Genomic DNA, 144,179 nt, shown 5'->3' with positions numbered 1-144,179 from the left:
ATCGATATCAAAGAAAGTGGCAAAGCCCATGATAGCAAGTTGACAAACGGAAAGTAAATTGTATGTAAGGGACTCAACAAGCATGACCTTCTCGATCGTGAGATCATGAGAGATGACCACCTTGCCAAGTCCCAATACCTTAGAAGATGAGGCATCGCCCCACTCGACATTGGTGGGCATAGATGGAACCTTGTGCACATCCACCACCAAGTCCTTGCCTCCGGTCATATGATTTGTAGCTCCGCTATCGAGCAACCATGATCCCCCACCGGAAGCAAACACCTACAAGAGATCAATGCTTGGTTTTAGGTACCCATTTTGTAATGGGTCCTTTGATGTTAGTAACAAGGGTTTTTGGAACCCAAATAGACCATTCAATGTATTCATGAAGAGAACCAACAAATTTGGCATAAACATGCCCATCACTAGCACGGCATAACACATAAGAAGGGTTAAAATCGCCGGCTTTGTTGAGAGGGGTGGCATTGCCCTTCTTGACATTGTTCTTCTTCTTCTCCTCGGGGGCACTCTCTCCCTCCCTCACAAAGGTTTGCATGAGGGGAGGAGGTCGTTTGGTCTTGTCATTCTTCCTCTTGTTCTTGGAGTCAGGCACGTACCCAACCCCTTCCTTGGCCACTCCTCCCTTTTGGTTGATCAAGAGATCGTTGAGGTTCTTCTTGCCTTGTATGCAAGTCGCAAGACCTCTCTCAAGTTGCTCCTTCAACTTCGCATTTTCCTCAACAAGATGTATATGCTCACAACACGGGTTAGTAGCATTTGCATTATCAATTAAAACCATATGAGGAAAAGTTGCTTTCTCCTTAGTTAGCTTCACTTGGAGTTGATCATGAGACTCCTTGAGACTAGCGTGAATACCCTTCAAGGCCTTGTGGGCCTTGTCAAGTATATCAAACTCCTCTTTGAGTCTAGCAAGATCAACCCCGAGTTTGGCCTTCTTGGAATTTAGCACACGAGAAACAATGAGGGCATGATCATAATCTTTCTTTAACTTAGCATGATCAACATTGTGTGACTCCTCAAGAGCCAAACGAAGACCACGCTCTTCCTCAAGAGCATTGGAAAGATCCGAAATCTCATCGGCATAGTCACGACTATGCCCTTCCATCTTAGAGATGGTGTCTTCGTGAGCCTCGATCATGTCATTGGCCTCACCCAGTTGTTCCAAGAGAGCAACAAAGTGCTTCTTGGATTTTCCCTTGAGTTTGCCCATAAAGGCCTCAAACTCGTTAGCCTCCACATTAGCTCCCTCAAGTTCATTAATGCTATCCGTTGGGGAAGGATGATTAATGATGGTAGTTTTGATGTTGGAGGTTACCTTGTTGGTGGCTTTAGCCATGAGGCACTTGGCGGTGATGCTCTGGTTGGGTGAGTCGAAGAGAGACACCCGTGACGTTGTTGCAATGGCAACGGAGGCCATGGCAACCGACTCATCATCTTCATCATCATCATCATCCTCATTGTACTCTTCTTGCACAACCAAAGCCTTGGGAGGAGTCTTCTTGGTGAAGTTGTTCTTGTTGGGGAACGACTTGTCCTTGTCCTTTTGGATGAGTTTGCCACCATTGTCTTCCCTCTTCTCATACGGGCATTCCGCAACGAAATGACTCACGTTGCCGCAATTGTAGCAAGTCCTTACACGTTGCTTGCCCCTTGTGCCACTCGAGTTGTTTTTGCTAAAATTGGGCCTCGAGTTTTTCTTGCTCCAAAATTGCCTTGAAGCAAGTGCCATGTGTTCATGATATGCATACTTCGTATCTTCGGGGTTGCTCTCCTCTTCTTCCTCTTCTTCTTCTTCCATGGTGAGCTTGGCCTTCAATGCAAGGTTAGGCTTCTTTGCCTATTGAGAACGAAGCACCGCATTGTCGGCGGTCTTGTCCAAAATGTTCATGGCCACAAACTCATCCAACACTTCGCTTGAGGTCACAGTGTGGAAGTCCGGTCTTTGACGAATGACGGAGGACATGGCCTTGTGGTAGGGCATCATTGCCTTGAGGAATTTGCGCTTGATCCAATTGTCATCTGTGTCCTTGCTCCCGTGATCTCGTAGTGAGACCGCGAGTTTGGTTACTCTCCGATAAAGCTCATGAGGTTCTTCATCTTCCTTCATTGCAAACTCATCGGCCTCATCTTGTACCACTTCATAGTTGGAGCGTTGAATGCTTGTGCTTCCCCAGTAGAGAGACACGACACAATGCCATGCATCTTTGGCCAAGGCGAAGGGATGAAGATGAGGTAGGTCTTCGGGTGGAATTGCATCTTGAATGATGAAGAGAGCATTCTCATTGAATTGATTGTCCGCGGCTTCTCGAGGAGTGAAGTTGCTTGGATCATGTGGATAGAAACCTTCTTCAATGATTCTCCAAAGGTTAGTGTTCACATGATTTAAATGACGTTTAAAGCGGTAAACCCAAGAATCAAAATCCTCATTTTTCACAATCTTAGGGGGAGGACCGGCATGATTCAAATGAGTGGAAGGAACCAGTCCACCATAAACAAGTGGTGGTTCCACATGGGCAAAGATGCCGGTGCCATTCTTGCCACTAGAAGAAGGAGCCTTTTCACTACTAGCTTCCCCCTTGTCGGGGATAGCATCCGACACCTTGATGACGGGATCACCCACTTTCAACGGTGCGGTGGATAGTTTAAGCCCCTCAAGAAATTTAGTAAACATGCTTTCAACTTTGGTCGTCATGGAGGTTTTCAATGTCTCCAAGGCCACATTGAACTCCTCACGAGAGACCGAAGTTCCCCCATCGCCCGTAGACGAGATAGGATTCACACCGGAGTGTTCCTCCGCACCGTCTACGGTATCAACCATACTCTTTGGACGGTAAAGTCCTTAATAAAGAGACGAGGCTCTGATACCAATTGAAAGCATCGATATGGTTGACTAGAGGGGGGTGAATAGGCAACTAACAATTTTTAGCTTTTCTTTAGCAATTTAAACTTTGCATCAAAGTAGGTTGTCTAGATATGCAACTAGATGAGCAACCTATATGATGCAACACGAATAGGAACACAAGCAAGCAATATATATGAAACAAATAAGCTACACAAGTAAAGGCACGAGATAACCAAGAGTGGAGATGGTGGAGACGAGGATGTGTTGCCGAAGTTCCTTCCCTTTGAGAGGAAGTACGTCTCCGTTGGAGCGGTGTGGAGGCACAATGCTCCCCAAGAAGCCACTAGGGCCACCGTAATCTCCTCACGCCCTCACACAATGCGAGATGCCGTGATTCCACTATTGGTGCCCTTGGAGGCGGCGACCGAACCTTTACAAATGAGGTTGGGGCAATCTCCACAACTCAATTAGAGGCTCCCAACGACACCACGAAGCTTCACCACAATGGACTATGGCTTCGCGGTGACCTCAACCATCTAGGATGCTCAAACACCCAAGAGTAACAAGATCCGCAAGGGATTAGTAAGGGGGAATCAAATATCTCTTGGTGGAAGTGTAGATCGGGGTCTTCTCAACCACTCCCGAGCAAATCAACGAGTTTGGTTGGCTAGGGAGTGAGATCGGGTGAAAATGGAGCTTGGAGCAATAATGGAGCTTTAATGGTGGAAGAGGTGAGTCAACGGGGAAGAAGGAGACCCCTTATATAGTGTGTGGAAAAGATCCAACCATTACGCACCAACCAGCCCGCGGCTAGCGGTACTACAGCGCCTGGCCAGCGGTACTACCGCAAGGCCGCGCGGTACTACTGCTTGCAACCAAGCGGTACTACCATACCGACCCACGGTACTGCCGCGACCCCAGCACAGAAACAGACGCAAAGCTGGGGGCGGTACTTCCACACGCGCGGTACTACCGCGTCCCCCATGCGGTACTACCGCAAGGCAAAAGTCCCAGCCAGGGGGAAGGGGAACTTCCGTGCCTACTTCCGCAAAAAAACGGAAGTAGCAAAAACCCGACACAGTAGTACTGCCGAGGGGCGGTACTACTGCCTGACCGCATAGCGCGGTACTACCGCACAGCGAAAGCGGTACTACCACGGCAGGTGCGGATGTAAAAATTACATCCGCTCCTACTACTGTGAAGGGGCGGCACTAGCATGGTGGGCAGCGGTAGTGCGGCTCCAGGGGAGCGGTACTACCGTGGGCACCAGCGGTACTACCGCGCCACCGCGCGGTACTACCGTGGATGCCTACGGTACTACCGTTGATCCAGGAGCAGTACTACCGCAACCACAACAGCAGCCAGTCACAAGAGGCAGGAAAACGGAGGAAGCTCCAAGGAAGAAGGAGGGGATAAAAAGGAGACGTGTACGTGATGATTCCACCCAAACCTTTCCAATGCGGACCCCCTCTTAATAGTACGGCTTTCCTACGACTCAAATCCACCAAAAAGAAACGTAGAAAAGACACCGTCTTCGTCAGTCTTTGAGGGGCACCCAATCGTCTTGTGCCTAGCAAAGGAGTGCCTGGAATACTCATGGCACACGATTAGTCCGCAAATGCGTTGTCATCAATCACCAAAACACTTAGGGATAAATATGTCCTTACACAAGTCTCATGGGTCTTGTTCGTTGAAAAAATCACGTTTCCGAAGGTTTCATTCCGTTTGATGTTCCTTTTCTTCGAAACCCTAAAACAGGCAAAAAAAACAACAATTCTGGGCTGGGCCTCCGGTTAATAGGTTAGTCCCAAAAATAATATAAAAGTGGATAATAAAGCCCAATAATGTCCAAAACAGTAGATAATATAGCATGGAGCAATCAAAAATTATAGATACGCTGGAGACGTATCAAGCATCCCCAAGCTTAATTCCTGCTCGTCCTCGAGTAGGTAAATGATAAAAACAGAATTTTTGATGCGGAGTGCTACTTGGAATAATTTTAATGTAATTCTTCTTAATTGTGGTATGAATATTCAGATCCGAAAAAGATTCAAGACAAAAGTTCATGTTGACATAAAAATACTAACACTTCAAGCATACTAACAAAGCAATTATGTCTTCTCAAAATAACACGGCCAAAGAAAGTTCATCCCTACAAAATCATATAGTTTAGTCATACTCCATTTTCGTCACACAATAATGCTCTCATCATGCACAACCCCGATGACAAGCCAAGCAATTGTTTCATACTTTAGTAATCTCAAACCTATAAACTTTCACGCAATATATGAGCGTGAGCCATGGACATAGCACTATGGGTGGAATAGAATATAATGATGGGGGTTATGTGGAGAAGACAAAAAGGAGAAAGTATCACATCAACGAGGCTAATCAATGGGCTATGGAGATGCCCACCGATTGATGTTAATGCAAGGAGTAGGGATTGCCATGCAACGGATGCACTAGAGCTATAAATGTATGAAAGCTCAACAAAAGAAACTAAGTGGGTGTGCATCCAACTTGCTTGCTCACGAAGACCTAGGGCACTTGAGGATGCCCATTGTTGGAATATACAAGCCAAGTTCTATAATGAAAATTCCCACTAGTATATGAAAGTGACAAAACAAGAGACTCTCTATCATGAAGATTACGGTGCCACTTTGAAGCAAAAGTGTGGCAAAGGATAGTAACATTGTCCCTTCTCTCTTTTTCTCTCTTTTTTTGACCTTTCTCTCCTTTTTTTATAATTACTCACTTGGGACAATGCTCTAGAAAATGATGATCATCACACTTCTACTTATTTACAACTCAATGATTACAACTCGATACTAGAACAAAAGATGACTCTATATGAATGCCTCCGGCGGTGTACCGGGATATGCAATGGACCAAGAGTGACATGTATGAAAGAATTATGAATGGTGGCTTTGCCACAAATACAATGTCAACTACATGATCATGCTAAGCAATATGACAATAATGAATGTGTCATGATAAACGGAATGGTGGAAAGTTGCATGGCAATATATCTCGGAATGGCTATGGAAATGCCATAATAGGTAGGTATGGTGGCTGTTTTCAGGAAGATATAAGGAGGTTTATGTGTGAAAGAGTGTATCATATCACGGGGTTTGGATGCACCGGCGAAGTTTGCGCCAACTCTCAATGTGAGAAAGGGCAATGCACGGTACCGAAGAGGCTAGCAAGGATGGAAGGGTGAGAGTGCGTATAATCCATGGACTCAACATTAGTCATAAAGAACTCACATACTTATTGCAAAAATCTACAAGTCATCAAAAACCTCGGCACTACGCGCATGCTCCTAGGGGGATAGATTGGTAGGAAAAGACCATCGCTCGTCCCCGACCGCCACTCATAAGGAGGACAATCAAATAACACCTCATGTTTCAAATTTGTTACATAACGTTTACCATACGTGCATGCTACGGGACTTGCAAACTTCAACACAAGCATTTCTCAATTTCAAAACTACTCAACTTGCACGACTTTGATATTATTACCTCCATATCTCAAAACAATCATCAAGCATCAAACTTCTCTTAGTATTCAAAACACTCATAAGAAAATTTTACTAATCTTGAATACCTAGCATATTAGGATTTTAAGCAAATTACCATGCTATTTAAGACTCTCAAAATAATCTAAGTGAAGCATGAGAGAACAATAGTTTCTATAAAACAAATCCACCACCGTGCTCTAAAAGATATAAGTGAAGTACTAGAGCAAAACTATATAACTCAAAAGATATAAGCGAAGCACATAGAGTATTCTAACAAATTCCAAATCATGTATGGCTCTCTCAAAAGGTGTGTACAGAAAGGATGATTGTAGTAAACTAAAAATTAAATACTCAAATAATACAAGACGCTCCAAGCAGAACACATATCCTGTGGTGAATAAAAATATAGCTCCAAGTAAAGTTACCGATAGAAGTAGACGAAAAGAGGAGATGCCTTCCGGGGAATCCCCAAGCTTTGGCTTTTAGGTGTCCTTAGATTATCTTGGGGGTGCCATGGGCATCCCCAAGCTTAGGCTCTTGCCACTCCTTGTTCCATAATCCATCAAATCTTTACCCAATACTTGAAAACTTCACAACACAAAACTCAAAGTAGAAAATCTCGTGAGCTCCGTTAGCGAAAGAAAACAAAATACCACTTCAAGGTACTGTAATTAACTCATTATTTATTTATATTGGTGTTAAACCTACTGTATTACAACTTCTCTATGGTTTATAAACTATTTTACTAGCCATAGATTCATCAAAATAAGCAAACAACGCACGAAAAACAGAATCTGTCAAAAACAGAACAGTCTGTAGTAATCAGTAGCTAGCGCAAGATCTGGAACCCCAAAAATTCTAAAATAAATTTCTGGACGTGAGAAATTTATCTATTAATTATCTGAAAAAGGAATTAACTAAATATCACTTTCAAAATAAAAATGGCAGCAATTCTTGTGAGCGCTAAAGTTTCTGTTTTTTACAGCAAGTGTAACAAGACTGTCCCCAACTCTTCCCAGCGGTTCTACTTGGCACAAACACTAATTAAACACAAAAAACACAACCTAAACAGAGGCTAGATAAATTATTTATTAATAAACAGGAGAAAAAAGCAAGGAATAAAAATAAAATTGGGTTGCCTCCTAACAAGCGCTGTCGTTTAACGCCCCTAGCTAGGCATAACAAGCAAGGATAGATCTAGGTATTGCCATCTTTGGTAGGCAATCCATAAGTGGATCTCATAATAGATTCATAAGGTAATTTAATTTTCTTTCTAGTAAAGTGTTCCATGCCTTTCCTTAATGGAAATTGGAATCTAATATTTCCTTCCTTCATATCAATAATTCCACCAATCGTTCTAAGGAAAGGTCTACCAAGAATAATAGGACATGAAGGATTGCAATCTATGTCAAGAACAATAAAATCTACGGGCACATAATTCCTATTTGAAACCATAAGAACATCATTAATTATTCCCATAGGTTTCTTAATAGTGGATTCCGCAAGGTGCAAGTTTAGAGAGCAATCATCAAAATCACGGAAACCTAACAAATCACACAAAGTCTTTGGAATCGTGGAAACACTAGCACCCAAATCACATAAAGCATAGCATTCATGATCTTTAATTTTAATTTTAATAGTTGGTTCCCACTCATCATAAAGTTTTCTAGGGATAGAAACTTCCAATTCAAGTTTTTCTTCATAAGATTGCATCAAGGCATCAACGATATGTTTAGTAAACGCTTTATTTTGACTATAAGCGTGAGGAGAATTTAGCATGGATTGCAACAAGGAAATACAATCAATCAAAGAGAAATTTTCATAGTTAAATTCCTTGAAATCCATAATAGTGGGTTTAGCAACATCTAGGGTTTTAATTTCTTCAATCCCATTTTATCAATTTTAGCATCAAGATCAAAATATTCCGAATTCTTGGAATGCCTTCTAGGTAAAGGTGGATCATATTCAGTCCCATCATTATCAAGATTCATATTGCAAAACAAAGATTTAATAGGGGACACATCAATAACTTTTAGATCTTCATCTTTATTTTCATAGGAACTAGAAGAACACGCTCTTATAAAGGCATCTTTCTAGCACGCATCCTAGCGGTTCTTTCTTTGCACTCATCAATGGAAATTCTCATGGCTTTGAGAGACTCATTGATATCATGCTTAGGTGGAATAGATCTAAGTTTCAAAGAATCGACATCAAGAGAAATCCTATCAACGTTCCTAGCCAACTCATCAATCTTAAGCAATTTTTCTTCAATCATAGCATTGAAACACTTTTGCAAAGTAATAAATTCTTTAATATTAGATTCAAAATCAGAGGGCATATTATTATAATTTCCGTAAGAATTGTTGTAGGAATTACCATAATTATTAGAGGGATTATTAGGATAAGGCCTAGGATTGAAATTTCCTCTATATGCGTTGTTACCAAAATTGTTCCTACCAACAAAATTCACATCCATAGATTCATTATTATTCTCAATCAAAGTAGACAAGGGCATATCATTAGGATCAGAAGAAACACTCTTACTAGCAAATAATTTCATAAGTTCATCCATCTTTCCACTCAAAACATTAATTTCTTCTATCGCATGCACCTTTTTATTAGTAGATCTTTCAGTATGCCATTGAGAATAATTAACCATAATATTATCTAGGATTTTAGTAGCTTCTTCTAAAGTGATTTCCATAAAAGTGCCTCCCGCGGCCGAATCTAAAAGATTTCTAGAAGCAAAATTCAATCTGGCATAAAATTTTTGTATAATCATCCATAAATTTAAACCATGAGTAGGGCAATTACGTATCATTAATTTCATTCTCTCCCAAGCTTGTGCAACATGTTCATGATCAAGTTGCTTAAAATTCATAATATCGTTTCTAAGAGAGATGATCTTAGCGGGAGGAAAATACTTAGAGATAAAAGCATCTTTGCACTTGTTCCATGAATCAATACTATTTTTAGGCAAAGACGAAAACCAAGCTTTAGCACGATCTCTAAGCGAAAAAGGAAATAGCTTCAATTTAACAATATCATTATCCACATATTTCTTCTTTTGCATATCACACAAATCAACGAAGCTATTTAGATGGGTAGCGGCATCTTCACTAGGAAGGCCGGAAAATGGATCTTTCATGACAAGATTCAGCAAAGCAGTATTAATTTCACAAGATTCAGCATCGGTAAGAGGAGCAATCAGAGTGCTAATAAAATCATTGTTGTTGGTATTGGTAAAGTCACACAATTTAGTGTTATCTTGAGCCATTGTGACAAGCAAGCAAACTAACACACAAGCAAACAAAAAGCAAGCGGGCAAAAAGAGGCAGATAGAGAAAGAGAGGGAGGATAGAGAGAGAGGGCATATAAAATGGAAAGGGTGAAGTGGGGGAGAGGAAAATGAGAGGCAAATGGCAAATAATGTAATGCGGGAGATAAGGGTATGTGATGGGTAATTGGTATATTGACTTTTGCATAGACCTCCCCGACAACGGCGCCAGAAATCCTTCTTGCTACCTCTTGAGCACTGCGTTGGTTTTCCCCGAAGAGGAAGGGATGATGCAACAAAGTAGCGTAAGTATTTCCCTCAGTTTTTGAGAACCAAGGTATCAATCTAGTAGGAGGCTACGCGCGAGTCCCTCGCACCTGCACAAAACAAACAAATCCTCGCAACCAACGCGACAAGGGGTTGTCAATCCCTACACGGCCACTTACGAGAGTGAGATCTGATAGATATGATAAGATAATATTTTTGGTATTTTTGTGATAAAGATGCAAAGTAAAATAAAAGCAAAGGAAATAACTAAGTATTAGGAGATTAATATGATGAAGATAGACCCGGGGGCCATAGGTTTCACTAGTGGCTTCTCTCGAGAGCATAAGTATTCTACGATGGGTGAACAAATTACTGTTGAGCAATTGACAGAATTGAGCATAGTTATGAGAATATCTAGGTATGATCATGTATATAGGCATCGCGTCCGAGACAAGTAGACTGACTCCTGCCTGCATCTACTACTATTACTCCACTCATTGGCTGCTATCCAGCATGCATCTAGAGTATTAAGTTAATGAAAATAGAGTAACGCCTTAAGCAAGATGACATGATGTAGAGGGATAAACTCATGCAATATGATGAAAACCCCATCTTGTTATCCTCGATGGAAACAATACAATACGTGCCTTGCTGCCCCTACTGTCACTGGGAAAGGACACCGCAAGACTGAACCCAAAGCTAAGCACTTCTCCCATTGCAAGAAAGATCAATCTAGTAGGCCAAACCAAACTGATAATTCGAAGAGACTTGCAAAGATAACCAATCATACATAAAAGAATTCAGAGAAGATTCAAATATTGTTCATAGATAGACTTGATCATAAACCCACAATTCATCGGTCTCAGCAAACACACTGCAAAAAGAAGATTACATCGAATAGATCTCCACAAGAGAGGGGGAGAACATTGTATTGAGATCCAAAAAGAGAGAAGAAGCCATCTAGCTACTAACTATGGACCCGTAGGTCTGAGGTGAACTACTCACACTTCATCGGAGGGGCTATGGTGTTGATGTAGAAGCCCTCCGTGATCGATGCCCCCTCCGGTGGAGCTCCGGAACAGGCCCCAAGATGGGATCTTGTGGATACAGAAAGTTGCGGCGGTGGAATTAGGGTTTTGGCTCCGTATCTGATCGTTTGGGGGTATGTAGGTATATATAGGAGGAAGGAGTACGTCGGTGGAGCAACAGGGGGCCCACAAGGGTGGAGGGCGCGCCCGGGGGGGCAGGCGCGCCCCTACCTCGTGGCCTCCTCTTTTGTGTCTTGACATAGGGTCCAAGTCTCCTGGGACTTATTCATTGAGAAAATCACGTTCCCGAAGGTTTCATTCCGTTTGGACTCCGTTTGATATTCCTTTTCTTTGAAACCCTAAAACAGGCAAAAAACAGCAATTCTGGGCTGGGCCTTCGGTTAATAGGTTAGTCCCAAAAATAATATAGAAGTGGATAATAAAGCCCAATAATGTCCAAAACAGTAGATAATATAGCATGGAGCAATAAAAAATTATAGATACGTTGGAGACGTATCAGACAGCTACATTCACGTTAAATAAGGCACCATCTAAGTACGTTGAGACGACGCCATATGAACTGTGGGTTGGCAAGAAACCTAAGCTGTCGTTTCTTAAAGTTTGGGGTTGCGATGCTTATGTGAAAAAGCTTCAACCTGATAAGATCAAACCCAAATCGGAGAAATGTGTCTTCATAGGATACCCAAAGGAGATTGTTGGATACACCTTCTATCACAGATCCTAAGGCAAGATATTCGTTGCTAAGAATGGATCCTTTCTAGAGAAGGAGTTTCTCTCGAATGAAGTGAGTGGGAGGAAAGTAGAAATTGATGAGGTAGTTGTACCTTCTCTCGAATTGGAAAATGGTTCATCATAGAAATCAGTTCCAGTGATGCCTACACCAATTAGTGAGGAAGTTAATGATGATGATCATGAGACTTCAGATCAAGTTACTACCGAACCTCGTAGGTCAACCAGAGTACGATCTGCACCAGAGTGGTACGGTAATCCTGTTCTGGAAGTCATGTTACTAGACCATGATGAACCTATGAACTATGAGGAAGCGATGATGAGCCCAGATTCCAACAGATGGCTTGAGGCCATGAAATTTGAGATAGAATCCATGTATGAGGACAAAGTGTGGACTTTGGTGGACTTGTCCGATGATCGGCAAGCCATTGAGAATAAATGGATCTTCAAGAGGAAGACGGACGCTAATAGTAGTGTTACTATCTACAAAGCTCGACTTGTCGAAAAGGGGTTTTGACAAGTTCAAGGTGTTGACTACAATGAGATTTTCTCACTCGTATCGATGCTTAAAGTCTGCCTGAATCATGTTAGCAATTGCCACATTTTATGAAATCTGACAAATGGATGTCAAAATTGCATTCCTTAATGGATTTATTAAAGAAGAGTTGTATATCATACAACCAGAAGGTTTTGTCAATCCTAAAGGTGCTAACAAAATGTGCAAGCTCTAGCGATCCATCTATGGACTGGTGCAAGCATCTCGGAGTTGGAATATACACTTTGATGAGTTGATTACAAGAAAGTGAGTGGGAGCACAACAACCTTTCTGATAAGTATATGTGAACAACATATTGTTGATCGGAAATGATGTAGAATTTGTTGGAAAGCATAAAGGAGTGTTTGGAAAGATTTTTTCAAAGAAAGACCTCGGTGAAGCTGCTTACATATTGGTCATCAAGATCTATAGAGATAGATCAAGACGCTTGATAAGATTTTTCAATGAGTACATACCTTGACAATATTTTGAAGTAGTTCAAAATGGAACAGTCAAAGAAGGAGTTCTTGCCTGTATTTCAAGGTGTAAAGTTGAGTAAGACTCAAAACACAACCACGGCAGAAAATAGAAAGAGAATGAAATTCATTCCCTATGCCTTAGCCATAGGTTCTATAAAGTATGATATGATGTGTACCAAACCTATTGTGTACCTTGCCATGAGTTTGGCAAGGGGGTGCGATATTGATCCAGGAGTGGATCACTAAACAGCGGTCAAAATTATCCTTAGAAGACTAAGGAGATATTTCTCGTTTGTGGAGGTGATAAAGAGTTCGTCGTAAAGAGTTACATCGATGCAAGATTTTACACCGATCCGGATGACTCTGAGTCTCAATCTGGATATGTATTGAAAGTGGGAGAAATTAGCTAGAGTATCTCCATGCAGAGCATCATAGACATAGGAAATTTGCAAAATACATATGGCTCTGAATGTGACAGGCCCATTGACTAAGCTTCTCTCATAAGCAAAAATGATCACACCTTAGTACGCTTTGGGTGTTAATCACATAGCGATGTGAACTAGATTATTGACTCTAGTAAAACCCTTTGGGTATTAGTCAAATGGCGATGTGAACTAATCACATAAAGATGTGAACTATTGGTGTTAAATCACATGACGATGTGAACTAGATTATTGACTCTAGTGCAAGTGGGAGACTAAAGGAATTGTGCCCTTGAGGCAATAATAAAGTTGTTATTTATATTTCCTTCTATCATGATAAATGTTTATTATTCATGCTAGAATTGTATTAACCAGAAACTTAGTACATGTGTGAATACATAGGCAAACAGAATGTCCCTAGTATGCCTCTACTTGACTAGCTCGTTAATCAAAGATGGTTAAGTTTCCTGACCATGGACATGTGTTGTCATTTGATGAACGGGATCACATCATTACAGAATGATGCGATGGACAAGACCCATCCATTAGCTTAGCATTATGATTGTTTTAGTTTTATTGCTATTGCTTTCTTCATGACTTATACATATTCCGCTGACTATGAGATTATGCAACTCCCAAATACCGGAGGAACACTTTGTGTGCTATCAAATGTCACAACGTAACTAGGTGATTATAAATATGCTCTATAGGTGTCTTCGAAGGTGTTTGTTAAGTTGGCATAGATCAAGATTAGGATTTGTCACTCCATGTATCGGAGAGGTATCTTTGGGCCCTCTCGGTGATGCACATCAGTATAAGCCTTGCAAGCAATGTGAGTAACAAGTTAGTTACAGGATGATGCATTATAGAACAAGTAAAGAGACTTTCCGGTAACGAGATTGAACTAGGTATGATGATACCGATGATTGAATCTCGGGCAAGTAACATACCGATGACAAAGGGAATAATGTATGTTGTTATGCGGTTTCACTGATAAAGATCTTCGTAGAATATGTAGGAGCCAATATGAGCATCAGGTTCCGCTATTGGTTATTGACCGGAGATGTGTCTCGGTCATGTCTACATAGTTCTCGAACCCGTAGGGTCCGCACGCTTAACGTTTGATGATGATTTCTATTATGAGTTATGTGATTTTGATGACCGAAGTTTGTTCGGAGTCCCGGATGAGATCACGGACATGACGAGGAGTCTCGAAATGGTCGAGAGGTAAAGATCGATATATTGGAAGGTTATATTCGGACACTGGAAAGGTAAATCATACGATAAGTTTGTCCCCTTCCGTAGTGGCTATCACGCACTGCTCGGATGAACCGCTTTTGCACGTTTCAACGCAATCCCGCATTACGCTTACTTAAAGCTCAAAATGCCCAGACCCCGTGGCATCATTATAGTTAATGGAAACACAGAGCGTTCCCTCCGTACCGAAGAAACCACCGCGGTCCTCACGGCCGAGGCACAGAGCGGACCTATCAAGCCGCACACTTCATTGGTTGTCAAGCCTTCAGACAATGTTAAACGAGTCCGGTCCATTCCGCATAGCGACAACTCGGCTATCCCAGAGCTAGACTAGCAGTTCTTGCCTCCGTCTATAATTATGCACTCAAAATACCTTGGGCTATGATGGAGGCAACATACGGACAGGTCTACAGCACGGCTTGACCCTACGAGACCTTAACCTTTTTCATTTAGATATTTTCTTACTACAAGCGTGCTAGAACCTGGCTGCTCCACAACGGTACAAGGATATTCCCGAACCTGGTCTTATACAGATGACCGGGGGCCGTTCCCCTTAAGGAACCTCTCTCGCAAAGGTGAAAGCGACGCAGACGTGCGACAGGGCATCCAAAGGATTCAGATCTTCAAGACCACCTTTTTCTTTTTAAAAAAAAAGACCTGTATAGAGCTTACCCTTGTTTACAAATTCTTGGCATGTAAAATAGCCTCGAAATCTATGGCGTTATCTGTAAGAACACATTTTGACGTATCAATCAAGACATTAGGGAAATAGGTTTGCCCAATCTCGTTTGGTATAAATTTATCTCATAATCTGCATTTCCCTTTTTTCATGTCGGATTCACTCCTCGGCTTAATTTGAAAACGCCAGGGGCTCTATTCAGCCATACATGTACATTCCTTCCAAAAGCAAAGTCCGAACACTCTCAGAGTATGCTTCGGCGTCCCGAATATTGCACTATATGCATCGGCTCTGAATCATGTCTTTGGTCAATAGTTCATTTAGCCTACTCTTGTGCTTGCTACCTTACGTTCCTTTTTTCGGCTAAAGTAGTCAAGGGAGTGTTGGAAATATGCCCTAGAGGCAATAATAAAAGGATTATTATTATATTTCCTTGTTCATGATAATTGTCTTTTATTCATGCTATAATTGTGTTATCCGGAAATCGTAATACATGTGTGAATACATAGACACCAACATGTCCCTAGTAAGCCTCTAGTTGACTAGCTCGTTGATCAACAGATAGTCATGGTTTCCTGACTATGGACATTGGATGTCATTGATAACGAGATCACATCATTAGGAGAATGATGTGATGGACAAGACCCAATCCTAAACATAGCACAAGATCGTATAGTTCGTTTGCTAGAGTTTTTCCAATGTCAAGTATCTTTTCCTTAGACCATGAGATCGTGTAACTCCCGGATACCGTAGGAGTTCTTTGGGTGTACCAAACGTCACAACGTAACTGGGTGATTATAAAGGTATACTACGGGTATCTCCGAAAGTGTCTGTTGGGTTGACACGGATCAAGACTGGGATTTGTCACTCCGTATGACGGAGAGGTATCTCTGGGCCCACTCGGTAATGCATCATCATAATGAGCTCAAAGTGACCAAGTGTCTGGTCACGGGATCATGCATTACGGTACAAGTAAAGTGACTTGCTGGTAACGAGATTGAACGAGGTATTGGGATACCGACGATCGAATCTCGGGCAAGTAATGTACCGATTGACAAAGGGAATTGTATACGAGGTTGCTTGAATCCTCGACATCGTGGTTCATCCGATGAGATCATTGAGGAGCATGTGGGAGCCAACATGGGTATCCAGATCCCGCTGTTGGTTATTGACCGGAGAGCCATCTCGGTCATGTCTACATGTCTCCCGAACCCGTAGGGTCTACACACTTAAGGTTCGGTGACGCTAGGGTTGTAGAGATATGAATATGCAGTAACCCGAAAATTGTTCGGAGTCCCGGATGAGATCCCGGACATCACGAGGAGTTCCTAAATGGTCCGGAGGTGAAGAATTATATATAGGAAGTGCAGTTTCGGCCATCGGGAGAGTTTTGGGGGTCACCGGTATTGTACCGGGACCACCGGATGGGTCCCAGGGGTCCACCGGGTGGGACCACCCATCCTGGAGGGCCCCATGGGCTGAAGTGGGGAGGGGAACCATCCCATAGTGGGCTGGTGCGCCCCCTTGGCGCACCCCCTGCGCCTAGGGTTGGAAACCCTAGGGTGGGGGGGAGCGCCCCACTTGCCTTGGGGGCCACTCCACCCTTGGACGCCCCCCCCCCCCTAGGAGATCCCATCTCCTAGGGCCGGCGCCCCCCCTTGGGGAGCCTATATGAAGGGGGGAGGGAGGGGCAGCCGCACCCTTGACTCTTGGCGCCTCCCTCTCCCCTGCTACATCTCTCCCTCTCGCAGAAGAACGGCAAAGCCCTGCTGTGGTGACTGCTGCATCCACCACCACGCCATCGTGCTACTGGATCTTCATCAACCTCCCCCCCCCCTTGCTGGATCAAGAAGGAGGAGACGTCACGCTGACCGTACGTGTGTTGAACACGGAGGTGCCGTCCATTCGGCGCTAGGATCTCCGGTGATTTGGATCACGTCGAGTACGACTTCCTCATCCCCGTTCTTTGAACGCTTCCGCGCGTGATCTACAAAGGTATGTAGATGCAATCCGATCACTCGTTGCTAGATGAACTCATAGATGGATCTTGGTGAAACCATAGGAAAATTTTTGTTTTCTACAACGTTCCCCAACAGGGAGAACTACTGCAATTGTGTTTCCGGTTCGTCTGGTGAAGCACCTTAGTAGAGAAAGCCGAAAACTGACTGTCATGATGAGGCGAGAGCTGATCGGCAATTCAGTGACTTATTAAATCTCTTGCAATTTCTTCCGTATTATACGAAGGACTGGTCTTGTTTCGAGTCACGTGCTTAAGGCATCCTAGTCCGGACGGCCGCATACGCACCAGGGGCTAGCTTATAACCCCATTGACAAACTCCTATGGCTAAGTGAGAGTGGTAAAACCGCATAGTCCGATTGCGTGGTTCGCTGCACAAACACCTCCTTCACGGACCAAGACATTGGATCAAGTGTGTCTATGTGCCTTACCGAACACCCCCGCAGTATCTACGTGGGGGCTGAAGTCGACGACTGGTCAACTCTCAGAAATAAAAACGGCCACACAGGAGGGGAAAAACTTTCAGACAAAGACACAAATATATTACAAAGCCTTGGTGCATAATAAAAAAACGTCTGAACACATACATTCACTTGAACATAATGTCCTTTGAGCATTGACCCTCTATCAAGTGGGCACCCTCTAGGACATCTCCAAAGTAGCGCTCTGGCGTGCAATGGTCCTTGCCTCTGGGAGGGCCCTCGACTGCCACGACGGCGGCTTTCATCTTCGCCTAGTGCCTTTTGACATGCGCGAAGGCCATCCGCGCACCTTCTATGCACGTTGACCGCTTGATGGCATCAATTCGGGGCAGCGCATCGATGAGTCGCTGCACCAGGCCAAAATAGCTGCTCGGAATGGGTTCAGTTGGCCATAGCCGGACTATGACGTCCTTTATGGCCGATCTGGACATCCTATGCAGTTCGGCCCACTGCGTCATCTGGTCATTCAACAACCTTGGGTGCTCCTGCAGCGTGAACTGTGACCAGAATAGCTCCTCTATTGCGTGTCCCTCCTAGGGCCAGAAGAATTGTGCGGCGTCGGCGGCACTCTTCGGAAGATCCTTAAAGGCGTCTGGAGAACTCCATAGTAGATTAAGCAAGGCATATCTCTGACCGCCAAATTTTAGTCCGTAAAAGGAAGGGCTTACCAGCCGCTATCTGTCCGGCCTGCCGGATCTCCTCGCGAGCCGCCCGGGATTCGGACCGCGCCTCCTTAGCCTCTTGAAAGGACTTGGCAAGTTCGGCCACTTTGGCTTTATTCTCCTCCTCGAGGGACTCGCACTTGCGGGCCGCGTCCTTGAGCTCTTGCTCTATTTTGGATACATGCTCCTCGAATTGGCACCGGGTGGCTGTTCGGCCTTCAAATCTGTAGTCGCTTTATTAGTAGCTGCATTGCTCACCCTTGCCTACTCTTTGGCCCGGGAAAGATCACCTCTGAGGGTCTCAACCTCAGCAACGCCGTCTGCAATTATGCACATAACAACGTTTGGGCTTCAACTCAGAGTTTGCACATTAATATAGGCATAAACGAGACATTCGAAACATACCTTGCACCTCGTCAAGCCGCTTATTAACTAGGACAATGTCCTCATCGGCCAGCTTCAGTTTCCACTTCAGTTCGGAAACCTTAGCGGTCTGGGCGGTTGCCACTAACAGTGAAGCATGTTTCTTCCAAATAGATAAGTATGTTATTCCCTGTGGATATAAGTTGATCCTCTGTTCGCCCTTCTTCGGTGGCCGAACAGAGTCTCAGGGGATACTATCTATACACATGCATATTTTCATATGAAAGGCGGCTAAAAATATTGCATTGCATACCTAAAATCATGTTAGTAGGCTTGTGAAGGCTTTGTTCAGCCCGCTTTTGGCAGACTAAACTTTCTCAAATACCGTACCCATCAAAGTACGGTGCTCCCCCAAGACGGCCGCACTTTTCAGTGCGTCCATCAGAGTGTTCGGTGCCTCCGGATTGGCGGAGGTCACCGTAGGAGTAGGTGCTCCCCCTCCTTCAAAGGGGACCACTCATTTGACACCGGAGCCACTTGGGTCTCCAGAACTGTATCCGGCGGGGGGCAGATGGTTCAGGGCCCCCATCGCTAGTCTCCAGGAGGTGGCACCCCCCATGTCCACGGCAGCCGAGGTGTTACCCTCTAGCGTCACCTCGGTGTTCTCCCGCACTTCCCCGAGGTTTGGAGAGATCCTATGGGATGACACCTCGGTGTCATCCACCCTAGGTGGTGGGGAAGCTTGCGGAGGTGTCTCGCTCTCCATCATTGCCGGACCCAAAGAATTCCCCAAAGATGAGGAATGTCGAGGGAGATCGCTGGCTAGACTGAAACACAAGACCCAATACTATTCCTGCAGTTTATAAAAGAATGGATGTATGTAAAGCATCCTTAGCTACTCACGACTCGGCCAGGGGCTTAGCCCGGGGGCGATGCTTGCGGATGGCTTCGGTGTACGGATCTGAGCCATCTGAGAAGGATATCTTCCCCCTCTTGGATGCCTCCGCCTCCACGTCTTCGGAGGCCACCCTTTTCTTTCCCTTGCAAGGAGGATCATCTTCTTCCTCCTCCTCATCGTCTTCATCCCCCTCGTGGGAGGAGGGAGCCTCGGCCCCTCTGAACACAGCGTCTGAAGTGCCTTCATGATAGAGGCCGCTGTCGGCCTCCTTGTTCTTCTTCATTTTCTTTTCTTTCTTCATTGGCGCTTGGTATGGCGTCGGGACCAGCATCCTCATTAGCAGAGGATCAACTAGGTTTTCGGGAAGTGGAGCCGGACACCTGACCCGCTCTGCCTTCTTCGTCCAGCCCTGTTTAGAGGATGGAGCTCTTAGTATCCTCCCTTGGATTGATGAATTAAGCTATGTTCGGAAATTTAGTGCCTACCGGAGAGGCCGGGTTCTTGCAGTCAAGGCCGGTGTCGTCGGACTTCTTCGGCCATGACTTCCGAGCCTTGAAGATCAGCTTCCAGATCTCTTTGTGTGTCGTGCCAAAGAATTGCTGCAGGGTTCGCGGCCCTTCCAGATTGAACTCCCACATCTTGAGGGAGCTTCGATGGCAGGGTAGGGATAGGCGGAGCATTACCTGGATCACATCAGTAAGGCTGATGTCCTTTGCTATCATACTCTTGATGCGCCTCTGCAGCATCAGCACCTCACCAGATGACCCCCAGTCTAGCCCCTTGTTGGTCCACGACGCGAGCCGCAGCGGGGGTCCGGATCTGAAAGAGGGTGTAGCCGCCCACTTGGAACTGCGGGATTCTGTGATGTAGAACCACTCTTGCTGCCATATCTTGACAGTCTCCACAAATACCCCTTTGGGCCAGGTGACGTTGGGGAGCTTGCTCACCATGGCACCGCCGCACTCCGCATGCTGCCCGTCAACCACCTTCGGCTTTACGTTGAAGGTCTTGAGCCATAAACCGAAGTGTGGAGGATGTGGAGGAATGCTTCGCACACAATGATGAACGCCGAGATGTGGAGGAAGGAATTTGGGGTCAGATCATGAAAATCTAGCCCGTAATAGTACATTATACCTCGAACGAAGGGGTGGAGAGCAAACCCCATTCCATGGAGGAAGTGGGGAAGAAATACCACCCTTTCGCCGGGCTCCGGGGTGGGGATGACCTGTGCGGGATCTCCACAGTCAAGTACCTTGCCTCCCGAAGCTCCATGATGTCCTTCTCCATGATAGAGGAGGCCATCCACTTGCCTTGAGAGCCAGTTCCAGCCATGGCTGGGGGGGGGGGGGGGGGTTGGGGGCGGCAGGAAAGATTGGAACTTGGGCGCTGGAGCTCAAGATTGGGATGGGCTGAGGAAGAAGAAGGCGTGGGGTAGAAGGATGGGTTATTATCCTCTTATAAAGGCAGTGAATATCGGGCGCCTCCTCACGAGCCTTAAAACTCGCATATTCCCAAGGGGTCGTGCAAATGGCTGATAACCCACAAGTATAAGGGATCAATTGTAGCCTCTTTTGATAAGTAAGAGTGTCGAACCCAACGAGGAGCTAAAGGTAGAACAAATATTTCCTCAAGTTCTATCGACCACCAATACAACTCTACGCACGCTTAACGTTCGCTTTACCTAGAACAAGTATGAAACTAGAAGTACTTTGTAGGTGTAGTTGGATAGTTTTGCAAGATAATAAAGAGTGCGTAAATAAAAAGTAGGGGTTGTTTATATGAAGACACAACTAAGTTAGTTTTAGCAGAGAGCTTGTTGTCACACAAGAAAGTTATTTGTCCTTAGGCAATCGATAACTAGACCGGTGATCATTATTGCAATTTTATTTGAGGGAGAGGCATAAGCTAACATACTTTCTCTTCTTGGATCATATGCACTTATGATTGGAACTCTAGCAAGCATCCGCAACTACTAAAGATCATTAAGGTAAAACTCAACCATAGCATTATAGGGCATCAAGTCCTCTTTATTCCCATACTCAAACAACCTACTTACTCAGGTCTATGTTTCTATCACTCACGCCACCCACCATAAGCAAATCATGAACATATTGCAAACCCTACGTTGGGGATCCCTCACGCTTGCGTGACACGAAAAGCACCATAGGACAGCACAAATAATAAAACATGCAACTCAAACCAATCACGATCATCAATTAACCCATAGGACAAAACAGATCTACTCAAACATCACGGGATAGCCATACATCATTGGGAAATAATATATAGAGTTGAGCACCATGTTTAAGTAGAGATTACAGCGGGTAAAAGAGGGGTTACACCACTGCATAGAGGGGGGAAGAGTTGGTGATGATGGCGGTGAATTTGTTGGTGTAGATTGCGGTGATGATGATGGCCCTGGCGGCGTTCCAGCGCCACCGGGAGAGAGGGGAAGAGAGCCCCCCTTCTTCTTCTTCTTCCTTTACCTTCTCCCTAGATGGGAGAAGGGTTTCCCCTCTGGTCCATGGCCTCCATGGCATGGGAGGGGCGAGAGCCTGTAAGTGCATCTAGTGCCACCCCTAGTTGGTTTTGGAGTATTGACGACAAACCTAGTTGAGGGACTAATGTGTTTGTGAGAATTGCAGGAAAACATAGGTAGAAGTCCCTCATTGATTCGGTTTTACTACCAGAGATGACCCCTAAAAATGTATGAAGACATTGAAGACAAAGGTGGTATATGAAGATATTCACATTGAAGACTATGACAACAGAAGACACGTTATGAAGCCTATGGAGCTCGAAGACTTAGATCTTTCATGGTTCTTTTTATTTTGTGTTGAGTCATAGGAACCACCGTACTGTTAAGTGGGGTCCAGGAGAACCAGTCAGAATGACTGAAGTGATGCCTAAATCAAAAACCTATGTCTTCGAGTGAAGACAATGAGAGCGAATCTTGTCCAGAGCCGGACAAGTCAGCTTTACTTGTAGCCCAAGTAAAGTTGCCACGAGAGTTCGAAATCTGACCATTGAGACACGTGTCAGTTCCTTAGTGACCCAGGGTCATTTCGGACAAATCAGGTCGGGTTGCCAAGTGGCTATAAATAGCCCACCCCCCACAACCATAAACGGTTGGCTGCTCAGATTTCAGTGCACGGCTTTTGTCGTTTGAGAGCAACCCACCTCGAAGCCTTTGAGAGAAAATTCCTAGTGAGGAGAAAAGCCCTAACCACCCAGAGCCAGAGTAAATTGGGCATCACTTGAGTCTTCTTGTCTGTGTGATCTGAAGACTTATTACACTTGAGGACTGTGAATTCTCCAGACGGTTAGGCATCGCGTTCAGAGCATCCAAGAGACATTGTGGATTGCCAGTGAACGAAGTCTGTGAAGGTTTGGGAGTCTACCTTGAAGACTTACCAGAGTGATTGGGCGAGGACTAAGTTACCTTAGCTCAAGGAGAATACGGTGAGGACTTGGTGTCCTGAACTGTGTGTTCAGGACTGGGTGTCCGGGACTGTGTGTCCTAAGGTTTAAATACCTAGCCGCTCCAACCAGACGTACAGCTGTCACAGCAACTGGAACTGGTCCAACATATCATTGTCTTCAACGAGTCACTGGTTACATCTTCACTTTCTTCTCTTGCTGTTACTCATTGTGAAGTCACTGCATGCTTGCTTTATCATTTGTCTTCACAACGTCAATGCATGATCTGTTTGGCTTCATAACTTCTTCCTACTTGATCCTTATTACACTGAAGCTGTTTGTCACTGTGCTTTCACTCTAATGAATACATGACCATGGCTGGCCTAGTGTAATCTAACTTCTGTTGTATAGTAATAGGCATAATCTTCACTGTTTGTCTTCATAACTCCCAAGTTTTGAAGACTTTCATAAAAATCGCCTATTCACCCCCCCTCTAGTCGATATAACGCACTTTCAATTGGTATCAGAGCCAGGTGCTCCCTTATTCTGTGTGATTCGGTTTAACCACCTGGAGTTTTAGCTATGTCGACTGCAGGGATAATCAAAGTCTCCGCTGCATGCCCCGTCTTTGATGGAACTGAATATCCCTACTGGAAGAATAAGATGCGAATGCATCTTGAAGCCATTGACGTCGACCTATGGTATGTCGTCGAGAACGGCGTTCCCAAGGCTGGAGAAGGTGTCACTGCTGCTGATGTCAAGAAGTTCACTCAACTGGACTCTACTGCCAAAAATATCATCTGTGGTCATCTAACAAAAGGACAGTATGGGCGTGTGAGTGCCTTGAAGACATCCAAGCTGGTCTGGGACTGGCTCTCCAAGGTCAAAGAAGGCGTCTCAACCCAGAGAGATCAAAGAATCAGTGTTCTTCGCAACCTCTTCAACCGCTTCAAGCGAAATGACAATGAGAATGTCCAGCACACATTTGACCGACTCACTGACATCACAAATGAGCTTCAAGCCCTCGGCGCCACTGAAATCACCAAACATGAAATCGTCAACACGCTGCTGAGATCACTTGATAGTTCGTTTGACCTCCTGGCCCTGATGATTCAAGAACGTCCTGATTTCAAGACACTCGATCCGTCTGACATACTTGAGAGGCTCAACACACATGAGTTTCAGCTTTCTGAGAAAAGAGATATCTACGGTCCAAACTATGGGCGAACACGCGCCTTGAAGGCAAAAGCTGTCTCCTCATCTGAAGAAGAATCTGACTGCAGTTCTGATGATCCTGAAGACACTGGAAGAGAACTTGCAATGCTAGTGAAGAAGTTCCAAAAATTCACCAAGAAGAAAGGCTTCAGAAAATCTTCACGATCAAGCTCAAGGAATGATGAAGCTTCTGCTCATGACTACAAGAAGAAAACATGTCACAAGTGCAAGAAAACTGGACACTTCATCTCTGAGTGTCCTCAGTGGGACAATGAGAACAGAAGGAAGAAGAAGAGCAAGGAATATGATTCTGACGACAAGAAGAAGAAGAAATACTCAAAGTCTTCTTCCAAGTCTTCATCAAAGTCTTCATCACACAAGAAGAGCTCATCTGGAAAGGCACGTGCGTTTGTAGGAAAGGAGATGGATTCAGAGGAGGAGTCCGCATCTGAGGAGGCAGAGGTGGAGTCTGAGGAGGAGTCTGATTCTGGCATTGCGAGTCTGGCTACAGCATACATCGCCAAGTCTATCTTCAACACTGAAGACAATAACTGCATCACCGACACCGACGCAAATGACAAGAACGACTCCACTCCTACCTACTGCTTCATGGCACGCGGTGCCAAGGTAAACACACGCACTACTCGCTATCAAACATCTAGTGACGATGACTCTGAATGTGATTCAAAACCTAGCTACAAAACACTTGCTAAAATTGCAACTGAACAACAGAAAGCTATGGAACATATTCAAAAACTGTTAGACAGAAGCGATGATCTGTTGGGTGCTGAAATGACTCGATCTGAATCCTTAATTGAAGACATAAAAAACCTTCACGTTAAGTATCAGGAACTTGAAGATCGTCATGATACTCTCTCAACAACTCATGAAAAGCTTTCCTATGATTATCTTCAAAGGAAGCAAGAACTTGAGAAATTGAGAGCGGCTCATGAAGATCTTCAAAAGGAAAACGAGTCACTTCGCTCTGAACAGATCAGTCCTGCTCAGGAAGGATTTGAACCACCATGTCTTAAATGCATTGAGCGTGATAATGCTAATTCTGTTGCTGAATGTTCCACTGCTACTGCTGTTGCAATATCTTGAACTGTTGATGTGGTAACTAACCCCTCTGCTGAGGATACCACTGCTATTGCTGATGAGAATGCTAGGTTGAAGACATTGCTTGAAACAGGGATGTACAAAAGTCTTAAAGGACATCAGACATTATGTGATGTCCTCAAGAAGCAGATTCTGAACCGAAACCCTAGGAAAGAGGGTGTTGGATTTGTGAGGAAAATAAATGCAGATGGCTCTTACTGGAAACCTGAGCAGTACCCCAAAACCACATGGGTTGCTGCAAAGGAACTTTCAGCAGATCCATCCAACTTATCTGGCTTCACTTGTGCTAACCCCATTGTCATTGATGAATCCTTTGATGGAAACTATAAACTGTTTAAGAATCAGAATGGTGAAGTGTTTGCCAGGTACATTGGTACTAACTGCAGGAATGGACCGCCTATGAAGAAGATCTGGGTTCCGAAAAAGTGTCTGGAAAATCTTCCTGTGAATGTCTTCATGACACCTCACTTAAAGAAGACAAACCTCAGACCAAAGGCTTCATATGGTCCAAAGGCTTCATACAAACAGAGGACTCACATGAGTCACAGTAACGCAAATATTTTGCAGGGAAACTATACTCAGGCATATGAATATAAGAGCGGTTCATCAAACCGTGTTCATGTGACCAAAAATTATTCTGCTCATTCCTATGAGTATTATTATCCACCTGCTAGACTGTTTGCTAAGGCTTTAAAGCCAAAATTCTCAGATGCTGCACTTAGACTTATTGCTTCTAAGCCACCCTTGAAGATGTGGGTGGTTAAGAAAGCTTAACTCTCTTTTGCAGGAAAAGGTCTCCAGCAGAAAAACAAAATCTTCTGATGCTATTGCTGGGGACCTTAAAAATCTTGTAGGGTGCAAGATAAAATGCCCGAATGGCATCATTATGTACTTCGTTCCTGAATCGCATGCTACTCTCCCTATTAGTCCTAATCTGGATCTAAGTTTTCATAACCCACTGGTTTGTCAAATGTTTATGCTTCACAATTCTCTTCGTGAAGCCTATCCCCCTAACTGTACTGTAGGGTACGACACCAGCGACTTCAAAGTCTTCAGAATGGATTATTGACAGTGGGTGTACAAATCACATGACTGGCAGAAGAAGCCTTCTTAAGGACTCAACATTATGTCCATCCGACAAGAGCCACATCACATTTGCTGACACTGGTAAAAGTAAGGTATTGGGTCTAGGTAGAGTTGCAATATCAAAGGATCAACACATGGATAAAGTCATGCTTGTTGAATCCCTTGGCTTCAACTTAATGTCTGTCTCAATGCTTTGCGATTTGAATATGATTGTAATGTTTGGAAAATATCGTTGCCTGGTGCTAATGGAATCTGACAAATCTCTAGTGTTTGAAGGGTATCGGAAAGGTGATTTGTACGTGGTAGATTTCTCAGCAGGACCACAACTTGCGGTATGCCTTCTTGCAAAAGCTTCAGAATGCTGGCTTTGGCATCGGAGGCTTGGGCATGCTGGCATGAGGAACCTCCACACCCTTGCGAAGAAGAAGCATGTCATAGGCATCGAGGGCGTCAAGTTCAAGAAAGATCATTTATGCGGTGCCTGTGAAGCAGGGAAGATGACAAGGGCAAAACATCCTTCGAAGACAATCATGACTACTACACAACCCTTCGAACTGCTCCACATGGATCTTTTCGGTCCCACTCACTACTCAACTTTTACTACTACTGCTTGCCTCTATGGCTTCGTCATTGTTGATGATTACTCTAGATATACTTGGGTACACATAATCCTTTACAAGACTGAAGTGCAGGATGTCTTCAGACGCTTCGCCAATCGAGCCATGAACAATTTTGGCGCCAAGATAAAGCACATTAGAAGTGACAATGGCACTGAATTCAAGAACACTGGCCTTGATACATATCTTGATACCTTGGGCATCACACATGAATTCTCAGCTCCGTACACGCCACAGCAGAATGGCGTCGTCGAACGCAAGAACAGAACACTCATTGAAATGGCCAGAACAATGCTAGATGAATACAAGACTCCAAGAAAATTCTGGACTGAAGCCATTGATACTGCATGCCATACAATCAATCGTGTTTCTCTTCACAAGCTTCTGAACAAGACATCTTATGAACTCCTAACTGGCAAGAAGCCAAATGTCAGTTACTTCAGAGTATTTGGCGCAAAATGCTGGATCAAGGACCCACACCACACCTCAAAGTTTGCACCAAAAGCACATGAGGGCTTCATGCTTGGATATGGAAAGGATTCACACTCCTACAGAGTCTTCAATCTCTTCCATTACAAAGTGGTCGAAACAGTGGATGTGCGGTTTGATGAAACTAATGGTTCACAAAGAGAGCAACTGCCAAATGTGCTAGATGAAGTTCCAGCTAGTGAATCAATCAAGCTTATGGGAACTGGAGAGATTATGCCTTCTGAAGCTCATCCTGAAGAAGAACTCATTATCTCAGCACCTGATCAACATGAAGACAATGCTCAGCATGAAGACATTCCTCCAAACAACAACGCAGATCAGCAAGAGCAAAGTCTTCGCCCTGTACATCCTCGTGTTGAAAATGAAGTGCAGATTGACAGAATACTTGACAGCATCAATGCACCTGGTCCACTCACTCGTTCAAGGGCAACTCAGCTAGCAAACTTCTGTGGGCATTTCGCATTCGTCTCAATATCAGAACCCAAGAAAGTTGAAGAAGCCTTCATGGAACCTGAATGGATTCAAGCTATGCAAGAAGAACTTCAACAGTTTGAGCTGAATAATGTATGGGAACTGGTTAAGCGTCCTGATCCACGGAAGCACAACATAATAGGCACCAAATGGATATACCGCAACAAGCAAGATGAGGATGGTCAAGTTGTCAGAAACAAAGCTCGTCTCGTTGCTCAAGGATATACTCAAGTGGAGGGCATTGACTTCGATGAAACATTTGCTCCTGTGGCTAGGCTTGAAGCCATACGCATACTGCTGGCCTATGCAAATCATCATAACATACTTCTATATCAAATGGATGTGAAAAGTGCCTTTCTCAATGGCAAGATTGAAGAAGAAGTGTATGTTGCACAACCGCCTGGCTTTGAAAATCCAAAACATCCTGAGATGGTATACAAGCTCAACAAGGCACTGTATGGCCTCAAACAAGCCCCTAGGGCCTGGTATGATACACTCAAGTACTTTCTGAAGAGCAAAGGCTTCATACCTGGTTCCCTGGATCCCACTCTTTTCACGAAGACATACGATGGTGAACTATTTGTGTGCCAAATATATGTGGATGACATTATCTTCGGCTGCACCAATCAGAAGTACAGTGAAGAGTTTGGATATATGATGCAAGAGCAATATCAGATGTCCATGATGGGGGAGCTGAAGTTCTTCCTTGGTCTTCAAATCCGACAACAGCGCAATGGCATCTTCATATCTCAAGAGAAATATCTCAAAGATTGCCTGAAGAAGTTCGGTATGCAAGACTGCAAAGGCTTCACAACACCAATGCCAGCCAAACATCATCTAGGTCCTGACGACAATGGTAAAGAGTTTGATCAAAAGGTATACCGCTCCATGATTGGGTCTTTGCTTTATTTATGTGCATCTAGGCCAGATATCATGCTTAGTGTTTGCATGTGTGCTCGATTTCAAGCGGCACCAAAGGAGTCGCATCACTTAGCTGTCAAGCGAATTCTTCGATATTTGGCTCACACCCCAACTCTAGGATTATGGTATCCAAAGGGCTCAGAGTTTGATTTGGTTGGATTTTCGGATGCTGATTATGCTGGTGACAAATTTGATCGCAAGTCTACATCAGGCACATGTCACTTTCTGGGACGATCACTTGTTTGTTGGTCTTCAAAGAAGCAGAACTGTGTATCTCTCTCCACTGCTGAATCTGAATACATTGCTGCTGGATCTTGCTGCGCTCAGCTTCTGTGGATGAAGCAAACACTCAAGGATTATGGCATTCATCTGAAGCAAGTGCCACTTTACTGCGACAATGAAAGCGCCATCAAGATTGCCAACAACCCAGTTCAGCACTCGAAGACAAAGCACATTGAAATTCGTCATCACTTTCTCAGAGATCATGTTGTGAAGGAAGACATTGATATCATACACGTCAACACTGAAGAGCAATTGGCAGATATCTTCACCAAGCCCTTGGATGAGAAGAGGTTTTGCAAGTTACGGTATGAGCTAAATATCCTGGAATCCTCAAATGTCCTGTGATCAGGCACACATCCTAACACTTATGCGTATTGATGACTTAGATGTGCAACACACAAAGTAAAGTATATCTTCAATCAATGAAGACATACATTCTAAGTGTGAATACATTAATGTGGAATTTGACTTCGGAGCGCCACGATAATTGTGCGCCGTGTCTGGGTCTAATACTTCCTATACGGTGGGTAACGCCACCACCAAACGTTCCATTTTGAAGTGTTTAACTCTTGGCGTTACCTTGCAATATCTTCACATTTAGCTTGGCTTCAAACTCAATATGTCTTCATGATTATCTTCATTACGTTGATTATATAGATATATATGCTCTAGTGTTCTGTCCTCTACAGCATTCACTTATAGCTATGTCTTCTTGATTGAATCTTTTGAACTAAGTGAATGTGATCGGACCCTAATCTCTCTATGCTTTCTATCTCAAACTCTATCTCTCCAAGTCATATGCATTCTGTTGAAACTGTCGAATGTCTTCACTGTGTCCTTGTCAGCTGAAGACATAGAGACAACCATAAACGTCCGTTTTTAATGCTCATTCCTCCACATAAGATCCGGAGAAGCAGGAACGACCACCCGACAATTTAGGCGTGCGTGGGACGTGGAACAAACCCCAAACTTCCGCTAACTGGCCACGCGTGCCTCAAATGCGAACCGCCAGGGGCACCTGCGTAATAGCACAGTGCCGCCTCTGAGTCTATAAATTCACACTTACCGCGGTCATTATCTCCTTCTTCCACCCTCGCACGAACCCTAGCGCCACCGCTAGCACTCGACGACGCCGGAGACGAAGCGCTTCGCTGCCGCAACCTCTCCAACGCCGTCCTCACGCCGACCGCGGACATTGTCCTCTCCGCCGTCGCCGTAGGTGTTTTCCATCGCCAAGTTAGGGCACGGAGGACTGAACTGCTCGGCATCAACTTCCTTCCGTCTAGCAGTTCCAGTGTGGTAAATAAAACTTCTTTTTACAGCCTCTTTTGATCTCATGGTTCTGTCATGTTCTACCATAAGAAGTTTCTCTTCACACCAGTTAGATCTCTCGCTGCATCTCATAACATGCCTAGTATATTCACTTGTGCTTCATAAAGTAGTTAGATTCCTCACTTGTACTGATCTATGGGTTCGTACAAATCTGGAACCAACTTCTTATCTATAAGTGAATGTCTTCGCACAATGAGGTCAATGTCTTCTAAACTGATTAATCTTCAAAACCTTCTGAGAATGCATATGACCTCTTCCCCTTCCCTCGCACCTTAATGCTGTCACAGGTACATGTCCGTGGGAGAATCCTTCGGTTCTCATAGTCTGCATTCATTTGCAGAATTCCTACAGCATCACATAAACTCTCCTGAAGCCAGTTCCTGTTTGTCAAGAAAAAGAAAGCCTTTGAAGCCTTTGAAAGTTTTGAAGCCTTTCAAGTTAAAGTTTATGGCTTCAGTTGCAGCAGCAAGAAAGGGGGGCAGACAGAGACGTGAGGGAACTTCCAAGGATCTGCCTGAAGACTTGGCAGAAATGTACAAAACAGATCCAGAAGAGAGCTATGGGCAGCGCAAGACTCGAATCCAATGGATTCGACGCTATTGGGCAGAACAGTGGTTCAAATACCGCTTCGTCACCCAGGAGTATGCCGAAAAGAATGCTATCAAGAGTCCATGGGGTGATATATTATACAAGAACCTTGTACCCAGGACCAGAGATGAAGCCATTGCTCAAGGCTTCTACCCATGCATGGTCCGAGGACCACAGCCTGATGATGCACATCCATCGTCACTTCTCTGGTGTCGTGACGACAATCTCTTCAAACGCAACTTTCAGTTTGCTCAACAGTCAGCGAAGCTAAACAAGAAGAAATTTGGGCTTGACTTCAACCCTGGTCCCTCCTCACCAAGGGCAGATGGCACACGCGACGCGGAACCAAATATCATCGGTCCATTTGCCAATCTTGAGGGCCTGATCACCCACATCTTAGTCCAAGGGACTGCTGTGAATGACCCTCCAGCTGATTCTGAGTCTGATGAAGCTCCTGCTGTGCTGAAGCCAAAGCAGACAAAGAAACCAAAAGCTTCGAAGCCGGCCCCTGCCTCAAAAATCTCAAGGGCGAAGCCATTGAAAACTGCACCTCCTGAAGTCAGTGTGCAGTCTGAAGACGTATCCCGCGTCTCCAAGCCCCTGAAGGAAAAGGAGCCCCAGCAACAAACAGGCAAAGAACTCACTGCTGCTGCCATTCTGCGCAGTGAAGCCATTGATCTATCAAGCGATGAAGATCTGGGCGATGACGCACTAGAACAGCTCATCAAAAGCAAGGAGGAAGCGGAAATCTTCAACAATCTGCCTCTCTTTGATGTCGCCATCATCCACAGCTTCATCGATGAATGGTTTGACACACCAGATATTAGCTTCAATGATCTGCAGCTTCCTGTTGGACTCGGTGTCGCCTTCCAAGGCGCAATTGCTTCAGAACTGGCCATTGCTCAGCGCATTGTTGAGCTGAAGCAGAAAATTGATCACGAAAAAGCTCAGTTCAAGCAGCACATGGCCAGCCTCAGCGTGCAAGAAGTGAGGAACTTCAAAATCATGCTGCATGATCTCAAAGAAAACTTTCTGAAGAAGCGTGTTGAAGCTCAAGGCTCGCGTGAAAGGATGAAGTCTTTGGCAGAAAAATGTGTTCAAGCCTACAACGAGGCTGAAAAGCACAAGGCACTTGGGCGTCCTGGCATCGACCCCAAGATGGCTGCAAAGAAGAAGAAGCAGCTTGGTGTGAGTGAATCAGAGGCATCAAAACAAGCAGCTACTCCGATTGTCTTCCCAACCGCCACGACCGGCTCGAAGCCAAAGAGCCGGTCAACAGCTTCAGAGCTAAAGAAGACAAGAGTTGCAGAGGCTGAAGCCAGAAAAAGGAAGAGCTCTGAAGCCTCTCCTACTGCCCCCAGCAAAAAGAAGCGCAAGACCAAGAAATCTAGGGCTGCTCCCACAGAGCCCTTGATGGTTGAACCCCTTTCTGTCATTCACCCCAATGCAGAAAGAAGACTGACAGTTCATGAGCCTGCTCCCACAGAGGCACCTGACGCTGAAGATATTCCAGCAGCCGATCCAATAGCTGCTGAAGACATTGGTCATCAGGACAATGTGCAAGGTGATGCAGCCCTTCCTCAGCTTGAAACAAGCGAACTCATCAGCATTGGACGTCCTCTGACGCCAATGGCACAAGATGAGTCATGGGCGGATCGCCCTCAGGAGGAAGACGAAGACATTGAGGCCCAGCCCACTCCGACACCACAAGCGTCGTCTGCGTTCCGTAGGCTTCGCAAAGGTCCACGGCCTCAAGTCCAGTATGCAGAAATTCCGGCTGCATCAGCCGAAGACAATGAAGAAGCACCTCCAGAACCCACTCCCTCGCTCCATCAAGATGCAGTTTCCCAGGAGAACGTGCCTGAGGTTGTCCCTCAAACTACAAACACTGAAGCCAATGTGGAGCCTGCCCCACTAAATGCTTCAGCGGACAGCGAAGCCACTGAGCCAGACACTTCAGTTCCTGAGTCTGCTGCAGGTCCACAATTTGATTATCACATAGAGCACAGGCCTCATGTCCAGAAGCCAGTCCCAAGGCTTCCAAGGTTCCCAGGTCCTGCATCAGCACCTGGCTCCTTTGATGTAAACAGCTTCAAGGCAGACAACACATTTTTCAATAGCTCCAAGAACCCCTATTCAAGGGAAAGGATTGTATCAGACAGGTTCTGGAGCTATTCACAGCGCAGCTATTATTCTTGCATCTTATACAACCAAGGTCGCATCTTCCCTCACAAGTGCCTTGAGGTTGAAGCCATTGCTGGTCTGTCGTGTCTTGAGGAAGCTTTGGACTGCTTCAGGCAAGTGGGTTTGCTGCCATTTGTGACTGATGAAGAGCACTGGAACGAAGAGCTTCTGCTTCAGTTTTATGCCACTCTCCATATCAAAGGATACAACAGAGATCCGAAGACTTGGATCCTGGAGTGGATGACCGGAAATGTCCATCATGAAGCCAATGCATTTGATATCATTGAGCTCACCGGCCTGCCCACTCCAGGCGAATCCTTCGAGGAAGGTTGCCAACCACATTCTGAAGCTACTGAGAGTATTTTCCAGAGACCTGAACCAAATATGAGTCAGATGCTCTCCATGATGAAGCCATTGCCTCAGGATGCACCCTATCCAACTGAGTTCTTCATTGAAGACCTAGAGTACCTGCCCAGGACCATATATCATATTATCCGGCGGACTCTCTGGCCCATTAAGGGACACTCTCCATATGCCAAGATTGAGGGTGCAATGAAGACTCTCATATTCTATATCATGCATGGCAAATGCTTCAACGCACAGGATCTTTTCATACACAACTTGCTGCGTCAGGCTCGGACTTATTTGGTCTAAAAATCTATGCCCCTTGGGTGATGAGGCTGATCAAACTGCACTCTACAATTTCGTATCAGCCCTCAGCCCGAAACCATCGCATCTTCCTACCCGATGTGGATATCTCTGCTGAAGCAATATACCCTGAGCCTGCCAAGCAACCAATAAGTCTTCAGAATGCCGAACACCAGAGCTTCACGCAGAATGTTGAAGGTGTTGAAGCCATGTCCAGGGTCTATCCGATGGCTGGCACTACACGTGCACCAGCATCAACTGAAGCCACAGATAGCACAAACGCTCCAAGACCCAAGAAGCGTGCTCGTGTCCTCACTGACCGAGAGCTTCTTGTGGCCCTTCATCAAAAGCAAGATAGGCATCACGACTGGCTGAAACGTCAGATGAAGAGCCTCTTGGTGGATGTCAATCGTCTTCGAAACCTGGCCACCAAGAATGCCTTCGTTACACATGAGACTTGCCGTCGTACGTGGAAAGGACTCTCAATGATCTGCACTGAAGCTGAACTTGAAGAGGATGGCTTCACAGAGCGCTTCAAATTTGACACCACACCTCCTAGGAGGGCTGTGATGCGCAACACACCGTCACTTGAAGACTCTGAGTATTCCTCATCTGCTGCCACCGTCACTGCGAGGATCATTGATGAAGATGATGATGCTACTTCACCACCACCTGCTTCAGCACCTCAAAGCTCAGCACCGCCAAACAACTCCACCGACCCTGCTGCGCCTGGGAACGCGTAGAAAACTCTATGTCTTCAAACCTTTTTGGTCATTCCTGACAAAAGGGGGAGAAGCATATGATGTTTAAAGTCTTCAAGCGGGTCAACATGGGCGGGTGCCTTGTTTTGTTATACTTTGCTTCGTGTTTACAACTCTTGTTTTTGCTTCATTTGGTTCTTTTGAGTTGTAAACACTAAAACTCGATGGTCGTCTGCTACTTGTTTACCACTCTGTTTGCGAAGATAAATTCCGCATGTGCGACGATAAATTCCGCACTCATCTCATTCTACAGACGTCCATTTTCCATTATGCATGTCATTATCTTCATATACTTTCACATGCATAGTGGATTGTCATCATAAGCTGAAGCTGATCTCCACAAGTACAACCTGCCATGTGCATTTGCATTCCAAAAGCAAATTAACTTATATGCACATCTTCAGGGGGAGCTCTTGCAACTTATGAAGACAATTCCTTTACAAACTTCACACTTTATATTCCCCGTTGAAAACTTCAACTAGTTTGTCATCAATCACCAAAAAGGGGGAGATTGTAAGTGCATCTAGTGCCACCCCTAGTTGGTTTTGGAGTATTGACGACAAACCTAGTTGAGGGACTAATGTGTTTGTGAGAATTGCAGGAAAACACAGGTAGAAGTCCCTCATTGATTCGGGTTTACTACCAAAGATGACCCCTAAAAATGTATGAAGACATTGAAGACAAAGGTGGTATATGAAGATATTCACATTGAAGACTATGACAACAGAAGACACGTTATGAAGCCTATGGAGCTCGAAGACTTAGATCTTTCATGGTTCTTTTTATTTTGTGTTGAGTCATAGGAACCACCGTACTGTTAAGTGGGGTCCAGGAGAACCAGTCAGAATGACTGAAGTGATGCCTAAATCAAAAACCTATGTCTTCGAGTGAAGACAATCAGAGCGAATCTTGTCCAGAGTCGGACAAGTCAGCTTTACTTGTAGCCCAAGTAAAGTTGCCACGAGAGTTCGAAATCTGACCGTTGAGACACGTGTCAGTTCCTTAGTGACCCAAGGTCATTTCGGACAAATCAGGTCGGGTTGCCAAGTGGCTATAAATAGCCCACCCCCCACAACCATAAACGGTTGGCTGCTCAGATTTCAGTGCACGGCTTTTGTCGTTGGAGAGCAACCCACCTCGAAGCCTTTGAGAGAAAATTCCTAGTGAGGAGAAAAGCCCTAACCACCCAGAGCCAGAGTAAATTGGGCATCACTTGAGTCTTCTTGTCTGTGTGATCTGAAGACTTATTACACTTGAGGACTGTGAATTCTCCAGACGGTTAGGCGTCGCGTTCAGAGCATCCAAGAGACATTGTGGATTGCCAGTGAACGAAGTCTGTGAAGGTTTGGGAGTCTACCTTGAAGACTTACCAGAGTGATTGGGCGAGGACTAAGTGACCTTAGCTCAAGGAGAATACGGTGAGGACTTGGTGTCCTGAACTGTGTGTTCAGGACTGGGTGTCCGGGACTGTGTGTCCTAAGGTTTAAATACCTAGCCGCTCCAACCAGACGTACAGCCGTCACAGCAACTGGAACTGGTCCAACATATCATTGTCTTCAACGAGTCACTGGTTACATCTTCACTTTCTTCTCTTGCTGTTACTCATTGTGAAGTCACTGCATGCTTGCTTTATCATTTGTCTTCACAACGTGAATGCATGATCTGTTTGGCTTCATAACTTCTTCCTACTTGATCCTTATTACACTGAAGCTGTTTGTCACTGTGCTTTCACTCTAATGAATACATGACCATGGCTGGCCTAGTGTAATCTAACTTCCGCTGTATAGTAATAGGCATAATCTTCACTGTTTGTCTTCATAACTCCCAAGTTTTGAAGACTTTCATAAAAATCGCCTATTCACCCCCCCTCTAGTCGATATAACGCACTTTCAGAGCCCCTCCGAGATTGGATATGTCTCTCTGTCTCTCTCTGTTTCTGTGTTCCCAGATTCTGCCCTTTCACCATTTCTTATATTCCCGGAGATCCGTAACTCCGATTGGGCTGAATTTTGGACATAATTTTTATCCGGATATTAGCTTTCTTGCGGCGAAAAAAGGGCACCAACCGCCTTACGGGGTGTCCACGAGGGCCAGGGGCGCGCCTTCCCCCTGGGACGTGCCCCCTGCCTCGTGGGCCCCTTGAGCATCGTCTCGCGTTGATTTCACTTCCCAAAATTCACATATATTCCAAAAAAATCTCCGTCAGTTTTTATCCAGTTTGGACTCCGTTTGATATGGATTTTCTGTGAAACAAAAAAACATGCAACTAACAGGAACTGGCACTAGGCACTGGATCAATATGTTAGTCCCAAAAATAGTATAAAAAGTTGCCAAAACTATATGAAAGTTGTAGAATATTGGCATGGAACAATCAAAAATTATAGATACGACGGAGACGTATCAGCATCCCCAAGCTCAATTCTTGCTCATCCTCGAGTAGGTAAATGATAAAAAAATAATTTTCGATGTGGAATGCTACCTAGCATAATCTTGATCATGTAATCTAATCATGGCCTGGATATTAAGACACGAGTGATTCAAAGCAATAGTGTATCATTTGACATTACGATAATAATACTTCAAGCATACAAATAAAGCAATCATATCTTTTCAAAATAACATGGCCAAAGAAAGTTATCCCTACAAAATCATATGGTCTGGCTATGCTCCATCTTCACCACACAAAGCATTCAAATCATGCACAACCCCGATGACAAGCCAAGCAATTTTTTCATACTTTTGACATTCTCAAACTTTTTCAACTTTCACGCAATACATGAGCGTGAGCTATGGACATAGCACTATAGGTGGAATAGAATATGATGGTGGAGGTTGTGTGGAGAAGACAAAAAGGGAGAAAGTCTCACATCGACGCGGGTAATCAATGGGCTATGGAGATGCCCATCAATTGATATCAATGTGAGGAGTAGGGATTGCCATGCAACGGATGCACTAAGAGCTATAAGTGTATGAAAGCTCAAACTGAAACTAAGTGGGTGTGCATCTAACTTGCTTGATCATGAAGACCTAGGGCATTTGAGGAAGCCCATCATTGGAATATACAAGCCAAGTTCTATAATGAAAATTCCCACTAGTATATGAAAGTGATAACTCAAGAGACTCTCTATATGAAGAACATGGTGCTACTCTGAAGCACAAGTGTGGTAAAAGGATAGTAACATTGTCCCTTCTCTTTTTTTTCTTTTTTTGTAGGCTTCTTTGGCCTCTATCTTTTGGGGGGGGGCTTCTTTGGCCACTTTTATTTTGACCATGGGACAATGTTCTAATAATGATGATCATCACACTTTTATTTAGTTACAACTCAATATTACAACTCGATACTAGAACAAAGATATGACTCTATATGAATGCCTCCGGCGGTGTACCGGGATGTGCAACGATCTAGTGTAGCAATGACATCAAAAAACAGACAAGCCATGAAAACATCATGCTAGCTATCTTACGATCATGCAAAGCAATATGACAATAAATGCTCAAGTTATGTATATGATGATGATGGAAGTTGCATGGCAATATATCTCGGAATGGCTATGGAAATGCCATAATAGGTAGGTATGGTGCCTGTTTTGAGGAAGATATAAGGAGGCTTACGTGTGATAGAGCGTATCGTATCACGGGGTTTGCATGCACCGGCGAAGTTTGCACCAACTCTCGAGGTGAGAAAGGGAAATGCACCGTACCGAAGAGGCTAGCAATGATGGAAGGGTGAGAGTGCGTATAATCCATGGACTCAACATTAGTCATAAAGAACTCACATACTTATTGCAAAAATCTATTAGTCATCGAAACAAAGTACTATGCGCATGCTCCTAGGGGGATAGATTGGTAGGAAAAGACCATCGCTCGTCCCCGACCGCCACTCATAAGGAAGACAATCAATAAATACCTCATGCTCCAACTTCGTTACATAACGGTTCACCATACGTGCATGCTACGGGAATCACAAACTTTAACACAAGTATTTCTACAATCCACAACTACCCACTAGCATGACTCTAATATCACCATCTTTATATCGCAAAACTATTGCAAGGAATCAAACATATCATATTCAGTGATCTACAAATTTTATGTAGGATTTTATGACTAACCATGTGAATGACCAGTTCCTGTCATCTCTCTAAATAGATATAAGTGAAGCAAAAGAGTTTAATCCTTTCTACAAAAGATATGCCCACTCTCTAACAAATATAAGTGAAGCAAAAGAGCATTCTACAAATGGCGGTTTTCTATGTGAAGAGAAACAGGCAATCCAAACCTCAAAAGATATAAGTGAAGCACATGAAGCATTCTATAAAGCCATACTCAAAAGATATAAGTGAAGTGCAATGAGCATTCTATAAATCAACCAAGGACTATCTCATACTAGCATGGTGCATCAAAGAAAAGTGAAAACTAAATGCAAAAGACGCTCCAAGATTTACGCATATCATGTGATGAATAAAATATAGCTCCAAGTGAAATTACCGATGATCGTTAGAAGAAAGAGCGGATGCCTTCCGGGGCATCCCCAAGCTTGGTTACTTGGGAGTCCTCGAATATTTCCTTGGGGTGCCTCGGGCATCCCCAAGCTTAGGCTCTTGCCACTCCTTATTCCTTCATCCATCGTGATCTCTCCCAAAACTTGAAAACTTCAATCACACAAAATTTAACAGAAAGTTCGGTAAGATCCGTTAGTATAATAAAGCAAATCACTACTCTAAGTATTGTTGCAAACCAATTCATATTTTGTTTTTGCATTGTAGCTACTGTAATATAACTTTTCCATGGCTTAATCCACTGATAGAAATTGATAGTTTTGAAGAAAATATGCCCTAGAGGCAATGATAAAGTTATTATTTATTTCCTTATATCATGATAAATGTTTCTTATTCATGCTAGAATTGTATTAACCGGAAACATAATACATGTGTGAATACATAGACAAACAGAGTGTCACTAGTATGCCTCTACTTGACTAGCTCGTTGATCAAAGATGGTTATGTTTCCTAGCCATAGACATGAGTTGTCATTTGATTAACGGGATCACATCATTACAGAATGATGTGATTGACTTGACCCATTCCGTTAGCATAGCACTTGATCGTTTAGTTTGTTGCTATTGCTTTCTTCATGACTTATACATGTTCCTATGCCTATGAGATTATGCAACTCCCGTTTACCGGAGGAACACTTTGTGTGCTACCAAACGTCACAACGTAACTGGGTGATTATAAAGGTGCTCTATAGGTGTCTCCAAAGGTACTTGTTGGGTTGGCGTATTTCGAGATTAGGATTTGTCACTCCCATTGTCGGAGAGGTATCTCTGGGCCCACTCGGTAATGCACATCACTATAAGCCTTGCAAGCATTGCAACTAATGAGTTAGTTACGGGATGATGTGTTACGGAACGAGTAAAGAGACTTGCCGGTAATGAGATTGAACTAGGTATTGAGATACCAACGATCGAATCTCGGGCAAGTAACATACCGATGACAAAGGGAACAACGTATGTTGTTATGCGGTTTGACCGATAAAGATCTTCGTAGAATATGTAGGAGCCAATATGAGCATCCAGGTTCCGCTATTGGTTATTGACCGGAGACGTGTCTCGATCATGTCTACATTGTTCTCGAACCCGTAGGGTCTGCACGCTTAACGTTACGATGACAGTTTCATTATGAGTTTATATATTTTGATGTACCGAAGGTTGTTTGGAGTCCCGGATGTGATCACGGACTTGACGAAGAGTCTCGAAATAGTCGAGACATAAAGATCAATATATTGGACGACTATATTTGGACACCGGAAAGGTTCCGGGTGAGATTGGGACAATACCGGATCACCGGGAGGTTATCGAAACCCCCCGGGAGGTATATGGGCCTTATTGGGCCTTAGTGGAAAGGAGGGGAAAGGAGCAAGGGAGGGGGATCCCCCCCCCCAAGCCCAATCCGAATTGGGAGGGGGGCCGCCCCCCCCCCCCCCTTTCCTTCCTCCCTCCTTCCTCTTCCTTCCCTCTCCTACTCCTAATAGGAAAAAGGGGAGTCCTACTCCCTGTGGGAGTTGGACTCCCCCCTTAGGGCACGCCACCCTCCTTGGCCGGCCCCTCCTCCACTCCTTTATATACGGGGGCAGGGGGCACCCCATAGACACAACAATTGATCATTGATCTCTTAGCCGTGTGCGGTGCCCCCTCCACCATAATCCTCGATAATATTGTAGCGGTGCTTAGGCGAAGCCCTGCGACGGTAGAACATCAAGATCGTCACCATGTCGTTGTGCTGACGAAACTCTTCCCCGACACTTTGTTGGATCGGAGTCCGGGGATCGTCATCAAGCTGAACGTGTGCTAGAACTCGGAGGTGCCGTAGTTTCGGTGCTTGATCGGTCGGGCCGTGAAGACGTACGACTACATCAAACGCGTTGTGCTAACGCTTCCGCTTCCGGTCTACGAGGGTACGTAGACAACACTCTCCCCTCTCGTTGCTATGTATCACCATGATCTTGCGTGAGCGTAGGAATTTTTTTGAAATTACTACGTGCCCCAACAGTGGCATCCGAGCCTAGGTTTTATGCGTTGATGTTATGCACGAGTAGAACACAAGTGAGTTGTGGGTGATATAAGTCATACTGCTTACCAGCATGTCATACTTTGGTTCGGCGGTATTGTTGGATGAAGCGGCCCGGACCGACATTACGCGTACGCTTACGCGAGACTGGTTCTACCAACGTGCTTTGCACACAGGTGGCTGGCGGGTGTCAGTTTCTCCAACTTTAGTTGAATCGAGTGTGGCTACGCCCGGTCCTTGCGAAGGTTAAAACAGCACCAACTTGACAAACTATCATTGTGGTTTTGATGCGTAGGTAAGAATGGTTCTTGCTAAGCCCGTAGCAGCCACATAAAACTTGCAACAACAAAGTAGAGGACGTCTAACTTGTTTTTGCAGGGCATGTTGTGATGTGATATGGTCAAGACATGATGCTAAATTTTATTGTATGAGATGATCATGTTTTGTAACCGAGTTATCGGCAACTAGCAGGAGCCATATGGTTGTCGCTTTATTGTATGCAATGCAATCGCGCTGTAATGCTTTACTTTATCACTAAGCGGTAGCGATAGTCGTGGAAGCATAAGATTGGCGAGACGACAACGATGCTATGATGGAGATCAAGGTGTCACACCGGTGACGATGGTGATCGTGACGGTACTTCGGAGATGGAGATCACAAGTACAAGATGATGATGGCCATATCATATCACTTATATTGATTGCATGTGATGTTTATCTTTTATGCATCTTATCTTGCTTTGATTGACGGTAGCATTATAAGATGATCCCTCACTAAATTATCAAAGTATAAGTGTTCTCCCTGAGTATGCACCGTTGCGAAATTTCTTCGTGCTGAGAAACCACGTGATGATCGGGTGTGATAGGCTCTATGTTCAAATACAACAGGTGCAAAACAGTTGCACACGTGGAATACTCAGGTTAAACTTGACGAGCCTAGCATATAACAGATATGGCCTCGGAACACGGAGACCGAAAGGTCGAGCATGAATCATATAGTAGATATGATCAACATAGTGATGTTCACCATTGAAACTACTCCATCTCACGTGATGATCGGACATGGTTTAGTTGATTTGGATCACGTGATCACTTAGAGGATTAGAGGGATGTCTATCTAAGTGGGAGTTCTTAAGTAATATGATTAATTGAACTTTAATTTATCATGAACTTAGTCCTGGTAGTATTAGCATATCTATGTTGTAGATCAATAGCTCGCGATGTTTCTCCTAGTTTATTGTGTTCCTAGAGAAAAATTATGTTGAAAAATGTTAGTAGCAATGATGCGGATTGGATCCGTGATCTGAGGATTATCCTCATTGCTGCACAGAAGAATTATGTCTTTGATGCACCGCTAGGTGACAGACCTATTGCAGGAGTAGATGCAGACATTATGAACGTTTGGCTAGCTCCATATAATGACTACTTGATAGTTTAGTGCACCATGCTTAACGGCTTAGAATCAGGACTTCAAAGACGTTAAGAATGTCATGGATCATATGGATGTTCCAGGAGTTGAAGTTAATATTTCAAGCAAATACCCGAGTTGAGAGATATGAAGTCTCCAACAAGTTCTATAGCTAAAAGATGGAGGAGAATAGCTCAAGCAGTGAGCATGTGCTCAGATTGTCTGGGTACTACAATCGCTTGAATCAAGTGGGAGTTAATCTTCCAGATAAGATAGTGATTGACAGAATTCTCTAATCACCATCACCAAGTTAGTGGAACTTCGTGATGAACTATGATATGCAAGGGATAACAGAAACGATTCCCAAGCTCTTCGTAATGCTGAAATCAATGAAGGTAGAAATCAAGAAAAATATCAAGTGTTGATGGTAGACAAGACCACTAGTTTCAAGAAAAGGGCAAAGGGAAGAAGGGGAACTTCAAGAAGAACTGCAAGCAAGTTGCTGCTCAAGTGAAGAAGCCCAAGTCTGATCCTAAGCCTGAGACTAAGTGCTTCTACTGCAAAGGGACTGGTCACTGGAAACGGAACTGCCCCAAGTATTTGGCGGATAAGAAGGATGGCAAAGTGAACAAAGGTATATTTGATATACAGATTATTGATGTGTATTTTACTAGTGTTCGTAGCAACCCCTCGGTATTTGATACTGGTTCAGTTGCTAAGAGTAGTAACTCGAAACGGGACTTGTAGAATGAACAGAGACTAGTTAAGGGTGAAGTGACGATGTATGTTGGAAGTGGTTCCAAGATTGATATGATCATCATCGCACACTCCCTATACTTTCGGGATTAGTGTTGAACCTAAATAAGTGTTATTTGGTGTTTGCGTTGAGCACGAATATGATTTGATCATTTTTATTGCAATACGGTTATTCATTTAAGTAAGAGAATAAATTGTTGTTCTGTTTACATGAATAAAACCTATATGGTTACACACCCAATGAAAATGGTTTGTTGGATCTCGATCGTAGTGATACACATATTCATAATATTGAAACCAAAAGATGCAAAGTTAATAATGATGGTGCAATTTATTTGTGGCAGTGCCGTTTAGGTCATATTGGTGTAAAGTGCATGAAGAAAATCCATGCTGATGGGCTTTTGGAATCACTTGATTATGAATTAGTTGATGCTTGCGAACCATGCCTCATGGGCAAGATGACTAAGACTCCGTTCTCCGGAACAATGGAGCGAGCAACTGACTTATTGGAAATAATACATACTGATGTATGCGGTCCGATGAGTGTTAAGGCTCGCGGCAGGTATCATTATTTTTTGATCTTCACAGATGATTTGAGCAGATATGAGTATATCTACTTGATGAAACACAAGTCTGAAACATTTGAAAAGTTCAAAGAATTTCAGAGTGAAGTGGAGAATCATCGTAACAAAATAAAAGTTTCTACGATATGATCGCAGAAGTAAAATATTTGAGTTACGAGTTTGGCCTTCAGTTAAAACAATGTGAAATAGTTTCACTACTCACGCCACCTGGAACACCATAGTGTAATGGTGTGTCCGAACGTCGTAACCGTGCTTTATTAGATATGGTGCGATCTATGATGTCTCTTACTGATTTACCGCTATCGTTTTGGGGTTATGCATTAGAGACAGCTACATTCACGTTAAATAGGGCACCATCTAAATCCGTTGAGACAACACCGTATGAACTATGGTTTGGCAAGAAACCTAAGCTATCGTTTCTTAAAGTTTGAGGTTGCAATGCTTATGTGAAAAAGTTTCAACCTGATAAGCTCAAACCCAAATCGGAGAAGTGCATCTTCATAGGATACCCAAAAGAAAATGTTGGGTACACCTTCTATCACAGATCCGAAGGCAAGATATTCGTTGTTGAGAATGGATCCTTTCTAGAGAAGGAGTTTCTCTCGAAAGAAGTGAGTGGGAGGAAAGTAAAACTTGATGAGGTAACTGTACCTGCTCCCTTATTTGAAAGTAGTTCATCACAGAAATATGTTCCTGTGACTACTACACCAATTAGTGAGGAAGCTAATGATGATGATCATGTAACTTCAGATCAAGTTACTACCGAACCTCGTAGGTAAATCAGAGTGAGATCTGCACCAGAGTGGTACGGTAATCCTGTTCTGGAGGTCATGTTACTTGACCATGACGAACCTACGAACTATGAGGAAGCGATGATGAGCCCAGATTCCGTGAAATGGCTTGAGGCCATGAAATCTGAGATGAGATCCATGTATAAGAACAAAGTATGGACTTTGATTGACTTGCCCAAAGATCGGCGAGCCATTGAGATTAAATGGATCTTCAAGAGGAAGACGGAAGCTGATAGTAGTGTTACTATCTACAAAGCTAGAATTGTCACAAAAAGGTTTTCGACAAGTTCAAGGTGTTGACCACGATGAGAAATTCTCACTCGTATCTATGCTTAAGTCTGTCCGAATCATGTTAGCTATTGCCGCATTTTATGAAATCTGGCAAATGGATAAACAAAACTGCATTCCTTAATAGAATTTATTAAAGAAGAGTTGTATATGATGCAAACAGAAGGTTTTGTCAATCCTAAAGGTACTAACAAAATATGCAAGCTCCAGCGATCCATCTATGGACTGGTGCAAGCATCTCAGAGTTGGAATATACGCTTTGATAAGTTGATCAAAGCATATAGTTTTATACAGACTTGCGGTGAAGCCTGTATTTATAAGAAAGTGAGTGGGAGCACTACAACATTTCTGATATGTATATGTGAATAACATATTGTTGATCGGAGATAATGTAGAATTATTCTGCAAAGCATAAAGGAGTGTTTGAAAGGAATTTTCAAAAAAAGACCTCGGTGAAGCTGCTTACATATTGAGCATCAAGACCTATAGAGATAGATCAAGACGCTTGATAAGTTTTCAATGAGTACATACCTTGACAAGTTTTTGAAGTAGTTCAAAATGGAACAGTCAAAGAAAGAGTTCTTGCCTGTGTTACAAGGTGTGAAATTGAGTAAGACTCAAAGCCCGACCACGGCAGAAGATAGAGAGAGAATGAAAGTCATTCCCTATGCCTCAGCCATAGATTCTATAAAGTATGCCATACTGTGTACCAGACCTATTGTATACCCTGCCTTGAGTTTGGCAAGGGAGTACAATAGTGATCTAGGAGTAGATCACTGGACATTGGTCAAAATTATCCTTAGTGGAATAAGGATATGTTTCTCGATTATGGAGGTGACAAAAGGTTCATCGTAAAGGGTTACGTCGATGCAAGTTTTGAAACTAATCCAGATGACTCTAAGTCTCAATCTGGATACATATTGAAAGTGGGAGCAATTAGCTAGAGTAGCTCCGTGCAGAGCATTATTGACATAGAAATTTGCAAAATACGTACGGATCTAATTATGGCAGACCCGTTGACTAAACTTCTCTCACAAGCAAAACATGATCACACCTTACTACTCTTTGGGTGTTAATCACATAGCGATGTGAACTAGATTATTGACTCTAGTAAACCCTTTGGGTGTTGGTCACATGTCGATGTGAACTATGGGTGTTAATCACATGGTGATGTGAACTATTGGTATTAAATCACATGGTGATGTGAACTAGATTATTGACTCTAGTGCAAGTGGGAGACTGAAGGAAATATGCCCTAGAGGCAATGATAAAGTTATTATTTATTTCCTTATATCATGATAAATGTTTATTATTCATGCTAGAATTGTATTAACCGGAAACATAATACATGTGTGAATACATAGATAAACAGAGTGTCACTAGTATGCCTCTACTTGACTAGCTCGTTGATCAAAGATGGTTATGTTTCCTAGCCATAGACATGAGTTGTCATTTGATTAACGGGATCACATCATTACAGAATGATGTGATTGACTTGACCCATTCCGTTAGCATAGCACTTGATCATTTAGTTTGTTGCTATTGCTTTCTTCATGACTTATACATGTTCCTATGACTATGAGATTATGCAACTCCCGTTTACCGGAGGAACACTTTGTGTGCTACCAAACATCACAACGTAACTGGGTGATTATAAAGGTGCTCTACAGGTGTCTCCGAAGGTACTTGTTGGGTTGGCGTATTTAGAGATTAGGATTTGTCACTCCGATTGTCGGAGAGGTATCTCTGGGCCCACTCGGTAATGCACATCACTATAAGCCTTGCAAGCATTGCAACTAATGAGTTAGTTGCGGGATGATGTGTTACGGAACGAGTAAAGAGACTTGCCGGTAACGAGATTGAACTAGGTATTGAGATACCAACGATCGAATCTCGGGCAAGTAACATACCGATGACAAAGGGAACAACGTATGTTGTTATGCGGTTTGACCGATAAAGATCTTCGTAGAATATGTAGGAGCCAATATGAGCATCCAGGTTCCGCTATTGGTTATTGACCGGAGACATGTCTCGGTCATGTCTACATTGTTCTCGAACCCGTAGGGTCCGCACGCTTAATGTTACGATGACAGTTTCATTATGAGTTTATATATTTTGATGTACCGATGGTTGTTCGGAGTCCCGAATGTGATCACTGACTTGACGAGGAGTCTCGAAATAGTTGAGACATAAAGATCGATATATTGGACGACTATATTTGGACACCGGAAAGGTTCCGGGTGAGATTGGGACAATACCGGATCACTGGGAGGTTATCGGAACCCCCCGTGAGGTATATGGGCCTTATTGGGCCTTAGTGGAAAGGAGGGGAAAGGAGCAAGGGAGGGGGCGCCCCCCCCAAGCCCAATCCGAATTGGGAGGGGGGCCGGCTCCCCCTTTCCTTCCTCCCTCCTTCCTCTTCCTTCCCTCTCCTACTCCTAATAGGAAAAAGGGGAGTCCTACTCCCTGTGGGAGTTGGACTCCCCCCTTAGGGCGCGCCACCCTCCTTGGCCGGCCCCCTCCTCCACTTCTTTATATACGGGGGCAGGGGGCACCCCATAGACACAACAATTGATCATTGATCTCTTAGCCATGTGCGTGCCCCCCTCCACCATAATCCTCGATAATATTGTAGCGGTGCTTAGGCGAAGCCCTGCGATGGTAGAACATCAAGATCGTCACCACGCCGTCGTGCTGACGGAACTCTTCCCCGACACTTTGCTAGATCGGAGTCCGGGGATCATCATCGAGATGAATGTGTGCTAGAACTCGGAGGTGCCGTAGTTTCAGTGCTTGATCGGTCGGGCCGTGAAGACGTACGACTACATCAAACGCGTTGTGCTAACGCTTCCGCTTCCGGTCTACGAGGGTACGTAGACAACACTCTCCCCTCTCGTTGCTATGCATCACCATGATCTTGCGTGTGCGTAGGAATTTTTTTTGAAATTACTACGTTCCCCAACAAGTTTCATCAAAACAAGCAAACTATACATCAAAAACAGAATATGTCTTAAACAGGACAGTCTATAGTAATCTGAACATTCACCATACCTCTAGTACTCCAAAAATCCTGAAATGATTAGGAAAAATAAAAAAATTATAGAAAGACAGTGCAAAAAGTTTCAGAACCGTTTGACGTTCCAGTAAAAAAATGTAAAATCGTGCACTACAGCCAAAGTTTCTGTTCTGCACCGCACAAACCAACAAGCAATGTAAACATCCTAAAGGCAAACCTTGGCACATTATTTTTATAATACAATGGAATTGTACAAGGGGATAATTATTTTTGTTGAAAAGTTTCTGTAATCAAGATTCACAAAGTTTCTGTGAGCATGAACAAAGTTCAAGGAGCTCTCCCACTTCAACAATGCTTGTCTCTCTCACTTTCACTTTCCTTTTTGAAAAGTTTTGGGTTCCCCTCTTTATTTTTTTGTTTTTAAACTATATAAAAGCACTCAACAGAAATAAATGACTCTCTAAAACTTCTGGGTTGTCTCCCTAGCAGCGCTTTCTTTAAAGCCATTAAGCTAGGCATAAGGTGCTCAAGTAATGAATCCACCCGGATCTCAAGGTATATCAAAGCCAATTTGAATTAGCAATGATTTGGCATTTAGTAGTGAGCACAAAGCAACATATATCAAGCAATGACGAAGTCTAACTCTCTTCCTGCATCGGCATGTCATACAAGAACAATTCATGCACATCAAGTAAAGGCCAATGCATAGCATAAGAAGTTTCTTGCAATTTTATCATATTGGAAATATGGAGAGGCGGAGATGTAGTTCCTCTCTCATAATAATTGCAAGTAGGAGCAGCAAGCACATGCATATTATATCTATCAAAATCATCATGTGTAGTTGTGAAACGCAACCCATCAATATAATCCTTAACAAGGGCAAACTTCTCCGATATAGTGTAGTCAGGAGAATTCAAATAGATAATAGGACTATCATGCGTGGGTGCAATAGCAACAATTTCAGGTTTAACATAAATAACTATAGCAAGTTCATCTCCATAAGCATAATTCATATTGGCATCTTGGCCACAAGCATAGCAAGCATCATCAAAAAGGGATATTTCGAAAGAATCAACGGGATCATAACAATCATCATAGCAATCATCCTTTGGTAAGTGCTACCTCTTGAGCACTGCGTTGGTTTTCCCTTGAAGAGGAAAGGGTGATGCAGCAAAGTAGCGTAAGTATTACCCTCAGTTTCTGAGAACCAAGTTATCAATCCAGTAGGAGACTACACGCAAGTCCCTCGTACCTACACAAACAAATAAGAACCTTGCAACCAACACAATAAAGGGGTTGTCAATCCCTTCACGGTCACTTAGGAGAGTGAGATCTGATAGAGATAATAATGATAAGAAAAATATTTTTGGTATTTTTATGATATAGATTGAAATTAAAGATTGCAAAATAAACGCTGCCAGAACATAACTTGTTGACGGGAGATTAATATAATGGAGAATAGACCCGAGGGCCATAGGTTTCACAAGTGGCTTCTCTCAAGATAGCATAAGTATTACGGTGGGTGAACAAATTACTATCGAGCAATTGATATAAAAGCGAATAATTATGAGAATATCTAGGCATGATCATGTATATAGGCATCACGTCCGTGACAAGTAGACCGACTCCTGCATACATCTACTACTATTACTCCACACATCGACCGCTATCCAGCATGCATCTAGAGTATTAAGTTCATAAGAACAGAGTAACGCATTAGGTAAGATGACATGATGTAGAGGGATAAACTCAAGCAATATGATATAAACCCCATCTTTTTATCCTCGATGTCAACAATACAATACATGCCGTTTCCCTTTCTGTCACTGGGACCGAGCACCGCAAGATTGAACCCAAAGCTAAGCACTTCTCCCATTGCAAGAAAGATCAATCTAGTAGGCTAAACCAAACTGATAATTCGAAGAGACTTGCAAAGATAACCAATCATACATAAAAGATTTTAGAGAAGAATCAAATATTGTTCATAGATAGACTTGATCATAAACCCACAATTCATCGGATCTCGAAAAACACACCGCAAAAAGAGTTACATCAAATAGATCTCTAAGAAGATCGAGGAGAACTTTGTATTGAGATTCAAAGAGAGAGAAGAAGCCATCTAGCTAATAGCTATGGACCCGAAGGTCTGAAGTAAACTACTCACACATCATCGAAGGGGCCATGGAGTTGATGTAGAGGCCCTCCGTGATCGATGCACCCTCCGACGTAGCTCCGGAAAAGGCCCCAAGATGGATCTCTTGGGTACATAAGGTTTCGGCGGTGGAAATAGGGTTTCGTGGTGCTCCTGGATATATATATATATATATAGGAGGAAGAAGTAGGTCGGTGGAGCCACGAGGGGCCCACGAGGGGGGGGGGCACGTCCAGGGGGGTAGGCGTGCCCCTGCCTTGTGGCCACCTCGTTGGTTGCTTGACGTCTACTCTAAGTCCTCTGGATCATGTTTGTTCCAAAAATAACTCTCCCGAAGGTTTCATTCCATTTGATATTCCTTTTCTGCGAAACACTGAAATAGGCAAAAAAACAGCAATTTGCACTGGGCCTTGGGTTAGTAGGTTAGTCCCAAAAATAATATAAAAGTGTAAAATAAAGCCCATTAACATCTAAAACAGATAATATACTAGCATGGAACAATAAAAAGTTATAGATACATTGGAGACGTATCAAGCATCCCCAAGCTTAATTCTTGCTCGTCCTCGAGTAGGTAAATGATAAAAACAGAATTTTTGATGTGGAATGCTACCTGGCATAATTCTCAATGTAATTCTCTTTATTTTGGCATGAATATTCCGATCTGAAAGATTCAAGACAAAAGTCTAATATTGACATAAAAATAATAATACTTCAAGCATACTAACTAAGCAATTATGTCTTCTTAAAATAACATGGCAAAAGAATGTTCATCCCTACAAAATCATATAGTTTGGTCATGCTCCATTTTCATCACACAAGAATGCTCTCATCATGCACAACCCCGATGACAAGCCAAGCAATTGTTTCACACTTTAGTAATCTCAAACTTTTTTCAACTTTCACGCAATACATGAGCGTGGGCCATGGATATAACACTATGGGTGGAATAGAATATGATGATGGGGGTTATGTGCATAAGACAAAAAAGGAGAAAGTCTCACATCGACCCAGCTGCCGGCATTCTCCCTCTTTATGTAAACCTTGTAAAATAAGAGAGAATAGGCATAAGTATTGTGACATAATGTGTAATAATAGCCCATAATGCAATAAATATCAATATAAAAGCATGATGAAAAATGGACGTATCACTAAGCAATCATGTCTTCTCAAAAATAACATGGGAAAAGAAATTTCATCCCTACAAAATCATATAGTTTGGTCATGCTCCATTTTCATCACACAAGAATGCTCTCATCTTGCACAACGCCGATGACAAGCCAAGCAATTGTTTCATACTTTAGTAATCTCAAACTTTTTTCAACTTCCACGCAATACATGAGCGTGAGCCATGGATATAGCACTATGGGTGGAATAGAATATAATGATGGGGGTTATGTGGAGAAGACAAAAAAGGAGAAAGTCTCACATTGTCGCGGCTAATCAACGGGCTAGGGAGATGCCCATCAATTGATGTCAATGCAAGGAGTAGGGATTGCCATGCAACGGATGCACTAGAGCTATAAATGTATGAAAGCTCAACAAAAGAAACTAAGTGAGTGTGCATCCAACTTGCTTGCTCATGAAGACCTAGGGCATTTGAGGAAGCTCATTGTTGGAATATACAAGCCAAGTTCTATAATGAAAAATTCCCACTAGTATATGAAAGTGACAAAATAAGAGACTCTCTATCATAAAGATCATGGTGCTACTTTGAAGCACAAGTGTGGAAAAAAGGATAGTAGCATTGCCCCTTTTTATTTATTTTTATTTCTTTTTGGTTTGGGAGAATGCTCTATTAATGATGATCATCATACTTCTATTTATTTGCAACTCAATGATTACAACTCGATACTAGAACAAAGTATGACTCTATATGAATGCCTCCGGCGGTGTACCAGGAAGGGCAATGAATCAAGAGTGACATTTATGAAGAATTATGAACGGTGGCTTTGCCACAAATACGATGTCAACTACATGATCATGCAAGGCAATATGACAATGATGATGTGTGTCATGATAAACGGAACGGTGGAAAGTTGCATGGCAATATATCTCAGAATGGCTATGGAAATGCCATAATAGGTAGGTATGGTGGCTGTTTTGAGGAAGATATAAGGAGGTTTATGTGTGACAGAGCGTATCATATCACGGGGTTTGGATCACCGGCAAAGTTTGCACCAACTCTCAAGGTGAGAAAGGGCAATGCACGGTACCGAAGAGGCTAGCAATGATGGAAGGGTGAGAGTGCATATAATCCATGCACTCAACATTAGTCATAAAGAACTCACATACTTATTGCAAAAATCTACAAGTCATCAAAAACCAAGCATTACGCGCATGCTCCTAGGGGGATAGATTGGTAGGAAAAGACCATCGCTCGTCCCCGACCGCCACTCATAAGGAAGACAATCAAATAACACCTCATGTTTAAAATTTGTTACACAACGGTCACCATACGTGCATGCTACGGGACTTGCAAACTTCAACACAAGTATTTCTCTAATTCACAACTACTCAACTAGCACACTCTAATATTACCACCTTTATATCTCAAAACAATTATCAAGTATCAAACTTCTCCTAGTACTCAATGCACTTTTTATGAAAGTTTTTATTATACCGATCTTGGATGCCTATCATATCTCCACTCCTAATGTCTCAGTTGGTAGTCTCCGTTCTGGGTTTATTTTCATCCCACCTACCATGGTTTTTTTGGTACCTCCTCCCACCTTCGCTGGTTTTTTTCCGTAGAGTTTTTTCGTCCCTTCCCCTCACTCCATCGGTTTATTTTCGCATCACCCTCTCACACAACGAAAAAATTGAACGGATCAGAACTTTCCATACTGACGCAAATTATTCAGTAATGTCTTTATGTAAAATAATCAATCACAATCAATTTCTAAAGATCACATCTAAATTAATTAATCTTTATAACATTTGTTTCCTTCTAAATCACGTCCATAACTTTCCTTCCTTGTTTGGGCAGAAACTGTTTCGTAGCAGAGATTAGGAAGCTTCCTATGAGCGTAGTAATAGGAAGTATTGTTTTTCTTGATGATTCGTTTCCATGCATGATGATAGTAAATTAGGCCAACATTCACCACTATTTATCAACATCACCAATCGTATCCATTCCTACGAATCCGCTCGCTACGTCTTTTTTAAGGGGATCCGCTCGCTACGTCGTTGCCGCACGTTATTTTCACAAGCAACTCCCCTAAAAAAACACAGTGCCCTACCTCAACTTCCCTACTTGGACGCCGTCACCGCCGCCCACCGATCTCGCCGCCTCCCGGCGATACCCTCCTCCCTCCCGCAGCTCGAACGACCCACTTTTTTGGCCACGAGCACCGCCTGCCTTTTCGCCCATGCGTCGCCCCTCCTCTTCACCATAGCCATGAGCACCATCCGAGGCGGAGCCGCAGCGCCTCCACAGATGCGGCGAAGACACCATATCGAGTGGAGACGGCGGTGTAAATCTTCTCCCACTCTGCTCCTTCCCCTGGTTACCGGCCTGCTCCACCTCCCCTCTACTTCATGTGGATCTGCTCATGTGCAGCAGTAAACTTTATTTAGGTAGAGCTATTCTTCTAGGCCTTTTCTTTGTTACTTACAAATTAACTTTTTGATCCAATGCTTATGGCATGAAGTATTACCTAGAGTTCCTTAATCAATCTGCTTGTCCATCCTTTCATTTGGTTCAATTACTATCAGCAAGAACGCATTGTGAAACCATTAGCTTATGAATGTGTGCTCTTCCTGCAATAATAACATTTACAATGTAAGGGCCGAGGCACACCCATGCATCAGGATGATGTGCACCACGTGGGAAGTAATACTAATATGGCCTAAGTGGATAATGAATTATCCAAAGATACACTTGACTGGATCAATTTTTTCTCTGGAATTGTTCCTCATGATGCGCAGATGTAGATGCTATATTTTTAAAATTTCAAATCACCTATGCATGCCAATGTGATTCTTATCCTTTTCATTAGATAGTGTGTTCCCATCAATCCATCCATGCACCGAACCGATTTTTTTACTTTGTTCAGGTTGCAATTACGAACGAGTAGCATATGTATGCACTAAAATACTTGCATAAGACAGTGAAATACTTCTTACTCGCGTGAGCGGAATTTTGGAATAGAGAAAGAACATACAACAGGGATCACGTAATTAATTGATTACATAAACCGAGATCACGTAAAACAAGTTTGATAGGTTCGTTGCATCGCACGGGGATTTTTGCTATATGTACTAACAGGTTCTATTTATTTCCTTTGATCGGTCAACACTCCTATGTCCTATGTAGGTAAGAAGGAAAGAAAACCTAACAATACAATCGGCAAAACAGTCAACGGCGAGCTTCATCACCGCGTACGCGTCGTAGTACCTGGCCATCACTGGCTGGGGCATCGAGGACTTAATGCTGGTGAAGAAGGCGTGTGTATTGGTAGAGCTCCAAGAAGCTGCCCTTCGTCCTGCCCGCCGTCTTCACCATCGGTCTCCAGGTGACCACCCTGGAACTCGGCGACGCTACAAAGGCGACACGGACCGGGTTGGTTCGGTCCCTCATCGAGCCACCATTTGGACCAGCCAACCACCACCGGCGTCAACGCGTTGGGGCAGGGGCGAGGTGAGCTGCGTGTGCGGGTGCTGTGGTGAGGTGGTGGACATGCGGGAGCGCCAGCGGTGAGGTCGGTGATGTGCCGCGGCAAGTGCGCGGCTGTTAGCCATGAACCTTCCGTAGCAGTTTTTTCATGACCCATGTTTTTTTGTGTTCGGGCCTTGCCATATTTAGCGGATTAACCATGAAAAAACATGACGTTCAGTTTGTTGTCAAACGGTGCCGTGATTTTCAGATCAAGCCATGTTTCTCATGTACTTCCTATTTTCTGTTCGACTGAATAGAAGTGCAGAAAGTGAACACACCAACATAACTGAAAGCAGTCATATTCAGTTATAAAGGTATACATTTATACAAGATATACGCAGGTAGGTGCGGCCAGTAACCGAACTAACTCCTGAGCTGACCATGCTAATCCTTTACTCGCGATAAAGACACGGACGATAAGGAAAGGTTGTTACAGAGAGAGCAATGGGAGAGAGAGAATCACGTGGCGGTAGGTGGACCTGAACATATGCTTCAACAAAGAAAACGACAGCGTAGGATCATGGTGCATGATTATAGGCGGAGGCTATTAAATCTCACGCGGAAATCACAGCTGAGCGATTCTTGCACGATCTGAAGTTCACACCCAATCAACGGTTTTCCCCAGTTGATGGCCTGCATGTGTGCTGTGCTAAAACGGTCGTTGCCATGACAGTGAAACCTGCAGCTAGAACGCTGCCAGCGCCAAGTTGAGAACTCGAGATCACCAGTGGTGCATGCACGACAGCGACGGCGAGAGGCTATGTTGCATGGGGAGGAGAGAAAAGGAGGAGAGGGGAAGCTTGGGGACATGGTAGTTTACCCGGGGGCTGCCGGTCGGCATGCTGAGAACGAATGGCGGCGACAGTGACATTTTTTCTCAGTCCTCTTGGTCGGACCGGTTGAAGACCAGACCGGATCGGACAGACAATTTTCTAGGCCGATTTTAGCAGACCAGATCGTCCATTTTCTCTAACAAGCCAGGACCGAGCGTGTCAAACACCGATTGAGCCACGAGCGGTACATCCAGCCCTGCCCACCGTCGAAGCGAAGCTCCTACTCCACGTGAAGTTGATCGCGCTGTTGCACTCGTATGGTAGGAGCCACGGGCACGACATGGTGAAGGGTTAAAGGGTTGATCGAGGGTGAGACCCGGATGCTGGTGGCGCAGCTGACCATGGACGAGATCTTCACCTGCACCAAAAAGTTCAAGCAGGAGGTGTTCAGCAGCGTGCAGAAGGAGCTGGACCAATTCGACCTCTTCATCTACAATGCCACCGTGAAGCAGCTGGTGGACGTGCCGGGGCATGAGTACTTCTCCTACCTCGGCGAGAAGACACAGCAGGAGGCAGCGAGCAGGGCCAAGGTGGATGTTTGTGGAGCGGGATGGCCTCACGTGCCAGAACGCCGCCAAGGTGGACACCGAGAACAAGGTGCTCTCTGTGCGGCAGCAGGGCGAGGTGCTCAAGGAGAAGGCCAAGTTCAAGGCGGAGGTGCGGGTGTTTGAGAACACTAGGAAGGCTGACAACGCCGCCTCAATGACCGACCTCGGCATGAAGTGGAAGGCTGGGACTGGCAGGCCAAGGTTGCCGAGGTTGAGGCTGCTAAGGTTGTCGCCATCCGCGATGCCGAGCTGTAGATGGAGGTTAAGACGAAGAACGTGCTCTGCCAAACTGACAAGCTCAAGGTTGAGCAACTCAGCAAGTCCACAGTACACTATGACACACAGGTTGGTTATGCAATAAGCATGTATAAAAATATAGTACTAGGGACAAGAGAAATTCATACTTATTGACCTTAGCACTTTATATTTTGTAGGTTCAAGAATCGAACACGCTCTTCTACAGCTGGCAGAAGGCGGCGGATATGACATTGTATAAGGAGATGAAGGCGGCGGTGAGGTGAAGCGGCCGAGCAGAAACACATGCATGTCTCGATATGGGAGGAAAGGGAGGGAGATAAGGTGAGGGTTAGCGGTGCAACATGCCACACGAGGAAAGGGGCGAAGAGATGACCTTGAGGAGGGAAGTGAGCTCGGTCCATGGCATGGGTCAGAGTAGAGGAAGGTTGATCCATGGTTTGGCCAAAGGGGTGATGAGCGAGGGAGAAGTAGAAGGCCCCCTCTCATATCTTGGTGCGCGAGCAAGTTTGTCGAGGTGGAAGAAGCAAGTCATTTCATGATGGCGTTGGTGACCTTGGCGTGATGTTGTTCGCTGGTTTGTGGGCGGATCAGGCAATCGTCTGGTCTCTCGATCCCCCCCTTCACTAATTTTGATGAGAAGAGGGGAGGGATGAAAGGGTGGAGGGATGGGAGATGAGGTCGCCGATTCTGTTGGTTGTGGGGGCGAGGGCGGAGAGAGGAGAGTGAGTGACACCGGTGAAGTCTATGGATCTAGAGAGGGAGGGGAACAACAGAGTGAGTGGTGTGGAGAGGGAGTGGATAGAGTGCGGTCGTTCGAGAGAGGACAGCAAGTCGTATAGGAGGGGTATAATGGGAATATCATAAAAATAAAGCTTTATTTATACCTGTACACTATATATATTTAGAATAACATAAGATATTTTCTCAATAAATTACTTAAACATATCCAAAAAATTACGGATGACCGACTATCATTACATAAAGGGGGGATCCGTTCTTTGCTCGTGGAGAAATGTAACATAGTTTTTTATGGGCAATATACCACATAGCCTAAATAGTAGATATTCCTGAGAATAACCATCAACATGTGATTTATAGGTGAGCCTAAAATTATTAAAATTGGGGTGCCACTCAATCTACTAGAAACGGCTCATTTCTTGGATTTGTCCAATGAATATATATTTTCCATACCACCATCATAAAAAATATATTCTAATCTTTGTTTATATTAGAATACCTCTGTAGGTCATAAAAAATGATAGATTTGATTGTGCTTCGGAGATGTCAACTAACAAAGACCCTGATGTAACGATGATGGAGGGGCTAAGAATTCAACGAGTTTTACACAACCAAAAGAGGTGCATGCAAATAATTGTTATTCTTTGTATGCATGTTGCACATGATATAATACTCAAAAGGTATATTTCTATATATATATATATATAATTTTATAGAATATGAGAGAGATGGAGATGGATTATGTCGGGGTTCAAAAAGAAACCCATTCAGAGGGTTTTTGGGGCGACGTCATTGGAAGGGTACAAAAATTCACCATGTTTTATACAACAAAAAGATGTGCAAGTGATGATATCCCACAACAACGATGCACTCAAAATAAAGCAAAACAGGTGGAATTACGATAAATGTTTATGGCAACATTTATTTCCAACTGGTATTCCGATGAGTAAGTTCAATGATGTTCACATAACTCAAGGAAAATATTTCAAAAGCCCGTAGCAACCCACGGGCATTCTACTAGTTAGGACTAAATTTATAACCAAAGCAAATTACCATGTTGTTCTAAAGGACTCTCGAAATAATATAAGTGAAGCATGAGAGATCAATAATTTCTATAAAATAGAACCACCGCCGTGCTCTAAAAGATATAAGCGAAGCACTAGAGCAAAATTATTTAGCTCAAAAGATATAAGTGAAGCACATAGAGTATTCTAATAAATTTCGATTCATGTGTGTCTCTCCCAAAAGGTGTGTACAGCAAGGATGATTGTGGTAAAATAAAAGGCAAAGACTCAAATCATACAAGACGCTCCAAGCAAAACACATATCATGTGGTGAATAAAAATATAGCCTCAAGTAAAGTTACCGATAGAAGAAGACGAAAGAGGGGATGCCTTCCAGGGCATCCCGAATCTTAGGCTTTTGGTTGTCCTTGAATTTTACCTTGGGGAGCCTTGGGCATCCCCAAGCTTAGGCTCTTGCCACTCCTTGTTCCATAATCCATCAAATCTTTACCCAAAACTTGAAAACTTCACAACACAAAACTTAAACAGAAAATCTCATGAGCTCCGTTAGTAAAAGAAAACAAACCACCACTTAAGGTACTGCAATGAACTCATTCTTTATTTATATTGGTGTTAAACATACTGTATTACAACTTCTCTATGGTTCATACACTCAAATACTAGCCATAGATTCATTAAAATAAGCAAACAACACATGAAAAACAGAATCTATCAAAACAAAACAGTCTGTAGTAATCTGTAGGTTTCGAATACTTCTGGAACCCCAAAAATTCTACAATAAATTCTTGGACGTGAGTAATTTATCTATTAATCATCTTCAAAAAGAATTAACTAAATAGCACTCTCCAGTAAAAAATGGCAGCTAATCTTGTGAGCGCTAAAGTTTCTGTTTTTTACAGCAAGATCGCAAAGACCTTCCCCAAGTCTTCCCAAAGGTTCTACTTGGCACAAACACTAATTAAAATCATAAAACCACATCTAAACAGAGGATGGATGAATTACTTATTACTAACATCAAAAATCAAGGAACAAAAATAAAATTGGGTTGCCTCCCAACAAGCACTATCGTTTAACGCCCCTAGCTAGGCATAAAAGCAAGGATAGATCTATGCATTATCATCTTTGGTATGCAATCCATAAGTGGCTCTCATAATAGATTCATAAGGTAATTTAATTTTCTTTCTAGGAAAGTGTTCCATGCCCTTCCTTAACGGAAATTGTAATCTAATATTCCCTTCCTTCATATCAATAATTACACCAATCGTTCCAAGGAAAGGTCTACCAAGAATAATAGGACATGTAGGATTGCAATCAATATCAAGAACAATGAAATCCATGGGAACATAATTCCTATTTGCAACAATAATAACATCATTAATTATTCCCATAGGTTTCTTAATAGTGGAGTCCGCAAGATGCAAGTTTAAAGAACAATCATCAAATTCACGGAAACCTAGCAAATCACACAAGGTTTTAGGAATCGTGGAAACACTAGCACCCAAATCACACAATGCATAGCATTCATGATCTTTAATTTTAATCTTAGTAGTAGGTTCCCACTCATCATAAAGTTTTCTAGGGAAAGAGACTTCCAATTCAAGCTTTTCTTCATAAGATTGCATTAAAGCATCAACGATATGTTTAGTAAAAGCTTTATTTTGACTATAAGCATGCGGAGAATTTAGCATGGATTGCAACAAGGAAATACAATCTATTAAAGAACAATTATCATAATTAAATTCCTTGAAATCCAAGGTAGTGGGTTCATTGCTATGTAAAGTTTTGACCTCTCCCATCCCACTTTTATCAATTTTTGCATCAAGATCTAAAAACTCCGAATCATTGGGACGCCTTCTAACTAAAGTTGACTCATCTCCAGTACCATAATTATCAATATTCACATTGCAAAACAAAGATTTAATAGGATACACATCAATAACTTTTAGATCTTCATCATTATTATCATGGAAACTAGAAGAACACACTTTCACAAAGCAATCTTTTTTAGCACGCATCCTAGCGGTTCTTTCGTTGCACTCATCAATGGAAATTCTCATAGATTTGAGAGACTCATTGATATCATGCTTAGGTGGAATAGATCTATGTTTCAAAGAATCAACATCAAGAGAAATTCTATCACGTTCCTAGCCAACTCATCAATCTTAGACAATTTTTCTTCAATCAAAGCATTGAAACTCTTTTGCGAACTAATAAATTCTTTAATATTAGAATCAAAATCAGAGGGCATCTTATTATAATTTCCATAAGAATTTTTGTAGGAATTACCATAATTATTAGAGGAATTACTAGGAAACGGCCTAGGATTAAAATTACCTCTATATGCGTTATTACCAAAATTGATCCTACCAACAAAATTCACATCCATAGATTCATTATTATTCTCAATCAAAGTAGACAAAGGCATATCATTAGGATCAGAAGAAACACTCTTATTAGCAAACAATTTCATAAGTTCATCCAGCTTTCCACTCAAAATATTAATTTCTTCTATTGCATGAACCTTTTTACTAGTAGATCTTTCAGTGTGCCATTGAGAATAATTAACCATAATATTATCTAGGAGTTTAGTAGCTTCTCCTAAAGTGATTTCCATAAAAGTGCCTCCCGCGGCCAAATCTAAAAGATTTCTAGAAGCAAAATTCAATCCGGCATAATTTTTTGTATAATCATCCAAAGATTCAAACCATGTGTAGGGCAATTGCGTATCATTAATTTCATCCTCTCCCAAGCTTGTGCAACATGTTCATTATCAAGTTGCTTCAAATTCATAATATCGTTTCTAAGAGTTATGATCTTAGAGGGAGGAAAATACTTAGAGATAAAAGCATCTTTGCACTTATTCCATGAATCAATACTATTTTTAGGCAAAGACGAAAACCAAGATTTAGCACGATCTCTAAGCGAAGACGGAAATAGCTTCAATTTAACAATATCATTATCCACATCTTTCTTCTTTTGCATATCACGCAAATCAACAAAGTTGTTTAGATGGGTAGCGGCATCTTCACTAGGAAGGCCGGAAAACGGGTCTTTCATGACAAGATTCAGCAAAGCAGTATTAATTTCACAAGATTCAGCATCGGTAAGAGGAGCAATTGGAGTGCTAATAAAATCATTATTGTTGGTATTAGAAAAGTCACACAATTTAGCATTATCTTGAGCCATCGTGACAAAAAATCCAACACACAAGCACACAAGAGGCAAGCGAAAAGAGACGAACTGGAAAAGAGAATGGGGACGGAAAAAGAGGGCAAATAAAACGGCAAGGGTGGAGTGGGGGAGAGGAAAACGAGAGGTAAATGGCAAATAATCTAATGCGAGGGATAAGAGTTTGTGATGGGTACTTGGTATGTCTTGACTTGTGCGTAGATCTCCCCGGCAACGGTGCCAGAAATCCTTCTTGCTACCTCTTGAGCATTGCGTTGATTTTCTCTTGAAGAGGAAAGGGTGATGCAACAAAGTAGCGTAAGTATTTCCCTCAGTTTTTGAGAACCAAGGTATCAATCCAGTAGGAGATTACACGCAAGTCCCTCGTACCTACACAAACAAATAAGAACCTCGCAACCAACGCGATAAAAGGGGTTGTCAATCCCTTCACGGTCACTTACGAGAGTGAGATCTGATAGAGATAATAATGATAAGATAAATATTTTTGGTATTTTTATGATATAGATTGAAATTAAAGATTGCAAAATAAACGGTGCCAGAAAATAACTTGTTGACGGGAGATTAATATAATGGAGAATAGACCCGGGGGCCATAGATTTCACTAGTGGCTTCTCTCAATATAGCAAAGTATTATGGTGGGTGAACAAATTACTGTCGAGCAATTGATAGAAAAGCGAATAATTATGAGAATATCTAGGCATGATCATGTATATAGGCATCACGTCCGTGACAAGTAGACCGAGTCCTGCCTACATCTACTACTATTACTCCACACATCGACCGCTATCCAGCATGCATCTAGAGTATTAAGTTCATAAGAATAGAGTAACGCATTAGGTAAGATGACATGATGTAGAGGGATAAACTCAAGCAATATGATATAAACCCCATCTTTTTATCCTCGATGGCAACAATACAATACGTGTCGTTTCCCTTTCTGTCACTGGGATCGAGCACCGCAAGATTGAACCCAAAGCTAAGCACTTCTCCCATTGCAAGAAAGATCAATCTAGTAGGCCAAACCAAACTGATAATTCGAAGAGACTTGCAAAGATAACCAATCATACATAAAAGATTTCAGAGAAGAATCAAATATTGTTCATAGATAGACTTGATCATAAACCCACAATTCATCGGATCTCGACAAACACACCGCAAAAAGAGTTACATCGAATAGATCTCCAAGAAGATCGAGGAGAACTTTGTATTGAGATGCAAAGAGAGAGAAGAAGCCATCTAGCTAATAGTTATGGACCCGAAGGTCTGAACTAAACTACCCACACATCATCGGAGGGGACATGGAGTTGATGTAGAGGCCCTCCGTGATCTATGCCCCCTCCGGCGGAGCTCCGTAAAAGGCCCCAAGATGGGATCTCTTGGGTACAGAAGGTTGCAGCGGTGGAAATAGGGTTTCGTGGTGCTCCCGGATGTTTTCGTGGTATATGAATATATATAGGAGGAAGAAGTAGGTCGGTGGAGCCACGAGGGGCCCGCGAGGGGAAGGGCGCACCCCCTGCCTCGTGGCCACCTCGTTGGTTGATTGACGTCTACTCCAAGTCCTCTGGATCATGTTTGTTCCAAAAATAACTCTCCCGAAGGTTTCATTCCGTTTGATATTCCTTTTGTGTGAAACACTAAAATAGGCAAAAAAACAACAATTTGCACAGGGCCTTGGGTAGTAGGTTAGTCCCAAAAATAATATAAAAGTGTAAAATAAAGCCCATTAACATCCAAAATAGATAATATAATAGCATGGAAGAATCAAAAATTATAGATACGTTGGAGACATATCAGTAAGCATGAAGGGAAATTAAACAATGTATGAGTTTAAGAGTTACTCTCATTAGAAGGTGGGCACGGGTAGCTAATCCGCTCTTCCTCCTTTTGTTCTTCGCTCTCCTCATCATCTTTTTCATCCAATGAGCTCACAATTTCATCAATTTCTTCTTCCATAGACTCCTGCAAAATATTAATCTCTTCTCGGACAGCGGAGACTTTCTCAATAAATTCATCAATATCATAATTGTATTTATAATTCTCATAGCAATATTTAAGGATAGCTAAATTTTCAGGTCTATAAACTGAATCATCAAAAATCTTCAAACTCTTTAAACAAAGATTCAATTTCATAAGCACCCATAAAAGCAACGAATTCTTCTATTTGTTCCACATCATAATAATCATATATACCATTAGCATAAGAAGCCAAGGTTTCATCATCATTAAATTCACATGAAAAGGGAAGATGTGGAGCCTTGATCCTAGGGCAACAAGTATATTCATATCTCAAGCATAGTTGCCGAGCATACCAATGCAACATATAAATTTGATACCATGATAGTTTTCCTTTTTGAGTCAAGCGATAATCCCTAAATTATTCACGTTGATCCAACGTTACTCCCATTATAAAGTTGAATGGGGTTTTCTCAAGATTATCAAAGTAGTACATAATATCTTTCACATAATGAGCATCGAGGGGTTTAGGAGGTTCCCCATCTCCATGAGTAGTAAGTAAACCTATTTTTTTTGGTATTTCTTGTTCCATATCCATAACTAAAGATAGAGAACAACTTAGAACAACAAATAAAAACTACTTAGTGATAAAGCAAACAAGCACACACGAGAATATTCACCCCACGCTATTGCTCCCCGGCAACGGCGCCAGAAAAAGGTCTTGATAACCCACAAGTATAGGGGATCAATTGTAGCCTCTTTCGATAAGTAAGAATGTCGAACCCAACGAGGAGCTAAAGGTAGAACAAATATTCCCTCAAATTCTATCGACCACCGATACAACTTTACACACGCTTAACGTTTGCTTTACCTAGAACAAGTATGAAACTAGAAGTACTTTGTAGGTGTTGTTGGATAGGTTCGCAAGATAATAAAGAGCGCGTAAATAAAAAGTAGGGGTTGTTTAGATCAAGACACAACTAAGTTAGTTTTAGTAGAGAGCTTGTTGTCACACAAGAAAGTTATTTGTCCCTAGGCAATCGATAACTAGACCGGTAATCATTATTGCAATTTTATTTGAGGGCAAGGCATAAGCTAACATACTTTCTCTTCTTGGATCATATGCACTTATGATTGGAACTCTAGCAAGCATCCGCAACTACTAAATATCATTAAGGCAAAACCCAACCATAGCATTATAGGGCATCAAGTCCTCTTTATTCCCATACGCAAACAACATGCTTACTCGGGTCTGTGTTTCTATCACTCACGCCACCCACCATAAGCAAATCATGAACATATTGCAAACCCTACAGCGGGGATCCCTCACGCTTGTGCGACACGGAGAGCACCATAGGACAGCACCAATAATAAAACATGCAACTCAAACCAATCACGATCATCAATTAACCCATAGGAAAAAACGGATCTACTCAAACATCATAGGATAGCCATACATCATTGGGAAATAATATATAGCGTTGAGCACCATGTTTAACTAGAGATTACAACGGGTAAAAGAGGGGTTACACCGCTGCATAGAGGGGGGAAGAGTTGGTGATGATGGCGGTGAATTTGTTGGTGTAGATTGCGGTGATGATGATGGCCCCGGCGGCGTTCCGGCGCCACCGGGAGAGAGGGGGGAGAGCCCCTTCTTCTTCTTCCTTTACCTTCTCCCTAGATGGGAGAAGGGTTTCCCCTCTAGTCCATGGCCTCCATGGCATGGGAGGGGCGAGAGCCCCTCCGATATTGGATCTGTCTCTCTGTCTCTCTCTGTTTTTGCGTTCCCAGATTCTGCCCTTTCATCGTTTCTTATATTTCCGGAGATCCGTAACTCCGATTGGGCTGAATTTTGGACACGATTTTTATCCGGATATTGGCTTTCTTGCGACGAAAGAAGGACACCAACCGCCTTACGGGGTGTCCATGAGGGTCAGGGGCGCCCCCCTGCCTCGTGGGCCCCTCGAGCATCGTCTCACGTTGATTTCACTTCCCAAAATTCACATATATTCCAAAAAAATCTCCATCAGTTTTTATCCCGTTTGGACTCCGTTTGATATGGATTTTCTGCAAAACAAAAAACATACAACAAACAGGAACTGGCACTGGGCACTGGATCAATATATGTTAGTCCCAAAAATAGTATAAAAAGTTGCCAAAAGTATATGAAAGTTGTAGAATATTGGCATGGAACAATCAAAAAATATAGATACAACGGAGACGTATCAATGGCACGGTTGGATTACCCAAACTCGTATTGATGAGAATCCCGCAATAAGGGGACACGATCTCTGCTTTGACAAGACGTGTCAATGAAGACCACGCCTCGAAACGTGAAGCAGGAGGCTAAAAACGGTTTGAAATAATAATAAGGCCAGAACATAACGTCTCGCCGAAAAAGCTGTCAGTAGACATGACTTATTATTATTTAAGTATTTTGTCCTTATGGTTCAGGATTATAACTATTATACAGAGCCGAATATAGTTCTTTTTGTTTAACTAGTTTGGAGTATTCGGAGGAGGAACCCACCTTGCAATGCCGAAGACAATCTATGCGCCGGGCACATCGTCATTGAAGCCTGGTTCAGGGGCTACTGAGGGAGTCCTGGATTAGGGGGTCCTCGGGTGTCCGGGCTATGTGACATGGGCCGGACTAATGGGCCGTGAAGATACAAGACTGAAGGCCTTCCCCCGTGTCCAGATGGGACTCTCCTTTATGTGGATGGCAAGCCTGGCGTTCGGATATGAACTCCTTTCTCTGTAACCCGACTTTGTGCACCCCTAGTCCCCTCTGGTGTCTATATAAACCGGAGGGTTTAGTCCATAGAGGCAATCATAACCATACAGGCTAAACATTTAGGGTTTAGCCAATACGATCTTGAGGTAGATCAACTCTTGTAACCCCTATACTCATCAATGTCAATCAAGCAGTAAGTAGTGTATTACCTCCATCAAGAGGGCCCGGACCTGGGTAAACGTCGTGTGCCCTGTCTCCTGTTACCTTCGATCCTCAGACGCACAGTTCGGGACCCCCTGTCTCCTGTTCCTTCTCCCTCTCTTCCTCCTTTCCTCTCTCCCCCTCTTTGAAAAGGAAGGGGACTCCAACTAGGATTCGGGAATCCTACTTGGACTCCCCTATGGCACGCCCCCCCTGGCTGGCCTCCTTCCCCCTTTATATATGTGGGCAGGGGGGCACCCTAAAGCACAACAGACAATCTCTTAGCCGTGTGCGGTGCCCCCTCCATAGTTTACCACCTCGGTCATATCGTCGTAGTGCTTAGACGAAGCCCTGTGCCGGTAACTTCATCATCACTATCGCCACACCGTCGTGCTAACGGAACTCTCCCTCGTCCTCAACTGGATCAAGAGCTCGAGGGACGTCATCATGTTGAACGTGTGCTAAACACGGAGGTGCCATACGTTCGGTACTTGGATCGGTTGGATCGTGAAGACGATCGACTACATCAACCGCGTTACTAAACGCTTCCGCTTTCGGTCTATGAGGATACATGGACACACTCTCCTCTCTCGTTGCTATGCATCTTCTAGATAGATCTTGCATGATCATAGGATCTTTTTGAAATACTGCGTTCCCCTACACAACTCGGTGGGACCGATGTGCTAGGGTTAGGGTGAAACTTGATCTCGGTTTGACCGATTACTTCAACTCGGTGAGACCGATTTCAGTAATAAGCAAACATAGAGTTGGTCAGGCAAACTCGGTGAGACCGAAATAATTGCAACGGGCAACAGAGAGTTTGCAAGCCCATCTCGTTGAGACCGAGATCCCATCGGTGATACCGGACTGATTAGGGTTTCTGGCTATGGCTATGTCAAGTGAACTCGGTGGCGCGGGATGAATCAAATCGGTGGGGCCGAGTTTAACTTCAGGTTTAGGACATATTTGGAATTTGGAAATTGGTTGAGGGATTTGGAGCATATCACTAAGCACTTTGAGCAAGTAGACCATTAAGCAACATCTCATACCCTTTTAATAGTATAGACTTTTCCTATGGACTCAATGTGATCTTGGATCACTAAAATAGAAAATAAAGAGTCTTGAGCTTTTGCCAATCTTCTGTCCTTGGTATCTTGAAGGGGTTCCACATCCGCTTGTCCATGACATGCCTTAGTTGAACTTTTTGAAGTATACTAGTTGAAACTATTAGTCCAACAAGAGATATGTTGACATTAATTACCAAAATCACCCAGGGAGAACTTGTGCTTTCAGCGGGGGGCTGATAAGGGACTAATCGGTGAATCAAACTTTTAACTGAATATATCTGTAACACATTTATCGTTAGGTTAACTAGGGCCATATGTAATATATCTGAGGCTACATAGCAACATGGACTGTACTTAATGTATAAACATGCAATCCTAGGCTACATAGCAACAAGGAAGAGTGTTACCTTAATGTTCTGATGATGTCTAGATATACGTAGAAGAGCAGCAGCAGCAGCAACAACAACAACAACAACAACAACACAACCCTGTTTGGATACTCAATTTAGCTAGAGGTTAGAGTTAGTTTCTAGCTCATGACTAATCCTGAACTAACTCCATCCAAAGAGGTGTTTGGACGACAGGATTAGATTGACAATAAATGCACTAGGGGAACTAGCTCCAATTAGCACCTCTTGGGTTGGATATTTTTTTGGGTGTGCTAGATGCAACTAGCACAAACTAGCCCTCGTGTTTGGATATACTTTAGGGCTATTTGAGCCTGAACTAGCTCAAACTAACTCTAACCCATGGATACACCAGCAGTTAATCAATTGATAATTTGTAAGAATGCAATAAACTTATTTCGGCCCATAATATAAGATGTTAATTCATCTAATATGTGAGTATATTGGGTGTGAGGGTTGTACTACATCATTTGTGCAATTGTTGTTTAGCTTCTAATATTAACTTTGTGTTTTTAGGTACATATGTCATTGGTAAAGATCCACGCTTCAGCCCTTTCTACGTATGGGGCAATGAGATATCGATGAACCAGCATCAAGTGAGGAAGCTGATAAAGATTGTTAGTAAAATGGGTCAAAAGATGACAATTAAACTATTTATTTACACTTTATCCAAGACAACAACGAACTGCAGGATGGTAAGTAAGAACTCTGCAGCCTTCTTTTTACTGCTCATAATGAGTTGTGTTAGATGACAATGTCTGAATCTTTTTCCTTTAGAGTGGTTGCCAAAACAGTTTACTCAAGATTACCTTAAACTACATGATTGGTGGGCATGCAAAGATTAAAGATTTCTACCGGAACATGATGATTATCTAGATGTTTTCATGAAGACCGTGAAGGATGGGCGGTCGACCATCACAAGGGGTTGGACTAGAGTCGTGCGTGCCTTCTGCATGGAGGAGGGCACAATATGGGCATTCCGCTTCACCTTGTTCAGCAACCAGAATGTATTTTGGCTCTTTCTTTACCGTCTTTAATAGTACAAATATACAATTGTGGTTCATCATTCTTTAGTTGGTTCTTATGTAATTCTTGAACATATGTACCTATGAATCAAATAATGCATTGACTATTTGAACCTGATAGATATGAATAAAGCTACATCATACATTCAAATTCAAATTCAAATACGGTACAATTTGAAATAGCAGCAATTAAATTACGATGAAATTATGCCCTCCAGGTCGTTACGGCACACACGGTTGGTAAAACACAAACGTTTGCGAAATATACAATAATCCAACACGGTTCACAGAGAGGAAATGCGTGCAAGCATGCACATAGTTGTCGTTTGCAAAGCGTGTGCGATGTCAGACATTATCACAAACGATGCGGGCAAACTAAAGGTTTGTGTTAGTTGCCTTATTGTACATCATTCGCAATCATGAACTGTTTCTGATGAAGTATGCATCGTAAACGTTGCACCACAGAATAGCGTGTGTGATAGTTGTCGTGTACGATGATGTTACGACGGTCCGACGTTTTGTAATCCTGTCCGACACTCGTACGACGATTAGCTAATCTTCTTAATTAGTTATCGCATACGGTTTGAGAAAAGCGAATGTGTGTGATTGTATGCTTATCATACATGTTCTATAATAGTGAACCATTTATGATGGGCCGTGCATTGTAAACGTAGCACCACAGAACACCGACTGTGATGGCAATGCGAGCACAAACGAGTAGGAGTACTGTATGCTTCATATCCCCGACAGTTTCTGAGTCGTGTGGGTGTTGGGGAACGTTGCAGAAAACAAAAATTTTCCTACTCGTTTCACCAAGATCCATCTAGGAGTTCATCTAGCAACGAGTCATCGGATGCATCTACATACATTTGTAGATCGCGTGTGGAAGCGTTCAAAGAACGGGGATGAGGTAGTCGTACACGACGTGATCCAAATCACCGATGACCAAGCGCCGAACGGACGGCACCTCCGCGTTCAACACACGTACGGGACGGGAGATGTCTCCTCCTTCTTGATCCAGCAAGGGGAAGGAGAGGTTGATGAAGATCCAGCAGCACGACGGCGTGGTGGTGGATGCAGAGCGTCACAGTAGCAGGGCTTCGCCTATACTACGAGAGAGAGACGTAACGGGGAGAGAGGGAGGCGCCAGGGGCTGGTGTGTCAAGTCCCTCCTCTCCCCCACTATATATAGGGGTGCTAGGGGGGGCGCCGGCCCTAGTAGATGGAATCTACTAGGGGGGGGCGGCGGCCTAGGGTGGGGGGGCTTGCCCCCCAAGCAAGGGGGCGCCCCCTTTAGGGTTTCCCCTCAACCCTAGCCGCATGGGCCCTAGGTGGGTGGCGCCCCAGCCCACTATGGGCTGGGTTCCCTCCCACTTCATCCCATGGGGCCCTCTGGGATAGGTGGCCCCACCCGGTGGACCCCCGGGACCCTTCCGGTGGTCCCGGTACAATACCGGTGACCCCGAAACTTGTCCCGATGGCCGAAACAGCACTTCCTATATATAATTCTTTACCTCCGGACCATTCCGGAACTCCTCGTGACGTCCGGGATCTCATCCGGGACTCCGAACAACATTCGGGTTACTGCATATACATATCTTCATAACCCTAGCGTCACCGAACCTTAAGTGTGTAGACCCTACGGGTTCGGGAGACAAGCAGACATGACCGAGATGACTCTCCGGTCAACAACCAACAGCGGGATCTGGATACCCATGTTGGCTCCCACATGCTCCACGATGATCTCATCGGATGAACCACGATGTCGAGGATTCAATCAACCCCGTATGCAATTCCCTTTGTCAATCGATATGTTACTTGCCCGAGATTCGATCGTCGATATCCCAATACCTCGTTCAATCTCGTTACCGGCAAGTCACTTTACTCGTACCGTAATGCATGATCCCGTGACCAGACACTTGGTCACTCTGAGCTCATTATGATGATGCATTACCGAGTGGGCCCAGTGATACCTCTCCGTCATACGGAGTGACAAATCCCAGTCTTGATCCATGTCAACCCAACAGACACTTTCGGAGATACCCGTAGTATACCTTTATAGTCACCCAGTTACGTTGTGACGTTTGGTATACCCAAAGCACTCCTACGGTACCCGGGAGTTACACGATCTCATGGTCTAAGGAAAAGATACTTGACATTGGAAAAACTCTAGCAAACGAACTATACGATCTTGTGCTATGTTTAGGATTGGGTCTTGTCCATCACATCATTCTCCTAATGATGTGATCTCGTTATCAATGACATCCAATGTCCATAGTCAGGAAACCATGACTATCTGTTGATCAACGAGCTAGTCGACTAGAGGCTTACTAGGGACATGTTGGTGTCTATTACTCACACATGTATTACGATTTCCGGATAATACAATTATAGCATGAATAAAGACAATTATCATGAATAAGGAAATATAATAATAATGCTTTTATTATTGCCTCTAGGACATATTTCCAACAGTGGGAAGGACCCTTATCGTCCACACTCACTTGGCGATGGTTCCAAATGATATTACGGAAAGGGGTTAAATACCGTTTGTATAGCACTGATATGTACCAGTGTACACTCTAAAATATGTCTATATACATTCGTACATGATAGTCCATTTGAAATCTCTAAAAAAGATATTTAGAAACGGAGAAAGTACATATATATACATATGTATATAGTCCATACTGAAATCATGAAAGACTTATATTTAGAAAAGAAGGAAGTATATACAACGTGCTACTTATCGTCGTTAAGAAGATGGAAGTAATATTTGCACCCGCTTAGTGGTTTCACCATTTTTTGTATAAGCGAGATGCCGAAATCACTAATTAAATACTCCTTTCAAAGACCACTCCTACCTTCTCATACTGCGATGCGCGTCACTTGTCATAACCAGGGAGTTTTTCTTATTTTTACATTTGTTTATTCAAAACATTGTATCTCTTAAACCGTGTGTCCAAATTTTGAACCGTTTTCACCATTGAATTCTTTACGTCGAGATCTTCAAAACTAATTACCATGTTGATATGTTTTAACAAAATAAGTTTCACGAAAAACCAAAAAAACCGGATGGGAAAACCGAACAGGCAGCATGTTTTTTTCCCTTTCTGAAATAGGCACGTCCGTGCCTCTCACGAAAGCACAACCATGTCTCTCGCGAAATCAAAATCATGCTTCTTGCGGAAGGAAAAAAATAGAAAACATGTTTTTTCTCATTTCCGAGAGGCACGGCCGTGCTTCTCACGAAAGCACAACCGTATCTCTCGCTGAAGCAAAACCGTGCCTCTCGCGAAAGCAAAATCATGCCTCTCGCGAAAAAAAACAAAAAACACTGCCATGCTTCTCGGGGAAGCAAAATCGTGCCTCTGGCGAAAGGAAAAAAAACTGAAAACATGTTCTTTTTTTCGTTTCCAGGAGGCATGGCCGTGCCTCTCGCGAAAGGAAAACTGTGCATCTCACGAAAGAAAAAAAATGTGTTTTTTCGTTTTTTTTTTCAAAAGTTAAGGAAGATAGATACAACAATAACAACAACAAAGCCTTTAGTCCCAAACAAGTTGGAATAAGCTAGAGGTGAAACCCATAGGATCTCGCAACCAACTCATGACTCTGGCACATGAATAGTAAGCTTCCACGCACCCCTGTCCATAGCAATAAAAACCAAAAATTCAAAAAATCCCTGAAACAAAATCGTTTAAAAAGCCGAACACGCGTGCGAAAAATAAAAAATAAAATTTGAAGGAAGTGCCCAAAGTGCGACAGTGACGGCGGCTGAAAGCGCGTCGAATTGCTCTCAGTCCACCCCAAATGATAGTTGGGAGGCTCCCGAAGGAGCGCTTGCCAACTTTTTCGGGAGCAACTAGTTAACGAGCGCTCCTTCGGGAGCATCGCAATGATCAGCGCCACTTGGCGCGCTCTCAGCCATTCGTCACGTGTCGCGCTCTGGACGCTCCCTCCGGATTTTTTTTATTTTTTCCGCGCGCATTTTCGGCTTTTTAAACGGTTTTTTCCGAGGTTTTTTTGATGTTTTGGTTTTCCCCCGGGCTTCCTTAGCTTTTCGATAAAAAAATTTGGAAATTTTTTTCCCATGAAAAAAACGTCTTTTCTTTTTTTTTCTTTCGCGAAAGTCACGGTTATTTTTCGCGAGAGGCACGGCCGTGCCTTTTGGAAAACAAAAAAAAACGCGTTTTCTATTTTTTTCTTTTGCGAGAGTCACGGTTGTGCTTTCGCGAGAGTCACCGACGTGCCTCTCGGAAAGGGAAAAACAAAACACGTTTTCTGTTTTTTTTCTTTTTCTTTTGCGAGAGTCGCGGTTTTGCTTCCGCGAGAGGCACGGTTGTGCTTTTGCGAGAGTCACGGCCATGCCTCTCGGAAAAGGAAAAAAATACGCGTTTTCTGTTTTTTTTTCTTTCGCGAGAGTCACGGTTTTGCTTCCGCGAGAGGCACGGTTGTGTTTTCACGAGAGTCACGGCCGTGCCTCTCGGAAACGAAAAAATGCGTTTTCTGTTTTTTTCCTTCCACGAGAGTCACAGTTTTGCTTCCACGAGAGGCACGGGTGCGATTTCGCGAGAGGCACGGGCGTGCCTCTTTCGGAAAGGGAGCAAAACCGTGCTCTCGGTTCGATTTTTTTGCCCGGTTTTTTGGTCTGTTTTTTTGTGAAAAAAAAGTTCGTCAAAACCTATCAACATGGGATCTAGTTTTGAATATCTCGACGCGAGGAATCCAATGATGAAAACGGTTCGAGATTTAAACGCATGGTTTAAAAGATAAAACATTTTGAATAAACGGATCTATGAAAAAAGGGAAAACTCTCAGGTTGCGACAAGTGGCGCGGTGCATGCACGCCACTTGTCGCGCACTGAAAAAATGGAGTGTTCTTTACAACAAGTACTCCTTAATTAGTGATTTCAAACTTTTTCTTTGAGAATTAGGAACGCTTGCCAACTCTTTTTTGAGTTGAAAGAGCTTTGCCAATAGTTGCGAAATCACTAATTAAGAGGTATTCATTGCAAAGAATACTCAACTTTCCCAGGTAGCAACAAGTGACGCACATGCAGCATACCACTTGTCGCAATCTGGTGGTTTTCCCTTTTTTCGTAGATCCGTTTATTCAAAATGTTTTATCTTTTAAACCGTGTGTCCAAATCTCGAACCATTTTCACTATTAAATTCCTCGTGTCGAGATCTTTAAAACTAGATCCCATGTTGATAGGTTTTGACGAACCTTTTTTTCATGAAGAAAACCAGGCAAAAAAACCGAAACCGGGAGCACGGTTTTTTCCCTTTTCGAAAGAGGCACGCTCTGCCTCTCACGAAAATCACGCCCGTGCCTTTTGTGGAAGCAAAACCGTGACTTTCGTGGAAGGAAAAAAATAGAAAACACATTTTTTTCCGTTTCTAAGAGGCACGGCCGTGACTCTCGCGAAAGCACAACCGTGCCTCTCGCGAAAGGAAAACCGTGACTCTCGCGAAAAAAACAGAAAACGTGTATTTTTCCCTTTCTGAGAGGTACGATCGTGACTCTCGCGAAAGCACAACCATGCCTCTCGTGGAAGCAAAACCGTGACTCTCACAAAAAAAAACAGAAAACACGTTTTGTTTTTCCCTTTTCCGAGAGGCACGGCCGTGACTCTCGCGAAAGCACAACCGTGCCTCTCGCGGAAGCAAAACCGTGACTCTCGCGAAAGAAAAAAAAACGCGTTTTTTCCGTTTCCGAAAGGCACGGTCGTGACTCTCGCTAAAGCACAATCGTGCCTCTCGCGGAAAAAAACCATGACTTTCGCGAAAGAAAAAAAAGGAAATGCATTTTTTTCACGTAAATTTTTTTTTCAAATTTTTTTTATCAAAAAGCTAAGAAAAACCGGGAGAAAACCAAAACGTCGAACCCCCCCAAAAAAAACTGTTTAAAAAGCCGAAAATGCGTGCGGAAAAATAAAAAATAATAAAATCCAAGAGAGCGTCCAGAGCGTGACACGTGGCGAATGGCTGAGAGCGCGCCAAGTGGCGCTGATCGTTGCGAGGCTCCCTCCGGATTTTTTTTGAAGATCTCGACGCGAGGAAATCCAATAATGAAAACGGTTCGAGATTTGGACGCACGGTTTAAAAGAAAAACGTTTTGAATAAACGAATCTACCAAAATAAGAAAACTCTCAGGTTGCGACAAGTGGCGCGCTGCATGTACGCCACTTGTCGCAACCTGGAAAAATGAAGTGTTCTTTGCAATGAGTACTCCTTAATTAGGCTAGTCATGGTGGGGAGTAACTTAGACTAGTGTCATGCATATGACACTAGTCTTTGTTACTACCTTCATAGTGCAAAGTAATATACAAATAGTATCATAGATGATAGCATTTATTACATCATAGACTCATTTTGCTTTAGGTTGCGTTATGTTACAGTAACATATTATAATATGTTAGGGAGTGTCTAGGGCACATCTAGATGTGCTCTAGTTATTGCACATCTAAGTGAGTGAATCAAGCACAAAGAGAAAAATAAATATCCATACAAATCTCAACGTAAGATCAATGATATAGGACTTAGATGTGCAATACTTATGGCACATCTAAATGTGCTTTAGCAAAACTGAATATGTTACTCCAAACATCTCTCTCCTCATTAACTCTATGCCACATAAGCAAACCTGTCTTGAAATGCGCTATGTTACTTGCTAAGTTACTCCCACTATGACCAGCCTAACTTAGCTAATAACATAGCACACTTCGAGAAAATTCTGCTTACGTGACAAGTAATTAATAAGAGGTGGTAATATAATATGTTACTGTAACATAGCGCTTTCCAAGACAAGATGAGTATAGGAACTAATAAATGAGGTCATCTATGATACTACTATTATATTACTTTGCATCATGAAGGTAATAACTTAGACTAGTATCATATACATGACACTAATATAAGTTAGTTTTCACTATGACCAGCCTTAGTAATTTTACTGAAGGAGCGTTCGTTAACTAGTTGCTCTGCCGATACGCCCCGGCCTGGACATAACTGGGCCGAAGTCAACAACGAACGGGCTGACGAAGCCTGTTCTACAGCGTCATCGTCATTTCGTCTAGCTTTATCACCTAAAAAAACCCACCATCCACTCGTCTCCTTCCTCCGCCATCGTCTCCGCGGCACCATGGCCACGGCGACACCACAGCAATGCTGCCTTCCGGTCCGCGCGCGCCCTCCTCCCACCTCCACTTCCCTGCGCCTACGCTACCTCACCAGAGCAGCCTCCTCCTTCCACTTCCCGGGCCGCCGCACGGCAACGGCAAGAAGGAGAGGAAGAGCCGCCTTCGCCTTCTCCCCCAGGTAGCAAATTAGCGCCTCTCCTGGGAGCAGAATACAATCAGGGGGCATGCGCTGTTTAAATTTGACTGGGTTATCCCCTGTTGTATTCGTGTAGATGCACGTTGGAAACGGGTGGCCCGGCCTTTGATCCTCTAGGGCTCTACGGGGAGGACCCGTCCAGTTCTGATTATCAGTCTCCCTTCTCGACACTTTTCGGTGTCCTGTCTCCAGTGTTCGGGAGCTCCAGTGGATCCAGGAAAGAGAAGTCATCCTATGGCCGAGGAGCAGCAGGTTGTTATTCGAAGCTAATCCCTTCTCCCTCTATTATTTTTGAGAAAGTATAGTCCATGATTATTTTGTCAGCGCTTTAGAAGGACGCCACCTTGCACAAATGCTTCATTACTTTAGGTGAAGTAATGTTTTTTTAGATGAAAGGCCCAAGGAGCGCCCGACTTAATTAATAAAGCCAACATAGGCCACTTAGTCTTACAAAGTCTTACAACTGAAAGGAGAATAAAAGTGCCAAAATCAGAGCTTAAGAGTAAGCATTACAGAACCACTCAAAAGACATAGCCATACACAGATATAAAGGTGCTAGGCAGCGCTTGATGGCTTCACAGGATGTTGTTTCTGTTGATGGCGTGCGAAGCACCGGGCTGGCTGCGTCACTGACCTTCCTCTTCCCTGGAGGGCACCACTGCTGAAAGAAAAGAGACCATTTGAAAATAAAATTAGCTGGATGACTTGGAAATTTTCCTTCAATAGCAATTTTGTTGCAAGTGGCCCACAGCGCCCAAGCTAAGGCCGCAAACAAGCGCTAGGCTAATCTATTTTGCTGGCCTCTCGTGGTGCACAGCAGAGCAAGCTGTTCAACCATGAAATTCGGTGCCCAGTTAGCGCCAAAGCTGTCCCTGACACAGCTCCATAAGGATATATTAGGGGCACAGCGGAAAAGAATGTGGTCGGCGTCTTCCGGGCTGTCGCAAAGGGCGCAGCAGCCGTTGCCTGGACCTCTCTATTTCTGAAGGTTAATTGCAGATGGCAGATGATTTAACACAGCCTGCCAAAGGGAAATACGGACTTTGAGCGGAACTCTCTCTGCCCAGAGAGCCTTAGCGCATCTCACCTTAGGACCTTGGTTAAGTTTGGCGTATAAAGATTTTACTGAAAATTCGCAAGACACCTCAAGATCCCAACTTACTGAATCCTTTTCGGTGGTTAAATTAGTATTAGCGCTGAATTTGTAAAGCTTCCCATGAGGCAAGCTCAGAATCTTTGAGGTTACGCATAAAAGCCAGATTAATTTGGCCAGCGACAAATACATTGCTAACTAAGATCTCGGGGTCCGACGCAATGACAAATAGGTTAGGATAAATAGCATAGTGAGGTTTGTCATCAGTTCATTTTGAAAGCCAGAATTTGGTGTCCTTGTTCCCGACCTCGAAGTGAGCACCCAAATTGAATATCTCTTTGCATTTTTGGATCCAAATTCCAAAATTCGGAGCCCTTGGTCTTAGTAGCAAAGAGCGAAGAATCCGAGAAGTACTTAGCTTTGAGGACACGAGCCCACAGGTTGTCATCGTTCTGAACAATTTTCCAAATCCTCTTACTAATCAACGCAAGGTTCATTTTCTTGAAATTAGTAATACCTAGGCCTCCCTGGTCTTTAGGTTTGCAAATGTCCGCCTGTCGGACCATATGGTATTTGCGCTTGGCCACGTCCGCTTCCCGGAAGAATTTGGCTCTAACCTTTGTCGAACTGCGCATGGACACCACCCCCAGCAAGAAGAGGCCAATCGCGAAGGTCAGGTTAGCAAACAAACATGCATTGGTAAGAGTGATTCTCGCGCCTGAAGACATGAGTTTCCATTGCCAAGGGTCAACTCTTGTAATAACTTTACTAATCCTTGGATCCCAATCCGACACCCACACCTGTCTATTCGAGCATGGGAGGCCAAGGTAAGAGATGGGAAAATCCGATTTGTGGCAGTTAAGAAGATTGGCAATTCACACACACTCTTAGCCTCATCCACACCTACCGTGCATACTTCACGGCAAAGTTTAATTTGCACCCCTGACATAGCTTCAAAGCAAATTAAAAGGATCTTGATGGTGGCCAAACTTCGTACATCGGGCTCAAAGAGAAGCATCGTGTTGTAAGCATATTGGAGATGGGTCACTCCTCCTGGAATGAGGTGGGATGCCACCCCTTTGAGGTGACTAGCCTCTTTGTCTTTGGTTAGCATGGAAGAAAGCGAATCCGTGACTATATCAAATAGAAGGGGAGAGATGGGATCCCCTTGACGCATGCCTCTCTTATTGCGAAAAAATGGGCCAAGCTCCCCATTGATGCAAATTGCAGTATGTCCTCCCAAGACAAGTTGCATAATCCTGTGAATAAAACCTGCTTGGAACCCTTTCCGTTGCAGAACTTGTCGAAGAAAAGACCAACTAATTCGGTCATGCGCCTTTTCAAAGTCAAGTTTTAGAAGAACATCAGGGAGTTTCTTACGCTTAAGCTCGTGAACAATTTCATTAAGACATAACACCCCCTCAAGGATAAAATGTCCTTTAATAAAAGCGATTTGTGCACGGTCGACAATTTTAGCCGCTAACAAACCCAATCGCATCGCATACTTTGACAACCAGTTTGAAGAGCACATTGATAAGAGCGATAGGTCGGAATTGGGGTATATGGTCTGCCCCTAGGGTCTTAGGATTAAAGCTAGAATAGCAAACTTAATACGTTTGATATCGATCGTACCTAACGCAAAAATCCATTAATATTCTTAGCGACCAACGGTTTGAGCATCCCTCGTTGTTCGGGGTTTTTGGTGCTTCTCTCCTTCTCAAAACATGTCCAGCAACAACAACAAAGCCTTTAGTCCCAAACAAGTTGGGGTAGGCTAGAGGTGAAACCCATAAGATCTCACAACCAATTCATGGTTCTGGCACATGAATAGCAAGCTTCCACGCACCTCTGTCCATGGCTAGTTCTTTGGTGATACTCCTGTCCTTCAGATCTCTCTTTACGAACTCCTCCCCTGTCAAGTTCGGTCTACCCCGACTTCTCTTGACATTATCAGCACGCTTTAGCCGTCCGCTATGCACTGGCGCTTCTGGAGGCATGCACTGAATATGCCCAAACCATCCCAAACGATGTTGGACAAGCTTCTCTTCAATCAGTGCTACCCCCAACTCTATCTCGTATATCATCATTCCGGACTCGGTCCTTGTGTGGCCACACATCCATCTCAACATGCGCATCTCTGCCACAACTAACTGTTGAACATGTCGCCTTTTAGTGGACCAACACTTAGCGCCATACAACATTGCGGGTCTAACCGCCGTCCTATAGAACTTGCCTTTTAGCTTTTGTGGCACTTGTCACAGAGAATGCCAGAAGCTTGGCGCCACTTCATCCATCCGGCTTCGATTCGATGGTTCACATCATCATCGATATCCCCATCCTTCTGCAGCATTGACCCCAAAGATCGAAAGGTGTCCTTCTGAGGCACCACCTGCCCATCAGGGCTAACCTTCTCCTCGTGCCTAGTAGTATTGAAACCGCACCTCATGTACTCGGTTTTAGTTCTATTAGTCTAAAACCTTTCGATTCCAATGTTTGTCTCCATAGCTCTAACTTCCTATTGACCCCCGTCCGACTATCATCGACTAGCACCACATCATCCGCAAAGAGCATACACCACGGGATATCTCCTTGTATATCCCTTGTAATCTCATCCATCATCAAAACAAAAAGATAAGGGCTCAAAGTTGACCCCAGGTGCAGTCCTAATTTAATCGGGAAGTCATCACTGTCGCCATCACTTGTTCGAACACTTGTCACAACATTATCATACATGTCCTTGATGAGGGTATACTTTGGGACCTTTTGTTTTCTCCAAGGCCCACGACATGACATTCCACAGTATCTTATCGTAGGCCTTCTCCAAGTCAATGAACACCATATGCAGACCCTTCCTTTGATCATTAGATCTCTCCATGAGTTGTCGTACTAAGAAAATGGCTTCCATGGTCGACCTCCCAAGCATGAAACCAAACTGATTTTTGGTCACGCTTGTCATTCTTCTTAAGCGGTGCTCAATGACTCTCTCCCATAGCTTCATTGTATGGCTCATCAGCTTAATTCCACGGTAATTAGTACAACTCTGAACACCCCCCTTGTTCTTGAAGATTGGTACTAATAGACCCTCTCCATTCTTCTGGCATCTTGTTTGCCCAAAAAATCAGGTTAAAAAACTTAGTTAGCCATACTATAGCTATGTCTCCGAGGCCTCTCCACACGTCAATGAGGATACAATCAGGGCCCATTGTTTTGCCTCCTTTCATCCTTTTTAAGGCCTCCTTGACCTCAGACTCTTGGATTCGTCGCACAAAACGCCCGCTGGTATCATCAAAGGAGTCGTCCAGTTCAATGATAGAGCTCTCATTCTCCCTGTTGAACAGCTTGTCGAAGTACTCCCGCCATCTATGCTTAATCTCCTCGTCCTTCACCAGGAGCTGGTCTGCTCCGTCCTCGATGCATTTGACTTGGTCAACATCCCTCTTCTTCCTCTCTCGGATCTTGGCCATCTTATAGATGTCCCTTCCGCCTTCCTTTGTGTCTAACCGCTGGTAGAGGTCCTCATACGTCCGACCCCTTGCTTCACTCACAGCTCGCTTTGCGGCCTTCTCAAAACATGTCCCAACATGTAAATATTCTTCTCCTTAATTAAAAGGCAGCGTCCTGCCGGTTCCTCAGGAAAAGGAAGTAATATGCTTGTAACTGATAAACCTAATGGGCTACCCATAAAAAAAATCTGCCTCTTGATTACTCATCCACATTTTGTCAAAATTTTGGTTGTGGGATCTTAATGAGAAATTTCTTCAACCAGTCTAAAATTTCAACCCCACTTTAGCCCAAACGTATACATGATATGTAGTTACTGTCAAAATTCAGTTGATATAGTGCCGAGTCGACTGCTACTATTTATGTATTAAACAGGTATGACTGGTGGCTTTGTTGTTCATATATTTGCAGCTTGAGTCCACTTCAGTTTATCCAGTTATACCTATATAATGTATTTTAATCTGATTGGAGCAGCTGCAATGGAGGACAGTACTATTGACTTTGGTGACTTCTTCAAGGGCCCTCTGCCCGGGAAGTTTCTGAAGCTCCTTGGGTTTTTGGCATTGTCTCGACTTGGTGTGTATATACCTTTGGGTGGAGTGAACCAAGCAGCTTTTGCTGGTAATCTTGATCAGAACAGTTTGCTGGGCACTTTAGATTCTTTTTCTGGTGGAGGTATTGGCCGGCTTGGTATATGCTCCCTCGGCATTGTTCCGTTCATCAATGCACAGATTGTGTTTCAGCTCCTTACTCAGCTTTACCCAAAATTGCAAGAGCTTCAGAAAAAAGAAGGGGAGGCAGGTAGAAAAAAGATTCTTCAGTACACAAGATATGCATCTGTTGGTTTTGCAATTGCCCAGGTAGGTTAGGGTCTTGGAAATATTTGAGCAGCTCTTGGATATTTTTTTTGTCAAGATAATTTTTTGACTACTTAAAACTACAAGAGCAGCTGTTGGAATTTTTTTATGACAATAATCGGTTCTGAAGCGTCGGTACCTCAGGGTTTCCATGGTACCAAAGGGGATACCTTGTGTGTATGACTTACTTTTGTCGGGACAGATGAAAAGCTTTGTAATGTTGTGCGATCAGCGATCACATGCTATATTAACTGACTATCTACTTAACAGCATACCATGTTAAACAGTTAGAATTATGTCAAACATGCCACACAATTTGACCACATAACTTGCAATATCAAGGTAATATGACACTTCCGTTTTTGTAACTTATACTTATGTACACCGATGACTTATCTTTGACATGGCAAAGAAACTTAAAATACAACGAACTTATTCCTGATGCCAAATCATGTGCTTTGCGGTCATAAACAATGAAAACCAATCCTAGTATTATTCAGTTGAGTCCCTCTGACGCTTCTGTTGTCAGACATTTTTTGGAGAATGATATACTGCTGTGTGTACATTTCATTCTTGTACGAGTTTGCATAGTATTAGTTATGAAGGTATTATTTTATTTTTAATGTAAGTTCTGATTGCTCTATTTATCTTCCCATCTGCTTCAAATTTAATTTCTGTACCTTTTGCTAGGCTATCGGGCAAGTTCTTTTTCTTCGTCCTTATGTTAATGACTTCAGCACAGCATGGGTGCTAACATCTGTGACTCTATTGACGCTTGGATCGGTGTTCACAACTTTCCTTGGTGAAACAATATCTGAGTTGAAACTCGGGAATGGAACATCTCTCCTTATTTTTACAAGTATAATTTCGTATTTGCCTGCATCATTTGGAAGGACAGTTGCAGAGGGATTTCAAGCAGGCAATTATGTTGGACTTCTCACAATCATATTGTCATTCTTTTTCTTAGTTCTTGGGATTGTCTATGTCCAGGTGAGAAAATATACTTTGCTTTTCAAGATAAATATAAATTTGTCCGAGTATGATTTGCTTAATTCAGATCATTTCTATGGTTTCAGGAAGCTGAGAGAAAAATACCACTGAACTATGCTTCTCGATATGGCAGTCGAACTGGAGGACCCCAACGTTCTGCATATCTACCTTTTAAGGTTCGTAATGTTTCCATATGGTTTCATTTTAATTTCTGCCTCTCCACATGTTGGGCGTGGATCGATTTTAGGTTTTGAGATCCGTTAACACATACAGAACACAAATAAACCAGGGCAGTAGTTATAGTTAGAGAGTAGCCAATTGTTTCAAGACTTATTTTGATTAAACTGAAAACAACTCGATCTCTTCATACTATCTCGAGATGTGCATGGTTTTTTGGAGTGCAAACAAGCGTTTGCACATCTTTTCATGAAGGGGAGAAGCAACACCATAATTACAGAGTTCAGAAATCCAGTGCATTCACCCATATGCAGAAAACAACATTTTTCAGCATAAGGACACTTGAGTCGAGGACAGCAGCGGAGGAAGAACTCCATGCGCGGGAGCACGCGCGGTACTGTAGGTACTAGTCGAGTCCCCGGCGAGGCCGGCAAAGCATGTTCCCCAACTCAGCAGCAGCGCCGACCACCACCGGCGCCACCAACGTGAAGATGATGGCAGTGAGGGTGGTGGACTTGGTGTCGGAGTGCTCTGGCAGGAGAATGCTGGGGTGGGAGGCTCGGGTGGCGTCTGCTCCATGCGGGACCGGGCGAGGAGGGAGCGCAAGCGGCAGTTTTTACCGAGGGGGAAGGGGAGATGGAGATGGCTAGGGCTGATTTCTCTGTAATTCCACCTGCGGATAGGGACAATCAAATATGCTCTTTCAATTTTTGGCTCAGAATCTCAGGAAGCTGGGGTTGCCTCACTTCTTGCCATACACATGAACTGGGAGCAGCTGACTGGGGAATCGATGGCCAAAGCCCAGTTCTTTTTTTTTAATATGCATTGAGAAAGGAGAAGAATGGGAGCCTTGGCGGGAGCTCCTATACAGCGCTGCAGGCGCCCGTCAATGATCTGGCGCCTGCAGCGCTGCTAGCATGGGCCGGCCCACTAGCGTGCTGCCTCAGTTTTTTTTAACCTTTTGTTACGAAAATAAAAGTATGAAATCAATAAAGGTTTACAGATTTAAAGAAAAAGTTTCATCCATTTGATTCATATCTTTAAAAAAGGTTCATCAATTTTGAAAAAAGTTCATCAATTTGAAAAAAAGTTCATTCAAATTGAAAAAAAAGTTCATCCAATTTAGCAACAGTTCATTAATTTTTAAAAAAGTTCATTAAAATTTGAAAAAAGTTCATAGAAATTCAAAAAAAGTACATGTATTTTTAGAAAAAGATCATTGAACTGAAAAAAAATTCATAAATAAATAAAAAGTTCATCCATTTTCAAAAGGATGTTCATCAAATTTCAAAAAAGCTCATCGATATTCAAAAAATTTCATCAATCTGAAACAAAACTGTTATTTTTTTAAAAAAAGTTCATAGATATTCAAAAAAGTTCATAGAATTTACAAAAAAGAAAATGTCAACCCGCGCCTAGATGGGCCGGCCCATTTACGGATGCCACCGGCGCCAGTTAACGAAAATGCACGTTAACTGGCGCCTGTGGCGCCAAATAGGAAATGCTAGCCTTGGCGCAGTGGTAAAGCTGTTGCAGAAATGCAGGGAAAGGCTGCGTACAAAAGAGCCAAAGTGGTCAGACCCTTCCCTGATGCCGCGCAAGCGGGAGCTGCGTGGACCGGGCTGCCCTTTTAATAAGAAAGCAGAAGATACAAACGCCAAAGAAGGCATGACCCATACAACATCATAGAGGCACAACCCGACATAATCAGCTGGGGAATCTGAAAAGAACTGGCCCTTAGCCTCCTGGCTCTTCACAACTGCAGCTGCCTACTGCTCGCTCTCGATCACCCTCATAAAACCTTGATGTCTTGCCACCTCTCACTCACAAGACCACTTAGGGTTTTCATTCCACTTGTCTCAGCATTTCAGTCTGGGCAACTGGCCTTGCTCCTGAGCCAAACCAGTTCAAAGTGGTCGCTTAATCTGAATGTGCCAGTGGGGTGCAGTTAGCCCAACTGCCCTCCAAACATGAACGTGTGACACCGGTGCTGTTTTCTTCCTCCACTGCCTTGTGCAAATTGCACCATTTCTTCCTTTGAATGAAAAGCTCACAGATGTCCTGTGTATTCTTCAAAAAGAGTAAAGAACATAATTCACTGTACTCTGGCAAAGCAATGCCCTGAGGTCCTTGGAGTCATACAGACTCCTGACCTTCCTAGGCACTGGATCTGCCCCTGGGTACGGAAGATTCAGTATGTATTATTCTCAATCATGTTGTAGTGTGTAGCATTACCTCCAAATCTTTGTTAATTTTTTTGTTTGCCAGCAGTGGTTTTGCCTCTATTTACATCCCATTTTGTATTGCATAATGTTGTTTATGCCACCAGAACATTGGGCTTCTCTCCTTTGTGCCATTTCACTGGTTGAATGCTGGAAACGTACTGCTTAGCCCCTCCTTTTGATCCCTCCTCTTTGTTTTCTCCTTATTTTCCCCTTGTTCCCTTTTACAAAGCTGATCCTTTACTCTTCAGACACATCACCAGTGACCATGTGAGACATCGCCCTTGTCTCCTTCCCGAGAAGAACATATTAGGTGCTCCCAGGCTTGGGGATACTTCCCTCAGTCCCTGACCACACCATCTCTTCCTTGTCCTCATGTAGGCATGGCGTGGAGTCCAGCGATGGTGGTGTGTGTGGTTGCTATTTTTTTGGTTCTTTTCACCATGAATCAAACAAATCAACCCAGTAATGGAACCTATTGAGGGAACTAAATGATTGAATCTTCTTTTCCATCAGAACATCGTGATTGATTCAATCCCCTTCCACTTTCCCCACTGCGGCTCTTGTCAAGCTGTTGCCAAGGTCTGCGGGGGCCTCTGCTGAGGTACATCGAGGTTTGCGTGATGGCCCGACAGGTGCAGCGACGAACGAGGCTTTATCACTATAGTCCAATGTGTGCGTGTGTGTTGGCGGGGGAGGGATAGTAAGGCAGAGGTAAGACCATTTTGGTCTTCTAGGTAAGATCAACGCTTTTTGGGTAAGAAGTCAAAATTATGCAATAAGAGGGGCAGATCCATAAAGGGGAAGTTCCAGTTTCATACACATACTTTCTCTTAAAGTCTAGGTTAGAATTTCAATATTTTTTAGCTGCTTAGTGTTAATTTTTTCTACAAGAGTTTTATGTTATCTGAGAGAACAAGTTAAAAATCTCAAATCATTTTCTAGATGTCACACACATAAGAGTAAAAAAGAACACCAGAGGAGGAGGTACCCCTGGGTTTTAACCAAAGAAGCAGCAAGAAACTTGGTTGCAATATTCACTCCTGTGGGTAGTCGTACTTGGCTGGCTTGGAGCAGCAGACAATCACTAGCGCTCAGTTCTCTAGATCTCACATGCATGAAACATGGCGTGAGGAATTCACTCATTTATTCATTTATATGAACCGATAAAGATTTGGAGCATCTTGAACTGCCAAAAATGTATTCTGTTCTTTCGCAAATGAATAAGATCAAATTGCTAATACTCACAATTGTGCCAACATTGTTCTGTCTTTCAGCCTCACAGTGTTCCTATTTTTAACTTATTTTGTAACCTACCTTTCAATCCATTACGAGCAGGTCAATAGTTCTGGTGTCATGCCTATCATATTCTCTACATCTTCATTGGCTTTACCTGCTACTTTGGCACGTTTCACTGGCTTAGATTTTCTTAAAAAGGCTGCCATAGCCCTAACTCCAGGAGGTAAACTGAATATTTCTAGTTTATTCAAAGATTGTTATTTATTCTCAGGAGAACCAAGATGCCATAAAGCACCTGTTGTTTACAATGATCTCATTCTGTTAACTCTCTGCTGCAGGTTCTTTTTATCTTCCAACTAATGTATTGCTTATAGCCTTTTTCAATTACTATTACACTTTCCTTCAATTGGATCCTGATGATCTTAGTGAGCAATTGAAGCGAACAGGTGCGTCAATACCGCTTGTGCGGCCAGGAAAAAATACAGCTGCCTTTATTAAAACAGTGAGTTCTTTCTCTTCCATCAGAAAGGGACGAAATTCAGACTAACCAACAAAAGTTCCATGTCCTATTCATAATTGGCCGGTCAAATGCTAGTCCTTGCTAGTGGTATGGTCACTGTGTATAATCGACTGATGGCAGAACATAGCGTAGGACGATAAATGCTACACCTTTACAATTGGCAATTTTTTCCTTTTATTAGATTCTTCATAAATCTACTATTCCACTGCATATGTGATACTAATTTGTATGACGCAGTTGTGCGTTTTCAGACAACTGGACAATATTTCTCACTTTCAGTAGGAAATCATACCACTTTTAGTTTGGAGATCAAAGGTGACCTTAAGCCTGAAATGTTCCCTTTTTTTTTTCAAAAACTGAAATGTTCCCTGTTAGTATGCCACAAGTACTTCTATTTGATGTTGAAATGTCTAGGTCCCTTATTTCAGATAACTAGTCATGTATACATGTGAGAAAGCATGTTGCACTTCAGCCATACATCAATTTTGGACAAAATAGACTTAGAAGTACCACATCCAATAAGAAACGCAATCAACAGAACTGAAGCACATCTAATTTTGTCCACGGTATCTCAGCAATATCTCACACAAAAAATAATTTTATCTAATTGCAGGTTCTTAGTCGTATCTCTGTCCTAGGATCTGCCTTTCTCGCTGTACTAGCTGCTGGACCATCTGTGGTTGAACAAATCTCTCACTTGACAGCATTTCGGGGATTCGCTGGTACATCAGTGCTTATCCTTGTTGGATGTGCAACCGACACGGCTCGGAAAGTTCAGACAGAAATAATTTCTCAGAAATATAAGGACATCGAGTTCTATGATGTCAAAAGTTCTGACAAATGATTATCTTCCGAACATGTACTTAAATATAATCTCGTATAAATGATTGTTGTGTCATTTGGTAGTACTATTTCATTATTCTTTTCCTTTTTTCTCTTCTGTGTATATCAGTTAGATCTTTTCTAGAGGATCAGAGTTCGGAAAGCATCAGTATGTAAAAGATACTCTATAGCTGTGGAAGCTTTACAGCTCATGGATATTTCTGTTGTGGAGTGATCTGATGTGATCTCTGTACCCTGGAGAAGGGATTTTAAACTTGATGTATATTGCTTCTTAAATTTTAGAACTAAAGTATTGGAGAGTGTTCAACATGTCCCTAGAGAGACCGAGAAACAGAGATAATATAATGTTTTTGACGCATGATAATATAATGTTCTTCAAGCCAACTCAATTATTTCTCTTTTCATGCATATATATGCTACACTATTGTAACTCCATATTAACTGGCATGCCAGTTTACACATATGCGCATATTCTGTTCTCACCTTGTTTATGTGGATAGCTCTCTTTCTATTATTTGAATTTTTTTATCTTGATGTTTTTTTTCACTCGTCGTCGTATTTGTGGAGTTACCTCACATTCAGTAAGACTCGTCTTGTCTGTAACATACTCCTTCCGTTCCTAAATACTCCCTCTGCCCGAGAGTACTTGTTATCAAAATGAATAAAAAGAGATATATCTAGAACTAAAATACATCTAGATACATCCTCTTTTATCTATTTTGATGACAAGTATTTTCGGACGGAGGAAGTATAAGTTTGCAGAGATTCCAATATGAACTATATACGGATGTATATAGACATAGTATAGAGTCCATACTAGAATCTCTCATTATGCTCCATACGTAGTCCATATTAGAATCTCTAAAAAGACTTATATTTAAGAACGGAGGGACTAGATACTAATGCATGTACAGGTAATATTAGAACCAAGTTAAACATGTGAGTATTATTTATGAATCAAATTATTAATATCTGAGATACAATAATCATACGGAAGCTAACATCACCATTTGATTTTGAGACAATATGCTCCATATGTAGTCCATACTAGAATCTCTAAAAAGACTTATATTTAAGAACGGAGGGACTAGATACTAATGCATGTACAGGTAATATTAGAACCAACTTAAACATGGGAGTATTATTTACGAATCAAATTATTAATATCTGAGATATAATAATCATACGGAAGCTAACATCACCATTTGATTTTTGAGACAATATAAGATCATCCTTTATTTACCTAGCAGGTTTAGTACTTACGTCATTTGATGATATGAATGCATAATATATATGGGGGAAACTTGTGTGAGGTGCGATCAATGAGATCATTTTTTTTAAAAAAATCTACTTGTTTAAACATTCTTAAAAAAAATTATAGACTCAATGGTTGATGTTCAACCTTAAAAATTTGCCATTTTGACGGCTCAGAGCTGGGAAGTAATGCTTATAGCAGCTCTTCACCGGAGAAATCGCTTGGTTGTAGATGGAGTTAAAGAAATCAGTCTGCCATCGTTTGTCGAGCAACTCTCCAGCCCCCTAGCATTGAGCTCAGGATGAGTAGTAAAATTCAAAAAAAAAGAAAAATCTGCATTCGTTTCGTGGCAAACTTCGACAATTTTTTTTGTGTGCTTGACAAATTTCAGCAAGACATGGCATTCAGGGAAGTCATGGCAAAAAAAAGTCAACGCTTCAAAATGCTTTAAAAAACAAAAACACTAACGCCCACATGTGTGGGCATTAGCCAACTCAACCACACGCCTTCATCACCGTTTAACAGAATCCGCACGAATCTTGGCACGTTTTGGCCGATTTTGGGTGCCACGTAGGACAAGTCGCGTGTGTGGTGTGTCAGAGAGTTCGCCCACACGCCGGTTGCCTCTCCGCGGTCAACGGTTGCCACTCGGTGGCGTGCGGTGGAACAGCTTTGCGCCCGCACGCCATGCCTGACTACGGTTGCCGTCAAGCACGTCGCGCACTTCGCCCCCCCTCCTCTCACGGTTTCAGTTACTCTCCACTTCATTACTCACCCAACCCACCCCGCAGTTCATTCGATTGGAAGAGAAGGCGAGAGGAGAAGGCGACGGCGGAGGCGAAACAGTCGACGGCAGCCGCGGCCGTCGGTGGGACTGCCGGACCAGAGCGTCTTTCGCCGGAGTGCCTGCAGATTGAAGGTAATGCTCCTTCACATGCTCACATTCCTTGACTGCATTACTCCCCCCCCCCCAATCCGTGGCCAATTTTCCGCTCGAGATTCATCGAGTTTCCGGTGGATTCGCGGTGTCCGGCGTTCCCGTCGGCGGCGGAGTCCCGTGCTTGCCGTTTTTTTGTTGCATTGCGCAATTTCGTCTCTGCTGTCGTGGTTCTAACTCTGATAGTGATGTAGGGGGGTAAGTATGGAGAGGCGAGGTCTTAGCTATGGAGAGGTTGTAAGGACGCAAGGTTTACGAGTTCAGGCCCTTCTCGGAAGAAGTAAAAGCCCTACGTCTCGGAGCCCGGAGGCGGTGGACTGGATTATGTGAGTATGAGTTACAGAGGTGCGAAAACACCCTTGATACTGAGGGGGGGGGGTGGCTTATATAGAGTTCACCAGGCCCCTCCAGCCCTCAGTAATGCAAGGTTTAAAGTACATTAAGACTGGGGGTTACTGGTAACGCCCCTAATAAAGTGCTATGATGATCATAAAAGCTACTTAATGACCGACCGTTTGCGTGCAGGGTGACTTTAGATCTCCTGGTAGTCGAGTGGTTGGATCTTGGTCGAGTGATTGCTTCGTGGTCGAGTGTCTTGAATCCTTCGAGTGGGATACCTCCAAGTCGATTGAAAGGTGACTTCTTCTAGGGATGTCCTTGGGTAGGGTACTTAGGACAGGTCCATGCCCCTACCCTAGGTACATAGCTTCATCATTAGCCCCCGAATGGATCGAGGTTCGAGTGGGGAAGGAGTTGGTGATCTTTCCGACTGGTTCTTCATGTTACATGAACGTCTTGTTTTGGATCAATTGTCACGGATGACGTCGTCAACTTCTTTCAGTCGCCTTGATCCATTCTTGGCCTCTTGTCGAGTGAATTTCTTTACTTGTGAAGTTCCGAGTGACGGTGTGAAAGGGATCTTCTGTTTGACGAGTTGTTCTGCGGCCCGCGGATATTGCGGGATTTGAATTTCGGGAAGCGCGCGGGACAGGGCGGCCGCAGTAATCGGATGGGATAGGACGGAAGCTCCTCGATCCCCACGCCACCTTTTTCGCCACGTACCGCGCGCGCCCGTTGCGGGATTTGACGGGATTGCCTGGGCCTACCAGTCAGCCACTCGGAAGCGACCTCCTATAAGCTGCCGGCTCGGGACCCCCGAACAGTGCGCCTTCACTTTTCCCCCTTCCTTCACAAGATCCTCCGCCACCTCCGCTCCCACCTTGGTGCCGTAGGTCTGTTCGAGCTTCGCCGGCGACGATGGTGAAGGAGAAGACGTCGGCTCTGGAGCGTGCGAAGAAGGCGGCGGTGCAGGGGAAGGGGAAGAAGTCCGCTTGGGGCGGATCTTCCTCGAGGACTGCTCTGCCCAAGGATTGGATCCAGGGCGACTGGACGCCGTCGGTGATTCGACAGGATGATCTCGATGATCTGGTCGAGGGGGGATTCATTCCCCACGAATCTGCGCACCTCCCGGGGAAAGAAGTCGAACCCCAGCCTCTTGATGGTGAGTGCGTCCTCCTCGCCACCCATATCGATCGTGGATTCTCTCTGCCTCCTCATCCTTTTTTCCGGAGCTTCTTGAACTTCTTCGGAGCGCAGCTCCATCACTTTACTCCCAATTCTATTGTGTATCTTGCTACTTTCGTTTCCTTGTGTGAAAACTTCTTGGGTTGCCGCCCCCATTGGGGACTCTTCAAGCACATCTTCACTTGCCGCTCTCAGTCGATCAAGAAGGCCAAGTCGAGTGACGAACGGACGTAGGTGATCCAGCTGTGCGGGGGTCTGGCGATCTAAATGAGGGGAAAAAGTTCCTTTCCGTCTATCACTTTTCCCGAGTCAGTCCGTGGGTGGCAGTCGACTTGGTTTTACTGTAAAGACCAGGTGACCCCAGGACAGTCGACTGGGCTTCCCCCTTTTTCTCTGAATCGAGCACAAAAACCTGCCTCTCTGAAAGTGACGCCGGAGGAAAAGGCGCAAGTCAAGGTGCTGGTCGGTCGAGTGGTTCAGCTTGTCCGCAAGGGTGTGACTGGCATGGACTTGTTGGAAGTCTTCCTTCGGAGGCGCATCCAACCGCTTCAGGCTCGTGACCACCCGATGTGGTTGTACTCGGGTCTCGAAGACACCACTCGGATTCACCCAGAGGAGGTCACTGACAAGATGCTGGAAGGGTGGCTGTCGAGTATCACAGGGAACAAGGACAACCCCCGAGGAGCCAGGAGGATTCCTCCACTCGACCAAACATACGAAGTGGACAAGGTCTGACCTTGCGTTTCCGACTGTGATCTTTGCTTTCTTTATTTGTTCTTTTTGGATCAGTCGATTGACTTTTGTCTCGTTTGTTGTCCTCTAGGCCACTACTGAGATGTACTCGACACCCAATGGAGCACAGGAGCAGGCCGAGGAAGGAGAGGCGAGTGGAGGCGAAAGTGGAGACGGGGGAGAAGAGTGGGAATCTGACGGCGAAGGAGAGGGGGATGACGACGACTCCAGTGAAGAGGAGGAGGAAGAAGTCGAACCTCCCCGCTCGGAACGGCGATCCAAGCTTACACACGACCCTGCGCGGGAACGTGATAAGGCGACTGTCCCTGTTGGGCAGTCGTCGAAGCGCCCTCGGACCTCATCTCCAGCGCCGACAGAAAAAGCTCCCAAGCACCCACGCGCGACGCCGTCCAAGCTGCCCAAGACTCTGCCCAAGATGAGGATGACTGTCCCCACCATTTCTGGGTAATAGTAGAATTTGTTTTCCTTTGTCGAACGTGACGGACTCTTGGTCGACTCATTGAATAAGCTGACTGACTTTCGAAATTTGCAGTGCTGCCACCTCGGAGATCTCCGCCAAGGACGATGATCAAGAGATGGAAGACGCTGTTACCTCCAACCCCGGTACGATTACTGATGCTCTGCTTTTAGTCGACTGACGTTTTCTTATAATTCCGGTCGATTGGATTTTTCTTGTAGCTCCTCCTCATGTCATTGACCTCCCTGATGATGACGACGAAGCGCCGCTGATGGCGCGAAGGAACAGGAGGGCGTCGGCTGGCAAGACCCCACAAACTACTCCGGTGCCTGAGGCCGCAGTCCGGGAGGGTGGTGATACCACTCGGGTTTCTGTGACCTTCGCTGAACCTCTGACGAGTGTCCGGCCTTCGACGTCGACTGCAAATCCTCCTTCGCTTTTTGCCACACACCACGTCCCTGAGGACCAAGTGGGTGCCGCTAAAGAGGCTATATGCCAGGCGGGGATCATGATGGAGCAAGTGAAGGTGGTTCGGGAAGCCAGCCAAGCAGCTTATGACGCGAGCTCAGCTCTTCAGAGCAACGTCCAGGTCAGTCGATTCACCGCTTGTTTTGTTAGGATATGCTATCTGAAGAATCTCTTTTCCGAAGATCTTTATATCTGTACACCCACTGGGTGTATCTATTAATCTTTTTGACGAGTGGGGGCACGCTAAGTGCACCCACTGGGTGTAGTCCCCGAGACTACGGTGGACTACTGGCAGTCGACTGTAGTCTTTATATTGTGTTGCTTTAGTTGAACTTCTTCACTCAGTCTGGTCAGGCCACGTCGAATGGAACTGTACACGGTCGACTGCAGGCAGTCGTTTTTTTTGGTCGAACCAGTGGGGGCACGCTGAGTGCACCCACTGGGTGTAGTCCCCGAGACTACTGTCGAATGTTTTTGATTCAGCTGTAGTCTTAGAAACGCCATCATTGTCTCTTGGTTACTCGGAAGCAACTTATCTTGGATGTCTGTCGACTGATTTTTTGCAGAAATCCTGCGAACTTGTGGCTCGCTACACTGAGTTGGAGAACAAACAGATCCAGCTGAACCTTGACTTGAAGCTTGCTCAGGAGAACTTGCAGAAGGCGAGAGACGAAGCAAAAGGTATGGCTGGTGAGCTTTTGTCGACTGTCTTTTCTTTCTGGCCGTCCTCGATGTTGATCTCACTTGCTATTTCACAGACAAAATGGAGGAGGCTCTGAAGAAGAAGGATCAAGACCTTGCCGAAGCGCAGAAGGAGGCCCTGAACAGAACGAAGCTTGCTGAAGAAAAATTGGCTTCAGTCGGTACTCTTGAAAAGGAAAACTCCAGGCTGAAAACTGCTCTCGACGTGGCTAATCAAGAGGTCAGCCGCCTGAAGAATGGCAATATAGCTCTGAATGACAAGGCAAGTGAACTGGCAGGGAAGAGGAACGATCTGGAGGCTTATCTCGGTGGACTCGCCAAGAAGCTGTTCGTCATGCTCGAGGGTAATTACTCCGGCCCGACTGATTTGCAGTTACCAAACCTGCGTAGAGCCACTGACTTATCCTTGAATTGTGTTTACAGAATTCTGCCAGAACTTCGAAGAGGAGACCAGTCGAGTGGAGAAAGACTTGGACCCCATCAATTCTCCAGTGAAGGACGAGGCTGCTATGAACGTGCTCCGACTGGAATCTCGTGTTGCCGGCGTTGTTGACTATCTTGCTCGGTTGAAGGTTGCGATGTCGCGGATCGACACGTCGCTCTGGCCTAGGACGACGCTTCAGAATGACCTCGAGTCCCTGATGACTCGACTGAATGAAGTCCCAGATCGAGTGGCGGAATGGAACAAATCTTCTGCTAGATGTGGCGCTGACGTCACTCTGTCTCTGGTCCGCGTCCACTGCAAGGAGGCGCGAGAAGAAAAGTTGGCCACCATCCAAGTTGCCAATACCAGGAAGCACAACTTTCAAGACTTCATGGAGACTTTCATTGCTGCTGCCACTCGCATTGCAGACAAGATCGACTTGGACGAGTTCGTCGCCCCTTCTAGTCCTCCACCTGAGGAATAAAAACTTTTATGCTTCACTTTAAATTTGCCTTGGAATGCCGAGTGGATTTTGTAACCGTTAAACTCTGTTGAGCTGGAGGCTCGAGTACTTTGATCTGCGGTCTAGGACCTTTGGATCTTATCTGAACTTGATTTATCATTGAATATCTTCATGAATTATCTGTCGAGTGGAACTTGTTCTTCACTCGAAATAACTTTGTATTTGTGGTGCAGCTCCGAAGGAGAAGGTAGCAGTCGATTTGCACCTCGTCGTCCTTGCAGATTTGGATGTGTTCCGTACTTAGGCGAGCACTGGGCTGCAGCTAAGCCCCCGAGTGGAAGGTCTGCTCTCCACTCAGTAGGATTTTAAAAACTTAGGCGAGTACTGAACTGCAGCTAAGCCCCCGAGTGGGAGGTCTGCTCTCCACTCGGTAGGATTTTTTCAAACTTAGGCGAGTACTGGACTGCAGCTAAGCCCCCGAGTGGGAGGTTTGCTCTCCACCCGGTAGGATTTTCAAACACTTAGGCGAGCACTGGGCTGCAGCTAAGCCTCCGAGTGGGAGTCTGGCTCACCACTCGGTAGGATTTTTAAATACTTAGGCGAGTACTGGGCTGCAGCTAAGCCTCCGAGTGGGAGGTTTGCTCTCCACTCGGTAGGATTTTTAAATACTTAGGCGAGCACTGGGCTGCAGCTAAGCCTCCGAGTGGGAGGTTTGCTCTCCACTCGGTAGGATTTTTAAACACTTAGGCGAGCACTGGGCTGCAGCTAAGCCTCCGAGTGGGAGGTTTGCTCTCCACTCGGTAGGATTTTTAAACACTTAGGCGAGCACTGGGCTGCAGCTAAGCCCCCGAGTGGAAGGTCTGCTCTCCACTCAGTAGGATTTTAAAAACTTAGGCGAGTACTGAACTGCAGCTAAGCCCCCGAGTGGGAGGTCTGCTCTCCACTCGGTAGGATTTTTTCAAACTTAGGCAAGTACTGGACTGCAGCTAAGCCCCCGAGTGGGAGGTTTGCTCTCCACCCGGTAGGATTTTCAAACACTTAGGCGAGCACTGGGCTGCAGCTAAGCCTCCGAGTGGGAGTCTGGCTCACCACTCGGTAGGATTTTTAAATACTTAGGCGAGTACTGGGCTGCAGCTAAGCCTCTGAGTGGGAGGTTTGCTCTCCACTCGGTAGGATTTTTAAATACTTAGGCGAGCACTGGGCTGCAGCTAAGCCTCCGAGTGGGAGGTTTGCTCTCCACTCGGTAGGATTTTTAAACACTTAGGCGAGCACTGGGCTACAGCTAAGCCTCCGAGTGGGAGGTTTGCTCTCCACTCGGTAGGATTTTTAAACAGTTAGGCGAGCACTGGGCTGCAGCTAAGCCTCCGAGTGGGAGTCTGGCTCACCACTCGGTAGGATTTTTAAACACTTAGGCGAGCACTGGGCTGCAGCTAAGCCTCCGAGTGGGAGGTTTGCTCTCCACTCGGTAGGATTTTTAAACACTTAGGCGAGCACTGGGCTGCAGCTAAGCCTCCGAGTGGGAGTCTGGATCACCACTCGGTAGGATTTTGAAACACTTAGGCGAGCACTGGGCTGCAGCTAAGCCTCCGAGTGGGAGGTTTTCTCTCCACTCGGTAGGATTTTTAAACACTTAGGCGAGCACTGGGCTGCAGCTAAGCCTCCGAGTGGGAGTCTGGCTCACCACTCGGTAGGATTTTTAAACACTTAGGCGAGCACTGGGCTGCAGCTAAGCCTCCGAGTGGGAGGTTTGCTCTCCACTCGGTAGGATTTTTAAACACTTAGGCGAGCACTGGGCTGCAGCTAAGCCTCCGAGTGGGAGGTTTGCTCTCCACTCGGTAGGATTTTTAAACACTTAGGCGAGCACTGGGCTGCAGCTAAGCCTCCGAGTGGGAGTCTGGCTCACCACTCGGTAGGATTTTTAAACACTTAGGCGAGCACTGGGCTGCAGCTAAGCCTCCGAGTGGGAGTCTGGCTCGCCACTCGGTAGGATTTTTAAACACTTAGGCGAGCACTGAGCTGCAGCTAAGCCCCCGAGTGGGAGGTCTGCTCTCCACTCGGTAGGATTTTTTTCAAACTTAGGCGAGTACTGGACTGCAGCTAAGCCCCCGAGTGGGAGGTCTGCTCTCCACTCGGTAGGATTTTTTTACAAACTTAGGCGAAACGGATTCGCAGCTAAGCCACCCACTGGGGGATTTCACATGCAAACAAAAGCAACAACAATTATAGGAAAATTTGTAACACTCTTGTCTTTGATAAATAGACTACATAAGTTTTTCTTATTACATCTCATCCGAGTGAGAATTCAAGTGTGAAAGGGGCGGAGCAGTTCTGCATTCCAAGCTCGTGGCTCATCGATCTGGCGATCGACATTGTAAAGGTGATACGCTCCATTGTGGAGGACTCTGGTGACGATGAAGGGACCTTCCCAAGTAGGAGCGAGCTTGTGTGGTTTCTGTTGATCCACTCGGAGGACCAAATCTCCTTCTTGGAAGGCTCGACTCTTCACATTTCTGGCATGGAATCGACGCAAGTCTTGCTGATAAATGGTTGATCGGATCATAGCCATTTCTCTTTCTTCTTCCAGGAGGTCGACTGCGTCTTGCCGGGCTTGTTCTGCTTCATCTTCGGTATAAAGCTCGACTCGGGGTGCATTGTGAAGTAGATCACTCGGCAGGACTGCTTCCGCTCCGTAAACCAGAAAGAACGGAGTTCTTCTAGTCGACCGATTCGGGGTAGTCCTCAATCCCCACAGAACCGACGGAAGCTCGTCGACCCAAGCGCCTGCTGCGTGCTTGAGATCACGCATCAGCCGAGGCTTTAGTCCTTTGAGAATCAGACCATTTGCCCTTTCTGCTTGTCCATTCGACTGGGGGTGGGCGACCGATGCGTAGTCGACTCGTGTGCCTTGAGAGGCGCAAAAAGCTCTGAACTTGTCTGAATCAAAGTTTGACCCATTGTCGTTGATGATGCTATGCGGGACTCCATATCTGAATGTTAACTCTCTGAAGAAACTGATAGCAGTGCAAGCATCAAGATTCTTGATAGGCTTAGCTTCAATCCATTTGGTAAACTTGTCGACTGCCACAAGCACATGTGTGAAACCGCTCCTGCCTGTTCTCAATGGGCCAACCATGTCCAGTCCCCAAACAGCGAAGGGCCAGACGAGTGGAATGGTCTTCAGGGCTGATGCAGGCTTGTGTGACATGTTGGAGTAGAACTGGCACCCTTCACACTTGTCGACTATCTCTTTTGCCATTTCATTCGCTCTTGGCCAGTAAAATCCCGCTCGGTATGCTTTAGCCACAATGGTCCGAGAGGATGCATGATGACCACAGGTCCCCGAGTGGATATCATCAAGGATTATCTGACCTTCTTCTGGTGTTATACACTTCTGACCGACTCCAGTCGCGCTTTCTCTATACAACTGTCCCTTTATGACTGTAAAGGCCTTGGATCGATGGACGATCTGTCGAGCCTCTTCTTCATCCTCCGGGAGTTCCTTTCTCAGGGTATACGTGATGTACGGTATCGTCCAGTCAGGGGTGATTGCCAAAACTTCCATGATTAGGTCGACCACCGCCGGAATTTCAACTTCAGTCGGATCTGTGGAACTCTTTGGCTGCGGGGCTTCATCTGTAAAAGGATCTTCTTGGACTGATGGCGAGTGGATGTGTTCCAAAAACACATTGCTAGGGATGGCTTCTCTCTTGGAGCCTATCTTTGCCAAATCATCAGCCGCTTGATTTTTCAGTCGGGGGATGTGATGAAGCTCTAACCCCTCGAATTTCTTCTCTAACTTTCTCACTGCATTGCAATAACCAGTCATAGCTGGACTTCTAACGTCCCATTCTTTCATCACCTGATTAACCACCAAATCTGAGTCGCCATAGACCATGAGGCGACGGATGCCGAGTGAAATGGCCATGCGCAACCCATACAAAAGTGCTTCATATTATGCTTCGTTATTGGAGGAATCGAAGAATCTGGAGAACATATCTGAGCGTATCTCCTCGGGGGGAAACCAATACTACCCCAGCACCGGAACCATTCAGCATCTTAGATCCATCGAAGAACATGGTCCAGTGCTCCGAGTGAACTTGAGTCGGAAGTTGCTGTTCGATCCACTCGGCGACGAAATCTGCAATTGCTTGGGACTTGATAGCTTTCTTTGCGTCAAACTTGATATCTAGGGGAAGAAGTTCAATCGCCCATTTGGCCACTCGACCAGTCGCATCTCTATTGTGCAAAATCTCTGATAGTGGAGCATCGCTGACGACTGTAATGGAATGATCAGAGAAGTAATGTGCAACCTTCTTCGTGGTCATATAAATCCCATATACAAGCTTCTGGTAATGAGGATATTTTTGCTTCGATGGGGTCAACACTTCAGAAATATAATATACTGGGCGCTGAACTTTGAAGGTTTTTCCTTCTTCTTCCCGCTCGACCGTAAGTACCGTACTGACGACTTGTCCTGTGGCTGCAATGTAAAGCAGCAAAGGCTCCTTGCTGATTGGGGCAGCAAGCACCGGCTGGGTGGAGAGCAGAGCTTTGAGCTCTGTAAACGCTGCATCAGCTTCAAGAGTCCACTCGAACTTGTCGGACTTCTTCATTAATCGGTAAAGAGGCAATGCCTTTTCACCGAGGCGAGAGATGAATCGACTTAAAGCGGCCAAGCATCCTGTAAGCTTCTGGACGTCATGCACACGCACAGGACGTTTCATCCGGAGTATAGTACCAATTTTTTCAGGATTGGCATCAATTCCCCGTTCGGAAACGAGAAAACCGAGTAACTTCCCACCTGGAACTCCGAACGTGCACTTTGACGGATTGAGCTTGATATCATACCTCCTGAGGTTGGCAAAGGTTTCAGCAAGGTCAGTCAGCAGGTCGGAACCCTTCCGTGACTTGACCACAATATCATCCATGTATGCCTCCACATTCCGACTGACTTGAGTGAGCAAACACTTCTGAATCATCCTCATGAACGTGGCTCCGGCATTCTTGAGGCCGAATGGCATGGTGACATAACAGAAGCACCCGAATGGAGTGATGAAAGCTGTTTTGATCTCGTCGGGCCCGTATAGACGGATCTGATGGTACCCGGAATAGGCGTCTAGGAAAGACAAACGCTCACATCCCGCAGTCGAGTCGACTATATGGTCGATGCGGGGGAGAGGAAAATGATCTTTTGGGCAGGCCCGATTGATATGCTTGAAATCAATGCACATGCGAAGTGACTTGTCCTTCTTGGGGACCATGACAACATTGGCGAGCCACTCGGAGTGGTAAATTTCTCGGATGAACTCCGCTGCTAAGAGCCGAGCCACCTTGAGGGAGTCCTGGATTAGGGGTTGTTCGGGTAGCCGGACTATACCTTCAGCCGGACTCCTGGACTATGAAGATACAAGATTGAAGACTTCGTCCCGTGTCCGGATGGGACTTTCCTTGGCATGGAAGGCAAGCTTGGCGATGCGGATATTCAAGATCCCCTACCATTGTAACCGACTTTATGTAACCCTAACCCTATCCGGTGTCTATATAAACCGGAGGGTTGTAGTCCGTAGGCAATCAACTCCATACACAACAATCATACCATAGGCTAGCTTCTAGGGTTTAGCCTCCTTGATCTCGTGGTAGATCTACTCTTGTACTACCCATATCATCAATATTAATCAAGCAGGACATAGGGTTTTACCTCCATCAAGAGGGCCCGAACCTGGGTAAAATGTTCCCTGCCTCCTGTTACCATCCGGCCTAGATGCACAGTTCGGGACCCACTACCCGAGATCCGCCGTTTTTGACACCGACATTGGTGCTTTCATTGAGAGTTCCTCTGTGTCGTCGCCTTTAGGCCCGATGGCTCCTTTGATCATCAACAACGATGCGGTCCAGGGTGAGACTTTTCTCCCTGGACAGATCTTCGTCTTCGGCGGCTTCGCTCTGCGGGCCAATTCGCTCGGCCACCTGGAGCAGATCGAAAGCTACGCCCCTGTCCATCGAGTCAGGTTTGGAAGTTTAAACTACATGGCTGACTTCCGCGGAGACTTGATCTTCGACGGGTTCGAGCCACGGCCAAGCGCGCCGCACTATCTCGAGGGGCATGATCTAGCTCTGCCTCCGGACAGTGTCCTGGAGGCCGCACACGCATCGGTTCCGACCCCTAACTCGGAGCCTATTGCGCCAGTCGAGGATGAACGGTTGGATGTCACCTCGGGGGCTGCAATCTCAAAGGCGATCGAGCCGAACGCTAGCCCCACACTCTGCATGATCCGTGACTCCGAGGATCCGGACTCCTTTCCGGACTCCGAACCCCCCGCGCCCCTGCCGATCGAATCCGATTGGGCGCCGATAATGGAGTTCACCGCCGCAGACATCTTTCAACATTCGCCTTTTGGCGACGTCCTGAATTCTCTTAAGTCTCTCTCTTTATCAGGAGAGCCCTGGCCGGACTACGGTCTGCGAGGGTGGGATGCGGACGATGAGGAAATTCAAAGCCCACCCACCACCCACTTGGTAGCCACTGTCGACTATTTAAACAACGTGCTCAACTTAGACTCCGGAGACATCGACAGCATGGATGACGATGCAGGAGATACCGATGAACCAATGCCCATAGGGCATTGGACAGCCACCTCATCTCACGATGTGTACATGGTGGATACCCCTAAAGGAAGCGACAACGAGGAAAAGGGGATGAGACGGGAGATCGACCCCTCGAAAAACAATCAAAACATCAGCGTAAACGCCGACCCAAGCCCCGCCTCGACAAAAACCCAGCCATAGAGTAGGACGAGCCGGTAGACGACAAGCAGGCCTTAGAGCAACCGTCTGAACAGGGCAACATGGATAGAGAAACCGAACATCCCTCCTCCAGCGAAAACGGCATTCGGACGACCTCACTCCGGATAAACCTATGGAGCAGAAGAATCTCCACGAGAGGCTCGTTGCAACTGCACGCAGCCTAAAAAAGCAGAAGCGGAAGCTAAAAACAGCGGAAGATGCACTCCGGATTAGATGGAGCAAAGTAATCAATACCACAGATAAATACGGCAACAGTCGCCGCACTAAAAGCTATCCGAAAAGAAAGCTACTGCCTGAATTCGATGAAGAGGCCCTAGAGCCCTCGCATTCAAAAAATGAAAAAGCCACACGGTCGGATAGACGACCCCATAAAGCGGCAAGCGGCGCCGCACCTAAATCGGCATGCGACCCACTTAAGGATTCGCATCATGGCCCAGTCAGGTCCATTTATGGGCCAAGAAAGCAAGCTCTCGTAAGCAATGCTATGAAGCCATCATCAGAATCCGGCACACCCAAATACAGGGGTGCCGCACACCCCCTATGTTTCACCGATGAGGTCCTGGACTATGAATTCCCAGAGGGATTCAAACCCATAAACATAGAGGCATATGATGGAACAATAGACCCTGGAGTCTAGATCAAGGATTATATCCTCCACATACACATGGCTAGAGGAGATGATCTCCACGCCATAAAATATCTACCCCTTAAGCTTAAAGGGCCAGCCCGGCATTGGCTTAAAAGCCTTCTCGAAAACACAACTGGAAGCTGGGAAGAGCTCGAGGATGCTTTCCGAGCAAACTTTCAAGGGACCTATGTCCGCCCTCCGGATGCAGACGATCTTAGTCACATAACTCAACAACCCGGAGAATCAGCTCGACAGTTCTGGAATAGATTCCTCACTAAAAAGAATTAGATAGTCGACTGTCCGGACGCCGAAGCCTTAGCAGCTTTCAGGCATAAGTCCGAGACGAATGGCTCGCCAGACACCTCGGCCAAGAAAAGCCAAGAACAATGGCCGCACTAACAAGCCTCATGACCCGCTTTTGTGCAGGGGAGGACAGCTGGTTGGCAAGATGTAGCCCCAGCGACCCAAGTACATCCGAAACTAGGGATGGAAACGGAAAACCGCGATGCAACAAGGACCGTCGCTGGACTAAGGACAAAAGTCCGAAGAGCACGGCAGTCCATGCCAGATTCAAAGGCTCACGACAAAATCAGGAAAAATCGCCCCCCAGGATAACAGGGACGATCCATCCAACCTAAGTAAAATCCTGGACATGATATGTCAGATACACAGTACTCCCGGGAAGCCTGCTAACCATACCCACAGAGACTGTTGGGTTTTCAAACAATCCGGCAGACTCAATGCCGAACACAAGGGGCTCGACACACCAAGCGAAGATGAGGACGAACCCCAAAAGCAGAGCACCAGGAAACAAAAGAACTTCCCACAAGAAGTAAAAACAGTGAGCTCACTTCACATAACAAAACGCGCGGCGCCCGTAAAGGTACGCACCACACGGCCCATCCCCAAAGGGTCCTGCCACTGGTTATCAAAACCGATCATCTTCGATCAGCTAGATTATTCTAGGAATATCAAGAATGTAGGCTGGACTGCCTTGATACTCGATCCAATAATTGCTGGACTCCAGTTTTCAAATGTCCTTATGGACGGCGGCAGTGGACTAAACCTGATATATCAGGATACAATCCAGCACATGGGGATAAACCCAGCAAGAATCCGCCGCAGCAAAACCTCCTTTCAAGGGGTAATACCTGGTCCGGACACCCATTGTATGGGTTTTCTCTGGCTCGAAGTCATATTCGGCTCTGCCGATAACCTCCGTCGTGAAAAGCTGACCTTCCATATCGTCCCGTTCTCAAGTCGCTATCAAGCACTACTGGGACGCGAAGCTTTCGCTCGCTTTAACGCAATACCGCATTATGCATCTCTTACGCTTAAGATGCCCGGTCCACGAGGCATCATCTCTTTGAAGGGGAAGCACTAAAGTGTGCCTCCCCAAGTGGAGGACTGTGCGGCAGCTTTGACAGCCCCACAGCAAAATGGCCTCACCGGCCAAAAAAACTTCGAAATAGGTCATTCAAGACCACGAACGCGGATAGACGAGTTCGGTGCAAAATCATCATTGATGCAGGCCTAGAAGCCATATACCCCCGCACTAGGGGATCCACGCATATAAGATAAGAGACAATAAAGCTCAATCTTATATATCTTACTTTATACTTTGCTTATTTTAAACTTTTTCGGCACGACCCATTTTCAACTCAGTTCCTCTCTTTTACAGATAAACGTCGTGCGTCGCCCGTCCAGGATACGACACAACGGAGACACATGCGCAGACGTGCAGTAGGGACCCGTCCTAAAGGATTCTTTTTAGATTAAGACCCTGCGTAAACCTTTCTTACTGTCTCTTGTTGCTACACATCCCCTAGTTTTTTCTTTCTGATATAACCAAGGAGGAGGCTGGCGTCTTGGCATGTGGCCACGTCAGAATTTTTGCACATACCTGGACACTAGGGGATTTTTTAAATAAAGAGTGTTGTTTCGCCCGCACTCTTAAAGACCGAACACCTTAGGGAGTGTTTGGCGTCGTGAGTTTTGGCATTATATGCATCAACTCCGAATCATGTCTTTGGTCAAATGTTGGGTTGCCCGGCTCCTGAGTTCGGCTACCTTACGTTCCGCTCTATCGGCTAAGGTAGCACCAAGAGAACTACTGCGATTGTGCCCCCGGTTCGGCCGGGCGAGCACCTCAGTAGAGAAAGCCGAAAACTGACTGTCATGATGTAGCGTGAGACTGGTCAGCCACTCGATGACCTATCGGAATCTATTGGATTCCTCCGCTTTAACGAAGGGCCGCTTCCCGGTCAGGCACATACGCGCCCCGAATTCGGACGAGCGCAATTGCCACCAAGGAGCTACCTAAAGAGTCTCATTGTCAAACTCCTATGGCTAAGTGAAAGTGTTAAAGCATTATAGTCCGGTTGCCTGGCCCGCTGCGCTATCACCTCCTTTGTAGGACCAAGACGTTGGGTTAAGTGTGAAAATGCGTCTTCTACGAGCACCCCCGCACTATGCGCGTGGGGGCTGAAGCCAACGACTGCCATCTTTCAGATTCTATATATATATATATATATATCTCTTAAAACGGCCGCACAGGAGGTGTTCCCAATACTTGGAGGCACAAGTATAAAAAAGGCCACTACAGTTTATCAAAATATTACTTTATAATTACATATGCTATCATAACATAGCATCTTTCGGGCACTGCGTCTCGCGCCTTCAAGAACTTCCTGAAAATAGTGCTCGGAGGGTACTCGGCTTTTGTCCGAATCTCGGGACGCAACAACGGTGGTCTCCATCTCTGCCTAGTATGTCTTAACACGGGCAAGAGCCATCCTAGCGCCCTCTATGCATGCTGACCTCTTCATTGCATTTATACGCGACATCGCGTCAAGGAATTGCTGCACCAAGCTGAAATAACTCTTCGGCTCCGATCTCCCCGGCCACAGGTGACCCATGACGTACTTCATGGCGAGTCCAGACAACCTATTCAGTTCGGCCCATTGAGCCAAACGATCATCCACTGCCAGTGGACGCTCTGGATTGTGAAACTGCGACCAGAAAAGCTTTTCCACTTCGCGATCTTTCTGATCTTAAAAGTGTTCGGTCGCATCAGCAGCACTCGCTGCCAAGTCCAGATAGGTATCCTCCACACTCCACATCCGGTCCAACGGAGCAAACTTCGGATCACAAAATTTCCTTCGCAGCATAAAGGGCTTTCCAGCCGCAATCTGTTCGGCCTGACGCAGCTCCTCCTTCGCAGCTCTCATCGCAGAGCGCGCGTCCTTGGCGTTGGCAACGGCCTTCTCTAAGTCCGTCTGTTTTGCCTGGTCTTCTTTTTCAAGAAGTCTGCAATGGTCGGTAGCGCTTTTTAACTTTTCGGCCATCTCGGCCATCTCCTCCTTGCTTCGGCAATGAGCAGCCTGTTTGGCTCTCAGCTCTTCAAGGGCCTTCTCGGCAGCCGCATCACTTTTTCTGGCTTGCTCCTTAGCTCGGGCAAGTTCTGCCCTAAGATTCTCCACGGCGGCCGTACCATCTGCGCCAAGCACACACATTGTAAGACACTGGCATGAAGCTCCTCTTACCTGATGCCGCCCGAAGAATTACATACCTTGAGCCTCATCAAGCCGCTTGTTGACAAGCGCGATGTCGGCATCTGCCACATCCAGTTGCCGCTTTAGTTCGGCCACATCATCAGTTCGGCTTGATTCCGGACACCTCGCCACCTACATTCAAAGGCGACATCTTAGACCTGGGATTATGATCCTCTGTGTGCCGTCATTTCTTGACAACGCGCAGAGTCTCAGGGGCTACTATCTACACAGGGCACATCTTACTTATGCGCAACTGACAAAAGTGTACATTATCTAACGTACCTCAAAACCCGTCAGTAAACTTTTGACGGCCTCATGCAATCCGCTTTCTGCGGATGAAATCCTTTCAATCACCGTGCCCATCAATGCACGGTGCTCCTCTGAGATAGAAGCTCGCCCCAGCAGAATCTTTAGCTCCTCCGGCCGAGCACCAGACGGTGCCGGGCTCGTCCCATGACCTCTTTCGAAGGCCGGACGCGGAGAACCTCGGGGGGCCGCATAGCCACCTTCCGCCCCTGCCAAATTTGGAGAAACCCTCCGCGACGACACCTCAGGGTCGCCCGCCTCGCTAGGCGGCACGGCAGGGGGAGGCGTCCCGCTCTCCATCATCTCCAGAAGGAGATCCCCCGAAGACGAGCTCTGCTGAGAAGGGCTGAGGTCCGAGCTACAAGGTAAAATTTCGGTTAATCTTCTCAGATATAAATCAAGGATTTCTCTCATCCCTCAAAAGGAAAACCTCTCTCTACTTACGGCTCGCTGGAGGGCTGATCCCTTTGAGGGCATAGTTCGGCCGAGGAACTCCCTAGCGTCGGACCCTCTGACGAGGATTTTCTTCCCCGCTTCGGGGCCATGGTCTCCGGGTCATCAGAGGCGGCCCTCTTCTTCCCCTTGGGAGAGGAATTGTCGGTTCCTCCCTTCAGAGTAGCCTCCTTCGAGGAGGCCATAGTTCCCTTGTCCTTCCCCTTACTTCCCTCCAAAGGCATTATCTTCAACATCCTGACAAGCACGGGATCCGGCCTGGTTTCGGGAAGGGGAGCCGGACACCTGATCAGCTTTGCCTTCGCTATCCACTCCTGTTTAAAAGGACAGCTCTTTTAGGGGCAAGTTTATGACAATTATATGGATAGTAGGTCCGGGCACAAGGTTACTTACTTCAGTATCCGGGCGATTGCAGCTTAGGCCTGCGTCCTCGGTCAAATCCGGACACATCATTTGTGATCCGAAGAACAGTTTATACATCTCCACGGGCGTTGCGCCCATAAAATGATGGAGAGCTCATGGTCCCTCCGGATTAAACTCCCACAGACGAAGGGAGCGACGTTTGCCGGGCAGTGTTCGGTGAATCAGCATGACCTGCGTCACCTTGACCAGGTTGAGGTCTCTTTCTAAGAGATCCCTGATGCGGCCCTGCAACAAGGGCACGTCTTTGGATAACCCCCAATCTAATCCTTTGTTGACCCATGACGCTAGCCATGATGGGGGACCCGAGCGAAAGGCAGGAGGCGCCGCCCACTTGGCGCTCCTGGGAGCGGTGATATAGAACCATTCTCGTTGCCACAAGCCGAGCTCCTCTTGAAAGGAGCCCTCGGGCCATGGAGCATCAGCATTCTTACTTATGACAGCGCCTCCGCACTCTGCGTGCCGTCCCTCGATCATCTTTGGCTCCACTCCAAAAGTCTTGAGCCATAATCCGAAGTGAGGAGTAACACGGAGGAACGCTTCGCACACAACGATGAATGAGGAAATGTGGAGGATGGACTCCAGAGCTAAGTCATGAAATTCCAGCCCGTAATAAAACAGCAGCCCCCTCACGAAGGGATCCATCGGGAAGCCTAACACCCGAAGGAAGTGAGACATGAACACTACGCTCTCACCGGGCTGGGGACTGGGAATAGCCTGCCTTTGAGCAGGCAACCTATGCGAAATTTTGGCGGTCAAGAAATTAGCCTCTCTCAACTTTAGCACGTCCTCCTCCGTGACGGAGGAGGGCATCCATCAGCCTTGAAGGTCGGAACCGGACATTGTCGAAGGTCTGAGGCGCCCGGAATCTGAAGCCTAGGGTGTTGGAACTCGAGGCGACGGGCGAACTTGTTTTGGGATTGGAGAAAAGGAGTAAGGCCCTGGTCTCTTTATAAGAGGTTGAATACCAGGAGCCCTCCCCGTAACCGTTTGGGACTCGCCTTTAATCGAGAAAACATGCTAACGGGCACGATTGGGTTACCCACGTCCGTATTGATGAGAATCCCATAAAAGGGGGGCACACGATCTCTGCTTTGACAAGACGTGCTAAGGAAACCGCCTCGCAAAACACGCTGAGGTGGAAAAGTGTAAACGATTCGAGTGAAGGACTTGGCTGCAGTGTGATGACGCACTGCAGAATACGTCGGCAGATTTTATTTGTGTTAATATTATTCTCTCTATGGCAATATGTGGAAGCTTATTTTGCAGAACCGGACACTACTCTTGGTGTTTACAATCTTCTATGAAGGACTTGGAGGAGGAACCCGCCTTGCAATGCCGAAGACAATTTGCGCGCCGGACTCGTCATCATTGAAGCCTGGTTCAGGGGCTACTGAGGGAGTCCTAGATTAGGGGGTGTTCGGGTAGCCGGACTATACCTTCAGCCGGACTCCTGGACTATGAAGATACAAGATTGAAGACTTCGTCCCGTGTCCGGATGGGACTTTCCTTGGCGTGGAAGGCAAGCTTGGCGATGCGGATATTCAAGATCTCCTAGCATTGTAACTGACTTTATGTAACCCTAACCCTATCCGATGTCTATATAAACCGGAGGGTTGTAGTCCGTAGGCAATCAACTCCATACACAACAATCATACCATAGGCTAGCTTCTAGGGTTTAGCCTCCTTGATCTCATGGTAGATCTACTCTTGTACTACCCATATCATCAATATTAATCAAGCAGGACGTAGGGTTTTACCTCCATCAAGAGGGCCCGAACCTGGGTAAAACATCGTGTTCCCTGCCTCCTGTTACCATCTGGCCTAGACGCACAGTTCAGGACCCACTACCCGAGATCCGCCGGTTTTGATACCGACACACCTCCTCGCCAATGGCCTTCCTCTTCTGGACGGCGGACCGTCGAAGATGTTCTTTCACAGGTTTAAATTTTGGGTCGACTCGTAGACGGTGCTCAGCCAGCCCCCTGGGAACTCCAGGCATGTCAGCAGGCTTCCATGCGAAGATGTCCCAGTTCTCACGGAGGAACTAGATGAGCGCTTCTTCCTATTTGGAGTCGACCGTCGTTGAGATGTGAGTCAGAGCAGCGTTTGGATCGGTCGGGTGAATGTGAACTGCCTTCGTTTCACCGGACGACTGAAAAGCTGATTCTGAAGCAGGCTTCTTAGCTCGTAGCAACTCACTCAGATCTGCAGTCTTCTGATACTCTTGCAGCTCGACCACCGCCATCTGAGCGTCAGCAATCTTTGAGCCTTTCTGAAAACACTCTTCTGCTTTCTTCTGATTGCCTGTAACAGTGATCACTCCTTTGGGACCAGGCATCTTCAATTTGAGATACACATAACATGGTCGAGCCATGAAGCGTGCATAAGCTGGCCTGCCCAAAATAGCGTGATAAGCACTTTGGAAATCCACAACTTCGAATGTCAACTTTTCCTTGCGGTAATTCTTGGAATCACCGAAAACCACATCAAGAGTAATTTGGCCGAGTGACTCGGCTTTCTTCCCAGGAATGACTCCATGGAAACTCATGTTACTGGTGCTGAGCCTGGACATCAGAATGCCCATCCCTTTCAATGTTTCTGCATACAGTATGTTCAAACCGCTGCCTCCATCCATCAGGACTTTGGTCAGTCGAGTGCCTTCGACAACTGGGTCGACCACCAGAGCTTGCCTCCCAGGGGTGGCAATGTGTGTAGGGTGATCAGACTGGTGGAATGTGATGGCAGTCTGTGACCACTTCAGATAATTGGGTGTTGCCAGAGCAACCATATTTACCTCACGGTTAATAACCTTCAGTCGACTTTTGCTCTCAACATCAGCAAAAATCATCAGGGTGGAATTGACCTGGGGGTACCCATCGTCACTATCTTCCTTGTCCTCAACTTTGTCCGACCCCTTTTCCTTATCTTTGGACTGCTTGCCCTGAAACTGCTGGATCAGAAGCCGACACTGTCGAGTGGTATGCTTTGGGTAAATGAGTTTACCCTCTTCATCTTTCTTGGTGTGGATGTGACACGGTAGATCCAAAACATCATTTCCATCTTGGTCTTTAACTTTCTTGGGGTTCCAAGGTCCTTTGGGTTTTGCCTTAAATTTTCCCTGGGTTACGGCCAGGGCCTCCCCAGGAGCGGCTGGCTCGGCTTTCCGCTTCTGTTTCCGACTGGAATTTCCTCCGGTTTCCTGGGCGACTGCTTTATGCTTGCCACTCCGGAGTCGATCCTCATCTTCACCATTAGCGTATTTGGTGGCAATCTCCATCATCCGATTCAGAGACATCTCTCCGGTTCGACCGAACTTCAGATTCAATTCTCTGTACTTAACGCCTTCTTTAAAGGCACAAACTGCTTGATGATCTGGTACATTTTCAACTGTGTGATGCAATGTGATCCACCTCTGGATGTAATCCCTCAGAGTTTCATTCGGTTTCTGCACGCAAGACCATAATTCCGTAAGGCCTGCAGGTTGCTTGCATGTTCCTTCAAATGTGGTGACAAACACTCGGGAGAGATCCTCCCAAGTGTAAATGCTGCTGGGTGCTAACTGATTCAGCCACGCTCTGGTCGAGCCTTCTAACATGAGAGGCAGGTGCTTCATGGCTACCTCATCGTTCCCACCGCCAATCTGGACAGCCACTCGGTAATCTTCGAGCCAAGTATCGGGCTTGGACTCACCGGTGAACTTACTAACTCCAGTCGCCAACCTGAAGTTGGGAGGAATTACAGCGGCTCTGATGGCTCGACTGAAACACTCCGGCCCTGAAACATGTACTCTGCTACTGGTAGGCGCATCTCTGTCGTGGCCTTCTCGGTGAGCTCTATTCCTGTCGACCAAACCTTGAACAAGAATGGATCTCGCATCAAAGCCTGGTTCCCTGGGGTCGACTAGAATTCTCCGCCCAACACTATGAGGGCGTCTGTCTACCTGCTGTCGAGGCACATATGATCCACTCCTCGGGGGAGGGGTTGGCACTCGACGTCGATCATCACGATCGAATCGGTGATCATACTGCTCATTCCTTCTGTACTGATCATGCCGGTCTCCACGTCCCTCACGCCTCGGAGGCGATCTTGGGCTGTGAGCCGACTAGACTGTATCCGCTGCAAAGGATCGACTGTGGATCCTGTTCCGCGACTGAGAAACAGCGGAATTCTGGTCTCCCGCTGCCCGGAGCAACGCTCTGATTTGCAACAAGCCTCTGCCAGCCTCTGACTGGGTGGGCTGAATCGACTCTGCTATACGGGCCGCGGCCGCCAAATTCTAAATCGGAGTATGATATACCTGCGGGGGCGGAAAGAGTTGACGTCGACTGGATTCTGGAGCCCGTTGACGCTCTCGCCCATCGAGTATTCGCTGGAGATTCTCCAGTCGAGTGCGCTCGGCCAAGTTAGCCAAGCGCGCGTCCTCCAAGGCTCGGGCCTCGGGGGTTTCTCCAATGATATGAGTGTGGAGTGCATCCATGCTCCGGCGGCGAAGTTCCTCCCGCTGCAACGACGTGAGAGGCTCGGGGAGATACTCCTCGTGAGGACGCGACGGGTCGCCCCCATCCACGCCTCCGTCAGCGCGGGGGAAACCGGGAGGACTGTGTGGCCCATCGATCACCAGAACCTCTGCAGCTGGGTCACTGCTGTCGCATTCGGATGCGGTCTCTGCGGAGCCAGTCGACAGGTCGAACAAGCCGTAGAGGGATTCGTCGGGCTCAATTGCCGCGACTTGTGGGGTGGCCGATTGGCGGGCCACCGCATGCCTCACCCATCTCTGAAGCCTCGACCGACCGGAGCGCTTGCACTGGCGAGAAACAGGGCGGGAAGATGCCACGGGAGCCGACCGATACTGGGTCGACGACTGCCGCAGGAGGACACCATGGACGCATGCGCGAAAGTGCGTCGCCTCGCGGACGAGGAGCGCGTCGACGTCGAGTGGAGCCTCCTGAAGCCAAGCGGAGTCATTGGCGATGAACGTGAGCGCGCCGAGACGGATCTCGCGGCCCTCCACCAAAGCTCCGCCCGAAACCATGATCAAGGAGATCGGAAAAAATCGCAACTTCTCAAACTAGGCGCTAAGACTCCTAGCCCCAAGCTGGGCGCCAACTGTCGTGGTTCTAACTCTGACAGTGATGTAGGGGGGTAAGTATGGAGAGGCGAGGTCTTAGCTATGGAGAGGTTGTAAGGACGCAAGGTTTACGAGTTCAGGCCCTTCTCGGAAGAAGTAAAAGCCCTATGTCTCGGAGCTTGGAGGCGGTCGACTGGATTATGTGAGTATGAGTTACAGAGGTGCGAAAACACCCTTGATACTGAGGGGGGGTGGGTGGCTTATATAGAGTTCGCCAGGCCCCTCCAGCCCTCAGTAATGTAAGGTTTAAAGTACATTAAGACTGGGGGTTACTGGTAACGCCCCTAATAAAGTGCTATGATGATCATAAAAGCTACTTAATGACCGATCGTTTGCGTGCAGAGTGACTTTAGATCTCCTGGCAGTCGAGTGATTGCTTCGTGGTCGAGTGTCTTGAATCCGTCGAGTGGGATACCTCCAAGTCGATTGAAAGGTGACTTCTTCTAGGGATGTCCTTGGGTAGGGTACTTAGGACAGGTCCATGCCCCTACCCTAGGTACATAGCTTCATCAGCCGCCGCGGTGGCAGTCATGCCGGTGTGGCTCGGCCTGTCCACAGCCACATCCTGGTTCTGCCTTGGGATTGAGCCGATGTTTTTTTAGTTGTTAGTTATGTATTATGTCGATATGCTATTTGCGATCAGTGCAGGAAGTTTTCGTTTGATGAATTTCAGGTTATGATAGTTGCCAATGAACCCTAGATCTAGGTAGTTGTTTTTCAAAGTGTAGTATGAAGGCAGTCATGACAGTTTCAGTAACTATATACACTAGATGGCAACTAATTTCCTGATCAACTATGTCAGTTGCCACAAACGTGTTTTCCATGTGGCAACTATTTGTGAACACACTCTGGCTGTTGCCATGCTATAGGCATGATAAAGTGTAGTAAATAGGTAGTCATGGCAGTTTTTAGCAACTATGTGCACTGGGTGGCAACTAATTTCCTGATCAAATGTGTCAGTTTGCCACAAATATGATTTCCATGTGGCAAGTATTTGTGTTAACACACTATGGCTGTTGCCATGATGTAGGCAGGATAATGTGGCAAACCACTGTACTATAGACTCAATTTTGTGTTTTCCATGTTGAATTGTGATATCTGAACATATTTGGCCATATTACATGGCAACTCATTTTCAATATGAGGTTAGTGTGTGAGTTGCCACATTACAGGTTGTTCAGTAGATGTTTTTTTAACACTTTTTGAATTGTCTCGCATTTTAACATGGCAATTTCAACCTAGTACATTTGCCTTTGAATATATGACAACTCATTTTTTGTATGAGGACAGAGTGTGAGTTGCCACATTATATGTTTGTGCAGTGGAAGATTTTGTGCCTTTCTTTGTACTATCTTGTGCTAACATGGCAACTTCAGCATTTTGTTTCCAAGTGCCTTATGATCTGTACATTTTTAAATGAAGCCAATGTGTTTAGTTGCCACATTTATTGTTGGACAATCATAAGGGGTGTGGGTGTTCATATGATATTGCCTAAACTTTTTGCCACTTTCAATTGAGCCCATATGGCAAGCACATTCTGTTAGGTGGCAACTGCTTACTTGATACTTTCATTTTCACCCTGACATGTTGCTTTGTTCTTACCTCAGCAGAATGGCTCGCGGCGATCATCAAGATGATGATGATGATTTCATGGAGTTACCGCAGCAGAATCGCGCAACTAGACGGACAAAAGATGGCGATGAGGTAACTGTCCACCCCCTCCCCCCATATGTTTTGAATGTCACATTGAGTTTGCAATTGTCTATTAGGAACTAAATTTTCATGATAGTGAAAACATGGCAACAAATGATTATTTGCCTGTTTTGCAGAAGAAGAAGCATACTCGCAATAGGGGTTCACAAGAACGCCTGACTTTATTGACCGAGGGATTTACTGATGAGTAGAAGGGAGCTGCTGCTGAGATGGGGATGCATGCTCTGATGGATGTTCGGTGCAAGAATCTGGTGAACCCTGTATGCGATTGGCTAGGTGAGATTTACGACCCCGCCTCTAGGGAATTTGTGATTCCGGGACGTGGAAGACTGCCGTTGGACGAGGAATCCGTGTTCTGCACTTTGGGTGTGCCCCGTGGAGAAATCAAAGTCCCGTATGAGGTCAATAATAAGATTGAGGAAACGTTGTTTGCCTGTGGAGAAATCAAAATGTACAATGAAGTTGAAGGTGTTTGGATGGCTGCTTTTCGTGGACAGGCTCAACACACGCAATATGTTGAAACGGAGGCACTACAACATTGGTGACGATTTTAATTGCCTTCTTTGCGGGCTGCCAATTGAAGAAACAGTGGACCACATGATCTTAACTTGTGATTTTAGCAAGATCTGCTGGACCAAGCTTAGCATTCATTGGCCCACTTTTGATAACCGTCTCACTGCCATCAGATTAAACAGAGACTCGTGGCCTGACCCATTCTTCATGGAAGTTTTTCTCACTGCTGCGTGGAGCATATGGAAGGAGAGGAATAACAAGCACTTCCGAGGAGTTGACCCTACCATTGGGTCCTGGCTGTCACGCTTCAAAAACGACCTGGGTCAGCTACAATATAGAATCAAGGAGGCCCATAGAGGCTCATTTGTAAACCTTTGTAACACGCTAGGTTGATCCTTGTTGGCTCTTTTCTCTCTTGGTTCCCCACGTGGAGGACTGGTAGTTTGCCTCTCCCCTAAGCCATGGGGAGGGGTGGTGGTTGGTTGGTTGTGTTTGGCGTTGTATATGTCTATGTAAACACCCCATTTATATAGATATATATATATATAAATCACAGTGGGAGTGCTCTCCCACTGTCAATTCTTTCAAAAAAAACCATGCCGAACACAACTGTGCTGGCAAATTCGCTGGAGGCCATGACAACCCATGGCGAGGTTTTTAAGATGAAGTTACTCATGTACCTGATATCGGCTGTTTTTGCGCCGACCACGTCTCTTCACCCAAGCAACAAATGCTTCCCCGTCCCGGTGAATGATCTATCTATACTCCTTTATTTCCTTCAATCTTTTGACTTCGATGTCATTTGTAAGCTAGTCACTGCCAGTTATTTTGATGTTTTTTCATTTGATTTCTGATGCGGCAGCTTCTCGTCTTCAAATTTGTGTCGTGCAGGCGAAACTGAAAGATGTGAAGAACATGAATTGGTGTAAGTTCATTGCGGACTTCCTGCATGATGCATTCTCAAACAAGATGTACCAGAAGGGTTGTCGACTCCATTTAATGGTATTTTTACTACTCCTTTTGCAAACACTCTTAACACCTTTGAGTATGCATGGCAACTACGATGGTGACATTGTGGCAACTACCATCATAACAAGATGGCAACTGCCAGCACAAGATGATGGCAACTAACACAGATAGATGGCAACTTTCTCTTCTTTCTCATGCCCTTCAACTTGATGATTGAAGGAACATACATTAGCTAGTTTTTGCAAAATACCAAGATGCTGCATAACTTTCTCTTCTTTCTTTGCATGTCATTATTTCAATTTTGTTGCTGCATAACATATGAAAAAATCCCTCAACCTTCTCCACTGATGGCAACTACAATGCAACAAACATGGCAACTACTGTTGCCAATACATGGCAACCAGCTTGTTGTAACATCAAAACTTGGATTCTATAGCCATGGCAGCTACCGTCCAACATACATGGCAACTACTGCTGTCAATACATGGCAACCAGTATATTCTAGCATCCTAACTTGTATTTCTAGTCTTCATCTCAATAGGCAAATGTGATTAATCATGAATGTTGCACACACTCTTATACTAATTGGCAAATCCCGAAGACAATATATGACTCTTTGCACACGACCACTTGGTAGCATTTTTTGTTTGTTTTTCCACCACCACCGCTACAAATCCACCTTTTCTTACAAGCTATTCCCACAAAAGCAACTGCAGTACTGCTTTCTGTTTCATACTTTTTTTACCTTGTTGTGCCACATGTGCCGATCTTATATGGTCTTTCATTCCAGTTTGATGTGCTCTATCTGCAATAGCGCTGTCCTGCAACTGTGAACTTTGCCATGAGATGTTTGCCTGTGTGGTTCCACCGTAACAACCTGCGATCATGGTAGCAGTTGGTCATTGCATGGCAACTGCAGTTTGTTCAACATGACACACGTAGCTATGCATCCATGTCACACATGTTTGTTCACACGTGTCATCCACACTTGTTTTAGACATTTGCAATCACATCTTATGACACATGGAAACTCTAGTTGTCCATTTCATGGCAACTGCAGCTGTCCGTGCATGGCAACTACAGCTGTCCAGGCATGGCAAGTGCAGCTGTTAGCTACGCTCATTTCTCCTACTACACTGTTCACAACTTCACTTCATGTACTCACTTGTGTACGACGTTGATGGTAGGTACATGGTTGCCACCTGATGCCACGTCCTGCATGAAGGTCCTACAATTTTCCGACATACATGAAGTGAGTCTTTTGCCATCCTTGCAAGTTTAACTTCATGTCCACAACAGTAAGTTTCTTTTTCATATGCGTTACCTTGATTTTCCACTGAGGGAGTCCTGGATTAGGGGGTATCCGGACAGCCGGACTATATCCTTTGGCCGGACTGTTGGACTATGAAGATATAAGATTGAAGACTTCGTCCCGTGCCCGGATGGGATTCTCCTTGGCGTGGAAGGCAAGTTAGGCAATACGGATATGTAGATCTCCTCCCTTGTAACCGACTCTTGGTAACCCTAGCCCCCTCCGGTGTCTATATAAACCGGAGGGTTTAGTCCATAGGACAACATACAATCATACCATAGGCTAGCTTCTAGGGTTTAGCCTCTACGATCTCGTGGTAGATCAACTCTTGTGATACTCATATCATCAAGAACAATCAAGCAGGACATAGGGTATTACCTCCATCAAGAGGGCCCGAACCTGGGTAAACATCGTGTCCCCTGCCTCCTGTTACCATCCCCTTAGATGCACAGTTCGGGACCCCCTACCCGAGATCCGACGGTTTTGACACCGACATTGGTGCTTTCATTGAGAGTTCCACTGTGTCGTCATCATAAGGGGGGATGGCTCGTCTCATTGTCAAGGACAACATCACTTCTGGGGGAGCCCTGGCTGTAGGCCAAACTCTCCGACTAGGCGGCTTCGTCATGACCGCCCGCTCGGCCGCTGCGCCGACGATGACTTCTCGGGTCATCAAAAATAGCCTCCACATCGTCTCAAAATTCGCCGAGCAGATGGATCCAATGGAGCTCTCCTCTTTGAACGAGCTCTTGGATCGCATTGCCGCTCTGGGAGTCGCTACGGACTATGATCGGATCGGGCTTAAACCCGACCAAAGGGAGATTAACTCTCCGCCGGTCACCCATCAAATAGCGGTGGTGGAGGAGCAATGCGGTGGTTCTCCCTCTATCCTGAGGACGAACTATGTCCAGATTCCCGAGCTCTCCAAGCCGGATACCCGCTCACGGGAGGACATCTCCCTAATCCTGAACCTAGAATCAGGTCGCATACTGAACCGGCGGAGCAACATCCCGGAGCCCAAACTTTCAAGATCGGAAACTCCCCTGCCCCGGGATCTCAGATTGGGTCAAGGTCTGGACTTAAATCCACCCACCCACCCAGATACAAACGATCTTTCCCACATTAGGCAAGCGCCCCAAGAGACAGTACATCACTATTGGGCCAGATTCCTCCTTGTATGAAGAAGGTCAAGGACTGTCGCGAGGAAGACGCAATTTCATTCTTTTGCAACAATTGCACGGACAAGGGAATCCTCAACGCCATAAGTCGCCATGACATAGCACACTCCGCTGACTTGGCGGCCATAGTACGGAAATACTGTGCGATGGAAAGCGCCTGGAAAACCCAAACTCAATTTTGGGACAATCCGGCCCTGACAAAACCCCCAGTCAGAACCAAAAGGGTGCACTCTCATAAGTCGCCCGACTCAATTACAAAGAAGCAAAATCCCACTACAGGGCGTGGAACCGTATTGGAGGGATGACTTAACGGGCCCTGCAAAATTCATACTACAGTGGATACCATACCAACACATAACCTTAGAGCATGTTGGGTACTCCGGCAGGTGGCCAAGAGCGGTGAGGATCTCCTCATCCAAAACACCCCAGAGCACCTTCCTGTGGATAACAATACAATATTGACAGTCTTCTAGACCTTCGCCTCAAATAATAGGCGTAAGCGAATGCTCCGCAGCCTGGCCGAAGTCTGCCATGTGGCAGCAATAAATCCATGGAGCGACACGGCAATCACTTTCAATGCCAGTGACGAACCTAAATTCCGAACAGCCCGAGCACCAGCCGCTTTGGTCCTCAGTCCAATTGTGGACGGCTTTCGACTCACTAAAGTACTCATGGACGGCGGCAGCGGATTAAACCTCATTTATGAGGAGACTCTTCAAAAAATGGAAATAGACAGCAACCGTATTGAGCAAAGTAGCATGACCTTCCGAGGAATCATCCCCAGTCGGGAGGCACGTTGCGCTGGGAAAATCACACTAGATGTGGTATTCAGCACTCCGGAGAATTACAGGTCCGAAGATATCACATTCCAAGTGGCCCCATTTAGTAGCAGATACCACGTCCTTCTAGGGCGGGAGGCATTCACGATTTTTCAAGCCATACCCCATTACGGGTACATGAAGCTCAAAATGCCCGGACCCAATGGAATCATCACTCTAGCTAGTGATCCGGACATAGCACTCCGCGCCGAGAACAAAACAGCCGCACTGGCCCTCGAGGCATTATCCGAAGCCCTTGTGGCAGAGGAATTAACTGCACCGCGCTCCACAGTGGACAGGGACGACGTGATACTAGACAAAAGATCCAAGTCCACCTCCTTTAAACCAGCGGATGAAATAGTCAAATTCCAAGTCCATCCAACGGACCCCACAAAAACAGCATCCATTGGGGCATAGCTAAACCCCACCGTAGACGCCGCACTACAGGAGTTCCTGCGCGAGAATTGGGACATATTCGCCTGGCATCCTTCAGATATGCCAGGAATCCCACGCAGGCTGGCCGAGCATAGCCTTAACATTCTAAAAGGATTCAAGCCGGTCAAGCAGACTCTCCGGCGTTTCTCCGAACCTAAGCGACAAGCCATGGGAGAGGAGCTAGCCAAATTACTGGAGGCCGGATTCATTAGAGAGATAAAGCATCCGGACTGGCTAGCAAACCTGGTGATGGTGCCAAAGAAGGACAAATCCTGGCGCCTATGCGTCGACTTCAAGGACCTTAATAAGGCTTGCCCAAAGGATCCCTTCCCCCTCCCTCGCACCGATCAAATTATCGACGCTACTGTAGGACATGACTCATTGTGCTTCCTCGACGCATACTCCGATTACCACCAAACTAAGATGGCGGAGTCCGACCAAGCCGCAACGACATTTATCACTCCATACGGCCCCTTCTGTTTTAACACAATGCCCTTCGGGCTCAAAAACGCCGGTGCAACGTATCAGCGCATGATTCAGACATGTCTGGAAAAGCAGATCGGCAAAATAGTGGAGGCATACATCGACGATGTGGTCGTTAAAACCAGACACGTCGACTCCTTAATATACGACTTGAGGCTCACGTTCAACAATCTCCGAACATACGACATTAATCTCAATCCGGAAAAATGCATTTTCAGCGTACCCGCCGGAAAGCTCCTGGGCTTTATCGTCTCCAGCAGAGGAATTGAAGCAAATCTGGCCAAAATCTGGGCTCTATCGCAACTGGCTATCCCAACTGACCTCAAGCAAATCCAGAAGTTAACTGGATGTGTGTCGGCTTTAAGCCGCTTTATCTCCAGACTAGGAGAAAAGGCACTCCCCCTTTATCGCCTTCTTCGGCGCACCGGACACTTCGAGTGGACGGACGCAACCACGGCCGGACTGGAAGAAATAAAAGCCATCCTGGACACCAACCCAATCTTAGCCGTGCCAAATGTTGGCGAACCAATGCTATTATATATAGAGGCAACTCACCAAGTTGTAAGCGCATTGCTCGTCGTCGAACGAGAGATGGACGGACATAAATTCCCACTTCAAAAGCCGGTATATTATGTATCCACCATCCTCACTCCATGCAAATCACGGTACCCACATTATCAAAAGATAGCATACGCGGTATTCATGGTATCCCGGAAATTACGACACTACTTTCAAGAGTGTTCAATTACGGTGGCCTCCGAAGTACCACTCAACGACATAATAAACAACTGTGATGCCACGGGCCGGATTGCCAAATGGGCTATCGAGCTCCTCCCGTTCGACATAACATATAAACCACGGCGAGCCATTAAGTCACAAGTACTGGCCGATTTCGTAGCCGAATGGACAGAAGCCGAACTCCCTAAAGAGTACGGCGCATACTCCAATTGGATCATGCACTTCGACGGCTCTAAAATGTTGGCTGGTCTGGGGGCTGGCATCGTCCTGACGTCCCCCACCGGAGATACAGTGTAATACGTACTCCAAATACTATATACAGACTCCAACAACGCAGCCGAATACGAGGCCCGGTTACACGGTCTCCGGATGGCAGTTTCCATGGGCATTCAATGCCTGGAGGTGTGTGGGGACTCGAACCTCACAATATCCCAAATAAATGGAGACTTCGATGCCAAGGATCCGAAAATGGCGGCATATCGCAACGCCGTCCTCAAAATGTCAGCTCGGTTCGAGGGGCTTGAATTCCACCATGTGGCTCGGGAAAACAACCAGGCGGCGGACATCCTCGCCCGTATCGGCGCTAAATGTGACCCTGTCCCACCTAACATCTTCTTGGAAAAACTGTTTAAACCATCCATGGTATGGGAAGGGGACACCGGCAACAATAGTCCGGACCCGGCCACAACCCCAGATACCGAACACTCTGACACAATCGGATACTCTGCCATCAAAATAACACCTTCAGCCCACGTAATAATGGCCGTCATCGCCCCGTGGACAGAACCATTCCTGGCCTACCTAACCAGGCAGGAACTACCCGAGGACCAAAATGAGGCACGCTGCATAGTGCGGCGATCTAAAGCCTACAAGGTCCACAAGGGAGAGCTTTATAAGAAAAGCACTACCGGAGTCCTTCAAAGGTGCACCTCTGAAGAGGAAGGGCGGAAGCTTTTGGCAGAAATCCATGCCGGACTCGGCGGCCATCACGCCGCAGCCCGGGCCCTTGTAAGCAAGGCCTTCCGTACAGGTTTCTATTGGCCGACGGCCCGGGCAAATGCGCAACACCTGGTCCAGCATTGTGTCGGTTGCCAGCTCTTTGCAAACCAAAGCCATATGCCGCCTACCGCTCTCCAAACAATCCCCATTACTTGGCCCTTTGTGGTCTGGGGGCTTGATATGGTCGGACCCCTTAAAGGGGGAACCCATAAGAAAAAAAAATACTTATTGGTCATGGTGGATAAATTCACCAAATGGATAGAAGCCAAACCTGTCAAAACGGTTGAATCCGGACCAGTGATAGACTTCATATCCGGGGTCGTACACTGTTATGGCGTCCCCCACAACATCATCACTGACAACGGCATGAACTTTACAGCCAACAAAGTGAAACTTTGGTGCAGCAACATGGGCATCAAGCTCGATTATGCTTCTGTCTATCACCCGCAAACTAACGGTCAAGTCGAGCGAGCGAATGGTCTTATCATGAGTGGCATTAAACCTAGATTAGTGCGGTCCTTAAAGGAAGTAGAGGAGCTCGACTCCGTACTATGGGGGCTGCGGACCACACCAAATCGCACTACCGGATACACACCGTTTTTATGGTTTACGGTGCTGAGGCAGTTCTGCCCTGTGACATAATTCATGACTCACCTCGAGTGCGCATGTACGAAGAAAAAGAGGTCGAGCTCGATCGGCAGGACAGTTTGGACGCCCTGGAGGAGGAGCGCGACGTGGCAAAAGCCAGTTCCACATTCTATCAACAACAGGCCCGAAGGTATCAAAGTAGAGAAGTATGGGCCAAAACCTATAACGTTGGCGAACTAGTTCTACGCCTGCCGGAGAGGAAAAAGAACAAGCTCAAGCCCAAATGGGAAGGTCCCTTCATTATTGACCAGGTTCTGACCGGCGGAGCGTACCGTCTGTGGGATGCATCGGATAATCGACTCAAGCCAAACCCATGGAACGCAGCCAGACTCCGAAGATTCTATGCCTAGCGCCGGATTCTATGTTCGTATCCTCACCTCCGTCCATTTTTTTTGCTTATCTGTCTTTTCTCTCTTTCTCTCCTTTTTTATTCTCTTAAAGGCCCTAAAGGGCTAAACTTGTGTCTTGGTTACACAATGTTGACGCGCTAGCCGCGCTCATTATACCTGGGGGCTTCTTATATAGAAGCTTAATCTAATTATTCTCTGGGCTTTATGCCCCGCACATGTGTTATTATTCCACATGTACCTTTTTTCGCCATTATATGCATCGACATGACTTAAGTTTTGGACAAGCTGGGTTGCCTGGCTCTTGTATTTATGCCCTATGTTCCCGTTAATTCGGCTAGGGCATAAGGGGAGCACCTCTGCGATTGTTACTGTCGGGTCAGCCGGATGTGTACCTCAGACCGAGTGAAGCCGAAAGCTATCGTTCTTAAGATAATATTCGGTCGGTGAATAAAAGATGACTTTTATCTAAATTTGACACATGCCCCCAGAGGTTTATAGCCTGCATCTCTTCTCGTAGTCCGGACATGCACATTAGGGCATGCGTACCTAGGGAAAGGAACCCTTAACGGAACTATTCTCCCTGGAAGATGTTTCTTACTACCCATGTAATATAACATAGCTAGTTGGGTACTTGTCTGTTCAAGCACTTATGACCCCTATGCCTGGTTTCCATGCATACCCCGGTTTTTACATAACCGAGCGGGTATTCGGATACACTCCGGACTATCGGGTCTAGAGGTCGAAGCGAAAAGGTCCGCCATGACAAATGATTTACAATCCGGCTAGGGACATTACATATGTCACTCGAAGTACACAGTCACTAAGACTGATTAAATTCTTCTTCTATACCATCCAACAGGCTGTCTAGCCTACAATCCCGTTGGGAATACTTTGCGGATAATTCTACTTGATCATACACTAAACTGACGGGGATCTCTCTCCCATCGGGCCCCACAGGTCCGACCTCGGCCATGTGGTTTGGGTCCACTTTGGTATATCGCGTCTTCACCATCACCCAGGCTTCCCTTGCACCTTGTCGGCAGGCTGATATCTTCCATAATCGGAAGCGCAGCCCTGCTCCCTTGAGGTTCTCTATAAGCTCCCCCATGCCTCTTGGCAGGGACGCGGATGGCCACAAGGCTTGGGCAATACCCCGCATCACCTGCCGAACTTGCTCGTGCAGTTGTGAGAGCTATGGTAGAAGATCACCTGAAGACCCGGGCATCTCTTCCGTGGGATGACCCATCAGCATACCTGCAGACATAACTCTGTTAGCCGGCTTCTTCGCCGAACTCCTTTAAAAGTTCGTTCAAGCACTTACTAAAAATGCCGCACCGAAGCCGCTTATTCTCCTTCACGGAGTCCGCAAGCTGGGCTCAGACATCTTTCAGTTCCACGCCCAGCCGGATATTGGCGTATTGGAGATTATTTTTCTCCTGCCTCACTCGCGTAAGCACGCGCTCGCCAGCATTTCGCTGTCGATCATCACGTGCCTCCTTCACCGCCACGGCCTCTGGATTCACTCCGGGGCCACCTGCAACATCTATTGTTAGATTTGCATACATGCCGCATACTACCTGGTACCCGTATTCTTTGCAATGGAAACAAGTGTTACCAGAGGGATCCTTCTCGGACTCCTTCAACGCGGCAACAACGGCCCCTAGCTGGGCCTTGCACTCTTCCAGCTCTTGAGACAATTGGGAATTCTTCCCTGTAAGAACCTGCACAAATAATGATCCTTAAATCAGTTGCGTCAACTGTTTCAAGTCTCAGGGGCTACTGATACATATAATTGTCAAATTTGCTTACCCGTATATCCCTTACATACTGGTCCGTGGCTCTGGCTAGACCATTTTGAGCAGCACGGATGTACGCGTCTCCAGAATTGAAGGCATCAATTGCCTCTGGTGAGAAACAAGCGTCACAGAGTACGGCCTGGTGACGCCTATGATTCATGGCGCTCTCTACTTTGGAATTTGTAGCGGATAGTCTGCCCGCATCCTTTGTAGGAGGAACATCCAGCGTCTGCCCCGCGTTAGCTTTCGCCTCTTTGTCCGGCCCTAGAGCCCGACTGGTGGAGGCGTGATCGGCAGCCTCTCCAGATATAGTCCGGCGAGCGATTTTTCTACTAGGAAACATGAACATCATTATATTTTAAGAAAGACGACAACCACGGAGTGAGGTTTTGTGTCATACCTCTGTGCCGGCGTCTCTGTCCTGACCGCCTTCCTTTTTGGCCTACCCGGCTTCGGTGCCTCTTGTTGGCGAGTTGCTGCGGGTTCGGCACGGCGTCTCGAAGGCCTTCCCTGTAAAACACCATATGTGAACGATAGGTGAAGTGCATAAAAGGGGATCCTTTTTGGGAGTTGGGACTTTGGTTTTTCTTACGTGCGACGCAGGGAGTAGTCCAAGATAGTCGGCCGTTATGGCCACCATGGCGTCGTCGCAGCTCAATTGATAGAATTGCCTGTCTATCAGCTCCACGAATATGTCCGGATCCTCTTCGAGTCCGGGATTGAGGGCCCGGCCAGGGTCCTCTGGTTGTGGAGGTGGGCTGCTGACCTCCCTTATAGCTTTTCGCAGTTCCTGCCGTGAAATGGCAAGGCGAGTACCTACGACGAAGAATGCGGGAAGGTTGGGAGTAAAGAGGTACAACTCACCCAGCTTGGAGGGTTGTACATGGAGAATCCATCCCGTGGCTTAATACGGATGAACTCCTCTTCCTCTCCCTTGAACAACTCGGACATAATTTTTGCTAAAGCAGTAGCGGAGTCCGGTCCCTTGCGCCCGCAACGGGTGGCATCATATTCCCTGTTAAAACACCACAGGGGGTGCCCTCGATATTGAAGTGGCTGCACCCCCCGCGTTATGCATATTGACATAACCTCGATTATTGTCAATCCTGATTGAGCCAGCGCTTTAATCCGGTTCATCAGGTAAAGGACTTCTCCGTTGTCTTCCTCCTGGGGGCTCCGTGGGCGCCAACTTCGGCGTTCCTTCAGAGGAGCATTGTTGAACTCAGGAAGACCCCGCCAAATAGGGTCTAGAAGGGGGACGTCCTCCATGTAAAACCACTCCGAAGGCCAGTCTTCGGACGTCTTCTTTGGAGTACCGGACAGGTTCCGGTCTCGGCGATGCGCCATATTTCGGCTCCACCCACTTGATAAAGTGACCCCTTCTGTGTGCGGGGCACAAGGCAAAATAGCCTTTTCCACAGCTAGAAATGAGCCTCGCAGCCCAGAAACAGCTCACAAAGGGCAACATAACCGGCGATGTGTAATATGGAAGCGGGGGTGAAATTATGCAACTGGAGGCCATAAAACTCCAGGAGCCCGCAGAGGAACGAATGAATTGGAAATCCGAGTCCCCTTAGTAAGTAAGGGACGAGGCATACCCGCTCCCCCTTGGAGGGATTGGGGAAGCTCTCCGCTTGCTCCCCGCCATTATAAGTGGCGAGCCCGGCTCGGACGGGGACCATATACGCTGGAGGGAGAAATCCCTGGGTCTGCAACTCTACTAATCGGCTGTGCGGGACGGAACACTTCTCCCAATCACCGGGCTTAGGGCTACGGGAGCGAGAGGAGGAGCTGCGATGGCCGGCCATGATGGAATGGATTTTTCTGAGCGTGCTCCGATGGATTCTCGCCGTGGGAGGATGGTGTGGATTGGATCTAAGAATCCCCATCCCTTTAATAGACGATTTATTTACCTGGCTAGGGGGCGAATGTAAAAACGCCCTGGCTCCTCGCATTCACTCGACGCGTGGAAGATGGCCCTTATTGGGCGCAGAAGCCAAGAAGTCCAACATTTCTGGGAGCCGAACACTACTTAGCAGATATTCAGGATTTGGAGAAGAACCCGCCTTGCAATGCCGAAGACAATACTGCGCGCTGGACTCATCGTCATTGAAGCCTGGTTCAGGGGCTACTAAGGGAGTCCTGGATTAGGGGGAATCCGGACAGCCGGACTATATCCTTTGGCCGGACTGTTGGACTATGAAGATATAAGATTGAAGACTTCGCCCCATGTCCGGATGGGACTCTCCTTGGCGTGGAAGGCAAGCTAGGCAATACGGATATGTAGATCTCCTCCCTTGTAACCAACTCTAGGTAACCCTAGACCCCTCCGATGTCTATATAAACCGGAGGGTTTAGACCGTAGGACAACATACAATCATACCATAGGCTAGCTTCTAGGGTTTAGCTCTACGATCTCGTGGTAGATCAACTCTTTTAATACTCATATCATCAAGAACAATCAAGCAGGACATAGGGTATTACCTCCATCAAGAGGGCCCGAACCTGGGTAAACACCGTGTCCCCTGCCTCCTGTTACCATCCTCCTTAGACGCATAGTTCGGGACCCCCTACCCGAGATCCGCCGGTTTTGACACCGACAGCCACATGAGCTACTTGAAGTTGGTTGCCCGTACATTTGTCAGCGGCAGCGCCCTACGACTGAACCTGCCATGGTGCTCCACTGATTGTGGTTTGGTCATAAGAACCTACTAAAAATGAGATTGTAGGACATAAGTAGAATGACATCTTCATTGTCACGAACATGGCAACCATTTATTTTTTTGTTTATCATGCATTGTACCGATGCTCGCATACTGCTGTAGTAGTGGCAGCAACGGCCCCGCAGAAATGAGTTGATTGTACTCTGCTGCATCCCAAGGGGGCGTTTTCGGCCTTTGAGAAAACCAATGAGCAGTGCCGTCTTCTTGATTCATTCTTCTGCTTTTTTTCTGCCACTGTGTTGTCAGTCACTGCATGAACAAGAATGCATCAACAATCCGCAAAAAGCATTCTTGTTGTTTGCACGTAGAAGATAATACAACAATCTTATCACATATCATGCGTAGGCAGCCAACACATCATGGCAAGTAGTACATGCACATTCATTCTCTTTCCTGAATTCTGGATGCCAGCTATCACTTTGAAGTGATGGAAACAGACAATACAGTAGGATGGCAAGCAACAAGATAACATGGTGGCAACTAATGACAATGATAGATGGCAACTGCTGTTACATACAAGTGGCAATTATTTTTCCTCTCTTCCTTTGCCAAATTTCTCCTTTCCCTCCCTATTTCTAGTGACTCCTACACATCCTTCCTTACCAAGTACTCGCACCTAGCCAACCCAGAAGCCTAGCTCAACTCTAGCACAGAACATGGCAGATCTGGTGTATGTTGGTGGGCAAACGCGCATACACACAAATCCGTAAGGTGTTTGCACTGAGAATGAGTGTGGTGGATCCAGTAGACATCTTTTGTGGGCAAATTTGCAAGTTCAAACTCATGGGCAGAAGAAGGACGAGAAACAGAAGGAAATCTGAGGTTCACCTTTTGTAGCTCGTCGTCTGGGAGGTGGGGTTGTGATGGGGGGAGGGGTTGGGGGGTGGGTGATTATCGGCGGGAAGGCGCTAGGGATCTGGTCTGGTTGCCATGGCAACCAGAGGAGGAAGGCGATGGAGGTAGGTGATTGAGAGGTAGGAGACGATGGCGGCAGGTCGGACTGGGGATCGAAAGGAGGGCGGGGACGACTGGCGTGTGGGTCGTGCGGGCAGCGCGGTCGTCTGCCCGGACGTGTGGGCGGTTTTGCCACACACCGGACGTGCGGGCTCTGGCTGTGCGTGCGTGGACACGGTCATGCGGGCGGGTTCTTCTCCATGCCACACGAGGCGTGTGGCACAACCAGCCAATACACCACACGTGTGGCAGTTATCGTCGTCCTTAAAAAATGGACGTCGATATCCACCACACGTGTGGTATATTAGACATGCGCCCACACACCATGTGTGGCATGAGCAGGAGGCAGCCCACACGAGCTGTGTGTGGGCGGACATTAGAATTGCCCACACGTGTGGGCGCAGCTACTTCGTGCCACACGCCCAACAAGTACTACTTATCTCCACCCCGTGCGCGTGGCACGAAGCAAAAACGCCCACAGGTCCTGGCGCAACTAAGTTAGGTACCCGCGGGATGACGATTTAGTTGCCATCTTGGATGGCAGATGTAGTTATTTGGGATGGCAAGTGTAGTTGTAAAAGCATGGCAACTCTATCTGTTTTGGTTAACTATAATTGCCATGTCTAATTTATGGTAGTTGCCGCGTGTAATCAAACCGTAGTTACCGTGTGTGATTAACTACTTGTCACATATGGTCAAACATTATTTGCCATGTGTGTTTACCTAGTTGCCACGTGTGGTCCAACCATAGTTGCCATGTATGGTTAATCACAGTTCCCATGTGTGTTTATCTGGTTGCCACATACGCGCAAATACAGTTGCCGTCTAGCAAAGAATCACAGTTGCCATGTGTGTTTACCTAGTTGCCACATTCGCGTAACTACAGTTGCCATCCACAACGTAGGAGTGTCGTGTGGGTGAAAAGCGATTCGCCCACACGCGCATGGACTAGGTGGTGGCTATGTGGGCAGAAACTAGTTCGCCACACAACGCAGCTGGCGAACAACATGGTGCGAGGTGTGTGGGCAAACTCTCCAACGCCCACACACCAGCCCTGTCCTACGTGGCATGCAAATTCTGCCTCAATGTGTCAAGATTCGTGCAAACTGCATTGGACGATGATCCACGCGTGTGGGCGAGTTGCAAAACTGCCACACGTGTGGGCGTTAGTATTTCCGTAAAAAATAGCATTTTTGAAGCACCGATTTTTTTCCACGACTTTCATGAATGTTATTTCATGATGAATTTTTGCCAGCACACAAAATATTTGTCAAATTTTATCACAAAAAGATTTTAGTTTTTTTATAATATTTTCTGATTTTACTGTTCATGAGAGAGCATTTGAGCTCGGGAGCAAATACTTCGCGTCCGAAGAGCATCAGCTTTACGAGTCTCCCTTGTGGATAATGTAGGTTCCCTCAGGCATCCCAAATTCCATATGAAGGAAGCTTATTGTTTACGTTATGCTAAACTGTCTCTTTTCTGTTCATTTGTAATGTCTCACTTCATCTTAAATATTGAAAATATGTAGAAAACATGGTGATTCTTATTGCAGAAGTATTAGTAGTAATCAAGAAGCCATTTGTCCGTTGAGCAAACTCAAGTCATGGGGACTGTTTTATGTCTCGACGAAGATCTGCTCATAGTTGTCTCATGATCATGTTGTTAGAGTTATAAATATTTGCAGTATATATCCTCATTGTATAAGGGGTGTCATGCATATTTACCACACATGTATGTGTGTGTATTGGCCCATGATCATCTGGAAATACAAGTTGCAACTTGTATTTTCTTCACGTGCAACTTGTGCTCTTCTCGATCCAATCTTGCGCGCCGCTGTGCTTTATTTGTTGGTCGTTGTTGTCTTCCTCTCTCCTGACCGGTCAGCAGCTTTCTTCCTTCCACCCCAGCTTCCGCCTTCTTTCTTCACGATCGGAACCCACATTATCTTCCCTAGATTAGGTGAGCCCGCATAGATTAGGTGAGACCGCACTGATCCATGGGAGAGGCGGATGCCATGGGGGTCGCAACAAAAACAGTGAGCCCGTTGTCGCAGTTGAGCGCGGGTGTCCTCCACATGGGTGCGAAGGGTGGTCGGAGGTTGCCATCATCGTCGGGGCCTGGTCCTACTACACCAGACCGGGGAGGGCGACGAGGAGTAGCTGTTTAGGTCGAGAATGGGAGGATCTAGGAGAGGAATGGGAGGTAGAAGGGGGTGCCCTATGTGATGGTGCTCCACATCGGGAGGGCGGGCTTTGGAAGTCGATGTGGTGGGAAGGAGGGGATTGACCCATACGGTGATGCATGGGGATAAGAAAAAACGGTTGGGGGCGGGAGGTGAGAGGGAAGAAGGTTCGTGGTGGGAGGAAAAGTCGGTAAGAGGGTGAACTCATATAGGGAAGAGACGAAACCAAAAACAACGACTTACAAACACCAAATCCCCTTTAATAATAGAAATATATAGAGGAAATTCTACCATGAATTTTAGGAGGCTATATCTTGACTCTTATCCGACTGGATACATTTGATAAAAATACGAAGCAGATTACTCACACATCATAACAAATAAAAACAATATAGATAATTACTCATACATCATAATTTCATAGGTAGCACATATACAAGCCATGTCTCGTGTTGCGACCGCGCCCCGCAGTCCTTCGGCCTGTGCTATCTCACGACCATGTGATTAGGGTCTGTCGCCTCCTGTTGGCGCCGCTGCAAACATGCCTTGTCTCATGTGGCTTAGAGCATCTCCAGTAGTTTGGTCCCCCAGGGGCTGAAAATAGCACCGCCCTGGGGGCGAACTGGTGATAATTTCGGCGTGGGGGCGATCGGGTTCCCAGCCGCCGCCCCCAGGTCATCCCCAGTCGATGTTTTGTAAATATTAAAAAGAAACACACTCGGCCAAAATTCACCAGACATGACATAGATTCGGCGATATTTAGGCGTTCCACAGTCTTTTTACATATTGAAAACATAATGTACTAAAAGGAAGAAAAAAACTGTTGTTGCCGCGCCTATAGGCCAAAGAGCTTGCTGAAGGCGTCGTAGTCGCCGCCGTCGTCGCCCCCCTTCTCCTTCTTCACACCACGGCCATCCCTGCTGGACCCCTGCATGGGGTCGCCCTGGCGGCGGCGCGTCATCGTCGTCGCTGTCCTCGAGGACGATGACACCTCCCTCGTCGCGGCCACGGCAGCGAGCGGCGACCTCCTCTAGGGCGCGGTGCTAGCGCTCCATCTCCAGCCGGCCCCAATCTTCCCGCGCCCACTTCATGGCAGCCTTGTCATCGAGTGCGGCCATGTCATCGTGCTCGCTCTTCACGGCGGCGAGCCCCGGCTCCGTCTTCAGCTTGACGAGGCGGGAGGTAGGAGCTGAGGAGGCACGGGCGCCCTTGTTGATGACGAGGGCGGCGCCGTGGGCGCACCGGCCGAGCGGCGTTTCCACGGGCTCGGCCTTGACGCTGACGAGCGCCGGCGACCTAGAGGAGTGGGAGGAGGAACGGGAAGAGGGGGAGGAGGAGGAGGACCCACCCAACATGCACGTCGGTAGCCATGGGTCACCACTCCGACGAGGGGCCGGGGCCACCGGGTACTCGAGCGGCGGATCGTTGCCACCCTCGAGGTACTCGAGGATGGCGTGGAGCGTGCGGCCGGGAGTGCCCCACCACAGGCAGCGGCCGTCGCTATTGTTGCGCCCCCTTACCACCGGCACGTTGTTGGTGGAGGCGAGCCGCTCCTCGTGCCCGCGTTGGAAGTACGCGCCCAGTGCGCGTGGTTGTCGGTGGCGTACTCCGGGAGGTCTCGCTCCTTGATGACCCACAAGTATAGGGGCTCTATCGTAGTACTTTCGATAAGTAAGAATGTCGAACCCAATGAGAAGCAAAAGGAAATGACAAGCGGTTTTCAGTAAGGTATTCTCTGCAAGCATTGAAATTATCGGTAACAGATAGTTTTGTGATACGGTAATTCGTAACGAGCAACAAGTAACAAAAGTAAACAAGGTGCAGAAAGGTGGCCCAATCCTTTTTGTAGCAAAGGACAAGCCTGGACAAACTTATATAAAGGAAAACGCTCTTGAGGACACACGGGAATTGTCGTCAAGCTAGTTTTCATCACACTCATATGATTCACGTTCGTTACTTTGATAATTTGATAGGTGGGTGGACTGGTGCTTGGGTACCGCCCTTCCTTGGACAAGCATCCCACTTATGATTAACCCCCCTCGCAAGCATCTGCAACTACAAAAGAAGAATTAAGGTAAACCTAACCATCGCATGACACATCTGGATCCAAATCAGCCCCTTACGAAGCAACGCATAAACTAGGGTTTAAGCTTCTGTCACTCTAGCAACCCATCATCTACTTATTACCTCCCAATGCCTTCCCCTAGGCCCAAACAATGGTGAAGTGTCATGTAGTCAATGTTCACATAACACCACTAGAGGAAAGACAACATACATCTCATCAAAATATCGAACGAATACCAAATTCACATGACTACTTATAGCAAGACTTCTCCCATGTCCTTGGGAACAAACGTAACTACTCACAAATCATATTCATGTTCACAATCAGAGGGGTATTAATATGCATAAAGGATCTGAACATATAATCTTCCACCGAATAAACGAACTAGCATCAACTACAAGGAGTAATCAACACTACTAGCAAACCACAGGTACCAATCTGAGGTTTTGAGACAAAGATCGGATACAAGAGATGAACTAGGGTTTGAGAGGAGATGGTGCTGGTGAAGATGTTGATGGAGATTGGCCCCCTCTCGATGAGAGGATCGATGGTGATGACGATGGTGACAATTTCCCCTTCCCGAGGGATGTTTCCCCGGCAGAACAGCTCCGCCGGGGCCCTAGATTGGTTCTGCCAAGGTCCCGCCTCGTGACAGCGACGCTTCATCCCGAAAGCTTCCTTCTGATTTTTTCCAGGGCAAAAGACACCTTATACCAGAAGATGGGCATCGGCGGCCTGCCAGGTGGCCCACGAGGCAGGGGGCGCGCCCACGGGGGTAGGGCGCGCCCTCCACTATGGTAGGTGGCTGATGACCCACAAGTATAGGGGGTCTATCATAGTCCTTTCGATAAGTAAGAGTGTCGAACCCAACGAGAAGCAAAAGGAAATGACAAGCGGTTTTCAGTAAGGTATTCTCTGCAAGCATTGAAATTATCGGTAACAGATAGTTTTGTGATAAGGTAATTCGTAACGAGTAACAAGTAACAAAAGTAAACAAGGTGCAGAAAGGTGGCCCAATCCTTTTTGTAGCAATGGACAAGCCTGGACAAACTTATATAAAGGAAAACGCTCCTGAGGACACACGGGAATTGTCATCAAGCTAGTTTTCATCACGCTCATATGATTCACGTTCGTTACTTTGATAATTTGATATGTGGGTGGACCGGTGCTTGGGTACCGCCCTTCCTTGGACAAGCATCCCACTTATGATTAACCCCCCTCGCAAGCATCTGCAAGTACAAAAGAAGAATTAAGGTAAACCTAACCATCGCATGAAACATCTGGATCCAAATCAGCCCCTTACGAAGCAACGCATAAACTAGGGTTTAAGCTTCTGTCACTCTAGCAACCCATCATCTACTTATTACCTCCCAATGCCTTCCCCTAGGCCCAAACAATGGTGATGTGTCATGTAGTCGACGTTCACATGACACCACTAGAGGAAAGACAACATACATCTCATCAAAATATCGAACGAATACCAAATTCACATGACTACTAATAGCAAGACTTCCCCCATGTCCTCAGGAACAAACGTAACTACTCAAAGAACATATTAATGTTCATAATCAGAGGGGTATTAATATGCATAATGGATCTGAACATATAATCTTCCACCAAGTAAACCAACTAGCATCAACTACAAGGAGTAATCAACACTACTAGCAACCCACTGAGTTAAACCATTTTTCAAAGCCTTTTAAGATGGACCTCAATCTTTAACCAATCATCGTTTTAACTTTGACAAGTTCAGGGTCTATGAGATTGACTTTTCAAATGTGCGACGGGTCATACCAGGTTTACGTGGACGGAGTGGCTTACTTAAAGAGGCAGGATAACCCGGGGTTTTAGGTGAATACACCTGGCTTCCAAGCCTGGCTTGATAGCCTATTACAAGGGTGCAGACTCTTTGTTCTTTGAGAAGCAAAGATCCCCCAAGTAATATTTGAGATGTGCTAGGTAGGTGCCTATGTTTGAGTTGTGCTGGTGCAACACTCTCTTTGGCCCCACATAATTTCCTATTGGCCTTAAGCCTATCAAGAGGTGTAGCTATGGTGTGAATACAACCAAGCCCCCTAGTGATCTCCCTTTAGCCCTAAGCCGATCAAGAGGTGTAGCTAAGGTCCAGACATGACCAAGCCCCCTAGTGATTTCCTTTTATATGTGTGGCTTTACAAGCCGGATCAACAGAACTCCGCTTTGTAAACAGAAGCCCCCATGAAAACACATATGATGTAAAAACAAACAGAGACCCTGCTTTAGCTGAGGCTCCGGTTTATTATATTTACTATAATATATACATTGTCATAATTATGTACATAAAAGAGAGCCTATGGATCAAGTATAGTAAGGCCAAAGATGAGCTATATTCCACGGCCGCTGGGTCTCCTCCTCTGATTTACGTGAGTCTTTATGCTCTCGAACATCGATAAGGTAGTATGATCCATTGTGCAAATTTTTGTTGACCACAAAAGGCCCTTCCCAAGGTGGGGATAGCTTGTGCATATCAGTCTGATCCTAGATGAGCCGGAGCACCAGATCGCCTTCTTGAAAAGTTTTGGTTTTAACCCGGCGGCTGTGATAACATCGCAGATCTTGTTGATAAATCGCCGAACGTGCCACCACAAGATCACGCTCCTCATCTTACAGGTCCAATGAGTCTTGGCGCACTTTTTCATTATCAGCTTCAACATAAGCCGCCACACGGGGCGAGTCATGACGTATGTCACTAGGGAGAACTGCTTCTGCTCCCTAAACCATGAAGAAAGGCGTGTAACCCGTAGATCTGTTTGGTGTGGTGTTGATGCTCCATAACACGGAAGGTAACTCCTCCACCCAACAACCCGGCGTCCGCTTTAAAGGAACCATAAGCCGGGGCTTGATACCTCTCAAAATTTCTTGATTGGCCCTTTATGCCTGACCATTAGATTGGGGGCGAGCCACTGATGACATGTCAAGCCGGGTGTGCTCTCGTTGACAAAATTCCTCCATAGCACCCTTGGACAGATTAATACCATTATCAGTGACAATGTTGTGTGGAAAGCCAAACCGGAATATCACCTTTTTGATGAATTGAACCGCCGTGGCCGCATCACACTTACTGACTGGCTCTGCCTCTACCCACTTGGTAAACTTATCAACTGCTACCAACAGGTGAGTCTTCTTGTCCTTGGACCTCTTAAAATGTCCAACCATATTGAGCCCCCAAGTTGCAAACGGCCAAGTTATTGGGATCATTCTTAATTCTTGGGCCAGAACATGGGCACGACGTGCAAACTTTTGACAACCATCACACCTCTTTACCAAATCCTCAGCATCAGCATGACCCGTCAACCAATAGAAGCCGTGACAAAAAGCCTTAGCCACCAAGGATTTTGAATCGGCGTGGTGACCACAATCTCGCTCCTGGATCTCACGCAAGATCTCACAACCTTCTTGAGGAGAGACACAACGCTGAAATGCTCTTGCGACGCTACAGTGATGTAGCTCCCCATTGACAATGGTCATTGTCTTGGATCGCCGGATTATCTGTCAGGCCAAGCTTTCGTCGTCTGGCAACTCGCCCCGGTTCATGTATGCTAGGTACGGGACCGTCCAATCCGGAATAACATGAAGAGCCGCCACCAATTGAGCCTCCGGGTCGGGCACAGCCAAATCGTCCTCCGTAGGTATCTTCACTGAGGGATTATGAAGTAGATCGAGGAAGGTATTGGGTGGCACCAGTTTACGTTGAGAGCCTAAGTGACTTAAAGAGTCTACTGCTTCATTCTTCCGTCGGTCTATATGGTCCACTTGATAACCCTTGAAGTGACCAGCCACTGCATCCACCTCTCGTCTATATGCTGCCATATGTGGATCCTTGGAATCCCAAGTGCCAGATACCTGCTGAGCCACTAGGTCCGGGTCACCAAAGCACTTAACCCGACTTAAGTTCATTTCCTTAGCCATCCGAACACCATGGAGCAAGGCCTCATACTCAGCTGCATTGTTAGTACAAGGGAACATTAAACGGAGAACATAACAAAACTTATCACCTCATGGGGAAGTTAATATGACTCCTGCCCCCGGGCCCTCGAATTGCCTGGACCCATCAGAGTGAATAGTCCAATAAGTGTTGTCTGGCTTTTCCTGCGGTGCTTGCGACTCTATCCAATCATTGATGAAGTCCACAAGTGCTTGGGATTTGATTGCTGTGTGAGGTGTATATTTTAGCCCGTGAGGTCCAAGCTCAATAGCCCACTTAGCAATCCAGTCGGTTGCTTCTCTGTTTTGGATGATATCTCCCAGGGGGGCCGAACTGACCACTGTGATAGGATGACCCTGAAAATAATGCTTGAGCTTCCGGCTTGCCATAAAAACTCCATACACTAGTTTCTGCCAATGTGGGTATCTCTGTTTGGACTCAATAAGCACCTCGCTGATATAATAAACCGACCGTTGAACCGGATACTCTTTCCCAGCCTCCTTGCGCTCCACAATAATAGCCACACTAACAGCTCGGGCATTAGCAGCCACATGTAGCAATAAGGGCTCCTTATCAATCGGAGCCGCAAGGATAGGTGGCTCGGCTAACTGTCTTTTCATATCTGCAAGTGCTTCATCAGCAGCATCACTTCAGACGAAGTGATCCATTTTCTTTAACATCTGATACAAAGGGATAGCCTTCTCTCCAAGGCGACTGATAAACCATCTTAAGGCTGCAATCCGGCCCGCCAAACGTTGAACATCATTAATGCACGCCGGTTTAGCCAGAGATGTGATAGCCGCGATCTTCTCCGGATTAGCTTCAATCCCCCTGTTAGACACCAGAAAACCCAAAAGCTTGCCTGCCGGTACACCAAAGACACATTTGGCCGGATTAAGCATCATCTTATAAACCCGGAGGTTATCAAAAGTTTCCCTCAAGTCACCTAACAATGTCTCCTCCTTTCTAGATTTCACCACAATATCATCCACATATGCATGTACGTTGCGCCCAATCTATTTATGTAGACAATTCTGAAGACAGTGCTGATAAGTTGCCTGGGCACTCTTGAGCCCGAAGGGCATAGGTACATAGCAGAAGGCTCCAAAGGGAGTTATGAAGGCTGTCTTCTCCTGGTCCTTAACTGCCATTTTGATCTGATGATAACCAGAATAAGCATCCAAAAAACACAAATGGTCACAACCTGCTATAGCATCAATAATTTGATCGATTCGAGGGAGAGCAAAGGGGTCAGCTGCACAGGCTTTGTTTAAGTCTGTGTAATCCACACACATACGCCAAGTGCCGTTTTTCTTAAGTACCAACACCGTTTTAGCTAGCCACTCAGGGTGAAAGACCTCCACAATAAACCCTACTGCCAAGAGCCGGGCTACCTCCTCACCAATAGCTTTATGCCTTTCTTCGTTGAAGCGGCGAAGAAACTGCTTGACCGGTTTGAACTTAGGATCTATATTAAGGGTGTGCTCAGCGAGTTCCCAGGGTACACCTGGCATGTCAGAAGGCTTCCATGCAAAGATGTCCTGGTTCTCACGGATGAACTCAATGAGCGTGCCTTCCTATTTCGGATCCAGGTTAGCGCTGATGCTGAACTGCTTGGATGAATCGCCAAGAACAAAGTCAACCAGCTTAGTCTCCTCAGCCGATTTAAACTCCAGTGGCAGATCATGCCCAGTAGTTGGCCTTTCAGAGAAGTCATATCTGCCAGATCAACATTGTCTTTGTAAAATTTCAGCTCCTCCGTGGCACAAACCGACTCAGCATAAGCCATCACCTTCTTCACATTCCAAAGCAATCTTCTGGCTTCCATGCACTGTGATGGTCCCCTTATGACCCGGCATCTTAAGCTGCAAATAAACATAACAAGGCCTTGCCATGAACTTAGCATAAGCCGGCCGTCCGAACAGGGCATGATATGGACTCTTGATTTTCACCACTTCAAAAGTCAATACCTCTGATCTTGAATCATGATCGTCTCCAAAAGCAACTTCCAGAGCTATCTTGCCAACTCGGTATGCCGATTTACCAGGCACTACCCCATGAAACACAGTGTTCGACGATTTAAGATTCTTATCTGTTAACCCCATGCGACGAAAGGTTTCATAGTAAAGGATATTGATACTGCTTCCTCCATACATAAGCACCTGGGTAAATTTATACCCCCCAACCTGGGGTGCCACCACTAAAGCTAGATGACCCGGATTGTCAACCCGGGGTGGATGATCCTCTCGACTCCACAGGATGGGTTGTTCAGACCAGCGCAGATAATGAGGTACCGCCGGTTCAACGGACTTCACAGCTCTTTTATGAAGCTTCTGATCGCGCTTACATAAGCTAGTGGTGAAGACATGATACTTCCCACTATTCAAATGTTTTGGATTGCTCTGATAACCTGATTGCTGCTGCTGTTGATTCCCCTGATGGTTGTAACCTCCCTGGTTGCCCTGGCTGTTCTGATTGCCATGTCCGGTTTGGTTGCCCTAGAACCCTGAATTGGAACTGCCACCACCATAACCCGGCCCATGGAAACCGCCTCCTGAACTGCCAGGCGGTCAATTGTCATATTGAAAGAGTTTTGAATTTTTGAACTCCCGCAAGATGAAGCAATCCTTCCAAAGATGCGTAGCTGGCCTCTCCTTTGATCCATGCTTTGGGCAAGGCTGGTTTAACAGGCGCTCCAGATTGGGGCCTGACCCTCCACCCCGCTGGGGCGATTTACCCTTATGCCGCTGACCATTATCTTGGGCGTTGGTGTTAGCCACAAAGTCCAAGCTATTATCTGCCTTGCGTTTACCATTGTTCCCATGACCTGCCGAATTATGCTGCTGCCCCTTGGTGTTGCCGCTCTTCTTTCCCTTCTCTGTCTTGTCATTATCAGACTCGGGGTCCTTGGTATTATCAGAGTCGGCATATTTTACCAGAGCCGCCATAAGCGTTCCCATGTCATTACAATGACGTTTGAGCCGTCCCAATTTCAGCTTCAAAGGTGCAAACTGGCAATTGCCTTCCAATGTTAAAACGGCTATGTCAGCATTGATGCGGTCTGATGAATGCAGAATCTCCGAAACCTGGCGCACCCAGTGGGTTGTTGATTCTCCTTCCTCCTAGACACATGCAGCTAAATCCACGATGGACATGGGCTGCTTGCACGTATCTTTGAAGTTCTGGATAAACCGGGCCCTTAATTCGGCCCATGATCCAATAGAGTTGGCTGGCAGATTTTTCAACCATGTGCGAGCTGTTCCCTCCAACATCATGGTAAAGTATTTGGCACACGCCGCTTCGTCCACATCCAGCATCTCCATTGCCATCTCATAACTCTCCACCCATGACTTAGGGGATAAATCGACGGTGTAATTTGGCACCTTACGTAGGCCTTTGAAATCCTTGGGTAACCGTACATTGCGCAACGCTGGGACAAGACATGCCACTCCCAAAGAACTAGAGGTAACCCCTGGTTCCACCGATGTTGTTGGACGAACCGGCGTGAGCTGACGAACCGGAGCTTCGTGTTGTGCCGCTAACTCGGCTTCCCGACGTGCCCTAGCGGGATCCACTACATCCTGGGCATTGCCACCGCCAACCGTCGAGTTATTTCCACGGGGCAGATTACAATTCCTCGCACTGCTTGATACAACCGGTTCATCGATATGCCTGTTGTAGCTCCGGCTTGGGACGGGAGTAGAATGAATCCTTTCGCGGCTATATGAATAGGCCTGCTGCTGAGTCAAAGACGTCTGAAGGAGCTCCCTAGCCCGTCGTGTCTCAACTGCTACTGGGGACTCACCATCAATCGGGAGAGCTGCCAATCGTGAAGCGGCATCAATCATGTTATCCAATGTGTTGGAGTAATGACCCGGAGGTGTTGAGACGTGTCGTGATGGAATGTCGTTCTGACAAGGAGGAGGCGGCGGATCCGTCGCACGAGGCTGAACCGGTGCCTCGGTCCCAGGTGCCTCCGCCCGGTTTACCACAGGTTGGTTGCTGGTGCCTGCTCCTGGCGTGTTAAAGAGATTCCTCGCCTCCAAGACCGATGGAAGGCGCGACCAGTATCTTCTCCTCATGACGTCATCTGACGCACTCTGATCCAGCATAAGCCGGTACGCCCGAGCCTCCAATCCGGCTCGCTCTGTAGCCATCCTAGTGTTTTCTGCTGCCAGGTCCACTTTAGCTTGAGTTATCTGATCCTTCACCTTTGCAATCTCTGCGTTGTGCTGATCCCGGTTTGCCGCGTCCACCTCCGCTGCCAACAACATTGCCAAAGCATCAAATAGATCAGACAAAACCTGAGCCGGCGGCGGCGCAGAGCCCCTGCTCCCGCTGGTGTTGCTGTTGCTGAACCGGAGATCATTGCCGCGGCGGTAGAAGAGTGCTGCGTTGGTTGTGTATCGACCATGAAGACCGCGACCCGGCGTGGCAGATCAAGGGGGTCTAGAATACTGTTGCCATCGGAACTTCCACTAATCCAGCCATCCTACAGCTGGTACAGCGACTCGGTCTCTCCGGTTGAAGACTCGTCATCAGATCAGATAACGGTTTCGCCACCAGATGCCGATCTATCCTCATATTCCGCTCCATGGATGACACCTACGAAGACATGCTTTACGGTGGGCTGAACCTGGGAAGAGCTTGCACGCTGAGCCGTCTCGATGATGTCGGTGCAGATGTCCAGCTCAGGGCCCAGTTCGCCGATCTTGCCAATGAAGACGTGAATTCCACCAAAGGGGACCCGGTACCCGTACTCGACTGAACCGGCCTCGGGACCCCATCCTGCGTCGTTGATGTAGAGCTTGCCGCGGCGACTTTTATTCATCTGGCCCGCAGCGTATCCCTTGAGTCTTTCAAAGCTGCCCTTCAAGAACTCGAAACCATCGTGCGATAGCCCCACGGTGGGCGCCAACTGTCGTGGTTTTGTCACGACAGATGTCCTTGTGAAAGGACTTACTCGTGGAGCCATCGCTATGGGTTAGCTTAAAGGGGTTAAAGCGGACGAAGGACGCAAGAGTTTTATACTGGTTCAGCCCCTTACGATGAAGGTAAAAGCCTACTCCAGTTGTGATGGAATTGCTAGGGTTTCGATGACCAGGGAGCGAATCCACTTTGCCTGGTTCTCGAGTTGTTGTGTGTTGTCCCTAAACTGCCACCGGGTCGCCCCTTTATATACATAGGTCAACGCCCGCCGGTTTACAGAGTCCCGAGGCCGGATCATCAATGTGTCCAACTCGGTCTCTATTCCTCCTATCTTACAATACAAGTTACATGATAATGTCGGTTTATGTCTACAGGCCTTAACCCGCCTTTGGGCCTTGGGCCTTCATAAAGCGCCACCATCCTTTGTCTTCCTGGGCTTCTAATCATCATAGAGTTCACCCGGCCACTCCTGGCCGGTTTATGTCCAGTAATAATATCCCCAACATAAACCAACTCGCATCAACTACAAGGAGTAATCAACACTACTAGCAACCCACAGGTACCAATCTGAGGTTTGGATACAAAGATTGGATACAAGAGATAAACTAGGGTTTGAGATGAGATGGTGCTGGTGAAGATGTTGATGGAGATTGACCCCCTCCCAATGAGAGGATCGTTGGTGATGACGATGGTGATGATTTCCCCCTCCCGGAGGGAAGTTTCGCCGGCAGAATTGCTCCGTCGGAACCCTAGATTGGTTTCGCCAGGGTTCCGCCTCGTGGCGGCGGAGTCTTGTCCCGAAAGCTTGCTTATGATTTTTTCCTCAACGGAAGACTCCATATAGCAGAAGATGGGCATCGGAGGGCCACCAGGCGGCCCACGAGGTAGGGGGCACGCCCAGGGGGGTAGGGCGCGCCCCCATCCTCATGGCCAGGGTGTGGCCCCCCTTTGGAACTTCTTGCGCTCATTATTTTTTATATATTCTGGAAATAGATTCCGTGAAGTTTCAGGACTTTTGGAGCTGTGCAGAATAGGTCTCTAATATTTGCTCCTTTTACAGCCCAGAATCCCAGCTGCCGGCATTCTCCCTCTTCATGTAAACCTTGTAAAATAAGAGAGAATAGGCATAAGTATTGTGACATAATGTGAAATAACAACCCATAATGCAGTAAATATCGATATAAAAGCATGATGCAAAATGGACGTATCAACTCCCCCAAGCTTAGACCTCGCTTGTCCTCAAGCGAAAGCCAAAATCGAAAAATATGTCCACATGTTTAGAGATAGAGGTGTCGATAAAAATAAAATACGGACATGAGGGCATCATGATCATTCTTAGAACAGCAATATATATATAGTCATATGATCTCTTATGCTAAAGTAACAATTCAATCACAATTTCAAGTATGAATCATAAACTTCATTGAGAACCAACAAACTCTAATCTCAGTAATTGAGGCAATTGCAATTTATAATAACGTAGGAAAGAGTCAATATAAGAGCTTTTCAGCAAGTCCACATACTCAACCATCTTTTAGTCTTTCACAATTGCTAACACTCACGCAATATTCATGGGTATGAAGTTTTAATCGGACATAGAGAAAGATAGGGGCTTATAGTTTTGCCTCCCAACGTTTTACCTCAAGGGTAATGTCAACAATAATAGTTCATGAAGACTCACATCTAATTAGCTATATATATCAGGATCTTTCCAACATATTGTGCTTGCCAAAGGATAAAATGTAAAAAGGAAAGGTGAAGATCACCATGACTCTTTTGTAAGGTAGATGATAAAAGTAAAAGATAGGCCGTTCGCAAAGGGAATCAGAGGTTGTCATGCACTTTTATAATTGGATGCACAAAATCTTAATGCGAAAGAACGTCACTTTATATTGCCACTTGTGATATGGAGCTTTATTATGCAGTCTATCACTTTTATTTCTTCCACATCACAAGATCGTATAAAGCTTATTTTCTCCCACACTAATAAGTCATACATATTTTAGAGAGCAAATTTTTATTACTTGCACCGATGACAACTTACTTGAAGGATCTTACTCAATCCATAGGTAGATATGGTGGACTCTCATGGCAAAACTGGGTTTAGGGATATTTGGAAGCACAAGTAGTATCTCTACATGGTGCAAAGTAATTGGCTAGCATGAGAGGGAAAGGCAAGCTCAACATGTTGGATGATCCATGACAATGTAATTCATCTCAGATGAAAGAAAACATAACCCATTACGCTGTCTTACTTGTCCAACGTCAACTCTTAGCATGCCATACTTTAATGTGTGCTCACAATCATAAAAGATGTCCAAGATAGTATATTTATATGTGAACCTCTCTTTCTTTATTACTTCCTATTCATTGCAACAATGACCAAAACTATGTTTGTCAACTCTCAACAACTTTTATTCATCATACTCTTTATATGTGAAGTCATTACTCTCCATAAGATCCATATGATCTCTTTGTTTTTTTATTTCTTCTCTTTTATTTTATTCCCTCAAGATCATAGCAAAATATTCAAGCCCTTGACTCAACACTAATCTTTATTATATATAGCTCACGGACTCGATTACATAGAAGGACCATAAAGCAAAACTCACAACTAGATCATACTAAAACTTTATTCTACTAGATCAAGACATTATCAAAATGATTGAACTAAGAAAAACGGTAAGGATAAAAGTGATGGTGATACGATACCGGGGCACTCCCCCAAGCTTGGCAGTTGCCAAGGGGAGTTCCCATATCCGTGTGATTATGTCTCCTTCTTCGGGGGTGGTGATGTGATATTCTTGGCGATGATGCCCCTCAGGATACGATTCTCTTCCTAGAGCTTATTGACTTGTTGCTTGAGGTTCATTATTTCCTTACGGAGCTTGCCAGTGATGGCAAAGCTCCTTTCACCCAAGGATGTTGCATAGCTGCGGGAGAACAAGTAACACTCTTTTTCATATTTTCATAAGAAAGAAATCTAACATTGGAAGCGATAATCGAGTTTGGAATAGCTGAGCTCTATGGTTCCCCCATCGTGGATCCTGCCCGGAAACGAGAAGTAACTTCTTGATCCTCCTCCATGGCATATATCCTTTTCAAGTCAGCTTCCATCTCTTCCTCCGTTGAGGGCCCAAAGTGATAGGCATCGCTGTTTGCCCCTGGACCTGGTGTCGGATGAGACACCCGACTCTCCCCGACTGACTCTTGAGAAGACATCTTGCTCTAATCTGCAGCAGAAATAGCTCAAAACAAAGACAAGAGATATTTGCGTGATACGGTGGTCAAAACATTCGGGAGATTATATAATGAATTTTTACCGACCAAAAGAAGTATCGTGCAAGAAAACGGAGTCCGGAGAGCACACGAGGTGCCCATGAGGCAGGGGCGTGCCCAGGGGGGTAGGGCGCGCCTCCCACCCTCGTGGGAGCCTCGTGTCCTTTCCGGTCTGCTTCTTATTTTCCTATTTTTCTAAATATTCCAAAACAGAGAAAAATTGCCATTAGAACTGT

At 45.7% G+C, this 144,179-nt stretch overlaps 1 protein-coding gene and 1 pseudogene across 1 annotated transcript; both read left to right on the top strand.

Annotated features, from left to right (window-relative positions):
- The first annotated feature begins 32,197 nt into the window (after positions 1-32,197).
- LOC125507010 (flotillin-like protein 2) lies at positions 32,198-56,754 on the top strand (annotated as a pseudogene).
- Positions 56,755-75,862: 19,108 nt separating this feature from the next.
- SCY1 (SECY homolog 1) lies at positions 75,863-87,922 on the top strand. Its single transcript, XM_048673641.2, has 8 exons — positions 75,863-76,153; positions 76,248-76,423; positions 81,240-81,625; positions 82,313-82,612; positions 82,699-82,788; positions 86,350-86,473; positions 86,589-86,752; positions 87,384-87,922. The coding sequence occupies exons 1-8, from the start codon at positions 75,978-75,980 to the stop codon at positions 87,612-87,614; spliced, it is 1,647 nt and encodes a 548-aa protein (XP_048529598.1). The 5' UTR covers positions 75,863-75,977; the 3' UTR covers positions 87,615-87,922.
- The last annotated feature ends 56,257 nt before the right edge of the window (positions 87,923-144,179 follow it).

This window comes from Triticum urartu, chromosome 5A, assembly GCF_056163025.1.
Source record: "Triticum urartu cultivar PI428250 chromosome 5A, HENAU_Tu73, whole genome shotgun sequence".
Lineage (NCBI taxonomy): Eukaryota > Viridiplantae > Streptophyta > Magnoliopsida > Poales > Poaceae > Triticum > Triticum urartu.
Note: the sequence above shows the minus strand (reverse complement) of the source record. Positions and strands in the feature narration are given on the sequence as shown.

Bases quoted from the DNA above. Each gene is read 5' to 3' on its own strand.
- SCY1 (XM_048673641.2), top strand. From the start codon at position 75,978: ATGGCCACGGCGACACCACAGCAATGCTGCCTTCCGGTCCGCGCGCGC. The intron at 76,154-76,247 runs GTAGCAAATTAG...GTATTCGTGTAG, and splicing joins GCCTTCGCCTTCTCCCCCAG to ATGCACGTTGGAAACGGGTG. The intron at 86,474-86,588 runs GTAAACTGAATA...TCTCTGCTGCAG, and splicing joins CATAGCCCTAACTCCAGGAG to GTTCTTTTTATCTTCCAACT.